General features: G+C 44.9%; 12 protein-coding genes across 20 annotated transcripts in view; 5 read left to right on the top strand and 7 right to left on the bottom strand.

Moving 5' to 3' along the window:
- Positions 1-3,998: 3,998 nt before the first annotated feature.
- LOC133217636 (uncharacterized) lies at positions 3,999-6,837 on the bottom strand. The gene is made up of 6 exons (XM_061363257.1): positions 6,703-6,837; positions 6,160-6,297; positions 5,683-5,856; positions 5,251-5,406; positions 4,913-5,014; positions 3,999-4,514 (listed from the first exon to the last, which is right to left on the bottom strand). Exons 1-6 carry the CDS (start codon positions 6,835-6,837, stop codon positions 4,011-4,013), a joined length of 1,209 nt encoding a protein of 402 aa, XP_061219241.1. The 3' UTR covers positions 3,999-4,010.
- A 1,587-nt stretch (positions 6,838-8,424) lies between these two features.
- Positions 8,425-11,256, bottom strand: LOC133217635 (maestro heat-like repeat-containing protein family member 7). Its single transcript, XM_061363256.1, has 7 exons — positions 11,006-11,256; positions 10,673-10,798; positions 10,308-10,387; positions 9,774-9,894; positions 9,373-9,453; positions 9,027-9,131; positions 8,425-8,628 (listed from the first exon to the last, which is right to left on the bottom strand). Exons 1-7 carry the CDS (start codon positions 11,066-11,068, stop codon positions 8,425-8,427), a joined length of 780 nt encoding a protein of 259 aa, XP_061219240.1. The 5' UTR covers positions 11,069-11,256.
- A 1,339-nt stretch (positions 11,257-12,595) lies between these two features.
- On the top strand, positions 12,596-53,941 carry TAX1BP3 (Tax1 binding protein 3). The gene is made up of 5 exons (XM_061363643.1): positions 12,596-12,599; positions 50,186-50,224; positions 51,290-51,409; positions 52,035-52,112; positions 52,336-53,941. Exons 2-5 carry the CDS (start codon positions 50,186-50,188, stop codon positions 52,471-52,473), a joined length of 375 nt encoding a protein of 124 aa, XP_061219627.1. The 5' UTR covers positions 12,596-12,599; the 3' UTR covers positions 52,474-53,941.
- LOC133217634 (uncharacterized) lies at positions 24,659-27,024 on the bottom strand. The gene is made up of 5 exons (XM_061363255.1): positions 26,055-27,024; positions 25,831-25,932; positions 25,443-25,545; positions 25,050-25,109; positions 24,659-24,783 (listed from the first exon to the last, which is right to left on the bottom strand). Exons 1-5 carry the CDS (start codon positions 26,361-26,363, stop codon positions 24,659-24,661), a joined length of 699 nt encoding a protein of 232 aa, XP_061219239.1. The 5' UTR covers positions 26,364-27,024.
- Positions 29,321-32,657, bottom strand: LOC133217856 (uncharacterized). Its single transcript, XM_061363666.1, has 6 exons — positions 32,407-32,657; positions 32,074-32,199; positions 31,709-31,788; positions 30,776-31,295; positions 29,928-30,032; positions 29,321-29,529 (listed from the first exon to the last, which is right to left on the bottom strand). Exons 1-4 carry the CDS (start codon positions 32,467-32,469, stop codon positions 30,875-30,877), a joined length of 690 nt encoding a protein of 229 aa, XP_061219650.1. The 5' UTR covers positions 32,470-32,657; the 3' UTR covers positions 29,321-29,529; positions 29,928-30,032; positions 30,776-30,874.
- On the top strand, positions 38,485-47,731 carry P2RX5 (purinergic receptor P2X 5). 2 transcript variants are annotated; one of them, XM_061363633.1, is made up of 12 exons: positions 38,485-38,740; positions 41,034-41,184; positions 41,623-41,694; positions 42,689-42,764; positions 43,111-43,207; positions 43,582-43,662; positions 44,465-44,603; positions 45,351-45,487; positions 45,760-45,853; positions 46,360-46,425; positions 46,738-46,820; positions 47,260-47,731. In XM_061363633.1, exons 1-12 carry the CDS (start codon positions 38,553-38,555, stop codon positions 47,333-47,335), a joined length of 1,260 nt encoding a protein of 419 aa, XP_061219617.1. In that variant the 5' UTR covers positions 38,485-38,552; the 3' UTR covers positions 47,336-47,731. The 2 variants fall into 2 exon arrangements, with proteins under 2 accessions (XP_061219617.1, XP_061219616.1); XM_061363632.1 differs by having other exon boundaries at positions 41,623-41,742.
- On the bottom strand, positions 49,085-49,919 carry EMC6 (ER membrane protein complex subunit 6). Its single transcript, XM_061363634.1, has 2 exons — positions 49,822-49,919; positions 49,085-49,644 (listed from the first exon to the last, which is right to left on the bottom strand). Exon 2 carries the CDS (start codon positions 49,612-49,614, stop codon positions 49,282-49,284), a length of 333 nt encoding a protein of 110 aa, XP_061219618.1. The 5' UTR covers positions 49,615-49,644; positions 49,822-49,919; the 3' UTR covers positions 49,085-49,281.
- A 539-nt stretch (positions 53,942-54,480) lies between the features above and the next one.
- Positions 54,481-61,890, bottom strand: CTNS (cystinosin, lysosomal cystine transporter). The gene is made up of 10 exons (XM_061363642.1): positions 61,736-61,890; positions 60,347-60,425; positions 59,519-59,603; positions 59,323-59,426; positions 58,223-58,354; positions 57,374-57,473; positions 57,160-57,279; positions 55,873-56,043; positions 55,543-55,660; positions 54,481-55,170 (listed from the first exon to the last, which is right to left on the bottom strand). The coding sequence occupies exons 1-10, from the start codon at positions 61,797-61,799 to the stop codon at positions 55,040-55,042; spliced, it is 1,104 nt and encodes a 367-aa protein (XP_061219626.1). The 5' UTR covers positions 61,800-61,890; the 3' UTR covers positions 54,481-55,039.
- Positions 61,891-62,134: 244 nt separating this feature from the next.
- SHPK (sedoheptulokinase) lies at positions 62,135-71,112 on the top strand. Of its 2 annotated transcripts, none has more exons than XM_061363641.1 (7): positions 62,135-62,363; positions 64,180-64,321; positions 66,658-66,841; positions 68,072-68,224; positions 69,311-69,486; positions 69,582-69,782; positions 70,695-71,112. In XM_061363641.1, the coding sequence occupies exons 2-7, from the start codon at positions 64,183-64,185 to the stop codon at positions 71,087-71,089; spliced, it is 1,248 nt and encodes a 415-aa protein (XP_061219625.1). In that variant the 5' UTR covers positions 62,135-62,363; positions 64,180-64,182; the 3' UTR covers positions 71,090-71,112. The 2 variants fall into 2 exon arrangements, with proteins under 2 accessions (XP_061219625.1, XP_061219624.1); XM_061363640.1 differs by lacking the exon at positions 62,135-62,363 and adding an exon at positions 62,624-62,972.
- A 1,976-nt stretch (positions 71,113-73,088) lies between these two features.
- Positions 73,089-85,306, top strand: TRPV1 (transient receptor potential cation channel subfamily V member 1). Of its 6 annotated transcripts, XM_061363637.1 has the most exons (17): positions 73,089-74,218; positions 74,718-74,747; positions 76,032-76,347; positions 76,889-77,055; positions 77,359-77,511; positions 77,902-78,042; positions 78,511-78,809; positions 79,432-79,608; positions 79,804-79,968; positions 80,240-80,335; positions 81,000-81,070; positions 81,700-81,865; positions 82,620-82,686; positions 83,106-83,422; positions 83,908-84,035; positions 84,287-84,402; positions 84,965-85,306. In XM_061363637.1, the coding sequence occupies exons 3-17, from the start codon at positions 76,046-76,048 to the stop codon at positions 85,129-85,131; spliced, it is 2,532 nt and encodes an 843-aa protein (XP_061219621.1). In that variant the 5' UTR covers positions 73,089-74,218; positions 74,718-74,747; positions 76,032-76,045; the 3' UTR covers positions 85,132-85,306. The 6 variants fall into 6 exon arrangements, 4 of the variants coding, with proteins under 4 accessions (XP_061219621.1, XP_061219620.1, XP_061219622.1 ...); XM_061363636.1 differs by lacking the exon at positions 73,089-74,218 and having other exon boundaries at positions 74,624-74,747; XM_061363635.1 differs by lacking the exons at positions 73,089-74,218; positions 74,718-74,747 and adding an exon at positions 74,757-75,825.
- A 15,832-nt stretch (positions 85,307-101,138) lies between these two features.
- Positions 101,139-119,687, top strand: TRPV3 (transient receptor potential cation channel subfamily V member 3). The gene is made up of 17 exons (XM_061363630.1): positions 101,139-102,081; positions 105,254-105,358; positions 106,948-107,034; positions 107,752-107,909; positions 108,494-108,670; positions 108,876-109,016; positions 109,454-109,734; positions 110,462-110,638; positions 111,419-111,577; positions 112,052-112,153; positions 112,718-112,791; positions 113,730-113,895; positions 114,405-114,471; positions 114,855-115,126; positions 115,933-116,045; positions 116,690-116,760; positions 117,665-119,687. The coding sequence occupies exons 1-17, from the start codon at positions 101,963-101,965 to the stop codon at positions 117,757-117,759; spliced, it is 2,364 nt and encodes a 787-aa protein (XP_061219614.1). The 5' UTR covers positions 101,139-101,962; the 3' UTR covers positions 117,760-119,687.
- An 84-nt stretch (positions 119,688-119,771) lies between these two features.
- ASPA (aspartoacylase) overlaps positions 119,772-121,896 on the bottom strand; it is a 9,612-nt gene continuing 7,487 nt past the window's right edge. For both annotated transcript variants that reach the window (XM_061363628.1, XM_061363629.1), the window contains exons 6-7: positions 121,894-121,896; positions 119,772-121,367 (exon numbers count right to left, since the gene is read on the bottom strand). The exon at positions 121,894-121,896 is cut by the window's right edge and continues 107 nt beyond it. In XM_061363628.1, the coding sequence (XP_061219612.1) occupies positions 121,155-121,367; positions 121,894-121,896 (216 nt within the window). In that variant the 3' untranslated portion in view covers positions 119,772-121,154. The remainder of the gene's footprint in view (positions 121,368-121,893) is intronic.

Genomic DNA, 121,896 nt, shown 5'->3' with positions numbered 1-121,896 from the left:
CCTAGAAGTAAAGGAGGTCCCGGTGAGTTTTCCTCTTGCCGATTACTCTTACCACTGGGCATTGCTGTATGTAAATAGGATCAGAGTTCCCGTGTTGTGCTGGGAAGAGCCAGTCCTAAGACAGCGGATTTCCTCCAGCAGTCATGCTTCATTAGCGCGCACGTTGCTGAGGCTTGGAGGTGCTGCGTGAGCAGAATACTCTCCTGCTAATTCTAGGAAATACTCTTACTGATGGTGCAGGATCGTGGTACGAGTGGCTTTCTGAGTAACTTCAAGGGTCAGAGCTTCTCTGACAAGCAAGAAGGGGGGGGAGTGAGTGAACAAGCTGTCTGGCTGGGGTTAAACCACAACAGAGGTGCACCAGCCAACCTCCATCTCTGTGTCCAAGCTAACAGGTTAACCAGAGTGTTCTGTGGAAACTCTGATTTTCCTTAGGAAGCACTGCTTCTGTTACAAGCAAAGGCAGAAAACACTTGAGCTGTGCAAGCATCAGTACCCTGTGAAACATCCAGGGTATCGTAATGGCCTTAGCTTTGCACAGACCCAACACACGCAGATCTCTAGAGCTACAGAGCTCCATGTCAAAGGGGAAATCAATTCCAAGAGCTTACTGCTGAGCACGACCATTCCTCGTACACATGAGGTGCCACACTGCTTACAGGAGCTTTGACCCAGTTTCAAGGCCAGACCAAAACCTCGATTCAGGTCACAGCCTTGAAGGGAAGCCCTTCACCAGCAACACTGAACCTCCCAAAGACCCTCTTCAGCAGCCCCTGCAAACCCTGAGTGTCGGAGTGGGAGTCCGGCCCGGAGTAACGACGCAACCTCAATATGAGTATGATCGTTCTCGTTTATTGTTTGCATACACAGTGTTTATATAGGATTCTAAATCAGCCACACTCCTAAAGCAAAGCTATCATTGGTCCCCAACAACTGTTCACGCGCCTGTCTATACATTGCTATTGGCTAAGCTAAGTTTTACACACATATCTCTGCAACAGCAGGGTGCATGCCTTGTGATAAGCGGTGCATTCCTTGTGGCCAGCAAGCTCCTGTTTCAGCGTTCTGCTTACATTTCTTCAACTCCAGGCCTCCCTGGCTCAGCTGAGTCAGAGAGAGTTCAAGGCTGTCTCACTCGGCTCTAATCCTGGGTTGTGCAGGCCCTCGTGAGAATAACCATTGCTCCACACCCGAGGGAGAGGCTCCAGGAACCTGGAGCACCCCAGGAACCCCACTCCACCCCCCGTGCAACCCCTGCAATTCCCCATGGAACACCCCCACCTCCCCCGTGCCTGCCCTAAACATGCCCCTCTCACCATTAATCCCTGCTCTGAGCTCACCCAACCCATGAAATCACAGCAGATCCTCACACAAACCTCCTGTCCCTTTGCCCCAAAACCACCTCACGGGTGTTACCCCACACCCGGCCATTACCCTCCCCGCTGCACTTACTTTCCACACACCCTCAAGCTCATACGCGGCCAGCCCCGGCTCGGCCATCCCCACACGCACACGGCCCCGCTCCCTCCTGGGCAGCTCTTGGCCCCCGCACGGACACCCTCCTCCCTCCGCTCCAGCTGCGCCACAACAGCCGCTACTGCGGCCCTCACCGACGGAGAGCCCCCTTCTCAGCCTGAAGAGCACCACTTCCAGCCATCCCCAACCACCTCTCTCCATCTCCCTCCGGACGGACTTTGAAGAGCAACGGAGAGGCGGGGAACACGCAGGAGCGGACACAGAGAAGGGCAGGGCAGGGCAGGGCAGGGCGAAGCAAGGCAAGTTCCGCCAATGACGAGACAGCGTTGGACAGCCTCGGGCAATGGAGAGACAGCAGGGGGTGGTCCGAGCACTCCTGCTCACCCGTCCGTGGGACAGCCGCGGTCACTGTTGTGTCCATCTTCAACTCGGGGGCTGTGTGGTGCCCCTGCCCTGCCCTGGCAGTGACATGTGGGTCATGGAAGCTCCTGGGCTCCAGCGGTTCAGCCCTGGGCAGCAGCACTTGTTCCTCCTTGCTGACAGCTCATGCGCTGTGACCGAAGGTCCAGGTAAAAGAACTCTCTGAGACTCAATGTGGAGTTCAGCAAGCGGGCACTCTTTATTGCAGCACTGGGTGCACAGGGCCAGCCTGCACCTCTGTTGTGTCTTGTGCGGGACCAGGACATGGCCACTGCTCAGCCCCGAGGAGCAAGGGTGGCTTTGACCTACCCCCCAGCCTTGTTCTCTCTCTGTCAAGGTGTTGCTGCAGGGAGGCTGTGCAGACAACTCTCTCTTCCTCAGCTGGACTGCAGGGTGCCCTTGGCAGACCCATGGCATGGGGATCCTGCTCATGTGTGTCCCCTGGGGGCCATGGGCAAGGAGGCACTCAGAGGAACTATATTCTGTGTGGTTCGTATCATCACCCCGGGCCAGCAGGACACAGCAGGGCTGTAGAAGCTGCAGGCAGCATCCCATGGGGGAGGATAAGGATGCAGGTGAGATAAGGACCCAAGTGGCACAGGGACATGGTTTCACTTCAAGGCGAATGGAACGCGGATACTGGTGGAACAGGAACACGGCTCTACAATGTGGCAGTTGTCGAGGTTCATGCCATGCAGCTCCCACAGTACGCTCTGGGCTGGTGGCTGTTGCTGTGGCGCTCAAGAGCGATGGCACTGCTGGACCCATGGCGCTGACCTGCCTGGAGCAGGGATCGCTGCTGCAAGCGGCGCGGGGCACAGTGGGGGCCTGGTGTGCCACAGCGTGCCACCCACCTGCACGGGTCCTGTTCTTATGTTGCCCACATGGCAAAACAGTTGATAACGGCAGCCTGGCCGCAGGGTCTGTCCTGAGAGAACCTGTCCCACTGCTACTGCCTCGGGTGAGCACCAGGGGAGGACCAGATTGGATACTCCTGCCGCTAAAGGCAGAGCTGACCATTGTGTCCCCGCAGAGCCCCGCCACAGACCTGCCGGTACCCGCTGCCACCAGACCGGCGCCCTGGGATGGTTTTCCTGCCGGTACTCTGGGACAGTCAGATACCCAGGGCCTTGCCATGGGCCTGCCACCCAGCCCCGCTGTGCAGCAAAACAGGAAGCTATTCTCCCCTTCCCACTCTGCCTTGCCCAGTCGACTCAGGGGAAAGGTTTCCTCCATGATGTATCAGTAGGGAAGAGTTTGCTTTGGCTGTGGGGACCACAGAACAACTGGGTTCTGAGAAGTCCTGAGAGGAGAAGGAAGGAGAGCAGAAAACAGTAGTGCCGGACTTGTGCTGAACATTCAGCTTCTGCAGCAAAACTGTGCCTGGGATTCTGCGAGAAGCAGATGTAGGAGCTAAAGGAGGGACGGGACGGGCTGCCTCGTATGTGAGCAGTGCTCTTGGCTGGAGCAGGGCAGCCAATGCACTGCTGCACAGGGGGGCACACCGTGTCCAGCCTCGGGATTCTCCTCACCAAGCACTCCCCAGTTTGCAACCATGGCCAGGTGGGTGCGTGGAGCCAGGACACAACCGCTGCCCACAGCTGCCTCGCAGCCTTCCACGCTGCTTGTGAAGGACAGCATGGCCTTGGAATTGTGGTTGGAGCTTTAATCAAAAAGACACATTTTCTTAAGCAGGGCTTAACTGCTGCCTGGCTCTTCAGAGTCGGCTGAACAACGTCCATGGTGTCCGCCTCTGTCTTCTCTGCGTTTGTATACGCGTCAGGATATATGTTGTCTCTTGTACCAGGGATGAGACCTCGGCTTCCTCTTGTCCCGTCAAAGGACAGAAGGCTGCAACAGAAGTAAAGAGAGCAGAGCTGAAACCCACTGATTGGCAGAGACCCGCAGGCACCTCTTCCAGACCATACCAGCCCCAACCATCCATTTCCCTGGTCAGGAAGAGCAGGCAGACAAATAAATCACCTGGAAGCTGCTGCTCAGGATTACAGCAAATGCCCCCAAAATGTTCCCTGGAGCAGGAACAGGGCATGGCAGCACCCTGCCCAAGCTCTGTCCCCTGCCCCTGCCAGCTCCAATCACACAAAGCACTGCCCCTACTCACCCTCAAGGATCTCCTGCAGCCTGTCCTTGCTGCTGTCCTTCAGGTACTGCGTAGCCAGTCCTGTGCAGAGAGCTCGGTCAGACCTGCTGCTGCCCAGGACACTCCTGGTATCCTGGCCCCGGCTCTGCCAGTTTGGCTGCACCCCTTCCCTCCCCTCAGCAGGGTGACCCCAGGGAAGGACAGGACCCGAGGGGAGGTGACACTGAGCAAGGTGCCACCAAGCCCTGCTGCGAGAGCAGGAGTAGGAGGGGGAAGCACAGAGCCCCTGGCTGCACAGGCCCTGTACGGGGCAGCTGGGGCTCTGGCAGGCACAGGGCTGCTCCTCGCAGCCAGTGCAGCAGATGGGACTGGGGCCAGGCTGCCATAAGAGGGACTCCAGGGACTGTGGCTCACCGATGAACCTCACGGCTGCCGATCGCATGGTAACCTGAGTGTGCTGCAGATAAGGCATGCTGTGACGCACATACTCTTCAGCCCTGCTCCGGTCCTGCTCCAGCTGGAGAGAGCAAAAAGGCACAGGGATGACATAGACCCTCCCCAGTCACCCGGGACAGGCCCTCTTCCCAGCATCCCACACACCCCTCCTTGATCCTCAGGACATTTGCATCTCCCAGCCAGGAGCCCTGTGGGGCTGAGATCCAGAGACAGCTACATGCAAAGCGGGGTCTGGAGGTCCTGAGAGCCCTCTGTGCCACTGCAAGGGCCCAGATTGTTCTCCTGCAACATCCTGAGGGTAGGGAGGGGAGAGAGGCCTGGACCAGAACCCTTGGGAGCTCTGCCTGAGAGCAGGGAAGGAGGATGCAGCACCAGGCTACAGGCTCTGGGCTGGAGCAGGGAACGTGAGGCACCACTGCACAGGGGGCACACTATGTACAGCCTGGGACTTCTCCTCACCAAGCACTCCGCAGTTCTCCAGATCTCGTGTGCCTGCACATTGTGACTGAGCCGTTTCAACTTGAGCACCTTTGCAGCTACACAGAAGGCTTCGTGAGAGGCCTGCGGATGAGGACAACAATTGGGGAGATTGTGGACAGGGCTTGGGGACCAAAGCCCTGGCCCCTGCAGGGGTCACCTTTAAAGCCTCGGGGGACCCTGGTATTCATGGGCTGCTGCTGAACCCTGATGGACCACATAGGGCAGGCCAGCTTCTTCTGCCCTCCCTGATGCCCAGGCCACCCCTGCGGGCTCAGCACACCCTTCTGCACACCACTGCTCAGGTCTGGAATCTCTACCTTGGCCACACTCTCAGTCTCATCACTCATGTGCAACATGAGCGGGACCAGGCTCTCCCGCGCAATCTTCTGCATCTGCCGCTGGTGCTTCCTATCTGCCATCTGTAGTATTTCTTTGAAGAGGCAGATGGAGAGCTCTTGCACCTGGCTGGACACCTGGTAAGGAGGAGGACAGGAGGACTTCAGCAGCAGCAGCTCCCTGAGCAAGGGCATCAGCGTGGCTGAGGGGAGGGGGTTCAGGTCTCCCAGAGCCATCAGCAAGTCAGGGAGAAGCTGGGCTGGGCTGCAGAGCCCAGAAGGCATCCCCATGAGAGCACAGGGGCATGAGGAGGGGCACAGTGCTATGCAAGTGCCGACACCAGGCTCTACTGACGGACACTTGTCCTTGCAAAGGGCCCATCAGTGAGGATCAGGCTTCCATAGCAGCCTTACATCATCAAACAGTTGTAGGAGCTTCTCGGCCAGCTGCAGAGTAGTGGAGCTGTCCTCCTTCTTCAAATGACCCATCACATTTCTGAAAACAAGCAGCATCTTCCTTCTGTTCTTACTGTCGGCTCTCTGCAGCCTGTGTATCAAGTCTGGCAGCAGGACCAGTATTTTCCTTGCCTGTACGAAGCACAGAATTCCTTTTATGTGAAGTGGTGAAAGACCACCCAGGCCAAAATGCTCTGGCCATTAAGCACCAGCCTCCTGCCTGGCTGCCTGACGGTGGCCCAGGAATCCCTGCAGCAGCCTCCTGGCAGGCTGTGCCCATGGTGCACTGAGTGGATCGGGGCCTGTGAGGGGACGTCGAGGGCATTTGGAGCCGTCACCCCAGCTCGTGACTCCCAGCCCTGGTCAAGCCACCGCGTTACCCACTGCCCAGCCCCAGGAGGCCAACACGGCTTCCCTTGGCTATGCCCTGCTCACCGTGTCAGGTGACTGTGACAACGTGATGAGGCCTGTGACCGTCAGTGAGAACAGCGCCTCATTTTGAGACAAGGAGAACCTCCCCGTATTGTACATCCCAGCAAACTCTTCTGGTGTCACATCGCTGGAGGCCAGCAGCTGAAACAAAGACGGCAGTGAGAGACCAGCTGAGGCTGCAGGGCTCCCCGCACTGTGCAGCTCCTGGGTCCCACTGGCAGCTCAGGGCAAGGGCACCGGGGACAGAGAGCCCGTGCTGCGGGACACCCACCGCACACCACACGCTTCCCTGTGCTGGCTCTGCCTGTGCAAGCAGAGCACTGCCTGGGCAGACAGGGACTTTGTGCACCTGCACTCACGCAGCGTGGCGTGGCGTGGCCCTGTGTGGCTGGCACAGGGGAACCTGGTGCTGTGCTGGCCCTAATGGGCTGTGTCCCAGAAGAGGTGACTGTTTGGGGGCAGATGGCAGGGAAGAGGGCTGTGCCTGTGTTTCTGGAGAGGCAGGCACAGCCCTGAGTATGAGCAAGGACTGGTCTGGTTACTCACAGACAAGGGATAGATGCAGAACTTCACTCTGCAGAATCTGGATGTCGAACGTGATCGCAGGTGCTGGAGGTTGCTGCTCAGCTCCCTCAAGACCTTCGGCAAGATGACAGGATGGGACAGCAGCTGTCTCCACATGGCCCGAGCAACTCTGCAGCCACAGAGCACTCTGTCAGCAGGGCTGCCTTGGCCACCGCACGGTGCCCGGGCCAGTCTTGCAGCAGCCAGGCTGTCCTGCAGCCCTGGCCCTTCCCGACCCCTCACTGGGAGTGCCCAGGTCCTAGACGGGGCAGGCAGGAAGGGGATGAAACTGTTCCCTGTGGGACAGGGAGGAACCTCGTGGCAGGCCTCTAGTCTGGCTTGGCCAGCTTTGGCTACTGCAGGGCTGGCTGACCCAGCAGGGCTAGAGAGAGTGATGGGGTACAGGGCTCAGCTCCTCAGGGGTGTCCTGCAGTTTTCTGTGGGCCTCAAGCTCCCTCTCCCCACATGGAACAAACCCACGAGGGCTGTGGGGGTCAGTACCTATCACATTCTGGAGAGACATCTACAAGGCTCAGGATCATCTCCCTGGGGTTCTGCTCTGCCATGCTCAGAAACAGCAAGTTCAGGCTGTGTCGGGCTGGTGCTGTGCTGATGTCCAGCAGGTTCTTATGGATGCAGCGCGTGAGGATCGGCACCTGGAGGGCACATGGGTGAGGGTGGAGCTGCCACCAGACTGCAGGCATTTCCTCAGCTGCTGCTGAAACAGCTGCCCTCCCCATCCTACTCTACTGGCATGAAATGGCTTCAAGGTGCCTGAGGCACCTGGGTGAGGGAAGGTGGGATGTAGGGAGGAACAGTGCCTGGAAGGGCTGGAGGACAGGGCAGCCACAGGCTGCTTACCTCTGTCAGCCAGGAGGCAGGTTCTGTCATGGCCACGTTCACGACGCTGATCAGCTCCTCCTTGTCACATACACACGAGTCTCTCATGGCCTCTATGGCCTTGAGGACAATGACTGCCTTTTCAGCAGGGTGGAGGTATTCCCCAAATGCCTGCAGGAGGGAGGAAGGCAGGGAAGACGTGTTAACACTGAGTGCCTGATAGCGTTGCTCAGCTGGGCAGTGACAGCAGCTCTGGTGAGAGTACCCACAGAAAGCTGGCAGCAGGGGCTGCAGTTGCTGTAAGGAAGAGAAGAGAGGGCCCTAGAGTGAGAGAGGAGGGACCCTGGAGTGCAGCCCTCTGAAGTCTGCTCCAGAACAGCAGCAACCCTCTGACCAGAGACAGTGAGATCATTCCAAGCCTGCTGGTTCTGGATCCCTTTGTTTGTACCAGTCTCTTTCCGATGCCCCAGACAAGAGGCCCAGCAGGTGAGAGCTCATTACCTTTGCCATGCTCCTCGTGCTGCACAGAGAAAGACAGGAGGGTTTCCCTGCTTCCCTTTTCCCTCCACCCTGGGGATGCTCTGGGTCATCCTCTGGTGACGTCATGCCTGAACAGGAGGAATCACGGAAGAGTCATTAGGACACAGCATTGATTACCATCAGTGACAGCTTTGGCTATGGGGCCCATGGAACTGCTGGGTTCTGAGAGGCCCTGAGAAGAGTGGGAAGGAGAGCAGCAAAGAGCACTGCTGGACTTGCGGTGAGCGCTCTGCTTCTGCAGCAAAACGATAGCTGGGATGCTGTGGGAAGCAGCTGTGAAGGGCAAAGGAGGTGAGAGAAGAGGGCAGGCTGTCCTGGACAGCCTCAAGAAAGTACAAAGCCTCTCTTACATTTTTGCTGCTGGATGAACCTGGAGAGGTGATGAAGAGCAACCAAAGCCTCCTGCTGGATCTCCCAGATCCTGCTAGTCCAGCAAACAATGAGACATCCCAGCAGCTGTCCCAGGAAGCGGTCATCGGTACTGGCATGGTGGGAAGAGCTGTCGCCATGTCCACGCAAGCTCCAGACCTGGGCAAGGGAGGCAGGACAGGCAGAAGGGCTGAGGGACAGCAGCTCAACAAAAGCTCTGAACCTGAGACTCTGCCCCAGGGAAGGATCCTGGAGGCTCAGAGCTGTGCAGGGCCCTCCCAAAGCAGCGAGCTGGGCAGCAGGGCAGGGAGAGCTGCCAGGCCTGGCCTCCCACCATGCTCCTTGGGCAGTGCTGTCCTGCACAGGACTGGGAGCCAAGATGGCTCCTGGCAGAAAGGGCACTGCGACGGAGGGAAAACCATGGGAAAAAGAGAAGCCAAGACCCTTGCCCAGGGCAGAGCCATGCTGAATGCCTCAGGCATCTCCAGCTGCAGGCTGCTGCCCACAGTGGGCAGGGAATGGGAGACAGCCTGGCTGGAGGGTGCCTGCCTCCTTACCTGCACTGAGGAAGAGCTGGCCATCAAATCGGCCAGCTTTGCGATCCTTGCCACGGCCCGTTCACACACAGCTGCGTGCTCGATGTCAGTGAAGGGCAGCAGCATCTGGAAGGAGAGAAAGTGCTGCTGTGCCCTGGGAGCTGGTGCCTGTGCCAGCCAGGGGACACGAGGCTCCTGGAAGAGCACGGTGGGCCATGTCTGGGTCCCCTGAGAGAGCTGAGCACCCTCCCTGCAGTGTGCTGTGTGCATGGAGCTGCGACGACACCGTGTGCTCCAGAGCAGACACTCCCATCCCTCCAGGGAGAGGAACAGCCCCTGCCAACCCTGCTCTCTGCCAGTGCCGCACCTGCAAGATTCTCCGCAGATCCCTGGAGCCCGGGGAGCTGAGCACGAAGCTCTCCAGCAGGACGTCCATGGCATCCAGGGTCTGCAAGGAGGATGAAGGTCACGTCAGTCTTTCTGCAGTCCTTCTCTCCCCGGGGAGGGATCTAACCCCCCCACGCCATGGGGAGGACACCCCTGCCACCTCTGGATGGCCAAGGGACACCTTGGAGCAGACAAGCTGCAGCGGGCAGAGGAGCCAGTCCAGAGGCTCTGGGCATGGCAAGGCCCACAAGGAGGAGATGAAGGGACAAGGGTGGGATAGTAAAGCCGAGACCCTATCGTGCCCTGGATCGCTGGTTGAGGTTCAGCACTTGCCAGCCAGGGAGCAGCTCTGAATGCTCCTGGCAGCCCAACAGCACTTACCTGAAAGTAGAGAAAGCTGTCTTCGCCCTTCCTAGAAGTGATGGGGGGAAGCAAGAAGACCTTCCTAAAACAGGATGTTAAAAGGCTTTTCTTCTTGCGCTTCAATAGCATCTGCACTTTGCTAGAAAGAGAGAGAGAGGGACCTGTCAGACATGGGTGCCAGGAGCGCTGCCTCCGTGCCTTGTGCAGCTGGACACAGACCTCTGGAGCAGAGGTCCCCAAGAGGGATGGAGCCCTGGTGTGCGGGGAGCCCTGCCAGGAGGAGCCTCCTCCCTCCTTGATGTGACCCAGGCCAAAGGACGGTCCTGGCAGGCAAAGCCTCCCGCCTCCTGCTTTTGGGAGCAGCCAAGACATGGTGGGGACCTGCAGGATCCCTCTGCTCTCCCCTGTGCCCCTCCGCAAGCCATGAGCACGGAAAAGACCATGGCCTCCGAGGGCACCACTGGACTCTGCCTGGATGGGAGATGCCCATGGCCAGGCCTAGGGCTATGGGCTGTGCAGAGGTGTCTGCCAAACCAGGAGCTGAGCACGCACCTCATCTGGGCGAGGGTCAGCATGGCTTGCTGCCGCACCACTGTGTGCACATGGTCCATGGGCTCCTCTTCCAGCAGCGCCTGCAGAACACAAGCAGGATGGGACCTGGCGGCCACCAGCACCCAGTGCCAACAGACCCAGCACCAGGCAGCATGGCTGGCAGGCACCCTCTGGCCCCAAGCCCAGCACTGGCCCCCAGCGTGGCCCTGCTGCCAGGGCTGCTCAGCGGCACCCGCAGGCAGCTCAGTGTCTGCCTGCGCACGCTGGTCCCTGCCCTCCCCCTGCACGGGCCCTGTGCGTTCTCAACAGTGTGCCAGCGCCTGGCAACTTGCCCCCTTCCCCAGGCCTGCCGTGTGTCCCCTCACCTTGATGTTCTCTGCCACCTGATGTTGCTCACAGAACTCCTTTAGTTCCTCTAGGAAGCCCTGGTCCCTGGCAGCTGTGCAGAGGCTGGAGACGGCCTGCAGGAATTGCACCTTCTGAGCCTCCTCCTGGGCAGCCGGGGGACAGAGACACAAACAGGCAGCGTGAGAAGGGGGGCACGTGGCCAGCGGGACTGGAGCACTGGGGCTGCAGTGCTGTGCAGGAGACCTGGGGAGCAGCTCTGCCCAGCCAGCAGCCCCCAGCAGCCTGGCAGCAGAGCCAGTGGGCCCATCAGGAGACACGGGCACTGCTACCCTGGAAACGGCTGAGGTTACCTTCACTGAGCTCTGCAGGAAGGTCTGGATAAACTGCATGTGTGCAGTGCGTTCCTCCTCCATCCTTGGCGGACAAAAGGATAGGGGTGAGGAACGAGTAAGGTTGCCAGAAATGTCTCAGCACTGCGGGGCTGCTGGGGCAGTGGGGAACAACGTGGGCTGCCTCAGGGGTCTGCGCCAGCCTCTCGCTCCCGCTCTGTCCCGTCGCCGTCCTGCCACACACTGGCATGAGGGGTGTGGCCTGCTGACTTTTAGACTGTGGCCATGGGCATGTCACAAAGGGCACCATGGCGGGTCATGGAAGGGATGTCACAAAGGGCACCATGGCGGGTCATGGAAGGGATGTCACAAAGGGCACCATGGCGGGTCATGGAAGGGATGTCACAAAGGGCACCATGTCTGGCTAACCATCAGCCCCACAAATCTAATCCGTGTTCATGCACAGCAGTAGATTAAACAATGATTTTTTTTTATTCAGACCTTCAGTAGGCAAAACATTTCCCATCTGCTTTGGCTTAACCAGTGTTGCCTGATGGAAAACCAAAGTTGCACGTACCAGGGACTGAGAAGATGAGACTTCCTAGGTGAGAGCTCAGAAAGGGAATCGCCTGAAACAGGGAAGTACCCGTGTCAGGTATTTTGTCTTAACAGCTGGGTACTATTTGGACAGAAATGCTTGTTCCCTGGTCTGGATGGCTTTGCTGTCTCCCCCCTTTGTGTAAATCCTCTTTTTTGCACTGTATTTAACTGCATCTTGTTTGAAAATAAATCTTTGCACTGGAAGCCTGACTGAGTGTAGCACCTGCTCGCTGGAGGTGGTTTGGGGATTTTGCTGTACACTTTCCCAGGCAGCACGGCAACTCTGTGGCGCTGCTCTCCATCACTCAGTCCAGACTTTGGCAGAGCTCTTACAAAGCCATTCTTCTTTGTATGTCCCTCCGTGGAAGGAATTATGTACACAGAAAGCAGAATGGGAGAATCCCTTTGAAGGGAAAGGTGGTGTTGCTTTTTCACTGCTCTTGACACTGAGTGACACTGTGCCACTGCCAGGGCCCAAAGGGATCCTCTTCAACATCTTGAGGTCGCGGAGGCGAGAGGGGCACCCGTGTCCAGCCTGAGACTTGTCCTCATCAAGCACTCCCAGGGCTCAGGACGCCCTGTGGTGTGCACAACACAACCGGATTGGGACCTGGTGACCACCAGCTCCCAGTGCCAGCACACCCAGCACCAGGCGGCTGGGCTCTGCAGAGCTCTTGAAACCATTTCCTCTGGGCGCCAAGCGTGAGGAGCATCTACGGGAGCCGCACGGCACCCGCCTGCCGCCACGAGCGGCTCCAAGCCCATGACCACACAAGCGAACCAGCAGCACGGACATTCCACTTCACGCGTGCGCAGTGCGGGGCGATGTTGGGTCCCGCCCGTGCAGCGGCTGTTGGGGTGGGAGGAGCAGCTGAGCTCCTCGCGACTGTGGAGGGCCGGTACGGGGTCCCGAGCGCAGTCGTTGCCCGGCGGCTCTTAACCGCCCTTTGCTGTTCAGGTCCAGGCAGTGTGGTGAGGACCGTGGTCAGGGAGGATCTTCTTCCCCGGCGGGGCCGCGGCCATGGACGAGCAGAGCGTAGAGGTGAGCGGTCTGGCGGCTGTTGCGCTCGCGCCGCCTCAGGGAGGCGGGAAGGGCTGCTTGGGGGTAGCGTGGTGTCCTCGGGTGCGCATCCCCGGCCCCATGGGGACGGGCCGCTGCGGCGGCGGCACCTTCCCTTCCGTGGGGGCCGGCGAGTGGCGGGGACGGGCCTACTCGGTGTGGTCCGTGCCGTGCGGCCTGAGCTGTTTACGGGCCGGGGAAGGGCTGGCGGATGGTGCCGCGGAGCCCTTGGCTGGACCCTCGCCCTTGTGTGAGGGGAGAGAGGCCGAGCGGTAGGGAGCTGTGGGCGGTCCCGGAGGTGGAACACAGATGGCAGCTCTGCCGCGGGCGGGGATGCGCATCGGGCCGAGTCTTGCTGCTGTGTGCCCGGTGGGCCGGTAGGAAGGAAGCGGGGTGTAATGAGGTGATATTTCTGAGTGACCCGCGGTTGTTTTACATAGGCCAGGTTAGAAAATAAAGGGGTCGGGTGGACACCTGGTGCTGATAGAAGCCGCTCTGGCATGCGTGACAGCACAGCACGCAGTGGTGCTTGTCTGTGACGTGGGCGATTCGTACACGTTGCTGTTGTCCGTATTAATAAGAGCCAAACCGGGGCAGGATTTAACAAGACCTTTGTTGATAATTTTCTGTAAATGCATGTGCTGTTTTTTAATGGTTTGCAGCCGTTAAAGAAGATGCTAATGTGTGGGAGATGATACTGTGGTGTCTGTAAATTGAGGAAATGCTTCTGTGCTCGTTTATAGTTTTGACTCCGGGGAAAAAAAATAGCCCATCAGAAGACTCTCAGAGTTCTGTAGTTGAAGCCGGAAGGGGTCTTACTCCTGTCCAATACAGAACATGAAACTTCTTATCAGTGCAAAATCTCATCAGTATGGAAAGCAAGCACAGCTTGGTATTTCCAAGCACCTTTCTCATTTTGGGGATGGGAAGAGCTGAGGTGGTGTATGCTAGAACAAAATGCTTCGCTCTTCAAATGGGGATAGTAAAAGATAATTTGTCAAGCTACACTTTATCGCTGGAGAATTATTAAATGGGGTGTGAGAGAGCGTAGACATTGTGGAGCTAGTGCTAATGGTAGACCTTAAAAAATGTAAGCCTCATAAAAGTAAAACCAAAAGGCCCATACAGTTCAGCCCATCCCATTAGCGTTCTGTATAACAGCTACATGCACTTACCACGCTTCTGAATTAGTTTAGTGCCAGTACATTGAAACTCCTGTGCTTAGAATCTGCAGGTGCAGCAGTTTATTCTGGTGTCTGTTCAGACCCATGTGAACACAAACACGAATGACATCTTGGCTCTAGAAAGGCCCACGTTAAAAAAGATGAGCCCAAGAAACTGTGCGTTGAAGAACAGTGTTGCAAAACGTGTGCTAAGAGCTGGTGTAGTGTAGGAGGAGGGAGGGGGGGGGGGCGAGAGCCACTGTGTTTGACATGGTGTTTTGACTCTAAGATGAGCTGTTGGTAGCTGTTTGGAGTGGGACTGCGTGTATGAAACCTGGCACTCTGCCTGGGAAATAAATGCAACTCTGATATGCTTGAAGTATATGGCCTAACAGTAGCGATAATCTTACCCTCTGCAGAGCATTGCTGAAGTATTCCGATGTTTATTTGTATGGAGAAATTGCGTGATGCACGCCTCTGTCCTCATTGCTCCAAGTTGTGCTGTTTCAGTTGTATTCGGGTGAGTTTCCTCATTATAGTTTATTCTTGCAAACATATGAACTTAAAACTTAGTGATCTTATGAAGACGTTCTTGATTCTTTCTTGTCCGTTTCCCTGGTGCTCCAAGGATTCCTTTTTCCTGCCCTGTGCTCTTCAGTTTCCCTTTCAGGATCCTTTACAACTCCCCAAGTTAAAAAGAGGCAGGCTGTGCATTGCATTCAGCAGTGCTAATTATAGGGACTATCTGGATAATTGCTTTAAAGAAGCAGACGTATAATGATCCCATCTGTGGCATCTCTTGGGAGTCAGTGGTGCCTGTTTGGAAGACACAAAATCGGGATAGGAATGAAATGCTGACTTGGCATATCAGTATGGAGCACTGGAAGGTCATAACACCACCTCTGGTCACCTTGGAGATGTTGTAGAATACTTACCAAACTAGTATAGTGTCAGCAGATACAGGCTCAATCTTTCTCAGGAGAGCCTGATACAGCAGGTTGAAGCAACATCTGAATCCCAATTCTTTGATGAAATCCTGGTTTCCAGTGTATAACACTTCAGTTCCAAGTCTGGAAGCTGTAGGTGCAGTGGGAGAGGGTTCAGCTGAGGTTTTCAGTCCTCTGGTAATATTTCCAGAAACTGGAACAGGCAATCATTTGCTTTGAAAGCTCTGAGAAGAGCTATAGGTGAAGGCTTCATGTTACACAGTAAGAATGTTAGCACATTGTTGCTGGGTGGTGAGAGATTATTCATGAGAATCTTTAAATGTAGTAGTGAGCTGACAGATACAGGCCCATTAACTGCTGTGCTTTTACACTTGTAAGTTGCAGTGGGCAGGTGAAGTTCCTTCCTCAGCTACTTGTCTTTGGAGCTTTCTGGAAGAGAAGGATTTGAAAGGTCCTTGTGGATTTGATCCTTGATCCACAGGTATCTGTGTATAGGTAGCCCAAAAGGAAGAAATAAGTTACCTTGAAGAGTATAATCTAGACTGAAATTTAGGCTTGTGTCTTTTGCTTTCTTTTGTTGAAACACGCTCTTCAGTCTGTGACTGTGGGAGTCTGCCCCACATGTGTGGTTTCTAATGGAATATTTGGTACCTCAGAATCCTCTACGTTTTTTTTTATACTGGGGTGCCTTTGACATCTAAAGAAAAGTGGTTGCTTTGTGACCAAGTGGTGGAACAGCTAAATTATAAATCTTAAAATCCGCCCAATTAATGATAGAATGTGTTTTCTTGCAGTTCTTTTTTTATACTCTCTTAAAAAATGTTTTTCCTTTTTTCTTCATAGCATTGGCTGACGGAACAAAGAGCTCAGTGCCCTCATTGTAGGTAAGGTATTTTTAGTATCAGAAAGAAATTACCAGGAATTGGGTGTACTGTCCTGTTACGATCAATCTCTTCTTTTTTTTTCAGTGCAGGTTGCACTGATTTGTAAGTTTGATTTGTTTTTATTTTTATCTTTTTTAAGGGACTCTGCTGTTACTATAGAAATTTACTCTGGTATAATGCTTACTGTAAAATATGTCCGAGTTTTGTGACCAGCTAAGCAAGATCTTTATTCTTCTGCTGTCGCACTGCTGTTTTCAGTGCGTGCAGTTGGTGTAATAAGAGTAACTAGATGGTGTTCCCCTCAGAACTCCTTATACTTTCGCAGGAGTCAGAGACCAGAATCTTCAGTTTTCAGACTGAAATGTCTGCTTTTTTTTTTGCCCTTTTTTTTTTTTTTTTAAGCCGCAGTGTTGTGTTTGTTTGGTGTGGGTTTTTTTAATGCAAGCCCTGGCCTCCGTTAGCACTTCTGGGCACTTAGCGATACTAGCTCTTGATGGACCAAAAATTGGAAGGCAACATATTCTTTTCTCCTAAGGAAAGGGAGGTCCTTAAACGCAATTAATCAAGCATTTCTGCAGAACTTCTTAAATATTGAGCTTTTCAAGTATTTGGTCTATAGCTTTCAAGTGCTAAAGTGAAGAAGCACTGAGAAACAAAATTACTCGCCCATCATTATCCAGGAGTCTGTCAAGAAATGTGGAAATAGTTCTTGGGTTCCCTATGTTGACTTCAAACATTGCTTTGCTTTTTGTTGTTTTTTTTTTTCCCTGAAATAAGTAGGGAGCAAAAAAAAAAAAAAAAGCTTCTGCTTTTTTGCCCATGAATTTTTCCCATAGTATTGAGTCAATGAACTGAATTAAGTCAGTGATGCTTCTCTTCTGTCTCTTGGAGCTGAGTTCTTGGTCTAACTCTAGCCATGCTTCTTGCAGAGCCCCGCTGCAGCTGCGAGAGCTTGTGAACTGTCGTTGGGCAGAAGAGGTCACACAGCAGCTTGATACACTTCAACTCTGCAATCTCACAAAGCATGAAGAAAATGAGAAAGACAAGTAAATGGAGCTTTCTTCACATAAAGCATGTTGCTGTTAGCTTATATAAGCAGGCTCTTAATTTCCCGGATTGTAAGGAGCTGAACAAACCGATAACTTTGACTTAAAAGCTGAATTATGCTTATTGTCTGATAAAAAGTTGGAGTTAATTTCTGTCATACTTAATGGAACAAGAAAAACTCTTCAGTGTCTTTGCCTAGAAAACTCCTATTTCTTGTTTGGCTCAGCATAGTTAAAATGAGAGCTAGAGGAAACATGAGGGGTGGTAATACTTCTTCAGGCTGTTAGCCCTTCTTTGTGACCATACACCTGAAATAAAAGCTTCTGCTCAATGGCTTGTTCATTTGGCACTCCCATTAAGACTGTGGGTGCTCATTCTCCATCTGCTCCCCCTTTTTTTCTAACAGCATGGAGGACATACTTTTAAGCCACTGGCAGAAATCTACGAGCAACATGTCACAAAAGTCAATGAAGAAGTAGTAAAGCTTAGGAGAAGACTCATGGAATTGATCAGTTTGGTTCAAGAAGTGGTAAGAAACCAATCAAAGATACTGTTCAGTTTTCCTGTAGTACACCGTTGTCAAGGGGTAACTGTAAAAAGAGGCATGGAAATATTACACCATTGTATAGGCTCGTGGTGTTGTCAGCAGCTGTTCAGAAGCTGTTGCTTCTGCTAGAACACGTTTTCCTTTTTTTAGGAGAATATATCTGAGCTTACAGGATGTCTGTAAAGCGGCTTACCAGTTAACGATTCGGAGTTTGTGTCCCTCCTTTTTCTTCCCCGGAGGGGTAAATGTGTTAGATATCCAAATATTGACATGTCAGCTTTGGCAGTTTTTTAGTGGGAATCACAGGAATGAATTTTTTGTATTCTAGGGAGGATTATTTTTGTGTTCTGCTGAATGCTGGTACATTTATCGGGTATTCTTTGCACAAATAAGTTGGTTTGTTGTTTTTTTTTAAACAAGGCTCAGTAGGGTTTTTGTGACTGTTACATCACCATGTGGGCTCTTTGTAATTATTTGTAGAATCACAGAATGGTTAGGGTTGGAAAGGACCTTAAGATTATCTAGTTCCAACCCCAAATGTTTCTAGAGGATTGTTGCTTCCACCTTCCAGGGTGAAGGGCATAATTTTTATCAAATTATTCTTGTTACCAAGAAGGTAACTTTACTGCTCAAATTACAGAAGGGAAAATGGCAGTTGTATTGATAAATTTTGGTACTAAAGAATGCCTATATGATAAATATGTATGCAATGAGAGAATGTTACTCAACTTAGTGTTAACCTTTGGTCACCCACCAGAGGGCACACTTACGTGTGCCATAAAGTCAACGGGTATTTTCAGGAACGGCCTGTAACACACCTCATCTAAACCCACATTCCTATTTTCTTATTCTAAATAAGTGAGCTTCAGTAAGACCTGGACTATTTTCTTTTTTTTTTTCCCTCATATAGAAATAGTGCTGGAGGGGACTGTAGGAAAGCTTAGGAAAGAATGGAACCAAGATGTAAAAGAGTGAAACGTGGAGAGGTGTGAAGCTTTTGATTTTGCGCATGTTTTTTCCTGAACTCTGGTTTAGGAGAGGAATGTAGATGCAGTGCGTAGTGCGAAGGACGAACGAGTTCGGGAAATCAGGAACGCAGTGGAGATGATGATTGCCCGATTAGACACTCAGCTGAAGAATAAGCTCATAACATTGATGGGTAGGTATTTATGCATGGGAATAACATATCAGTTATGTGTAAATCTATTAAGACACTTTCTTGCCCTGGAAGTGTGACTCCTTACACACACTATGGTGTTTAAGCACGTTAAGCACTGTTTAAGATTTCTGCCTGCAGCAAAGCTTTTAATTAATCCCATAGTTACTGTGATACAGTTCTAAGTTGTTAGATGTAACCTGGTTAGTTTTGTTGGAAACTCCAGTATAATAACTTGGAGAACATTTCTGTCTAATTGGAAGATATTTAGTTCCTTTCACCTAGAATATTAATATACCATCATTTTGGTTAGCCAAGATGTCCATCTTTGTGATTTGACATCTTTGTAATATATATGCTCCTTTTAATGTCATTTTAAAAAATGAATCAATCAATCCATACATACAGGCAGCCTTGTCTGCGAATGAAGAGCGTGGCATGTGGACTCAGAGCTGCTTATTTGGTTCCTGACACTTTTGCTAGCTGGGACTGGTCACTTTAGCTCTATTTTGGTATTGAGGTGAGAAGACGGGTGGTGCACTAGTAAAAATGAAGTGTAGCTTTCAGTGAGAAGGACAGAATATTCTGCAATTGGGTATAAGTGTGCCTGCTTTGCTCAGCTGATTTTGCATCTGTGCCTTGGTTATTCCACCTGTGTTTTCCTTTCCGTAATGCATTGATATGAGCACATAGTAAAGGTGACATCTTTCTTTAGACCCTCTTGAAACGTTACACTTGTGATCTTACTTTTGCAAGGTACACAACGAGTAGGTTAAAGTACACAACAGATCCTTGACCTTGTATCTATGTACTTGTCGTGGGAATAAAAGTAAGGCAGTAAAATAGCTGTGCTGAAAATGTATTTCTGATGCTTGAAATCTTCATACACATTCGAACACGCCTCCCATCTCCCTGCCACCCGCCCAAAGAAAACCTGCAGTGTTCATGCTTGGAAAATGTTCTTAGCTTTGATAATGCTTGTGTTTATTCTTTTAGGTCATTTTTATTAAAGCCAAACCAATGTAACAGATAGGTGCTAGCCGTGTTTCAAGTACATCTTCAAATACATGTCAGTACCTTAAAATGTTTGCTTTAAATTAAATCCAGGAATCATACCTACTTTGTGCCTCTGTTGAATACAGTAATTGGTCACAAGATTTGTGTTAGTGTGTACTGGTTAAAGGTCAGTTTTAAAGCTGTAGTAAATATCATAATTATTTGTATGTACAGGTTAACATTTTGTTCATGTAGCACCTTTTTTCTAACAGCTGCCATACTCTTGAGGTGTGTAATGTGTGACGGAAGTGAAGTCAAACCTGTCTTTTTTTATTTTACGTCCAAAAAAGCACCCCAGAACAACAGACTTGCCATTTCTGGGACACAGAATAATTCATTACTGACTTAACCTCAAGTGAGTTCTTTACTACAGCTCTAATTAAAAATGTAGGCTTAATTTTAAAATGATTTCTCAATCAACCTTGGTATATTTAGAAATTCTTTACCTTAGTAGGTTTTGGATCAGCTTCCAGGTTAAAAAAAAAAAAAAAAAAAGAGAGAGCAAAAAAAGAAAAAGCTCAGTTTCTTAAAATCCAGTGAGTTATGGGGTGTTTATTTCTTTAAACATGTTGTCTTCTCTTTAACCAGGTCAAAAGACATCACTTACTCAAGAAACTGAAAATGCTTCTGGAGATTCCAGAAGTTGGGATTTTTAATGTCATGTTATTCAACTCTGATATATTTACATCTCTCCTCCCCTTTAGTGAATTGGTTCCAGCCTATGACTCAACTACATTTGTCTTGGAAAACTTCAGGTAAGAATGTATTTTAAATTACTGTGAATATTGAGAAGCTTTTTTTGTTTCTTCTGTACATGAGTAGTAGTCCTCAGAACACAGAATTGTCTCTGCAAAAAACTGTCAGATGTTAGCTAAGCTGTAGGGGGGAATTCAGTCAAAAATGTCAGGTACCAGGTGGACAATTAACTCTAGCTACACTGTTAGCTAAAAAGATTTTCCATAGCAAAGGCATTTTTTTCCCTTTTTAAAAAAGATTGGATAATTATATAAGTGACACATGTATTTGTATGGACACTTACCATTCTGCACGGGCCTTGTGCTGCTACATGCTCTGTGCAGCAAGAAGGATGGTTCTAGTGTGTAAAAGCCTAAGTGTGAGTGCAGTTTATTGTTTTATGGAGGTTTTGCTTTGTCCCAATAGCAAATGTTTTTTCTCCTTTCTCAATAGTACATTGCGCCAGCGAGCAGATCCTGTGTACAGTCCACCTCTGCAAGTGTCAGGACTTTGCTGGAGATTAAAAGTTTATCCAGTGAGTTATGCTTTCAACTAGAGTCATTACCCCACCCAAAACACTTCAGCAGCATTCGTGTGCTTCTCTTGTAAAGGAACATCAGTTAGTGTCTTCTCATGTTGTGTATAAAAAGCTGTATCAAAAGAACGTAATAAGGTTGTAGAGTTGATCACTGACTACTGGAGTATTCCTGCTCTGCTTCCAGATATGCAGCATGGACGTTCTCAATGTAGTTAATCTGGTTAATTTAAAAGCAATTAAAAAAGGTCTTACTAATATGCCATAGGAACTGTAATAGATATTTTTACTATATTTTTCTGAGTGGTTTTTGTAGATGTTCCTTGCAGAAGTAGAGAGTAACTTAAAATATTTATGTTTATGATTAGTACTTATTTGGGCAGTTGGGAAGAGGACGAGGTATTAGTCGAAGATAAATCTGTTTTACTGTGCATCCAGTTCTCAGATGTTGAGAATACGTGCTAAAATGTGTGTATTGGACTAACGTCCTTCCACTGAGCTGAATAGTCAGATTTCTGAAGCAGTATCTTTGTCAGTGTTGGAATGTTAACCCACAAGGTGCAATCTTTTTGCAGTCCAATAGCCTGCTCAGTGCTTCAAGGAAGCTCTGGCTGCTACTGCAGCTGTGTTTGGAGAAATATGTTTAGTGGTGGAGTGCAAGTTTTGTTTGTTAGTGGTTGACATGGCATCTTCAGAGAACTGGATTAATCTGTTAAGCCCATGTTTGCACAGAATTTGTATTTCTGGGGTGCAGAGGTGGACCTCTGCGTAAGCTTTCAGAGTATTGTAAATTCAGGATTGAATATAGAAGGTGTGCTGTCAGAAGGCATTAAAATTTATTTTTTAAATGGTAAGTTAAAATGTTTCTTCAACCTAGAGGATTCAAGTTGAGCCATTCTTCATCCCTGATGAAGGTGAGTGTGATGGAGGTTTTGCCATGTTTGTTCTGGTTTTCTGTTGATTCTCATATTGTTTGTCAGTTAACTGACCTAACTTTTTCACACTGCATGTTTTTTGTAAAGAAATGACTCTTATTTCAAATACCAAGTAGCTTTGAAATGCAGCTGTATGGAAAATATTTCAGAACTAATGTTTAACCTGAGCTGGTTTAATGTGGAGAGTTTGAGAAGAACTGGAATAGAATAAACTGCTAAGTATTTTTTATGAGCTTTTTTCTGCTTTTTCTATTTGTTACATAAATTGTCTCTTCAGGCTTCCGCTTACTTGAACCCTTAAAGCGTTAATAGAGTAAAGCTCTGTTTTGAGATTTATACCTGAGATGCAAACACCTTGTTGATTCAAGTTACAGTAAGACTTGCAGGTCACAGAAGGTTAAAATCAAAACTGTATCATACGAAGGAAAGTGCTGTATCATACGAAGGAAAGTGCTGTTGCAAATTCTCTGTTGACTGAAGCTGCTTTCTCAACTTCAAGGGTATGTCAAGGTGTTTTGCTTTTCTGGTTTTTGCTTTCATATTTTAATCGCTTTATCTCTCGATTTAGTTCAGGGATGGAAATGGTGTGGTACGGGGCTACTACCTGTCTGTGTTCTGCTACTTTTATCCCCTGCTGTACTGTTTATATAAGTGTTCAGTAAAATTGCCAGCACACCACGTCTTCAGCTGGGCCTGTGAGCCTCCCAGAAAGCATGGTTCTGTTAAACTTGATGCATCCAGCAGTTCCAGTGTCTTTATTTTGGTATTAATAACTGTGATTTTCCCCGGTGTAGGTATGAGTACCGTGTAGAAATGGTTCACCAGTCCACCAACGATCCCACCAGAAGCATAATTCGAGAGTTTGCCTCTGATTTTGAAGTTGGAGAATGCTGGGGTTACAACAGATTCTTTCGTTTGGACTTGCTAGCCAATGAAGACTATTTAAACAGGCAAAATGACACTGTGATCCTAAGGTAAGGAAGGCAACTTAGCGGGGCTCTTTACTGCTATCATTTCACAAAGTACCACACCTGCAGCTGAAATAGGAAATAATTAAGGAATTGAATTTAAAATAATTGTGACATGTTTTGCCATAAATGGGTTTGAGTGTCATAAGCTTTAAAGAGAATGTGCTGAAGGGAGTTGTGGAAACTATATCTCTTTCTTTTGAGAAGTAGCTATGCTTGGCACTAAGAAGCCTGGGTTAGGGATCTGTAGCGAATTGATTTAAAGGAAAAGGCTGTTTTCTCCCCCTTTTCAGAAACAGTTGCAGTGATCATAGGAGATCTTTGGGAATAAAGGAAGTCTGTAATTTAAGAGAACTAATGCTGTCAATGGCAGTTGCAGTGTTAAGACAAAATACGGAAGCTTTATCCATCTACTTCAGATCCTCTCTGTACAGTCCTACTCTTGCTCCTGCTAAATGCTTTGTAGTGTGTTAATGTTGTTAGTGTTGGTTTGTGAAGATCAATACCTCTTGTATAACTGCCCTTGAAAATACTTCCTGTTGCCATTCAGTGTGCTCAGGGTACTGAGTATGGAAGGACATTGTTAAGTTTATTTTATCACTGGATTTCAGGTTGGGTAATATTTTTATGTAGGGCTTTTAGGATTTTGTGGGGGGCAGAAAAAAAAACAAAATGAAGGGGAAAACCCTTAAAAATCACTTTTCAAATGTTCCGTTGAAGGGTACATACACAGAAAGCAGAATGTGCTGGGCTGGGAGAAGGGAATCCCTTTGAAGAGCTTCAGGCAAGACAGCTTCTCCTCTGCGATAGTGACTGTGGTGGTGGCATTATAAGGAAGATGCTTTTTCGAAGGTTCCTTTTTTATTCACTTGTTTATTTGTAAGCGTGAGGGCACGCTGGCTGTTCTTGGGGGAGGGAAAGGTGGTGTTCCTTTTTCCACTGCTCTACACAGGTCTTGTACTGAGTGATGAGTTCTGTGAAGAGCTGACAGTGGAAAGTCTGCAGCATACTAGCAATTGTGGTTTTGCTGCCTATCGTTCGTCCCCCTGCATCATCCCCTTTTCCCTATTTTCTTCTCTGAGCTAAGTTTCCCTCATTACTTTGATGCCTTTTGTTGTTCCTTATGGCTTTCAGGAGGGTCTGCTCTTGCAGCAGGTAATGCTGTTTTCCCTTTTAGATGTTTTTTCTTAAATGCACTACAGTGGTCTGTGACATGTAATTTCTGATGAGTGCCATTTGACCATGTAATTCTTTGCTATTGCTATAGCAGGTGCCAAACACGTGCAGTAATTGGATGGCACTTCAGAGATTAGTCAAGACTGCCAAGACTCACAGTCCTGCAAACCACAGCTGAGGTGCTGTTTTTCCATGGAAGCCTTGCTGTGCCTGCTTCTAAATTTATTTGCAATCTGCATTTTCAGCAAAATCCCCTGTGCAAAAGCCTTGTCAACACTCGTGGCCTTCCTGCATCGCCCTGACGCTGGCAGCGGTGCTCCCAATGACTGTGGCTGGGCAGGTGCCAGGGACTTGGGCACAACCACTGCCCGGCGGCTCCTGACCGGCCTTTCTGCGCTGCGTGTGAAGGACACCACGGCCTTGGAATGGTGGTTGGAGTTTTGATCAAAAAGATGCATTTCCTTGAGCAGGGCTTCACTGCTGTGCCGCAGAAAAAATATGGACTCAGTCAGAGATCAATAAGATCAGACCAAAGCCGTTTATTGCAAAGCCTTAACTCCTTATATACTATTGCTTACATATCCTTCCAGTGATTTGGCATATTATGATTGGATAAATGTCTTGAAGACCCTTAGCAACTAACATATAATTGGTTAAGCACATGTGTGAGAACTTGACCTTGAAAGCTTGCCAACAGTCCACAGTTCTCATAACTCGGTGAATTCCAGCTTCTTCTTATCTTGCTTTCTTAAACTTCCTCGGGCCTCTCATGGCCTTGCTGTATCTTTCAGGATTATTCCGAGTTCATGTACCAAATATCCATTCTTCTGTGAGAGCACTGTCTCCACACTGCTTTTCAGAGCTATCACCACAGCGCCCACAGGGTCCATCGAATTCTTGGCTGTGTCCATGAAGTTCTCAGCATGTCCATGGTGTGAACTGCCAGGGATGAGACCTGGAATTCCTTGTCTTTGCTTGAATTGTAGAGGGCTGCAACAGAAGGAAAGAGAGCAGAGCTGAAACCCACTGATCTGCAGAGACTCACAGGCATCTCTTCCAGACCATGCCAGCCCCAACCATCCCTTTTCCTGGTGAGGAAGCGCAGGTGGACAAATGGATCACTTGGAAGCTGCTGCTCAGGGTTGCAACAAATGCCCCCAAGATGTTCCCTGGAGCAGGATAGGGCACGGCAGCATCCCCTGCTCTGTCCCCTGCCCCCACCCACCCCCATCACACACAGCACTGCCCCTACTCACCGCTGTAGATCTCCTGCAGCGTGTCCTTGCTGCTGTTCTCCAGGTGCTTCCCGGCCAGTCCTGTGCAGAGAGCTTGGTGAGACCTGCTGCTGCCCAGGACACTCCCGGCAGCATGGCCCCAGCTCTGCCAGTTTGGCTGCACCCCTTCCCTCCCCTCAGCAGGGTGACCCCAGGGAAGGACAGGACCCGAGGGGAGGTAGCACTGAACAAGGTGCCACCAAGCCCTGCTGCGAGGGCAGGAGTAGGAGGGGGAAGCACAGAGCCCCCGGCTGCACAGGCCCTGTACGGGGCAGCTGGGGCTCTGGCAGGCACAGGGCTGCTCCTCGCAGCCAGTGCAGCAGATGGGACTGGGGCCAGGCTGCCATAAGAGGGACTCCAGGGACTGTGGCTCACCGATGAACCTCACGGCTGCCGTTCGCACGGTGACCTGAGCGTGCTGCAGATAAGGCATGCTGTGACGCACATACTCTTCAGCCCTGCTCCGGTCGTGCTCCAGCTGGAGAGAGCAAAAAGGCACAGGGATGACACAGACCCTCCCCAGTTGTCCGGGCGTATCCCTCCTCCTGGCACCCCACACCCCTGCCTTGCTCCTCAGTCCATTTGCATCTCCCAGCCAGGAGCCCTGTGGGGCTGAGATTCAGAGACAGCCGCAGGCAGAGCGGGATCAGGAGGTCCTGAGAGCCCTCTGTGCCACTGCCAGGGCCCAGATGGATCCTCTTAAACGTCCTGAGGGTGGGGAGGCGAGAGGGGCACCCGTGTCCAGCCTGGGACTTGTCCTCACCAAGCACTCCACAGTTCTCTCTCTCTCCAGTACCCGCACGCGGTGACCGAGCCGTTTCCATTTGAGCACCCTTGCAACTTCACAGAGGGCTTCATAAGATGCCTGCAGAGACGAACAAGGATTGGGGAGATTGTGAAGAGGGCTTGGGGCCCAAAGACCTGGCCCCTGCCCCATGGGCTCAGCACACCCTTCCGGGCACCACTGCTGAGGTCTGGAATCTCTACCTTGGCCACACTCTCAGTCTCATCACTCATGTGCAACACGAGTGGGACCAGGCTCTCCCGCGCCGCCTTCTGCATCTGCCGCCGGTGCTTCCAATCTGCCATCTGTAGTATTTCTTTGAAGAGGCAGATGGAGAGCTCTCGCACCTGGCTGGACACCTGGTAAGGAGGAGGACAGGAGGACTTCAGCAGCAGCAGCTCCCTGAGCAAGGGCATCAGCGTGGCTGAGGGGAGGGGGTTCAGTTCTCCCAGAGCCATCAGCAAGTCAGGGAGAAGCTGGGCTGGGCTGCAGAGCCCAGAAGGCATCCCCATGAGAGCACAGGGGCATGAGGAGGGGCACAGTGCTATGCAAGTGCCGCCACCAGGCTCTACTAACGGACACTTGTCCTTGCAAAGGGCCCATCAGTGAGGATCAGGCTTCCATAGCAGCCTTACATCATCAAACAGTTGCAGGAGTTTCTCAGCCAGCTGCAGAGCGGTGGAGCTGGCCTTCTTCTTCAAATGACCCATCACATTTCTCAGAATGAGCAGGGCCTTCATTCTGGTGTCTGCGTTTGTACTCCTCAGGGCCCCGTTCAAGTCTGGCAGCAGGACCAGTATTTTCCTTGCCTGTACGAAGCACAGAATTCCTTTTATGTGAAGTGGTGAAAGACCACCCAGGCCAAAATGCTCTGGCCATTAAGCACCGGCCTCCTGCCTGGCTGCCTGGTGGTGGCCCAGGAATCCCTGCAGCAGCCTCCTGGCAGGCTGTGCCCATGGTGCACTGAGTGGATCGGGGCCTGTGAGGGGACGTCGAGGGCATTTGGAGCCCTCACCCCAGCTCGCGACTCCCAGCCCTGGTCAAGCCACCGCGTTACCCACTGCCCAGCCCCAGGAGGCCAGCACGGCTTCCCTTGGCTATGCCCTGCTCACCGTGTCAGGTGACTGTGACAACGTGATGAGGCCTGTGACCGTTAGTGAGAACAGCGCCTCATTTTGAGACAAGGAGAACCTCCCCGTATTGTACATCCCAGCAAACTCTTCTGGTGTCACATCGCTGGAGGCCAGCAGCTGAAACAAAGACGTCAGTGAGAGACCAGCTGAGGCTGCAGGGCTCCCCGCACTGTGCAGCTCCTGGGTCCCACTGGCAGCTCAGGGCAAGGGCACCGGGGACAGAGAGCCCGTGCTGCGGGACACCCACCGCACACCACACGCTTCCCTGTGCTGGCTCTGCCTGTGCAAGCAGAGCACTGCCTGGGCAGACAGGGACTTTGTGCACCTGCACTCACGCAGCGTGGCGTGGCCCTGTGTGGCTGGCACAGGGGAACCTGGTGCTGTGCTGGCCCTAATGGGCTGTGTCCCAGAGGAGGTGACTGTTTGGGGACAGATGGCAGGGAAGAGGGCTGTGCCTGTGTTTCTGGAGAGGCAGGCACAGCCCTGAGTATGAGCAAGGACTGGTCTGGTTACTCACAGACAAGAGATGGATGCAGGCGTCGCCCTCTGTGTTGGATGTCAATGCCGAACGTGATCGCAGGTGCTGGAGGTTGCTGCTCAGCTTCCTCACGACCTTCGGCAAGATGACGGGATGGGACAGCAGCGTTCCCCACATGACCCAAGGAACTCTGCAGCCACAGAGCACTCTGTCAGCAGGGCTGCCTTGGCCACCGCACGGTGCCCGGGCCAGTCTTGCAGCAGCCAGGCTGTCCTGCAGCCCTGGCCCTTCCCAACCCCTCACTGGGAGTGCCCAGGTCCTAGACGGGGCAGGCAGGAAGGGGATGAAACTGTTCCCTGTGGGGCAGGAGGAACCTCGTGGCAAGCCTCGGGTCTGGCTTGGCCAGCTTTGGCTACTGCAGGGCTGGCCAACCCAGCAGGGCTAGAGAGAGTGATGGGGTACAGGGCTCAGCTCCTCAGGGGTGTCCTGCAGTTTTCTGTGGGCCTCAAGCTCCCTCTCCCCACATGGAACAAACCCACGAGGGCTGTGGGGGTCAGTACCTATCACATTCTGGAGAGACATCTACAAGGCTCAGGATCATCTCCCTGGGGTTCTGCTCTGCCATGCTCAGAAACAGCAAGTTCAGGCTGTGTCGGGCTGGTGCTGTGCTGATGTCCAGCAGGTTCTTATGGATGCAGCGCGTGAGGATCGGCACCTGGAGGGCACATGGATGAGGGTGGAGCTGCCACCAGACTGCAGCCATTTCCTCAGCTGCTGCTGAAACAGCTGCCCTCCCCATCCTACTCTACTGGCATGAAATGGCTTCAAGGTGCCTGAGGCACCTGGGTGAGGGAAGGTGGGATGTAGGGAGGAACAGTGCCTGGAAGGGCTGGAGGACAGGGCAGCCACAGGCTGCTTACCTCTGTCAGCCAGGAGGCAGGTTCTGTCATGGCCACGTTCACGACGCTGATCAGCTCCTCCTTGTCACATACACAGGAGTCTCTCATGGCCTCTATGGCCTTGAGGACAATGACTGTCTTTTCAGCAGGGTGGAGGTATTCCCCAAATGCCTGCAGGAGGAAGGAAGGCAGGGAAGACGTGTTAACACTGAGTGCCTGATAGCGTTGCTCAGCTGGGCAGTGACAGCAGCTCTGGTGAGAGTACCCCCGCAAATCTGGCAGTAGGGGCTGCAGTTGCTGCGGGGTAGAGGATGGGAAGAGCGGGCCCCACAGTGATGGAGGGTGGGCACGGTGTGCTGGCCCTGCAGAGAACCAGGGCTTCCTGCTGGCCACGAAGGCTGGAGCTGCTGCTGGGACGCTGGAGTGCAGCCCTCTGGAGGCCCTGTTCCAGAACAGTAGCAACCCTCTGACCAGGGACAGTGAGATCATGCCAAACCCGCTGGTTCTGGATCCCTCTGCTTGCACCAGTCTCCTGCCAGTGCCGCAGACAAGAGGCCCAGCAAGGGAGGAGCTCATTACCTCTGCAATGCTGCTCGTTCCGGACAGAGAAAAACAGGAGAGTTTCCTTGCTTCCCTTTTCCCTCCACCCTGGGGATGCTCTGGGTCATCCTCTGGTGATGTCATGCCTAAACAGGAGGGGATCACGGAAGAGTCATTAGGACATAGCATTGATTTCCATCAGTGACAGCTTTGGCTATGGGGACCGTGGAACTGCTGGGTTCTGAGAGGCCCTGAGAAGAGTGGGAAGGAGAGCAGCAAAGAGCAGTGCCGGACTTGTGGTGAGCACTGAGCTTCTGCAGCAGAACGATAGCTGGGATGCTGCGGGAAGCAGCTGAGACGGGCAGAGGAGGTGGGGGAATACAACAAGCTGTCCTGGACCATGAGGAGAAGTCTGTGTGGAGGGATGCAGCCCAACATAGCTTCTCTTACGTTTTTGCTGCTGGATGAACCTGAAGAGGTGCTGAAGAGCATCCAAAGCCTCCTGATGGATCTTCCAGGTCATGCTAGTGCAGCAAACAATGAGACATCCCAGCAGCTGTCCCAGGAAGCGGTCATTGGTAATGGCATGGTGGGAAGAGCTGTCGCCATGTCCACGCAAGCTCCAGACCTGGGCAAGGGAGGCAGGACAGGCAGAAGGGCTGAGGGACAGCAGCTCAACAAAAGCTCTGAACCTGAGACTCTGCCCCAGGGAAGGATCCTGGAGGCTCAGAGCTGTGCAGGGCCCTCCCAAAGCAGCGAGCTGGGCAGCAGGGCAGGGAGAGCTGCCAGGCCTGGCCTCCCACCATGCTCCTTGGGCAGTGCTGTCCTGCACAGGACTGGGAGCCAAGATGGCTCCTGGCAGAAAGGGCACTGCGACGGAGGGAAAACCACGGGAAAAAGAGAAGCCAAGACCCTTGCCCAGGGCAGAGCCATGCTGAATGCCTCAGGCATCTCCAGCTGCAGGCTGCTGCCCACAGTGGGCAGGGAATGGGAGACAGCCTGGCTGGAGGGTGCCTGCCTCCTTACCTGCACTGAGGAAGAGCTGGCCATCAAATCGGCCAGCTTTGCGATCCTTGCCACGGCCCGTTCACACACAGCTGCGTGCTCGATGTCAGTGAAGGGCAGCAGCATCTGGAAGGAGAGAAAGTGCTGCTGTGCCCTGGGAGCTGGTGCCTGTGCCAGCAGCAGCAGCAGCACTGCTCAAGGCCCGGCTGGACTTGTGCAGTCCTTGTGGCCCTGAAGGGAGGCAGATGCCACCCCAGGGTAGAGTCTGTTTCCTTCTGTGCCCTCCCCGGGAGCACAGCCCTGCATTCCCTCTCCATGAAGGCTGGGCTTTTGGGCAGCGCCCTGCCGGGGGGCGGTGATACTGTAATGGGAGAATGGGCATACGGCTCCCTGAGAAGTCAGGAGTGCAGAACTTCAGAGCCTGGCGCCCTGTACAGCACAGGCTGGTCCCAGTGGGTTTCTGCCCAGTCAGACCTGGGCAGAAAAGCAGGAGGGACTGCGAGGCATGGGAAGAAGGACAGCACCCACTGCCACTGCTGCGGTGCCTTAGGAGAGGCGTCAGTGCCTCCTGCCGCTTTGGTGCGAGGAAAGCTCTGGGGATGGAGCTGGCCCACAAGTGCCATGGGCCAGGCTTTGCCGTGGGACGGGAGGAGGCTGCAGACGGGGACGTTGACTGCAGCCAGGGGACACGAGGCTCCTGGAAGAGCACGGTGGGCCATGTCTGGGTCCCCTGAGAGAGCTGAGCACCCTCCCTGCAGTGTGCTGTGTGCATGGAGCTGCGATGACACCGTGTGCTCCAGAGCAGACACTCCCATCCCTCCAGGGAGAGGAACAGCCCCTGCCAACCCTGCTCTCTGCCAGTGCCGCACCTGCAAGATTCTCCGCAGATCCCTGGAGCCCGGGGAGCTGAGCACGAAGCTCTCCAGCAGGACGTCCATGGCATCCAGGGTCTGCAAGGAGGATGAAGGTCACGTCAGTCTTTCTGCAGTCCTTCTCTCCCCGGGGAGGGATCTAACCCCCACACCATGGGGAGGACACCCCTGCCACCTCTGGGTGGCCAAGGGACACCTTGGAGCAGACAAGCTGCAGCGGGCAGAGGAGCCAGTCCAGAGGCTCTGGGCATGGCAAGGCCCACAAGGAGGAGATGAAGGGACAAGGGTGGGATAGTAAAGCCGAGACCCTATCGTGCCGTGGATCGCTGGTTGTGGTTCAGCACTTGCCAGCCAGGGAGCAGCTCTGAATGCTCCTGGCAGCCCAACAGCACTTACCTGAAAGTAGAGAAAGCTGTCTTTGCCCTTCCTAGAAGTGATGGGGGGAAGCAAGAAGACCTTCCTAAAACAGGATGTTAAAAGGCTTTTCTTCTTGCGCTTCAATAGCATCTGCACTTTGCTAGAAAGAGAGAGAGAGGGACCTGTCAGACATGGGTGCCAGGAGCGCTGCCTCCGTGCCTTGTGCAGCTGGACACAGACCTCTGGAGCAGAGGTCCCCAAGAGGGATGGAGCCGTGGTGTGCGGGGAGCCCTGCCAGGAGGAGCCTCCTCCCTCCTTGATGTGGCCCAGGCCAAAGGACGGTCCTGGCAGGCAAAGCCTCCCGCCTCCTGCTTTTGGGAGCAACCGAGACGTGGTGGGGACCTGCAGGATCCCTCTGCTCTCCCCTGTGCCCCTCCGCAAGCCATGAGCACGGAAAAGACCATGGCCTCCGAGGGCACCACTGGACTCTGCCTGGATGGGAGATGCCCATGGCTAGGCCTAGGGCTATGGGCTGTGCAGAGGTGTCTGCCAAACCAGGAGCTGAGCACGCACCTCATCTGGGCGAGGGTCAGCATGGCTTGCTGCCGCACCACTGTGTGCACATGGTCCATGGGCTCCTCTTCCACCAGCGCCTGCAGAACACAAGCAGGATGGGACCTGGCGGCCACCAGCACCCAGTGCCAACAGACCCAGCACCAGGCAGCATGGCTGGCAGGCACCCTCTGGCCCCAAGCCCAGCACTGGCCCCCAGCGTGGCCCTGCTGCCAGGGCTGCTCAGCGGCACCCGCAGGCAGCTCAGTGTCTGCCTGCGCACGCTGGTCCCTGCCCTCCCCCTGCACGGGCCCTGTGCGTTCTCAACAGTGTGCCAGCGCCTGGCAACTTGCCCCCTTCCCCAGGCCTGCCGTGTGTCCCCTCACCTTGATGTTCTCTGCCACCTGATGTTGCTCACAGAACTCCTTTAGTTCCTCTAGGAAGCCCTGGTCCCTGGCAGCTGTGCAGAGGCTGGAGACGGCGTGCAGGAATTGCACCTTCTGAGCCTCCTCCTGGGCAGCCGGGGGACAGAGACACAAACAGGCAGCGTGAGAAGGGGGGCACGTGGCCAGCGGGACTGGAGCACTGGGGCTGCAGTGCTGTGCAGGAGACCTGGGGAGCAGCTCTGCCCAGCCAGCAGCCCCCAGCAGCCTGGCAGCAGAGCCAGTGGGCCCATCAGGAGACACGGGCACTGCTACCCTGGAAACGGCTGAGGTTACCTTCACTGAGCTCTGCAGGAAGGTCTGGATAAACTGCATGTGTGCAGTGCGTTCCTCCTCCATCCTTGGCGGACAAAAGGATAGGGGTGAGGAACGAGTAAGGTTGCCAGAAATGTCTCAGCACTGCGGGGCTGCTGGGGCAGTGGGGAACAACGTGGGCTGCCTCAGGGGTCTGCGCCAGCCTCTCGCTCCCGCTCTGTCCCGTCGCCGTCCTGCCACACACTGGCATGAGGGGTGTGGCCTGCTGACTTTTAGACTGTGGCCACGGGCATGTCACAAAGGGCACCATGGCGGGTCATGGAAGGGATGTCACAAAGGGCACCATGGCGGGTCATGGAAGGGATGTCACAAAGGGCACCATGGTGGGTCCAAAAGGGCACATCACTAAGGGCACCACAGTGGGTCATGAAGGGCATGTCACCAAGAGCATGTCACAAAGGGCACCACGGTAACCTGCCATTCAGAGCATGAGAGGCAGGTCATTCCTGTGGGGGAAAGAAGCCTGTTTCCCCCTGGTTATTTGCGTCCCCTTGGGGTGTTCTGAGCTCCATGTTTTGTTCATGTTAGATGGAGTCTTGTTATGGCAAGATACCCAGCACGTGTCATGATGTTCAGAGCCAGACTAGTCAAGAGGACTCAAAATCCATGAGCAGAACCGTATGCACACTGGAGATGGCGTTAGGTGACCGATGTTTTCTTGTCCAAGTCCTGTGTTTAAGAAGTTTAGGAGGTTAGGGATGGCAGGACGCAGGGTGGAACAACACCTGGGCAGGCTCAAGGGCAGGGCAGCCACAGGCCGCTTCAGTGCTGAGCCCTGCGAGGTGCAGGAGGTGGCAGAGAGGCACCGGCGGCTCCTGGCCGAATGGCTGCGCTCCAACTGGCAGCAGAGGCAGGCTTGGGAGCTCCAGCGGCTGCAGGAGCTCACCCAGCGGCAGAAGCAGATCTGCCAGCTGCTGTGCTCCAAGGAGGCAGAGTGGTGCAAGCTGCGGTGGAAATGCAGCACCAGCACAGAGCCTGCAGCAGCAGCTGGTGAAGGAGCTGGCGGGAGGAGCCTGGAGCAGCGGCAAGGCCCGCGGTGAGCTCCTGGATGAACTCAGCAAGCTGTGCTGGGAGAGCAGGGAGGAGCAGCCGCTCACAGCCACCTCTCCCAACGAGCTGCTGCTGCTGCAGAAGAGCTTCTTCCTAACGTGCAACTCCCGCAGCGGGCAGCCCACGGGCACTTCCAAACTGCTGTCGACAGGAAGGAAGCAGAACCATGGAGGTTCTGCCCAGGACTGTGCCACGCTGTGGGAATCCCACTTGTCGTAGTTTAACCCCAGCCAGACAGCTTGTTCACTCACCCCCCCCCCCCCCTTCTTGCCATCCCCCTACTCCTGGAGGGACGGAGAGGAGAATCAGAAAGAATGCAACTCCCATGGGTTGAGATAAGAACAGTTTAGTAACTAAGGTACAACACAAATCACTACTGCTACCACCAGTAATAGTAATGATAAAGGAAATAACAAGGGAACAGAATACAACACCCCATCACCAGGCGACCGATAACTTGCCTCCCCAGCCCAACCAAGCACCGACCGATACCTCCTCCAACCCTGCAGTCCACCTAGCCCTTCCGGGGTAACTCTTCCGTACATCCTGGGCATGACGTGCTGTGGTAGGGAATACTTCTTTGGTCAGTTTGGGTCAGGTGTCCTGTCTCTGCTTCCTCCCGGCTTCCCCTCCTCCCTGGCAGAGCATGAGGCTCACAAAGTCCTTGGCCAAACCAAAACATCATTGTTATCAGCTCTGTTCCCAGCCCGGAAGTCAAAACACAGCACTGCACCAGCTACCAAGAAGGAGAAAAACAGCTGCCACTGCTAAACCCAGGACACCACCACAAGCAAGGGCCCGGCTGGGCCTGGCTGCTTCACACGTGCACAGGGCTCTGGGCTCCAGCAGGGCAGGTGATGTCCAGTACATAGGAGCCACCCGATCTCCAGCCTGGGACTTCTCCTCACCAAGCACTCCACAGTTCTCCATCTGTCCAGTGCCTGCACGTGGTGACTGAGCCATTTCCGTCTGAGCACCTTTGCAGCTACACAGAGGGCCTTGTGAGGGGCCTGCAGAGGGGGACAAGGACTGGGGAGATTGTAGACAGGGCTGGGGGACCAAAGCCCTTGGGGACCAAAGCCCTGGCCCCCAGCACCTGCAGGGACAGCTGGGAAGGCCCTGGGGACTCTGTTCACGCCTTGGTGGCTATGGGCTGCTGCTGAGCCCTGCTGGACCACATAGGGCAGGTGTGGGAAATGTCCCTGCCAACTTCTGCCCTCCCTGCTGCCCAGGCCACCCCTGCGGGCTCAGGACACCCTGTGGTGTGCACAACACAACCGGATTGGGACCTGGTGGCCACCAGCTCCCAGTGCCAGCACACCCAGCACCAGGCAGCTGGGCTCTGCAGAGCTCTTGAAACCATTTCCTCTGGGCTCCAAGTCTGAGGAGCATGTATGCTACTATTTCCTATGCTATTATTATATTCTAATATTATTATATTATTATGCTATTATTTTTCCTATGTATGCTATTTTGTATGACTGGAAAGAGTTACCAGTTGGGAGCTCCAGGGAGGAAGGGGTGGAGGCTTTAGTATAGAATTTCTGGCTGTTTACATGAGGAAGGAAAGGAAGGGGGTGAACGTGTCTCCTCAGCACTTACAATAGTAGCCCATCAAGCCAGGATCAGCTCCATGTCTTTCCAGGTCAGGAACGGTACGTGTGAGTAAAGAAGTACCAAATGGACCTGTTAGGTACATGGAAGAACAGGGTTTCACCTTTAAGTCAGCGGTTAAAGTGAATACAAATTGCATTAAAACCATTCTTCTTTCAGGCTTTCATTTAACATTCTCTTCTTATTCCCCAGTGATGCTTTTCTTGGCTGACTTTAGAAGGTGAAAATATTGCAATACAGCACTGTACAACGCTGCTGTTCCAGCTATCACTGTACTCAGTCTCTTGGCAATGTTTTACATGCATTTTAATTTAGCTTCTGTTACCTGATTCAGTGCCAGCTGTCTCAGAACAGGGCAGGATGGATTAGGTTCATTAAATGTGCAGTATTTTTCTTTCCTCTCTGGTCCTCTCACTCAGGCACTTCCACTTCTTGGGTTGAGGGAGAGGAAAATGAAACTGCTCGTGTTTGAGCAGCCCAGATACTGGAGAAACTCAGCAGTAACCTTGACTTCCAGGCAAGAAAAAAAAGAAAAGGTTGTGAAACTAGAAGGTGAGAACAATATTTGCAAGAGCATGTCAGCAATTGTGTTGTCAGCACAAATCTAGCCCATGCTGAGCTGTATTCAGAATATTCTGAATACACTTGATACAAATTGAAGCTTTTAATTCAAAAGCAGCTCTTGCAACTGCACTTCTGAAACTGCTTTAGATGGCTCTAAAAAACCCAAGGGAAGTATCAGTTTTACACCCTTTATTTTGTAAGTGATCAACCCTGGTTGTCATCTTCACGTCACACCTGTAGCAGCAACACGTCTCGCTCTAAGGAACATGTTTTGTAACCTGCATAAATCCTTTGTAAATCGTTTCTCACATTAATTGACCTGGAAAATGACAAAAACTCATAGCAGACCTGTGTCTGCACCACTAAGCAAAACCAGGCCAGGAGGTAACACACTGTTTAACTGCTAGCAAGTTTCTTGGTCTGATTTTAGCCTGGGGAGTCACCCAGACAGATGAGGAAGATGGGGACAGAGCAGGGGAGTGTCTCTAGGCATCACCCAGGGCTGACTTGTTGCCACTGATACTTCATTTGTCCATTAACTTGGGCATCCTTAGTGTAGCAGGAGCAATGGTGGAGGCTGTCCGGGGATGTGGGATGTATTCACTGCTTAATCCTGTCCCTGGAGCAGTTCCTATGTTCAGAAATGGTGCTTGGCTGTCACCCAGCAGCACGTACTTGCAAAGTTTCTCATCTAGGAGCAGCTTGGGCAGATGGTCAGGTGGTGGCTCCTTTAGGATGCCCCTGTCTCCATCCAGCTCTGGTTCCTGGAGCTGGCTCAGTCCCTCTGTGCCCAGTCCCAGTGCTAACCTCTTGGCTCTGGAGTCCAGGCCATGGTGAGGGAAGATAGGCTAAGCCTACCTTTCTTCCTTGTTTCTGGCTTCACGGATCAACATGGTCTCCTTCCTCCCTGGAGTATGTTTTATTGGAGGGTTTGTCTCTTTAGGTTATTAGATGTTTTAAGCCTTTATTTTTATTTCTGCTTCCAGGTTTCATGCAGAGGATCTTTAAGACTGGAAGTAGTGACAGTCTGGTCTGTAAGGCATCTGGTAAGGAAGAGTGGGTACAGTGGCCAGACACTATCTGAGGAAGAGGGAGACTGTAACAGATGATTGAATGAGAAAGTGGGCTCCAGGAGAGGCTTGGGGAGTAATCAAAATGTTTTGTGAGATAAAGAGGGACTGCCAAAGTGGGATGTGCAAATAGGGAAAGGAGAGTTCATGGGCAGTGGGAGAGGTGAGGCTGAAGTGTGACTGCGAAGTCTGGGAGGTAGGCCTGAGCCAGAGGGCATGGGTTTGGGACAAATGGGGCTTGCACGGGGGGCTCCTCCCTTGGCACCCCAGGAGCCCCTCATGAAAGAGCCATGTGCGGCAGCACCTGCCCACCGTGGTACTGAGCAGGGTTAAAAGGAGGCCACAGGCAGATTTCTGTTCCCGTTTTGCAGATGCTGGAGAAAGGTTTGCCCTTTGCAGAAGGCAAATCTAGGGATGGCTGTGGGATGAGGGATAAAATTAGGTATTTTTTGGATAGAGTTTTCTTCATTATTACACTATGATTCTTCTGTGGTTTGGAGCAGCCTTGTCACATTTCATTAAAAATCTGATTCACTTGTTTAAATGTGATACGGGATTTAAAGAGGACAAAGGATAAAAGCTTTCCTAAAACCCAAGATCTTGAGAACGATTCTCCCTGGGTGGAGGTGCATAGTGCAGAGGTATGTGTGTGCTGGAGCAGGTTACCTTGCTGCACTGCCCACTGTCCCCACAGTGCAACCTGCTCTCCTGACCTGTGTTCCAGCCTGCATGGCACCTGCACACCATGGAATCTCAAGAGCATTCCCAGTCCTTGCAAAGCCCCAGAAGCTAACTGGGTTCTCAGGTAGGAGCTAATTGGGTGCTCAGGTGGGAGCTAATCAGCTGCTAATGCATGAAGGCAGTAAACCCTGCACTTTACACCAGGTACACCCCTTTATGCCCTAATAGAGTCAGCATGTGAGCAGTCACATCCAAGAAGACCCCCCCTGGGAAGGGCACAGTCCAGTTTGTGTTCCTGCTTGCTAATGGATCTCCTCTCAGTGAGGTATGCCAGCTCTTTTCGCCAAGCTGCTGGAGGTCCTGGCTTACTACATTTTCCATCTTGAAGCTTGTTCTGTTCTCTCCTTAGCCAGGAGACAGTGTTTAAGTAAGTCATTTCATGTCGTTGCACAATGCAAGAGTCTCTGTTAGGCTAGGAGTCATCTCTTGCACTGCTGGCTATTAAACTGTAAATTAAATATAGACTCATCTCCGTGAGGGCTAACCTTTTCCCTTTGGCTTTTCATCTGGCAGCATGTTCTGCATCTCTGTTTTCCTAACTCTCATTGTTTTAGTGAGATGTGCTGTGTGAGATGTGTTTTAGTGAGATACGATAGTGACTGATCCTTTAACCACACGCAGAATTTATTTATTAGTTTCTTAAGCTGGGGGTTTGGTGGGAAGATACAGTAGCCAGGCAAGTATCTTGAATCCCTGGTAAGGACCCGAGTTCTTGTTGCTCATGCAAACACTTAAGAAATTAATCACGTAACTAAGTGCTTTGCCATCACATAAAGGTTAAAGAAAGGCTTTAATATCCAGCAGCAAAAGACTTGCATGCTGCAACATGGCTCAATGCTATGACATGTTTTATTATAAATCTGTTATGACTGTGGGGGAGAGAATGAAGCTTGGGAGCAAAACTGAGGCAGGGGCTTCCCTGGAGGCTGAATGAGCTGAAAAGCAGCTGAGGAAGGATCTTGCGTTCGTGCAGCTGCTGGTGTCTGAGCAGAGAGCAGCTGCTGGGAGGGAGGAGACAGCTCTGAAGGGGTTGGTGTGTCAGGTTTCCATGCAGAGCACGTGTGGATAATGCGAGCTGCAACGCTGCTGCCTGTTCCAGCCACTGCGCGAGCCGGGAGCATGGGGCAGGTGGCTTGGAAGGGTTTATTTCTATCCCTTTTTGATTATAAAACAGAGAAATACGTCATTGCGAAGAGCAAGAAGGTGGGGATTCTCTACCGAGTGGTGCAGCTCTCTATCCTGGCTTACCTGGTGGGGTAAGAATCTCTTTGCATTTCACATACTGCCGCAGTTGCCTTTACTTACTGTGTTGTGAGGAAGATGAATGTAGGAAATGCTACACACAGTGACAGCTTGCTGTGCTTTATGGTTTTAGTGCAGATAGTTGTGCTTGGTGATACAGCTGGGATTTGTAATGTGTAATAGATTATATCTGATATTTTAACCTGCTAGGATGGCTAGATTCAGGTATACCTTCCAGATTAATGTCAGGTTAAAAATAGATCAAATGGCTTTATGGCTTTGTACTGCATTATTTATACCTTCTGTATTTGGTGGGAATGGTGCCAAACTTGTAACACCTGCCTCATGAGAAACAATGGCATTTATGCCGCAGTTTATGAGCCCTGGGACAAACCTGGGTTTGTGTACATGACTGCATGATATGCTTGAGTCTAAATGGGAGGGAACTAAGCACAAAGCAGCAGATTTCTTTGCTGGAGTGGGGTGCAGCAGCTGGGATTGTGGAGTCTGAGGCAGTGTGAATGTGGGCTCCCTTGCATGTATCTCAGAGCAAGGTGAGTTGGCATGAAGATAGCTAGAGCACGTCTCAGAAAAGGCCCAGTTCTGTAAGAGGCTGGTCACACTGACATGACAGCAATACTCTTAGCAGCTTGCAGGCTCAGACCTGGAATTATCCAACCCATGTGATGCCTGTGCCATTGCTTCCCGAGTTTCTGAGGATTTTCAAAATGTGATTCCTAAGTCTTTACCTTTACTGAGTCCCTTCACCTTTCTCATGCCTCATGTTTTCACTGATTAAATATAGCAGAGTCATTTCTACATGCTGAGTTTATTTATAGAAAGGTGTATAGTTCTGGAGCCTGCTTTAGTTAGCAGGGCAGAAGGAAGCCTCAGCAGTCTGGCATGTATTAGCTGCTAAAGGAGGAATCCTGTAGATAACATTACTGAGAACACATCCTCTGACCAAGGGGGATATAGCACGACCAGTGAGTGTTCAGAGACTGGCTATTTCCTTCCCTAGGTGTCTGGTGCCTTCTGCAAGCCTTTGGCACTGTTGCCTGCAGTGACTCCGTGGCTGGTGGTTACAGCTTGCTGCAGCAGTGGTGAGGGTTAGTCTGATCTGACTGCTCAGTCAGGTGCCAGGGCCTGGCTCAGGGTTGTGATCACCAAATTCCTCTGGATTGTTTCTGCCATGCAGCTGCCATTTCTTCCCTGATTCACTGCAGAAAATGTAAGGGTCCACTTCTGAGCCCTCCTGGAAGAGAAAAAAAGCAGTGTTATCAGGAGAACAGGAAAGTAGGAAATGTCACAGAGGTGGGGAATGTGGGTAATGTTAATGTTGAGGTTTGTCACAAGTAGCAGGTGAAGGACAGCGTGTGTCAGTGCTGCTTAGCCTGAGATGGCTGCTTTCCCTTCCTGCATGCAGCAGTGTGCTCCAGGTCAGTGCACTGCAAAGGGGACCTGTGCCAGCAAATGCAGCCTGCGTCCTCCTCCCAAACCTCCCCTGGCACCCTTCTTCAAAGGTCGGGGTGATTTTTTTTGTCTTGGCAGGTGACTTTGGCAGTGTTGTAGGGAAGCTGGAAGCATCTCATTTGAGCCAGAGGGGTTTTCACCCAGTGATAGGGAGCTCTTGCTGCTTCCACTGGTGGGAAGAAGTAAGCAAAGCTTTTCCCTGGACTGCTTAGAAGATAGAGCAGCAGCTCTTCCAGTGTGCTAGTGATAAGCCTGAAGCCCAGCACAGAGTCCAGGGTACAGTCAGGTCAATACCATCACACTGTTTTATGAAAGATCCTGTATCCTGCTGAGAATATTCCCTATGGGTTCTTGTTAGCGATGTTCATCTCACCTGCAGGAGATGCCTCTCCCCAGCCATGGTCTGGTGCTGTTCTGGCAGCCTCGTGGCACGCTGCTAAAATGGGAGTCACCTATCTGTGAAACCAGCCACACTCCTCACTTCAACTTGCAGAAGCTGTTGGTATTTTTCATCTTGAGGAAGATGAAGCCCTGCCCTTCCCCTTTCCATTGAGGAAGCACAGGACAGGGAGCTGGGAGGTTTTGTATTTTTACCCCATGACCACTTATTACACCTTTCCCTGCATGTGGGATCTTGGGATTAACTATTCCTCCAATGCTGTAGATGAGCACAGTTTGTGTCAGAGCTTATTCTAAATTTGTAGTAGTAGTTGCAAAGTGTTTGGTGTCATTAGCATGCTTTGATTTGACCTTTGGCATTGGCATCAATCTCCTCTGGCTAACTTGTTCCCTGACCCCACTTTCAAATGCTGCTGCCTGCTCTGTTCTTTGCAGGTGGGTGTTCATTGTCAAGAAGGGCTACCAGGACACAGACACGTCCCTCCAGAGCTCTGTCATCACCAAGCTGAAGGGGGTTGCCTTCACCAACACCTCGGAGCTGGGGGAGAGGCTGTGGGATGTGGCAGACTATGTCATCCCTCCACAGGTTGGCACCACCCCATCACTGTTGTCTCTGCCCTTCAGTAGAAAGATGTCTTCCAGTATGGTGGTTGGTGGAAAGGCCAGCCTGGCCTTGGCTGAGAGCAAACACCACAGCTCCTCACTGCAGTGCAGCCTTTGATCCCCAGTCAGGCACTGTGTCCTTATGGAAAAGGAGGACAAGTTCTCACCAAGGAGCCAACAAGGCAAGGCTCAGCAGGCCTGCTCCCCAGATTAACACAGTCTCCGAAGCAGAACCCCTTGAGCCATAGAGACACACCAACCTCATCCAAACAAATATCCAAAGGCACTGTTGTATCTCAGCCTAAAAAGCATCAGGAGTGAAGGAGGTATTTCTGTTCTGCAGAGAACTGCATCCTCCTTATGACAGGTACTTTAAGAGTTAAACAGGTTTTCTAACTCTTCCTGCCTTACTTTATTTTAGGGTGAAAATGTCTTCTTTGTCATGACGAATCTGATTGTGACCCCAAACCAGAGGCAAGCCACGTGTCCTGAGGTAGGGAGAACTGAGCCCCTTGGCCCCCAGACCCCTACAAAACTGGGGGTAAGAACTGGCAGAGAACACCCGTGGAGCAATGACCACAGGAAGGATGGAAGGCCAATGTTTTTTTCTCTGTAGTATAACATCTCAGTTGGGAAAGTTGGCCTGGCTACTGCAAAACTGGGAGGTTCTTAATTTCCAAAGCCACTAATCATGTAGAGCCATGCTGACTTCAGGTGAAGGTGTTGGACACCTGCCCAGCCAGAAGTGAGACCAGAGCAGTGACTGCTCAGGGCCAGAAAAGGCCATGTGAAAAATAACTTTTGAGGTGACTCTGTGTAGTTATGGATAGAGGAGACTTCCTAAGAGCTCCATTCTGGGAAGGGCTGAACATTCAGGCTCTTGTTATCTTCAGGACATGGGAGACTGCTCAGTACCTTCCAGAATGTGCCTTATGGGCCAGAGGCAGGAGGTCTTTCTGCATCATACTGAAATGTCCTCTGTGAGATGTGGTTCAGAATGGGCTGTGGGAGGAGGACACTGGCCATCCAGGGAATGTTGTAGCAGAGATTAATTTTGCATGTCTCAAGACATGTTACTGTGGCCAAGGCTGAGCACAGTTGGTCTGTTCAGGAGACAGTTGTCCTCCAGTGACTGCATTAACCCAGCATGCAGCCAAGAGAAGGGTTTGGCTCTAGAATCAAAGCTAAAATCAGAAGATGGTGTTATCTCTTGAGGTGAAGTACTGTGACATCCTGCCTGGTTTTTCCCCAGCCTGTCACTCTGCACAGTGAGCAGAGCCCGAAAACAGGATGTCACAGCTGAACCACGGTGTGACGGCAGTGTGATGCTGCTGAGCTGTTTGCACAACTTACGGTTACCGCTTCAGCTGCATGTTTTTTATGTTCACCACTCTATGGAGAATTCACCCACATCAGCAGCACTTTGTTAACCATCTGAGTATCATGTTCTGGCACAGGTCTCACTTTTCTTCCCTTCCTCCTTGCAGAGTGACAGAATTCCCGATGCCCTGTGCTACAAGGACAGGGACTGCATGGCAGGGGAGGCAGTGGTGGCTGGCAATGGTAAGGGAAGGATCCCTCCTGTACTGTCTGGTAGAGTCATGTTCCTTCAGAGGTATCAGCCCAGTTACAACCCCAGAGATCTCTGACTACAGACAGCAGCAAGGATTTTCTCTTCTTTGCTGTCTTTTACTAAGATTGCTGCCTTGCTCACAGCTTGTGATGGCTGGGCCAGAGCACCCCAGGCTGCTCAGAGAAGCAACAAGGGAGTGGTTGCTCCAGCTGAAAGCCCCTTTCACAACAGGGAGGAGGGCTCATAGTGGCAGTGAAAAACATCTGGTTTTCATGTGCCCTGTAGGTAAGGGGAGGAGGTGGCTGCTCTGTGTGACCTTTTCTGTCTGTGCTGCAGGGGTTAAGACTGGCCGTTGTTTGAAAGACAGGGACAGCATCAGAGGAACTTGTGAGATATTGGCCTGGTGCCCAGTGGAGAAAAGATCCAAGCCCAAGTATGTGGCCATCCTCTGCTGTTTCCAAGCTTGAGCTGCTTGGCTTGTGTGTCACGTAGGGTGATATCTGGGTTCCCTCTGCTTGGATGTTTGCTTGAATGTTGGCTGTTCCAGTACAGGAGCGAGCTCTGCATGGCCCCCTGTCAGGACTGGCCCCCTGCTCATCCCTGTTGAGCTCACTGGTGGTCCCAGAGCTGTTTTCAACTCCCAGGAATTCCCCTCAGCCTGCGCACTCCTCACCAACTCCTTGCTGGCAGTGCTGTGGTTGGCCTAGAGCCACAGGGTGAAACCTGGCTGTGGCTAAAACTGCAGTTGAAGTTTAGGATGTGGGCAGCGTACAAACATCAGATGGATAACAGCCCCTTCTCTTCCAGGAAACCGCTTCTCGCCAGTGCAGAAAACTTCACTGTTTACATCAAAAACTCAATACGCTTCCCCAAGTTTAAGTTTTCCAAGTAAGTGCAGGTGCTTGGAGATCCCTCTGTCCTCTCCATCACTGAATGAATAACCTTGGTTTGCTCCATTGTCCTCTGCTGCCTGAGGGCTGGGATAGGGAGGCACTTATCCCCTCCTCTGAGGTGCAGGAGAAGGCTTTTGGCTTCAGGCTGTTTGGGAACAAGGAGATGATGAGGGGTTGGAGCTTCTCAGATTGCAACTGGGATAATGCATCCCTCACCAGATGAGGTCTGTGATGAATCCTACACCATAGGATGTGCCAGAGCCCCTGAAGCAGGGGGACCTGTCCACCAGCAAGGGCATAGCCAAGATCGTGAGCTGCTTCTGTTCCCAGATACCCCTCCTTTTCCACAAAAATGAAAATGCCTGGACAAGGTTGTGAAAATGCAAACTTAAAAAAACTTGTTTGCATTTGCTGCTACAATATGAACAGAATAAAGAAGTGTAGAAAGGAGTGTTCCTGCTGTTCTCCCAGGCTCAGCTAGACATTTCTGGCATCTTCATTTGAGAAAACCAAGTGCCCTAGAGCACTCGGGCAGCCTGCGCCATGGGAGTCCTTTCTTGAGCCCACACTCAGCTGGACTAGTCCCTGTCTGGCCTGGAGGTCATTTCTGTGGGCAGACTGCTTTCCTGGGGTAGCAGTGGAGAGGGTCGAGGGGTGACTAGGCTGGTGACAAGGTGCCATTTCTGCTGTGTATGAGGCTGCTGGAGAAGTCTCTGATCTCTGCAGCTGTGGTGGTGTAGGATGTGCAGGCAAGCAAAGAGGGAGACAAGGTGGATTTCCCTCTTCCCTACATGCAGGATGAATGTGTTGGCAACCAACAATGAGTCCTACCTGAAGAGCTGCCGGTACAGCACGGAGCATCCTTACTGCCCCATCTTCCTCCTGGGGAACATCGTTCAGTGGGCTGGGAGTGACTTCCAGGAAGTGGCCTCAGAGGTAGGATTGCCCCTTGGCTCATGTGTCTTCCTGGCTGGCTGTACTGCTCTCTGCGTGAGGAGAGTCACTGCTGACTGCCCAGGAAACTGCCTCCTGTACAAGGTGCAGTGGATGCTTAAAGCCAAGCTGTTCCCATTTATCCTGTCCCCAGGGAATGGGAGCCAGGGTGATGTGGGTAGGCAGAGGAGGTGGTAAGGTCAGTTATTTGTTAGTTGGGGCTGCCCAAACCACTGCTCTATCAATTTTAACACTACTACACCATCAGTTTAAACCCAGAACTCTGGAAGGCCAGTGGGGCTCCTCTGCTCAGAGAACACTCCGGGAAGCTTCCCCTGAGGGAAAGGGACATGTTTCTGCATGGAGTGGCAGGGCTGCAGCACCAAACAGGCTGCAACCTGATGTGAGAAGAACAGGGGGAAAGATGTAGCCAGTCTGAGGCATCCTGGGAAGCAGAGGGTGGGAAGAGTGCAGGCTTTGTGCTGGCTGCTGCACTTGTGAATTAGTGAAATCAGTGTCCTGGGAGGAGAAACCTCTTCCCAGGATTGCAGCACTAAGGTTATGCATGCAGTAGTGTGAGTAATATCATAAGCATGAACTCAGCCCATCCAGATGTGTGTGTACGCATGTCCATGACCAGAAGTGCAATGGTTCTTGTCCCAGGGGAAATCTTGCCCAAGGAGCTGACAAATTTAAAGACACCTTAATTGAACTAAACTTAAACTCACACTGTCTCTCTCTTTTGTTAAGGGTGGTGTGATAGGAATTCAGATTGAATGGAACTGTGATCTTGATAAAGCCCCTTCTGAATGTAATCCTCACTATTCTTTTAGCCGTCTGGATAACAAGTTTGCAGAAAAGCCCATCTCTTCTGGGTATAACTTCAGGTGAGTAGAGGAGGATACGACGCAGGACCACAGCTGGCCTGAGCTGGTTTGAGGTGCGGGTGTTGGGAGGCTGGCAGTGAGGCAGGACCAGCCTGTGCCAGGCACACTGCTTTGCAGAGGAGGTGAGGGAGGGAGTTAGGCTCATGGCAAACTAAACTGTTTTTGATAGGGGAATAGAGCTGTTTGAAGAGAGAGGTGAATTCAGATGGTGGGGTTTTGTGTGTATGTGTGGGACAGATGATGGAGTTAAACTCAGCATTGTTGTATTCCAGGTTTGCCAAATATTACCGGGATGCTGAAGGAGTAGACTACCGGACGCTCATTAAAGCATATGGAATCCGCTTTGATGTGATGGTGAATGGCAAGGTGAGGTCCCAGGCTGGAGTATTTCAGAGCCTGGCAAGAAAAAGGGTGAGGGACATCTCTCAGTGGGAAGGCAGCTCTGGGATGAGAACGGCTTCTGGCTTGTCATAGGAAAGGGCTCTTGCCATGTATCTATGTGGAGCTAACCCTGCATAAGAAAGGAGAAGGTGGATGAGTCCGCACCAATTCTGCCTAAATTCACGCTCAGTAAAGTCCCACAGAAGAAAATGTGCCCCAGAGACTTGCTCCCCACGTGAATGTACTGCAGGAAAAAGCAGCTTAATCCATGGATGAGGCAAGCTCAGAAATGCAGCCATGGGCAGCTGGATCTGAGACACACACAGAGCTTTAGTGTCCAAGATTGTTCACTGCAGATCTGGGGTTGTGCGTGCTTATTGCTAACAAAACACCCACGGGCACCGGTAGCTTCCCCTGTGTAACACCACCCCCTTCAGTTTGTCTCTTGGGTTGTTCTTTCAGTGACTGTTTCATGACCTTTTCTCTTTTAGGCAGGCAAATTTAACATCATTCCCACTATTATCAATATTGGTTCGGGGCTTGCTCTCATGGGAGCGGTAAGTGAACGTATTTCCTTAAAAGTAACATACTGGGACCCAGATCTCTCATTTAACTGTTAGGAGGATAAAATAGGACAGTTGCTTTAGATCTTCTCTGGTAGTTTTTGCTGCTCTGACTGCTCAGCCAGGTGTGTGTCTGTGTCCTGTCTTAACAGCATCTGTTAATGTACTGTGTGGTCTAAATACCCTGAGGATTGCACAGCCTATGAAGGAAAATAAAGCTCCTATCAGTTATGCCTTAATGCTCATTAGAGCGGAACATTTCCTCTTCCACTCTAAGGAGAAACCACAAATTCTTTCTCTCTGCAGGGAGCTTTCTTTTGTGACCTGGTGCTGCTGTATCTGATTAAAAAGAGTAACTTCTATCGAGGCAAAAAGTACGAGGAAGTAAAGTAAGTGGGCTTGGCTTTGTGTATAAATGTAATGGCTTTATTGTTATGACTACCAGAAATAGGAGATAACTGGAACACAGTAAACATTGATGGCAAACACAGGCTAATTGCAGGAAATTATATTCCTCTAAATGACTTTAGACAAGTGACTCCCTCCCTCTGTAATTCACTGCTGTCATTAGTTGGGGAGCAAAGGCAGCTGCTGTGTCATGGTTGGACTTAATGGCCTTGCACTGTCTCCAATGACCAAGGATGGAATTGGAGCAGCTCCAAGAGCTCTAAACCCTCATGAAACCAAAGAAAGGGGCATTAAGTGTATGGCAGATGATGGCCTGTGTGGTGAGGTATAACAGGCCCGGCTGGGAACCTCTTACCCATGTTGCTTCCTGAACAAAACCAGCCTGCTTGCCTTGGCTGTCTCCTTTGCTTGTTTCCTCAGGTCCACTTCCAGGAAATCCTTATCTAGTCCTACGCTGAATGGGAATCAGAGCCCTGACCAGGTCGGTGGGCTCTAGACACAGCGATGGGTCTGCTGGCTGGGCTCGTGTGCCAGGAAAACCCTACAGGTGTTGAATCACACCAGCACTGGGAGGTGGAGATGCCCCACATCAGGTCTGTCTTATTACTGGGATTCCCAGAGGAAAAAAAGTCCTCTAAAGACTGCCTTTCTTTCCCTGAGATGTTCTCTGGTATCCTGAGCTTGCATGAGTGCGCCGTTTCTATGGATTTATAAAAGGATTTTATAAAAGTAAAAAGAAGGCACCAAGTGAACGTTTTTGTATCTACTGGTAGATATATCTGTACCTACAACAGTCACTGTTATCCCAAGGCTGTGCTTTGCTTCCATGTGCTGGAATGTGAAACACCACTGGCTCTCAGAGGGCTGAAGCTGAGATACAACCCATCCCCTGCCTCCCAACTCCCACTTGTGTTACATAGGAGAAGATGTGAAGCTGTAGGACTCATCCTGTCGGAAGTGCAGCGAAACGCAGAATTCCAGCAGTGCTTGGAGCCCAAGAGCACGTTTTTCTACAAGGGCCATGGCAGGGCAATCACCTTTATTGCAGGGTGTGTGTAACCATTAGGGCTAGAAATGGTGCTTCACCAGGAAAAGCCTTCCAACAGCTGCAGCAAGGAGCTGTGCTGGGCTCAGGAACAGCAGGAGGGTGGGTTCAGCCATGGCAGGGTCCCAGCTGCCACCACTGTCACCTGAGAGCTGGCATTTAGAGCACAGAGCGGGTAACAGCAGGCAGTGATTGATAATGAGAGGAAAGCAGGGAGACTGAGTAGCTCATCAAAGCATGTAAAGCTGACTGTGCTCTACCAACACCAATGTTCCAATGGGACAAAACATCCTCATTAGGTGACCAAAGCTGTTTCCTGAATTTAAGTCTTCAGCCCCCCCCATATATTCCCTAGAATATTTCCTTTCTTTCTACCATTTTTTTAAAACAATTCCCACAATCACTGCTATTAATAAAACATAACCAGATTCCTTCTCAGGAGTTTGTTTCTTTGATTCCCTGCCCCACCCCCCCACCCCCCTCCCGTATTTAATGCACAGCAGTAAAATGTACCACTTTGGGCAATGCTCTGCAAGACTCTTCTGTACAGTGTGGTTTGTAGGTGGGACACACCACCTTCTCTTTGTGATACATACTTGTGTAACCAAGGCAATTAAACATTAAGTTTGCACAAGAAGGTCTACAGTAAAGGTATTACCTGTGTAGTCAGTCACATGCTTTTCCTTTCTGTTTCTGCTAGATGTAAGGCACCAGAACAAAGCACAGCTCAATGCCAGCATGTGTTCAGTAAGGACTGAGGCGGCAGGTAGCAAGATGCTGCACTTACTTGGTTGTTTCACTGAATACAACAGCAATAAAAAGGAGCAAAGGCTCATGAGAGTGTTATTTAGTGACTTTTGTGTGCAGTGAAGAGCATCGAAACCAGTGTCATTTATTAACAGTTTGTACATGTAACAATTGTGGAAGATAACATTAACACTGGCAGCTCAAATACACTCCTGGACCAAACTTTTACATACACTTAATTACAAGTTACTGTGCAATATCTGTCGGTGGATTACTTTTAAAAGTGCTATTACATGTGGCTTTTTTTTATGTGTAGAGGCAGGCAGCAAATCTAGAGGGGAGTGTTACTGGTGTGCCTTACCCAAACCAGAGAACTACATTAACCAAAACCCAGGACTGTGCCTGCAATTAGGGACAGAACCACCAAACAAACATTCATGGGAGGCATCCAAGTAGTGGTTCACATTCAGTTTAATTAGAACAGTGCTACCGCTTCATTTGTACTTGGACATAATTTACTGACAGTATTAACAATGCAAGCAATGGACAACAGTTTCAAAGGTAAGCTGGCCTAGTTGTGTAGGTGAGTTCTGGCAACAGTCCTCCTGCTCAAGTAAAAACCACTGCAACTAACGTGGCTCCTGGTCTGTTTAGTAGACATGAACCATGCCGTACAGGAAAGTCCAGAACAAGACGTATGTGAAGAGCCCTCCTATAAGCCCCCCCGTGAAAAGTGGCCTTCGGGATTTAAAGTACTTGTTCCATCTCCGTCCGGCTTTTAACACCAAGAGCACGGAGAGGAGGACGGAAGCCAGGAAGTAGAAGATGAAGCCGTGAAGGCCGGTCAGGCCGAGGATCCCCGCCGTGGCGCCCGACAGTGCCGAGACAGACGTCCTGCAATAGTCCAGGATGGCGGCGTTCCCCCGCACCGCCGCCTCACTGATGAACTGCGGCCCCTCGCGCTTGGCCACCACCGCGGCCATGGCTCCCGGAGCTCCTCTCGCCCAGCGGAGCTGGGGGGAAGGAGACACGCGCTGTACGGGCCGGGCGGGGGCAGCCCTGCCTGTGCACCGCCCCGCTGAACCCGCTCGGCTCCACAGTGCGCTGCAGGCCCAACAGCCGCCGCCGCCGCGGAAGACCTCTCCCCGGCCCCCTGCACCGGGGCCCGCCCGCCTCCCCCCAGCCAGTACCTCTCATCCACGGCGGCGCAATACTCCGCGGGACCCTCGGCCGGGCCCTGCCGTCACGCCTCGTACCCTGCGGAAGAACACCGCACACCGCCCGTCACCGCGGGGACCGAGGCCGCCTCCCGCCGCCGCGCCCTCCTCCCCGCACCGGGCCCAACCCACCGCCACACCGGAGCCTCACACCACCCAGCCGGAAGCTCCTGTCAGGCATCTTGGGCGCAGGGGACGGCGGGAAAGCAGCCTCACTTCCGACTTCCCCGCATGCGCTGAGCGCGGGGCGGCACCCGATTGGCTGACGGCGGCGGGGGACGGGGCTGGGCGAGGCGCTTTTGTTCGGGCGGCGGCGGCGGCGGGGTTGGGGTGTGTCATGTCGTACGTGCCGGGACAGCCGGTCACCGCCGTGGTGGTGAGATGGGGCTGGGGCGCCGCGCTGGGGGCTGCTGGGACGGGACGGTGGTGCTGGTGCTGGTGCGGCTGTCAGCGTGGGGGAGGACGCGGGCTGCAGCGCTGCCGGTCATGGTTGCGTTCCCTGCCGTGGAGGCTGATAGTGCCTATAGAGGGGTCGTCACGCCACGAGTTGCAGCGGCCCGGGCACTCGAGCCACACGCAGGCCCCTCCGCTCTTGCGTAGGGAACCGGGAAGGAGCCCCGCCGGCCTGCGGGGATGGGCTGCAGCCGCCGCTTGTCCCGGGGGTGCTTGGCGGAAGGGGGAGGAAGTAGCCGGAGGCGCGTTCCCCGGGGTGCGGAGGACCGTTGCCCGGCAGCGGCGGTATAAGCACCCGCTTTGTCTTGGCGGGGTCAGAAGTGGAGCGCTAATTAAGGGGCTCCGCATCTGTGTGAGCGGCACCGCTCCCCGCTGGGCTGAGGGCGGGGAGACCGCCCCGGAGTGGCGGAGGGCCTGAGCGCAGCACCCTGGGGAGCTCGGTGCCTGACAGAGCTGCTTGAGAACAATCCCAGGGTGGTTTGGGGAGGAAGGGACCTCTGAAGGTCACCTGGGCCACCTCCTGCAGCGGGCAGGGATACCTGCTTGTGTGGTACTTGGATCATGCGTGAAGTTTGTCAGATGCCTGCAAACACCAGACACAGCAAGGAACACGTGTCTCTGGGTTACAAGTGTGTCGATAAGTTATCTTGAAAAAGAACCATCCTAATAATAGGTTGTTGTTTCACTGATAGGGCAGGAACGTGGGGACGTGGGCAAAGAGCAAGATGAGTCTTGCTGTGAGTGACTGCGGGTTGGCAAGGCATGACTCATGGTTCAAGAGACCTACTCTGTTTCTAGTGTTTTCCCTTGTATCTAGAGCTCGGAGTAGTTAAGGAGCTTGGCTGTATGGTGGCAGGAGCACCACTGGGCTGAGTTTGCAAGTGGTTTCCTGTCCTGCTGTTCTGTGGCAGGGCTGAGAACAGCTGGTAGCCAACTGCTGTCAGCAAGATTTCTTCATCGCAACATTCAGCTGTTTTTCTCTTTACAGCAAAGAATTGAAATACATAAGCTTCGTCAAGGTGACAATTTGATTTTGGGGTTCAGCATTGGAGGTGGCATTGATCAGGATCCTACTCAGAATCCTTTCTCTGAAGACAAGACTGACAAGGTCAGATGCATTTCGTTTTACATAGCCACTATCTCTGCAAAAGGCTGAGTATGTCCAACTCAGCCAGCTAATTCAACTGGTGTCTGTATTCTGCCCTCTCACATAGCTGGCTATTAAAAGTTACTCTGTTGCTATGTTATCATTTGCAGACTAGATTTGGTTTGTTAGCTCTCCACCTCTTCTGTTATCCAGCATTGAACAAACCTGCTTTTAACTAGAGCCTGTAATATAAAACAAAGTGTTTTTGTAGAATCGTAGAATCCCAGACTGGTTTGGGTTGGAAGGGACCTTAAAGCCCATCCAGTTCCAACCCCTGCCATAGGCAGGGACACCTTCCACTAGAGCAGCTTGCTCCAAGCCCTGTCCAACCTGGCCTTGAACACTGCCAGGGATGGGGCAGCCACAGCTTCTCTGGGCACCCTGTGCCAGCGCCTCAGCACCCTCACAGGGAAGAGCTTCTGCCTAAGAGCTCATCTCAGTCTCCCCTCTGGCAGGTTAAAGCCGTTCCCCCTTGTCCTGTCCCTACAGGCCCTTGTCCAAAGCCCCTCTCCAGGTTTTGGATAGCTCTTAAGTATTTAATAGCCCTTACTTAGTAAGTGAACATTTCATTATTTTTTTTTCCTAGGGTATCTATGTAACAAGGGTAACAGAAGGAGGCCCAGCAGAAGTTGCAGGACTCCAGATTGGAGATAAGATCATGCAGGTAAACACCATTATGAGACAAGTACTAACACAGCATTAGGTGTGTGCTGCAGGAAAGTGTCTGCTGGGGGAAATGCTGTCTTCTGGGTACTTTCCAGGACAATTTGTGGGGCTTATAAATAAGGTGATGAATGGCACAAGTATCTCTACTACATAGTTCTACTGAACAGTTATAGGACACCTGTGAGTCCACACACCTGCCTCATTTTAGATGTTTTTCCCAGGTGAATGGCTGGGATATGACAATGGTGACCCATGACCAAGCAAGGAAGAGGCTGACGAAAAGGAATGAAGAAGTAGTACGGCTGCTGGTGACCAGGCAATCTCTGCAGAAGGCTGTGCAACAATCCTTAATGTCCTAATCAGTCACTGAGTTGGGGAAGGGTTGGGGAGGGAGATATATAGACTGATGGTCAAGCAAGGAAGCAAATCCTAAGCTGGAACGGGTTGGCTGGAAGGGGAGGATGTTCCCAACTGTGGTAAACATGATTATTATTTTTAGTTTTCCTTCTTCTGATGTAACTGGCAGTAGTAGAATTCTGGTCCCCTCAGCAGAGTGCTTCTCTAAAAGTCTTCCCTGCAGGTACATGGTTAAGACTTTACTGTAGTTGTGGCTTTCAGGAGGACAGGGACAAACCATATTTATCTAAGGAAGCAACTGGAAAAGCCTTAACTCCAAAAGGATTCTTTTGTAGCACAAAAGGTTCCTATTTTAAGAAGAAATGTGGCTTCTGCTACAGAAGAGGGTTTGCTATGCTTAAGCTTTTGGAAGTGAGCTGTCCTGTCCCCTCTGCGCTATCAAACTAAAATGCCAGAATTAAGAGTTGCTCACTGCTGTGGGGAGGAGCACTGTACTAATCCCACTCCGTGTGCTAGCTAGGCAAAGCATGCCAAAGGGTTTGGGGCATTATAGTTTACTGTAGATTCCCTGCACAAAGCAGCCTCTTCAGATAAGAAACAGCTAAGTTACACAGGAATGTTAGATTAATGCCTGTGAAGGACACTACAAGTTCATAGACACTACAGTTTAACTTCACTGTCAGCATAAAAACTTAATTCTCCTTGTTCCCAAGTAATTTGTAACATGAAATGAATCAAGTTTAAATGAAAGGAATATGGAGCAGGAAAGAAGAAACCGTTGCTGAACTTAGAGAAAGAGCTGCTTGTTGTGTTGAGAGTCCTCAGTTCTTCATTCCGCTTTTATCGGACTTGAAATGGGAGGGGTGGATTTTGGTCTGTCTTCTAGAAGATTTTTCTTAAATCACTGATTTATTGAATGGAAGAGATTAATATACCAATAACATGCAAAAGTGCCTCCTGACCAAATTTAAGCTTCTGGTAAGATACTCAGTTTAAATCAACATGCCACAGGATTTAAGGCTCTTGCTGCAACACTGAGATAATTTTCTAGCATCCTGGTGGTTTGTTAACCAGCTAGGTTTACAGTTATCAAAAAACTGGAGTTCTTAATCCCCTTCAGTTGATTTATACATACCTATACTTTTCTTAAGCAGTCTTCAGGTAAGCTGTTGTAAATAGAACATGAGGTGGCAGACTAACTTATTACTGCTGTGCCACATGCATATGTTGTGATTAATGCATCTCAGACTATTCTGTACACACCAGCAGATGCCTATTTACCATTTTTATATCTCTGGAATAACTCCAATACTGCTTTTGAATTTTGTAAGTTAAGAATTCAATGGTAAATTTTAAGGCTTTCAAGTTGGAAGTTATTTTTTTTTCTTTTTTTACTATAAAGATACACTGCTATTTGTACTGCTATTTCACTTGATTTTACACACAATAAAACAAAACTGGATTTCCTGAGCTGTTTGTCCTTACATTTGAGAATGCCACATCTCTTCAATGTCCCAGCTGAGACCTTTTTTTCTGGCTCAGAGTGGACTGGGGACTACAGCAGCACAATGCAGCCTGAAGTTAGTAATGTCTGATTTCACTGGTGGATGCTTGCAGTGTTAGTAATCTGTCATACCTCACTGGGACTCCAGCAGGGGAGAGAAGTGTCCTAGTCTTCCTTAGTTTGACACCTCGTAAGACACATTAACATTTGAGCTGTTAAATACTGTTCAAAGTACAAGTGCATGGATTCCCTTCTTGTTCTTTAAAGGGTGTAATGCGTAAATGTATCTTAAGACCTTGATCACAGCACATGTAGTTGGAAAGTTGCCCAGGAAACAAAAAACATATATTTAATTATGGGGCTGTTAACATGATCCACTTATTAAAGACTTAGGAAACTCTTTAACCATTTAGGATTCAAGGCATAGCAGTAGAACTCAGGAAAATGAAGTAAGTACACTAGTTGTTTAGCACCTTTGAGAGCTTTTGGTGAAATAAGAATACAGTTTCCGCTTCTCAGTATTTTTAATAAAAGAGTAAATACACAAATACTAGAACCTGAATTACCAACCTCATTCTTTTATGTACCACTACAGCTGTTAACAGCCAACCTGAGTGGTGGTGATCTGTCCATGAGGAGGAGGCAGCAGCAGCACTTACGTCCACAGTCTTCAGTCATTAACATTAAGATACTAAGTGGTTGCTTAAACATTATCTCAGATGTTTGGGAGCTAGACTGTGGCTCTTTGTGCATTACTTCTAATCAGACATCATTCTGGTCTTTCTTTTCCTTGTTGCTAATGGGAAAAGAGCCATGTGTTGCTTGGACAGCTCACACTAAGCTGCCTTTGCAGCTTCAACAGGCATGAGTCTTCCATTTGCAAGCAGTGTCAAGATAGCTTGCTGTCCTTTAAGGCATCTGGCATTTTTGCAAGGCAACAGTTTGTATTCCACACCAAAGAGGATCAAAGTATAAACACATAAGAACTGTCAGTAGGCATCTTGAAAGCCCTCAGCCAGGGTAGAGGCAAGTTCAACTTAGAGTTTTTGTCTTCAGAAGTGATGTTATTCACAAGGTTCATACCCTTGTCTCCTATAAAGGCAGTAGTGTTGGGCCATAAAAACAATATCAAAGATGATGGAGAAGACACCCAGGCCAAACTTGGTTGGATCTCCAAATACTAACTTCCACTGATCTGTCAAACACCAAATTAGAAAGTTAAAACTCCTCAAGTGTAGAGTTGTCTCAAAACCACAAGGTTATGTCATGCATATTAGAGAAGTTCATGTTTATTACCTGCACTGCTTAGACACACCTTAAAACTAACTGTAGTGCACATCTTAATGCAAAGCTAATTAATAAAGTTCTTACGCTTTCTATGAAATAGCTATTTCACTTTCTGTTATGAAGGAACAGGAAGAGATTCTTTATTCTTATATAAGAACATCTACCCATACTATAGCACAAACATCATTCTCCCAAAATTACTTACTTGTTTATACCTGCTTTGTAGAAGGCTTCTCCCAACCTGTTAAGAAAGGCCCCACCACTTCAGTTCTAACCTTACCGTTGTTGTATGACTGCAAAAACATCTGGAGAAGGCTGAAGCTTCCACCAGCAAAGTCAAGCAATACATTTCCGATACTCCATCCCTCTGTACTTTTCCGACAGTAATTCATGTATGCCTGAGAGCGCAACACAAAGCTGGTCAGCACGTCACATATAAGATTTCTGAGGCTAACATTTAAGAAGCCTTCTGTATAACTACTCTGGCTTTGTCGCTAAAAGACTTAATAAATAATCATTGCTGGTTTAGTGTAGTCAGACTTTCAAGAGCACACATCACAAGCTTAGGGTGAGAGAAATGTAGTATAAAAGCAGAAAAGTTCAGATTTACCTGTGGAAAATATTTTATCAGTGTGACTGCTAACTTAATGTAAGAGAAGCAGAATAAGAACTGTAGCCATGTCATTTCCTCCGCTGCAGCAAGAAACAGTGTTGTAAATGTGAAGATCCATGCGAGTGCCAGTAGCCCAACAACAACTTTGGATACTTTCTGAGCTGCTCTCTGAAACAGAAATGCAGACACACTTAGGCCAACCTAACCATACATCCCCAGACACACTGTAAGATACAGAATATACACATGACTATGCAAAGTTACAGTCCAAAGCTATTCTTGTATGAGTTGGGATCATACCACAAGGGAATTTTAGGTGAGTGCTACAACAACAAGCTGTAGGTTTGCAAGAGCTGACGAGCAATATTCAACATCAATCATTTGGAATACTGCTGCCCATGAAGTGGACATGAAGTGAAAAACAATATGTGGTGGTATTCTTGAGTATTTATGATGCCTATTATCAGTGCCACATCTTTAACAGTCTCCTGCATTCAGTGTGATACTATCAACAGTTCCTACATATGAAAAAGGCTGCTAATGCCATTATGCTAAAAGATTCATGATTGCCTTCTACTTCTTGACTAGAAAACACTATTGCACCTAGCAGTGGTGACACACGGGCTGTTAGAGTTTTAGGTTTAGCATTACCAAAGGAAGTACCAAGAGAGAAACTTACCATCTAGAGAAAATTAGCTGTTCACATCAAAGGCTTTTACAACAGGAATTAAATAAAAAAACCACCCAAGTATAACAATCAATGGGAATTAAAGAACCACCTGACTACAATAAGCAGTCTCACCTGAAAACGGTGGGAATTATAAATGGGTCTTTTCGACTGTTTTAGGAGAAAGGAAGTTGGGAAAAAAAAAAAAGAAAAAAAAAGCTGGATGAATTGCAGGGAATCCCTAAGGACCGACCTTGAAGAATGGTCCATGCAGGGAGGAAACTGAAAAGCACATACCAGCATTTGTTCTGTGTAGAACTGTAATCTATGTGCTTGCTAGAAATCTGTTAGGGAACTTCATGAACTTGGCTGTTTGCCTCAGTTATTTTGAGTACCTAAGGAGCTGGAGCTCACAACATCCCGAGACTGAAGTAGCTAAGCTTCCTGAAATTGCTCCTACCTCAGGAAAGGTAAAGGCAGATGGATTGTGAAGCCTGACTTCTTGAAAGGCCAGAGAAAGTGCAACGAATAGGACTTTGGAGCCGAAAAGGAGCAGACGGTGAGTGGCGAGGTGCCCGGCAGAGGGAGCTCTGGCAGAGCCCAGTGTTGACACTTACCTCGTAGATGCAGCACTGCATAACGGTGAGGAGAGTTAGGACTACTGCGTGGAGACTGAAGAAAACATCATTGATAGCCACAGGGTTCACCCCACTGGGATAACTGACTAAGAATTCCTCCTAAATATAAGGGAAACCAAAAGCAACTAAATGCCTTAATTTCCTTCTACAAATACCCACCCCCTGGCAAGTGTTAAGAGATAATTATGCTTACCTTAATTAAGGGTATCCAGAAGAGTCCAACATTAAATACACTGTATGCTATAAAGCCAGTAAGGTTTAATGCTAGAAAGTCGAAGCTTAGTCCAACAACGCTAGAAAAGGGAGGAAATAGTATGAGAAATATGCATGATCATTATAGGCAGTTCCAGCAACAACTTGACCCTACAAGGTACTGATTTATAGGCAATTTTTTATATAAGTGAAAGGTATTGTACCATGATGCTGTGAGTCTATCAGGAAGCAAGGTGAAATATTTCTCACATTCCAGGCACTTGTACTCGTGACAGCTTTGTCACAACTGTGTCCCTGCTGTTTAACTTCATGCTGCCGTGAGCTCAGATAGTCTGATAAATTCATTCCAGCCTGAATCCATGGAAGTAGTAGTGCATCTTTGCCAGAAGAAATGCTTTAGTTTTCATATATAATAATGTTTCTACTTAGAGTCACTTCATTTAAAGGGAACTGGCCTAATGAGTACAGTACAAACTGCTCATAAGGTAAGCAATTTTTGAAAGTGGTCATCACAGCTGGCTCAGCCAGATGATTTACAGAGTGACACCAAAGTGAATGGGCAAGCCTCCTCTATCACAAATCAGTATTGGATGCCAAACCTGAGGATTAGGTGTCTGCAGGATGCATGTACTTTCCTCTGACCTGCATGCTCCAAAGTTCACTAGGGCTGCATTTATTTAGGCCCTGTATTTGCCTTACTTCCCTCCCTCCCCCCCCAGTCTTCATGCATAATTCACAATAACCAAGATGGATGTAACTGAAGCTAGGAACATGATTTGAAGAAGTTAAGTGCTTAAGTGACTTGCAAACACATCTGAAGTCTCTTTACCTTTTTCGGCGCCAGTTCTCAAAGAGTTGAGGATAAAAGGAGATAGACCAAGCGAGGAAATAGATCCAGCCAATCACCTCATCAGCATATCTCACTATGATGCTATGAATCACTTGAAATTGAATCCTAGGTCTGATAGGTAATGCAAAGAGAATGAGTTAATTTGCACTTCTTCAGGAGATTTTGCAGTGTTCTGCTTTGAGAAAACAGAGAGCAGGTGTTGAGACAAGGCAAAAGATTCGGAGTTAATTTCCGTTGAGATGCTCCCCTTTTCCTTAGTGCACTTGTGTTTGGGACATCTCTCACTCCTACCCTCAACCTACCCTTTCCTTCTTGCCTCTTTCTTTTCTACTCCATTACCACAGAAATCTTAAAAAAAAGTCATGTTGTGCTTATGGCTTCCACTTTCATAGCACAACATCTGTTACGCAAGAGCAGAGTTTCACTTTTCACAGCCTGCCAGCAACGCTTCACGATCATGCCTGTCCTGTTGAGCACTTCACATGCTTACCTCTGCATTTGCTTTGAGCCTTAAAAGCAGAAGCAAAACAAGGAAGTAAAACAGAAGGATTCTATTACTCAGTAGCATTTGGGCAACAAATACAATCCAACTTTCTCCATCTTTCTAGGTTGTTTTTCTATTAGGGAGGACAGGCATCTGTGAAAAGAGAAACTAATTAGAAAGCAAGATGCCTGTATCTCATGGTAGTGACACAGGCACACAGCTGCATCAGGCTGTTAGCACTCCAGAACAAGTTCTGCACACTAAAAATAGTATCCCACTGGACGTTTACAATCAAATGCTTCCCAGATCAGACAAGTTGACAAGTAGTTTTGATACTTTTCGGAGGGGTTATTAAAACCAGACTGAGGAACCACAAGAACTCAAGAGTCATTTAGTAATGAAATCTAAAATACCAAGACTATCACTCTGCTTCCATGCCCTGTATTTAGCTGAATAGCTTTGGGATTGCTGGAGGGTCACATCTCAGCTACATACCACCCATGTCCATCAGCTATTTAACTATAAGGAGGAAGTGGTTACCCCAGAGTGTAGGAAGCTGTAAGATAGCAAGTGGAACTAAAAACCAGTTTCTCACCCAGTTAAGTTGAAATTAACTGTATAAAGATAAACTGTTACTTGTCCAACATCATCTGCTTTCACTTGGAATTCTGCTTTAGTGTGACCTGCAGGCAATTTTACCTGCAAGACAAAGCAGAGGGAAGAAAAAGGAGAGTTACACCAAACTAGTGGAAGCCTTTTGCGTAAGGTCAGAAATCTGTTCTGTCACTTACTTCATCAGGCAGTTCAATAATGGTGCTCTGCTTTGATGAGTGTGTAATGTTAAAAGTTATCTCAAGTGTCTCATTTAATGGAGCCCTGTGAAGACAGAAAAAACAAGTTAGACTGGTGCTTGAGTTCACAAAGATTGCTTTAAGGCTCTGGGAGAGGATCTGCTAAATCCTTACACCTCTTGCAAACAACAAACGTCATACGCCCCAGAACCTCTATCACAGCTCTTAGATTTTCATGTGACTGTTCTCTTTACACAAACGTTGAGATCCAAAGGTGAGGGGGTGCATATTTTTAATGGTCCTTTCCTGGGAAGAGGCTGACACAGCAAAAACATGGGTAAACAATGCATTTTTTACTAAACAATGGGTGCATCAGCCCCCACTCTGGACTAGCTGTATTTCTTTGCTAGAAACTGAGTTCTGTTTGCTTGCTAAAACTTTCTTCGTGATCCTTCTAGGAAATATAAGTTTCTCTTAAGCATCAATTTTTAGAAATGAAGGAACTCTAAGTTCACTTACAGAAGACAGTTCAGTAAGCTAATATAGGGCAGACAGTATAAAACATATTTTCCAGCTCAACTTCCCATACAAATGGCATGGGGTGTTATCAGAGGCCAGTCAAAGATGTTTATGAGAATGCTGCACTATCCTGATCCATACTGTACTAAGCAATGTAATAGTCTAGAAATGGGCAGTCACACAGGTAAGATTTACTCTGTATGAACAATTAACTGAGTCTGCAGGGAAGTCTTAAGTATATAGCCAAGTCCTACCTGCTTGATCATCACCCATTCCAAAAAGAAAGTAAAGATGCAATCATTATTTTACCTCAGAAAGATCGTGACATTTGTTGAACTTCCCCTTTCTAATGAAACCATTTCAGGGACAGACAATACAATGACTCCATCTGAGACAGAAAAAAAAAAAAGTCAAAACAAAACAACCCTACACATCTCAATTACTGTGAATAATTAATAGCTCCTTCAGAAGAACCACCTACTTTCTTTTGTGATATAGACATTTTGTCCATTGGTACCTGTGGTGTCAGATTAATACAGTGAGTACATATGACAAACAGCAAAGGCAGTGAAGCTTCTTTCAAGGAGACTAAAAAATTTAAAAAGAGAAGTAACTGTCACTTGAACACATTACAAGGAAGCAATTTAAATATTTGAAGTGCAACAAAAGTTCATGCCAAGAGGCGGCTATAGATACTTCAAACCCACACTAATTGTTTCTTGATGTGATCCTAGTAACTTAGGAGTTATAAATGTCCCAAATCTATTTTAAAATAGCTTCTTGGGTCACAGTTCAGTTCAGGTGCCCAGATGTTCCAGCAAACGTATATTTATCTTCACAATTCAGGAATCACAAGCACCTTACTATAGTGCTCTGAAATATTACCATTAAGTGGCACACTTGCAGCAATTCAGCTGTGTTATACCACATAATACTTCAAGAGGCTGAGATTCCAAGTGCCAATAAAACCGGTAACAAAACCATAAGGTGGTCACATGTCAATGATTTTGACATTTGGAATCTAAGCCTATTTTATTCACTGTATATTTAAAGGACACAAGAGACAAGAGGAAGAACAAAGAGGTACATAAGATTAGAAATTGAGAAAAAAAACAGATAATTTTTTTCTTATTGCCATATATAAATATATATAACAGGGGAAGTTCAAGTTAGATATAAGGAAGAAGTTCTTTACTGTGAGGGTGGTGATGCACTAGAATGGGTTGCCCAGGGAAGTTGTGAATGCTCCATCCCTGGCGGTGTTCAAGGCCAGGCTGGATAGAGCCTTAGGTGGCATGGTTTAGTGTGAAGTGTCCCTGTCCATGGCAGGGTGGGGGTGGAACTAGATGATCTTAAAGTCATTTCCAACCCTAACTATTCTATGATTCTATATTACACAGTGTTCTTAAGACATTATTTAAAGGCAGGAGAATTCCCCAGTTCATCACTGACTGCACCACAGACAGTATTTAATCTGTTTCTGCAGAGGCGAGTGCTCCACCACAATAGTGCCTTAGCATAGCACTGCCTGTGCAGGAGCACACCAAGTCAACGGTATAACAGAAGAAAAGGGCACAGGTCTCCCCAGAGAGGTGTAAGGGACACTGCAGAGCAACCCTCTTCCACCACTTACAGATGTGGAACTGGCCCCTGCCTGAGGGAGCCCCATGGCCTAACCTGGGATGCCCAGACACTCACCGCTAGGCCCCAGCACCACAAGGGAGAGGTGCAGCAGAGTGGGGAGCAGGTATTGCATCCTCATCGCGGAAAACCTACAGAAAAAGCAGGGAGAAAGCTTTGCTTAGGACTCACACCTTTTGAGGGGACCCCTGCCCATTCCCTCAGCTGGCAGCACCCTTCAAACGGTGCCCATCACAGCCCGGCTGAGGAACTCTCAACACGCACGGGACAGAACCAATTCAGTCCCTCTGCCTGACCACACTCCCCCGACGCCACCCGTACCTCATAGCTGGGCCCGCTCCCGCCCCCTGAAAGACCCTCCCCTTCCCCTTGGGACTACAAATCTCAGCAGCCACTGCATCTCTACCCCCAGCACCGCCACCCCCGGCAACGCGGTGCTCCCTGGGACTTGTAGTCCCCGCCGCCCTCCCCTCAGGAGACATACTGCAGAGGGGACATCCCACGCTTGCCCTAGAGCGTCCTAACACTAACACTGCGGAGGAGGCAGCACGGAGGAGCAGGTGCCTACCTCCTTCCACTGCCGCAGCTCCGTCCCGGCTCTTCCCTTTTCAGCTTCTCACGTGAGGCGGCCGCTCATCGCTTCCCCGCCCAGCGCCGGTGCGGCCGCCCTCGGGCGCCATATTGGGTGCGGCGGAGCGCGTTGGGTTGGTGGTGGTGGGGCTGGGAGGAGGGAAAGCTGCGAGTGGAGGGCGGGCGGGTTTGTCGCTCTGCGTGTTTGTTAAAGTTCAGCTTAAAGCTGCGCAGGTCACCGGGGAGGTTGGGGGAAGAGACAGTTTGTTACGTTCAAGATGGAGGGGTAGCAGCCAGGCGCAGCTGAGGGGAGACATCTTCAGTCAGAGGGCAAAGTCCATCTTCAGTCAGAGGGCAGAGTTCAGCCCAGTCCTGCGCGCAGTGAGTTGGGAGCCCACACAGCTTGCGCCCTCGCTGCTCTTGGGGCAAGTTCCCCCTCAGAGGTAGCAAGGAGCAGTGTGGGACTCAGCCTGGTGGGTGCTGGTCTAGCCACTGTACAGAGACCTGTGCTTGGTGGGGGAGGTGAAAGCAATCTCTTGCCATGGCCATGGCGGCTGGCGAGGCAGCAGGCAGCCCTGTGCCTGCTTGCGTGCTGGGCATCGACTTGGGCACGACATCGGTTAAAGCAGCCCTGTTGATAGGGGCAGAGCGAGAGCAAGTGGTGGCAGAGAGCTGCTCCAGGGAGACGCAGGCATACACCAGTAGCCTGGAAGCTGGACCGCAGGTAAGGGGCGGACAGATTTCAGGATACTGGCCTTGCCTTGCAGTGGCTGGGTTGTTTTGCTACGTTGCGTACACTTCAATGGTTTTCCTGGCTTGTTCTCATGCCTAGATTGGCAGCTGGTTGCTGCATGTTTCTGGGTGTCTGAAAATAAAATGCTCTCACTCTCCTGTTGAAGAAAGTCAAGTAGTGCTGCTTGATAAAAGACTCAGGTTTTGAAAAATTGCATAAAAAAATCTAAAACTATTCTCCTGTGAGCCATCACCTTGTCTTTCACACTGCTTGTCAAAAAACAGCAACCGCCTGCCAACTAGAAGGCTGGCTTGCGCTTTAATGTGAGATAGAATCATAACTAGAAATTCCCTGTGGAAAGAGCCACGAGCATGTACTCCTATTAAAAGACCTTTACATCTATTGTGTTGGTCAATCTAAGAAAGGGTGAGTCAGAATCGTAAAAAATACATACCAACATGCCTCTGGCCTAGTAATGAAGTGAGCCCAACTTCTGAGCAAAAATACCAAACAGGCATAGTCATGTTTATGCAGCTAAAATTACGTGCATGCAGAATAGCTCACATCTGTATGTAGACTGGATTTGAACACTTTTGCTTGTAACCTTCACACTGGTCTGCCACAAAGTAACTGGAATCCTTGAAATTCAGTGAGAAAACTGGAATGCAGCTTCTTTTGTGGTGTGGTTTGGTCAGTTTGCCGAGTAGATCAATCTGATGGGGAGTTCTAGGACTACAATATCCAGAAATGAAGTATCAGTGTCATCAAAATCAACAGGGCGTAGATACAGAGGAGCTTACAAGGGAAACTGCATGCAAGGCAGAACACAACAGTAATCCTCTCTGTGGGGAAAAAGAAGAGCAATATATAAGATGAACTAGTGAAAGCATGTAGTCAATGTTAATGGATTTTTTTAAAATGTATAGATGAGTATGGTAACTTAGGAGATTATCTGGCCTTCAGTTTAAGAGGCTGTTATCTCATTCTCAGCTTGCTGGTATTGGGTTTTAGTTTCTGTGGTTTTGTGGGTTTTTTGCTTTTTTTTATTTTTTCAATTTAGTAGTGAATGTCATTCTAATACATGTTATTAAGCTAAATGAATTCTGTTGCTCACTTCTGACTTGAGTAGTCTTGTTTAATAAATACATTGAGTGAATCCTAATGGTTTTATGCTCCGAATAATGTTTTATGATTGCAGGGAATGGAGCAGGATGTCCGGAGAATAATAAGAGCACTCAATGAATGCCTTGCTGCTCTACCTCAGCAGCAGCTTCAAAGAGTCAGTCACATTGGTATTACAGGACAAATGCATGGGATTGTGTTTTGGAAAAGAGATAAAGGTAACATTAATTCTTTGCCATTCCTGTTTGGAGTATTATGATACAGAAAATATGATTTTAATTCTGAAACTATCTGTAGGAAACTGCTGTGTGTTCACTTTGGTCTTCTGTAAAACAGAATTAACAGAAGATCTGTGGAAATGTTTTTAAATTATTGAAATTTCAGTTAAGGATATTGTTTACACAGATTTGTTAAAGCATTTATCCTAAGGAGATCACTGCAGAGTCAGCACAATTATTAATATGAAAGAGGAATAACATGTTTGTGGCTTGTCCAATATGTCCATTATATGCTATATGCTGCCAGTTGAAAGACCTTGTGCATCATATGAGTGAACTGAGGTGGCTCTTACCTCATAAAACACTTAACTAGCTGTTGTCTAGTACCTGAATACCTTCTAATGATTCTGCAGGAGTCATAGTGGCAGTTTTGTATATGCTTTGAAAAATAAGACCTGTTTGGTTTTTATGTTACAATGTGCACAGCAGTAGCAAACCAGCTATTTTGAAATGCTGTTTGAAGGTAAAGTGGAGAAAGCTGCATTTCAGTAAATGGTGTTTTCAGGCCTTTTTTGTTTGCTTTTTTCAGAACTGAAGTCTGAGGCTTTCAGAATGTGGTTCCATGTCTTCTTTCTCGTTACCTTGTGGTGTACACATGTGAGCAATTATGCAAGCCTCATAATTATAGAAGTTAGGCAAAAATGTATTGTAAACCATAGAATAGGCTTCCCAAAAGTGCTAGTCACTGCCTGTCAAAAGTTGTCAGGGTCTTAATTGCTTTTAAGACACACTGTGCTATTCATTACTGGCTGTAAGGGAAGAAAGAAAGAAATACAAAGACTGATGGACCAAAGGAGTTGTTGCTGGCTTTCCAGCTGTCTCAAGGGCTGCATACCAAAACCTCATGGGTTCATGGCAGACATAGATTCTTATGTCATATTGGTTAATATTTTATTTCCTAAAGCCACAGTCCACTTTTGTTTCATTTCTGTCAAGTGAAAGAGGGTGTTAGCTCTCATTTGTTTTGAGTAGACTAAGTGGATTCATGCACTTTGGGACACAAATTACATTTTTAATAGCATCCTTTAGGGTTAGATTTATGGTTAATAATTTTTCTTAGCATCCATTTAAAACTAGAAAAGCAAACAAATTGGAAATTCAGTTCAAACAGATTTAATAGAACAGGGAATTAAGGGAACAAGAAAAGAATGTGTTTGCTTTGCATCTTTCACCTAGTAGTTTCCAGCTTTCATGGCTGCTTTTTACTGTGTGAGTGTAGCTGTATCCAGCCCAAGACAGACTCTTTTAGCCATATTTGTGCTAGTCAAAACCAGCAGGCTGCTTCACTTACGGAGACAGCTCATGGCCTGTCCTATCCCCCATCCCCACACTGTGACCAGGCATAACCTGAGAGAGCAGTAATTGTCAGAGGCCAAAGCTGTGCTGTGGAGTGTGTGAGCAAACATCACATGCCAGTGCTTGAGCTGAGCCTCTGCTTACACTTCTGGTCTGGCAGGTGAGTGTGCTGCCTTTGCAGGACTTTTTGTGGTGAGCATGTTGGGGCAGGAGGTAGCACGCTGGACTGGAGCAGTAGCAGACATTGCTGAGAAAGCTCTGAGAAGTCACCGTAATTTAACTGAGGCCTTCATGTGGAAGAATGTGAAAGTTTCATCAAAGGTGTGGTGATCTCTGTTCAAAGGACATTCTGGACTGGTAAAACCAAAAACCAAATTAAACCCTATTCTACCTTTGGTGAAGTTTTGTTGCATAGCAGAAGGAAGGGATTCTCTTTAGTACTTCACAGTCCATTGCTTAACACATATAGATCCAGGCTTTTTTCTTCCTTTGTCTCAAAAGGTGATTAAACTACATGCTATCCATCATAGGCAGTTGGTTACTAATAAATCATTCTTTAGGTCATGATGTGGCAGCTCCCAGTTAAGGTTTGTATATGAGAGCTGTCATATCAGCTCATTACGTCCCATACCAGAACTGAGGGGTTGGTTGGTTGGTTGTTTTGTGGATAACCTGATGTTTAAGTTGCATCATTAATATCTAAGGGTGCAAACTACTTGTTCCTGGAGGCACTAGGAGTGCTTGTAGATAATGAAGGCCTTTGGGTACTAATCTCTGTTTTAGCAGAGGATGACTGCCATTATGATGTTATCTAGGGCTGAAAACCATGACTAATTAATTTGATTACAGTCACTACAGGCTCTGATTCTGCTCTTTTTCCAGTGTATTTGACAAATCATCAAAAGTGGCCAGAAATGAGGAGTGCCAGGTGGACTACGCTGCAGGGGGTTGCTGGGCTTCTCAGATACTGTGTGTTTCAGGTTGCAAGTGGGCAGAGAGTGGCCCAGGCCCTACCTTTGAGCCAGAGGAAGTCAGTCATCTCGTTACTTGGCAAGATACTCGCTGCAGTCCTACCTTCCTCTCTTCTCTTCCTTTGCCACAGTCGCATATCAGCTTGGCTACAGGATTTGGATGTGCCACAGTCTACTGGTATTTAAAGAAGAGGTACATTGTTTGTCGAAAGCATTCCCTTATTAGGTGGTTGACTGGCAGTTTCTCATCTTGAATTTATGTGACAATTAGTATTCCTGTAGCATGTTAGTGCCACTATAAGCTGAGTGGCTGTGTTTCCCTTTAATTGTAGTATTAAATAAGTAGCCAAAGAATATTTAAAATGGCAGTGTTCAACATAAACTGTATGCCACTAAGCACAAGATTCTCTGACCTCATAAAAATACTGCAGATCTCTGTAATAAAAATAAAAGCTTTTGACCATATAGTAACAAAAGCCTTAAAGAACTGTAGAATCATTCTAGTCTGTCCCACCGCTCAGAGGAGCTCTGCTAATGTAGTTTGAACATTATAATTTTGCTTTGTGCAGACTGTGAAAAATACAAGCATGCCTAAAACAGTAATTGAGTTGCTTTGTCTGCTTGCTGCCAGATGCTAAAACAAATATTCTTTAAATTAATTTCAGTTCCTTCCTTCCTTAGGCACCGAAATCCGTATGAGGTGTTAAAAATGGTCTGCTTTGCTGTGGTGTGTTTGCAGAGGATATAATTTTTCACTTATGACTTGGCATCAGCAAGAGTTGTTCTTCAGTTATGTCTGCAGTATGCTGTTTTTCAAAGAGCCAAAGTCTTCCTCTGCAATGAGTTCAGGTTCAATAAATGGGCAAAAACTTACTAGATCTTGGTTTCTTACAGTGTGTGTCCAGCAAATACATGGAGCATGGCATGATCTTGCTTTAGAGCTGTTTGAGTTCAGCTGCTTTGCTTTGTTCCTGTTTTATTTAACCATTGATACGTTTCCATTCATACAATTTGTGGATCCTCGAACAACTGCAGGAATTTACATACTTTTCTCAAATGCTCCAGGATTAACAAACAGATCAACAAATGACCTCCAGGATCATTTTTTTTGTGCAAACAATTACTGCCTTCCTGGTAACTGTTGCAGTGGTGTGCTTTTGAACCTGGACAGCTCGTTCCTTAAAGCCTTTGTCTCTCCATCTTCCAGCAGTAGGTAATTATTGCTGCTGCTGTAACAGCTTGGAAAGCAAATTCCACTTACAAAACCAACCAAAACAACAAAGTCCAGGCTTATCACTGAGATGGCTGTTTCATTTTTTAGATGGGCCCACACATGTCTGAAGCTCCTAATAGCAATGGAAGTAATCTTGCTCCCTCTGCCTTAAAGTGCCCCTCATTGGTTTTAATGTGTTTCGTTTAAAAGTCCAGGTTTTCTGAAGTCTTATGATGCAGCTGGCACTATCCATGACTACGTGGTTGCCATGTTGTGTGACCTGAGGAAGCCACTCATGTCTGTCCAGAATGCTGCCAGCTGGGGATATTTTAATTCCAGAAATAAAAGCTGGAATACTGATATGTAAGTGCTAAGGACATCAAATGGGTTTTGTATATTGCTTGTGATGGGCAATGTGAACATCTCTGGTCCCTAAGTATGAGAGTGCTACAGATAAAAAGGGATTGAAAGTTACTTCTATATATGTGTGGCCTGTACTGAAGAACTGTTGAGAGTTTGTTCTGCAAGGTACATATGTCTAAAGCGTATAAAATCTGGCATGATATTTTAGAAATACTTAAGAGAGCAGAGTTGAGAGACTCATCAGTGAGGCCTCATATGCCAAACTGCTCTCTTCCTTTCTGTGATGGGATGGGGTGGGCAAGTGCATGCTGCAGCCAAGATGTTGTGATGGTAAAAGACAGTTCCGTAGTTCATTCAGCTGAGTTCCTTCACAACTACTAAGACTTACTTGTGATAATACCTAAGAGTTACAGATCTTCAGAAAGTTTTATAGGGAATCAGTTCGTTTATTTACTTATTTATTTTAACGATTTGCTCTTTCAAGAATTTACTTACTTATTTTAATGATTTGCTCTTTCAGGGCTGAGTGCTAAGGCCTTATATAATTCAGAGCTTAGGTTAGGCCAGGACTCCAAGGTGAAAAGATCTGCTCATGAAGGTATGAAAGAGTGACAGAAACTTGCATTTGGCCTACTGAGCTGTTATTAATTTGGTGTTATTGCTGTAGCAATGTAGAGTATCTTATGTAAGGAGTTTGTTGGACTTAACTCTTTGTGGTTTGGTTTTGAACCACTAACTGCATGACAGCTTCAAGTTCTGTGAAGTTGCTTTTTCTTTTCTGGTTTTGTGGTTGTCCTTTTGCCCTGGAATTGCTTGTCCGTATGACACCACTAGGATAAATCTCAGGTAATCAAGATGCATATAAAGGAAAGCTATTTCTTCTTCTAGATGATTCTGGTTTTCCCAGCTCATTGAACTGGAATGCTGCCCCTGTCCAAGACAAAGCGTTCCAAATAGGTGAAAGCATCCATAAATCCAGCAGACACAAATGCATGTCTGGGTTCGTCTGTGACCTCAGAGAGGCTTTTGTAGTCACACTACACATTCCCACACTACTTTCCTGCAATAATATTGTTCTGATTGCAGATTAAAAGAATCTGGCTTTCCCATTCACTTGCTTCCAGAGGTGGGAGACCCTGGCAGTATTGCAGGCAGAACAGTCAATGTATGGCATGGAATACCCAAAGGAGCAAAAGTAGGAGTTGCTCTGGGGGATTTCCAGTGCTCTGTGTATTCCTGTCTGACTGAGAGGACTGATGCAGGTATGATCATTTTGATATCTTGCTTGGTTTTCTCATTGGTCTCCTTCAGGGTAGCCTAGTAAAACACTGATTTATTTTTTGCTTTTATGTTCTAGTTCTTAATATCGGCACCTCTGCTCAGCTGAGTATCCTAATGCCTCCTGGTTTCCAGCCTCCAGACATGCCAGATCCTTCCTCAGCTCTTACTTATTTTCCCTACTTCAATGATGACTACTTGGCTGTGGCAGCATCACTTAATGGGGGCAATGTCCTAGCAACATTTGTGGACATGGTGGCACAGTGGACAGAAGAGCTAGGTAAGCTATTTCAAGGATAGCGTAAAATATAGGATAGCTGTATTTTCAAGGTTATATTTCAAGGATAGCTTAAAAATTTGATTCATCAGCAGGGTAAAAAGAAGCTAAGGTAAAGGAACAGGCCTTGAGCTGTTTTTTCATGCCACATAGGGAGTGAGGATGTAACTCTTGGGTCATGCTTCCCAGATCTCTGGAATTTCCTGCTGAAGCTTATGAACATGCTGGGACAGTCATGCTTGGACTCCACATTCACATTGCCGCTAGGTTTTGGATTTTGTTTTAAGAACACAAGAGGATTATTTTTTGCAAGTTGATTTTCAAAAGTAAAAGCCAGTGAAGTTGAGGACACCCTTCTAATTATGTATGAATGCAGTCCAGAAGAGTCCCTTGATTAGATCAGTTGCCTTTTGCTTCATATTTTGCAGGACTCTAATGGATTTTAAGACTTAAACTCATGTAATATCTTCCAAGTGCTTTAAACGTGGTCTTCACAGGGTTTTTTAACAATTTCTTGGGTTTTGCAATACAGAAATAAGCTCTGAAATTATTCTTGCAGTGAGTACTTGAAGTGAACTTTGCATTCATATGCAATTCGGCCACTGAAGCCGAGATCTGCTGTTAATGTGTTTAAAGGTGGTGTTTTGTGTAACTTAAGACAGTATAGGCAAAGATGAATAGCTGTGTTGTCAGGAAAGGCAGTTTCTGTAACCTGAAAAGGATTTTAAGTAATGCAGGTTCTAGATAAAATTGGATGGGAGAACTGTGGTTCATAAACCTGGAAAAACAATGACTTCTGGGGCACAGAAGAAGATGGACATATCTTGCTGAAGGGTGGATTGTCCAATTTAACTTTCCACATGTAAGATACACTAGATCTCTTCAGATGAGTAACGTGATATTTCCCATCTGCAGGACTTCAGGTCCAGGAGTCTGCCATCTATACAAAGATAATCAAAGCAGCCTTGGCCCAAACCAACAGCAAACTCTCAATCCACCCAACCATATTTGGAGAGAGACACGTTCCTGAGCAGTTGGCATCAGTGAGCAATATTGCTGTCTCTGACCTCTCTCTGGGTCATGTAACCAGAGCCCTGTGCCGTGGCATCGTTGAAAACCTCTGTTCCATGCTACCTGTGCAGTGCCTGATGGAGACTGGAGTGAGGAGGGTTCTGGGGAGCGGCAGTGCCCTTGCCAGGAACGAGGTGCTGAGGCAAGAAGTGGAAAGGGTTTTTCCGTTCCCTGTGGTTTACGGGAAGGATGTTGATGCTGCCATGGGGGCTGCCATGGTGATGTTCCATAGAAAATAAAGCCGTTGTTTGGGATGGCCTGAGATGCAGCTTCTTTGTTTTTTTTTCCAGCTTTGCAGTGTTTCCTTTCACTTCTTTCAATTCTTTTAACATGCAGTGTCATTACAGTGGAAAAAAACCCCTAACCTGCATTTAATGTCTGCTTCTGGGTGTACACATTTTATTGCTCTGTCATTCCCAGTTGTGAAATAAGAAGTAATTACCACATTGAATTTGACTGAGTGACTAGGAAAGATTTATTAGCTTTCTGCATAAAATGATACTTAATGTGAGGCTCATTTTCCTGGTAGGAAGTAGGTTTATAAAGACTAGGAGAGATGAGTAGCTACAGACTAAGTCTGTAACTAAGATGTGGAGTCTGTAACTTAGATGTGTAAGTCTGTGACTTAGTCTCATGTTTTCATTAGAGATTTCTTGTTCTTAAGCTGTCTCACAATATACATAGATATAGGCAGCACAGTAGATGTCAGCCTTGTTTGAGGAGTTCGGTAGCTGTTGCATGAACAAATAGTTTCTCATGTTGTCTCTGTAAAAGATGGAATACAACGATCAGAGTAATGAGCTTTAATACAGCAGCTTCCAGGCTGGACTCTAATCTCTTTTTAATGTCAAGTATTGCTCATCTGAATTCCCTTTAAAAGTCCAAGTTTTTATCTTGTGTTGCTCATAAAATTTTTTTCTCCCCCTATACTTTATTTTAAAATGAAAACAGGTATACTTTTTCTGTCTAAACCAAGATGGGTATACACCTTGTTGCTCAAATGAGATTGGGAAGCAAGTAAGATAGTTTTGTGTTATCTAGATACACTTTCATTACATAGAAGCATGTATTTTGACTGAAATATGGATGTGTATTCCTGTCTTAGACATTAGCAACATCAGGAGTGGCTCACTTTTTTAGTGAGAATGCTGTTCTGAAATCTAAATTGCAGAGATGGATTAATTTCCATCTCCCTCCACCCTCTCTCCATGCATCTATTTCATGCTGTGTTTAGGGAACTATCAGCATACATAGGAATTACAGAGGAAGCGTAGGCTAGATTAATGTTTTTGTAGAAAGTCTGAATTACTTATATGTTGTTTTCCTTTTTATGTTGTTACAAAGTATGTTTGTATCAGCGGATGTGCTTTCAGTTTTCTTGAATAACTGGAAAGAGCTGATAGTACTACTTAAGCATGCTGTTAACTTTTGTTTCCAGAAGCTGGTAAAATTGTGGTCTGGTTTTAGGTTCTATCATTGAAGGCAAGACCGTCTCTGCAGCCCTGCAGGCTGGATTCAGATAGTTCTTTAAGAACTTCAGCACATATGCTGATGTTTTTCCTTTTACAGTGATAGAGAGGGCTCTTAGTTGGTGAAATCACTCCCAAGCACAGAAATTGCACAAAGCCTGTGCAGCAGGTTGGATGCAGGCCCAAGAAAGAAAGTAAGTTCCTTCTTGTTTCTAACTGGCCTATTTTGATAAGCATCCACATCTCCTTATCAGTTTATATCTTTAAACCAGGTCCCTGCTGGGATGGAATATGGTATGTCCCAACAACTGTTGCAAAAAGCAATGGAGTGGTGTTGCTAAGAAGCAAATACAGGTCAAGGAGGCTGATGAAGAAGGCATCAAAACATAGCAGAAAGTTCCTGAAGTGTGTGCATCAGAGTATGGGAAGACTGAGAGAAGCTGGTGCCTGGTATGGGAAGAGAGAGAAGAAGCATTTAGCAAAAGCAACCAGGAGGAAGCTAGAGACTGAATTAGGGACATCCTCCACTGATCCTTGTAACTTTCTGAATCTCTGCTTTGGAATGGTGAAGGAGTTAATGTTGGATGAGATGGCTCTGCTCAGCAAAGTTCCAGGAGCATCAGCTAACAACCTGCCTTATTGGTAATCTGTATTTATGCATTAATAAATAGGCATTTTATTTCTTCAGAGTACAATGCCTTAGGGTGTTTTAAGTAGTATAATTAGTTTGCTATTAAATAGGCAAATATGTTATTCCTTTATATATATATATATATAAAGATGACAAGACTAGAAAGATAGTTACCTTTTGCAAAACATAAACTACATAATTTCATTGAATAATTTCATATTCGAACCTGAAATGTCAGGAGCTGGAAGTTGGGAGGTTGCTTTGAGTCTAACAGCTATAGCCTCAGCTCAGCCTGCTGGAAAAGCTGTTTCTCTAGACTAGACTTTGGCAGAAGAATCTTATACAAATCATATATTTAACAATGTATTACACAGCTTTTCATTTTTCAGGGAATTAGATCCATCCTGGATTAGATATGGATTCTTCTTCTCCTAATGACATTCATGTTTAGAAGCTGTTACATACATATATATATTAAAATGTATTAGGAATATGGAATGATAGAATGGCTTTAGGACTTTCTGTCTTCTTCAGCTCTGTCCAAAATCAGCTTATCTTTAAAATACTTTGTGGGGCTTTACACCCAAGAAAGGTGTCCAGAAAGATGACTGATCTCAGATAAGAGCTGTGGCGTGTGTTACATGGTTTGGTAAATTGAATTGAAACTGTGACCCGCAGAGAGAATTGCAGTCTGGTGGTTTGGGATTTTTTTGCAAGCTTGAGTGTATTTATGAAGAGGAAATCTGGAGAAGAATATCCATTACTAAATGCAATTAAAGGGGAGGGAAAAACAACAGCAACTTACTGCAATTCTTGTAAAGAGCTTTGCTAAACTCCTGGGAATAAAAGCCGCTGATGCTTCTGGTTCCAGAATTGTTCTTAATGATCTTGTTACTCTATTCTCTGTTCTAGTGAACTTCCCTTGATTCTAAAAATCATCAGACACATAGAACACTTTTGCAGACAAATGGAGAAGCAAACTCTGAGGGCTTTTCAGTCCAGACACCTTGGAAGAGGAATATCTGGCACCAAATTTCTGTAGATCAGAGGGTGCTTATGCAGACTACCAACTGGACTATTTTTCAGAAGACAGGATTTTGTGCTGTACTTGTAAGCTGTGCGTGTGTATTTGAATAGCACAGCTTTAGCTGTTTGTAAAGTGTCTATTATTTATTGTAAGTTATGTGGTTAGACGCTCTGTCATAAATATTTCCTTGTCTCATTTATTGTATCGAACTTCAGTGCACCCAGGAATCAAAGAGTTCAGGTAGGTTATGAATTTTGTAGGCTATATAATTATTATTATTTTTTTTTAAGATTCCTTCCACAGAATTGTGAAGTTTCCCTTGCAAATTGATATTCCTGAGGAAATGCAGCTTTGTCTTTATTATCAAAGATATTAACAGGGTTGAGAAACGAAAGCACACATCATGACTAACCTAGGTTTGAGCAAATTGCCAGGGGGACAGGATTGAGTCTCTTCTGTGGATTTTAATACTGCACCTATTCAGTGGAAAACAAGGGATTCCATTTTCCACAGCCATCTCACTGATGGTTTTGGCTTAATCCATATTAATTTAAATAAGACAAATAATTAAAACTGTACGTGGCTGTATTCCCAGTGTATTTTTTATAAAACTATAGCTTTTTCACTGCAGTAATTGTTCTTCTCTATTCTTAGTATCATATTCCAAATGGGAATATTTTTCTATGTATGATTTCTTATTTATAGAACAATTAAGCTAATAAGATATGTTTATTCTTTCAGTGATTCTAAGGACACAAAGAACTCGAAAGGTGAGCACAGAGGACATTAGTATTTCATCTGTACTACACTGTGGTGCTTCCAGTAACCCTAAATGTGCAAGTTTGCAAATTCATGTTTTCTTTATGTGTGTATTGTACAAAATTACAGGAAACGCAAATGCCTGACAAAAGTTTCTTTCCTATCCTGCTTGCACAGAAAAATGTAAATGACTCTTAATGTAAGTATTAATTAGTCTTACAGAAGTGAAAATTCAGCTTTAATGTATAGTGTAGGTTTGCAGACAAGCCCTCAGTATATTTTTGTGATGAGAAACAACCTTGATGCATGTTTATGATCTTGTTTTCACACCGAATAGACAGATAAGGTTAGTGACTACTATAATTTGGTTTATAATTGAAGGCTTCTTAAAGATTTTGTAACATTCCTGTGCTCAAAACTGTAAGATTTCCAAGTAACCTGGGAGTTCAGAGTATGTTTTTAAGGCTGATCAGAGCTCTCTAAAAGCAGTCCAGATGTGATGCATTCCTGTCTCCACTATTGGAGTTCCAGAATATTTTGCATTCAGTGGCATAAAGACCAACATCTGTCTGATTGAAACAGTTTGGTAAGAAAGCAGGAAAAACCTTCTTTACTTTCAGTATAGTATATTTGTTAACTTGTGTCTAATTCTTTGTGGTTGTAAATCAGACAAGATCAGACATGTGGTTTTGCAGTAATCTTATCTGTGGTAACCTTTTCCTTTCTATCTCATGTTTGAAGTGACACTCATCTCAAGAATCACACGCTCCAATTTTCATTGGGCACTGCTGTAATTCTGGTGAAGCCATTAAGTGATAATTTTCCAATATGCAGGAAGCGCTCAGTGCCCAGCATCCCTGAGCTGCTGTTATGGCACACCTGGTGTTTTTCACATGCCTGATAAAATCCTGAGAACATATTGTGGCACAAAACAGAAAGTAGAGAAATAAAACAAAGATTGTTCAGGCTTTAACAGTGATTGGAGGGGGTGGGATGAGGGACTAATTTTAAACAGAGGTAGTCAGGTCTGCAGTGGGGTTGCTGGCAAGATGTGGGGCACCCTGACTTGCTTTCTCCATTCTGAAACAGGTAAGGGCAGTGGGGACAGTAACAAATATCATGAAGATAATGACCTACTAAACTGTTTCACCTCTCTAGTGAATGTGTCCATCTGTCTCACTTCTAAGATGAGAGTAACCAATCCATTCCCTACTGTTTCTGGAGAGTACTAGGCAAAACGGGAACTCATAGCCCTGTGAAGTGCTGACTTGAGGTGTTTGTGTCATTCCCCACAGGCTGCTTGCTCATCATGTCTTCTATTCTTGGGAAAATGAGGAAAGTTGGCAGTTCTGACATGGAGGAATCTGAAGCGACAGATGAACACACAGATGGGGAGGACTCCACGCTGGAAACGCCTGACAGCCTCCAGAGTACACTCAGCACCAAGGTCCAGCCACCCAAAAGCAACATCTTTGCAAGACGTGGGAGGTTTGTGATGGGGGATAGTGATAAGGACATGGCTCCCATGGACTCCTTGTACCAGATGGATCACCTGTTGGCACCTTCTGTCATCAAATTTCATGCCAATTTGGAAAGGGGGAAACTTCACAAGTAAGTTTGCTTTGCAAGATTTGGTTGTAATCAGTGATTTGACAGCTGCAGACTGTTTCTTAGAGCAGCATTTGTTCCCTCCATGAGTGTGCCCATTTTTTCAGTTTCACTGTTTTCTGTGCCAAAATGAGGAGTGTTGCATATGAAAGTGACAATAGCTGTTGTCTCTTTACATCTCTGAAAATATATTCCATGGATATTTTGCCCAAATTTAGCGGCAGACCTTAATTCTGTTTAGTGAATGGACATTGTTCAGAATGATAACGTGGGCTTGCCTGGCTCCCAGCCTGCAGTTAGGCTGTTGTACTTCAATACCTCCGTTAAGCCTTGTTCTCAACTTTCAGCAACAGATACATAAATCTATCAGGACAGTTGCTTGCAGATTTTGTTGACCTCGCAGACTTTGTTGACCTCACAGACTTTGCAGATCCATCTCTAGTGCTTATTATTTCACACAAGCAAATGAAAAATAGTATTGTGGTAATTTATAAAAAGTATGCTAAATATCTGACTTCAAGTAACTGAAATTCTCCCTTGTTAGGCTCCTATCTACAGATTCCATCACAGGCTGCTCAGAAAAGGCTTTTAAGTTTTATGACCGCAGAAGGATCTTTGATGCTGTAGCCCAAGGCAACACAAGGGACCTGGATGATCTGCTACTCTACCTTAACAGAACCCTGAAGCATCTGACAGATGATGAGTTCAAAGGTACCCTTTAATTTGACATACCTTATGTTACCCTCTTTTTCTTCTAGCAGTGCTCCTGAGATTGAAATAAAAAAACATAATTGTGTTCAGTGTCTGCAGGAGGTCCTCTAATAGCCAGTGCTTCCTTATTGATTGTGCAAAAATACATTGATTGTAAGGTTACAGGAGAATTCAGAAAAGTTGCAATTTTCTGTCAAACCCTCTATGAGCTTTTGAAAAGAAATTCATTAATTCCTGCATGCCCAGGAGTAGATAGGAGGCTTGCAATCACTTCTATATAGCTTCAATTTTTTTCTGCTATAGAGCCAGAAACTGGGAAAACTTGCTTACTGAAAGCCATGCTGAATCTACATGATGGGAAAAATGACACTATTCCCTTGCTGCTGGATATTGCAAAGAAAACTGGAACTCTGAAAGAGTTTGTTAACGCAGAGTATACGGACAATTACTACAAGGGTAAGAGAAATGACTGCTGCAGTTAATACTCTTGGCGCTAAGCCTGAAGATAGGGTTAGGCAGGACTTTCAAACAGCCTTCTGCATGAGGCCTTATGCCTGAGGATGCAGCACCCAAAGCTCCAGTGTGATTAACAATCAGCGCATTCATTCTAGGGCCGTGTTCTGTGAGGTGCAATATTCTGCCAGTTTTTATGCAGTGATTTAATAGCAAGCTCAGGGGACTTGCATTTGCTCTCTGTGCCATCATTTTTTTGTTCAGTTACAGAGCTTTTTATTCTGCAAAGCTCTCAGTTTCACCATCTTACATGGAACTGAACAAATTGTCGTGCCTGAAAGCTCTCTGTCTGTATTAAATGTTGAAGATTTCATCTAATGAATGTCTCTGTAGGCCAGACTGCACTTCACATCGCCATTGAGAGAAGGAACATGTACCTGGTGAAGCTCTTGGTCCAGAATGGAGCAGATGTTCATGCAAGAGCCTGTGGGGAGTTCTTCAGGAAAATCAAAGGGAAACCTGGCTTTTATTTTGGTAGGGGTGAGCACAGTATGGGTTTAATGCTAGGATAACTCAATCAATAATCCCAAATGCAAGCTGTTAAATAATCCTGTTTATGTGGGACTGGAGACTCTGTATCCTTTGTATCCTGAGCACAGAATGGGCTTAATGCTAGGATAACTCAATCAATAATCCGAAATGCAGGCTGTTAAATAATCCTGTTTATGTGGGAGTGGAGAATCTGTATCCTGGGCATTGTATCCTTTGAAAGCTTGTAACCTTCTGTCAGCTGTCCTTCCAGTGCTTTTTTTAAGGAGCCATGTTTCTGTGTTGCAGTTAAACCAGAGCAGATGTGATTGTAACAACTGTCACAAAAATTCGTGATAGTTGTTATACAGGGAAATGGACCTTACAGTGAGAGATGAAAACAACGTGATCTTTCTGTTTATGTAAGTGTAATAATGGGCTTTCTGGTAACTCATTCCCATTGCTTGCCCATAGGGGAGCTGCCTCTCTCCCTGGCTGCCTGCACCAACCAGCTTTGCATTGTGAAATTCCTCCTTGAGAACCCCTATCAGGCTGCCAACATCGCTGCTGAGGACTCCATGGGCAACATGGTCCTTCACACACTGGTGGAGATTGCAGATAATACTAAGGATAATACCAAGTTTGTTACCAAGATGTACAATAACATATTGATCCTTGGTGCCAAAATTAATCCAATCCTGAAGCTAGAAGAACTCACCAACAAGAAAGGGCTGACTCCTTTAACTCTGGCAGCCAAAACAGGGAAGATAGGGGTAGGTGAGCAAATGTCTGTCTCATTAACTGTCTCATTACTGACCAAGTTACACAGAGTACATGCAAAATAGTTATGTAGAACAGATTTTATCACTGCTTATTGTTAGGGCCTTTTAGTTCAGAGGAACCAGGGCTGCAGTTTAACATGCAAAACTATAGTTTTCAACCACCAAACTTAAAGGCTACAAAGTGTTGTGTGTCTGTGCCCAGCTTGCATTACTCATACACCACGGGTATGCAGGCAGCCCAAGTGGAAACAGAAAGTTTCTGCTGTCATCTGAACCACTAAAGGCCCTGTACTTTGGCTGATATAACTCATCTTTTGGCAGTCCCCATTCCAAATGGCTGCATGCTCAGAGATGTGTAACATACATCTCTGCTTTTCTCTTGCAGTTTTGAAACCAGTCATGGCAAGTTGTAAGTGGTATTTGTATTGCTTGTCTCCCAGCATCCAGTCAGAAAATTAATAGTGTTTACTTCAGACTTTGATCTCTGCAGTGTTCCAGTCATTTGACTTCAGTTAACCTAGGGAGAAATTAGCCATCCTGTCTTGTGAAGATACCAAGGAACTAGAAGTCCATTAGCACTGAAATGTTGCTTGTGTTGTTCTTTTGCAATTAGATTTTCGCTTACATCCTCAGACGAGAGATCAAAGATCCTGAGTGCAGGCATTTGTCTAGGAAGTTCACTGAATGGGCTTATGGACCTGTCCACTCATCCCTTTATGATCTGTCCTGTATAGACACATGTGAAAAAAATTCAGTGCTTGAGATTATTGCCTACAGCAGTGAAACCCCAGTGAGTATGCACCTCCTTGGCATTTTATTCACTGTTGGGGAAGAGCTCCAGCTCTTTTGCCTTAGTTCTGCAAAACAGCTATCTCCCCTCTTGAGTTTAAGAGGGAACATTTGCTGAAGATGAATATCATTGCTGTTTCCAGAGCATACTATATACTGGTCCTGTCAAGATTCTTCTCTTTTTTCTTCCACTCAGAACCGTCATGAGATGCTGCTGGTGGAACCCCTTAACAGGCTGCTACAAGACAAGTGGGACCGGTTTGTCAAACACTTATTTTACTTCAACTTCTTTGTCTATACCCTCCACATTATCATCCTCACTGCAGCAGCCTACTACAGACCTGTAGAGAAGAAAGAGAAGGTATGTTACTCTTGGCATGAACCACCCAGTGCATGATACCCCAGATCTGCCCCCCATTTGAATGTATGCTCCTAACATCAGGATTTTCCTCTTTCCTGAGGACAGGGGGGAGGTTTTGACCCTGCTGGCTCCCAGTCTTGCCTCCTTGCTGCAAGCCTTTCATAAAATTAATGTATTCTCTCAGAAATACAGTTGCTTTCAGCTGCTGGCAAAGCCAGGTCTTTCCTGTCTCCAGTTCTGCTGAACATATCTATCTTTCTGTCTTATACAGCCTCCCTTCACATTTGGTCACAGCACTGGGGAATATTTTCGAGTGACCGGAGAGATCCTGAGTGTATTGGGAGGTCTCTATTTTTTTCTCAGAGGGGTAAGATATTTGAAACTTTTCATTCTGCTGTTTGGGTTGGTGTAGGAGCGAATCAAACATGCCTTTCCTGTTCATTAGCATTGGCTGCTACAATGCTCACTGCTGTAGTTGAGAGCTTGTCATGGTTTAAACCCAGCCAGACAGCTTGCGCACTCACTCACTCACACAAATCTTTTTTTCTTGACCTGATTAGGAGTTCTCCAGTTACTAATGAGCTAAGGTACAGTTTCATCTATTGTATAAAAAAGTACTATCTTTAGAAGCCAGTGAGCAATCTCGATAATTAGCCTAGTCAAGGCTTAAAAATGGGATATTGCAAATAGCCAGGCCTCTATTAAAGATCACCTGTCTTAGCTTTAAGTCCCCCTGCTTTCTCTTGGCAGCCAATGGGGAGTGTGCAGTAAAACACAGTCCTCAAACCAGTGACTGAATAGGTTGTTGTCTTCAAAAGAGGTGCCAGATGAAAGAGAAACCAAGTGTCACTTGAGAGTCCTCCCTAGATCTTGTGCTGGTGTTGGTTTTCAGCTATTTTGGGAGATGCTGAATAGGTACCAGCTTCCTGGTATATGTGTCAGTGCTTAGTTGATGCATTCACATGGGATGCTTAATCCCTCCATGGATGCAAACCTCGTCTTCATTCCCCCCCCTTTTTTTTCCTTTCCAGATACAGTATTTCGTGCAGAGGCGCCCATCATTCAGGACACTGATAGTTGACAGCTACAGTGAGGTTCTTTTGTAAGCTCCAATATCTTTGATTGCATTTCAGTGTGTGAGATCTGTAGCTTTGGCTGAAGCCATTTGTAATTGGTAGATACTTTGCTGTAATTTCCTGGGTCCTTACAAAATAATTGCCAGTGGATAGCATAGCACTTGGAACAAGCCGGTCTGGATCAGTACCTGACTGGGAGGTAAAACAAATGAAATGTCTGAAGTTCGGTAACTGTCATACAGCAGAGTTAGGAGTAGATCTCCAAGTTGGGCTTGCAATCAAGTGTATGCATTGGATGTGCAGAAATCCTCCTATTCCTGAAGGGAGCTTTGCCTCTCAATAATTTGGCCTGTTTCTCCTCCTAGCTGGAGGGCAATTAAACAGGGCAATTTCATGGGTCTGTGGAAAGAGTGGGAGTGCTGAAGCAACTGGTGTTTTCAAGGGCTTTTCCTCCCTCCAGTAACAAGGAAGAGCAGGGATGAGACCACAGGAATTTGTATGTGGGCAAACTGGGTAAATTGCAAGAGGAATTACAGAGTTTAAGAAGGGAAAGAATGAAGGGAGAGGAAATGTCTTCCAAGGTTCCTTTGTGTTTTTGGAAAATCCGTCATTCTGATGTATTACCTCATGCATTCAGACCATGCTTTTCTTTCAGCTTTGTTCACTCCTTGCTCCTCCTGAGCTCTGTGGTGCTGTACTTCTGTGGCCAGGAACTGTATGTGGCTTCCATGGTCTTCTCCTTGGCGCTGGGCTGGGCAAACATGCTGTACTACACCCGTGGCTTCCAGCAGATGGGTATTTACTCTGTCATGATTGCCAAGGTTAGTTCAGTGTGAGTGGGTGATGAGACCAGCAGGGTGCTCAGATTAGAACACTGCTGCCAACAGCCCTGTTTCCAGGAGAGAAGTTGACATATCTTGGCATCCATGGCACATCCATGGTGTCAGTGGGAAACCTTATACCACCCTACTGCACTTGGTCATTATTTTCTGAATTAAATGATCCACTTTTAAGCTATGTAGAAAAATGTGCTGTTCCTCATCCATGTATTTTATAGTAGCTGTGGTATTATTATTAACCCCTGTGCTTCAAAATAGCTACAGTTGAATAGGAATGGATTAAAGTAGACTGAGAACAGTGCAGACTGGTGTGGAGGGAAATGGCACAGCCTTCTATCAGCTGGAAATTTCTTTAGGTATAGTTTAAATGTTACCAAACAGAGCAATTATTTAAGAGGCAGTAGCTGGCTAATATATCTCTATGTATGATGTAGATAGCTAGCCCAAGAGGGGAAGAAAGATGAAATTGTCTTAATGTGGTTTATCCTCACAAAGATGAAATTACTTGGCAAGCATATGTCTTGTGTATGTAAGCCGTTGCATAAGTAATGGAGAAAAATGTTTTCTGTATTAAAGTTCTATTATCTCAGCAGGGTCAACAGCTGTTCAGTGCATGAACAGCCACACACAGCGAATGCCTTGTTGAGCTGAAGCGGTATATTCTACTAGGTTTTGGTTTTTTATAGTTTATATTCAAGTTCTAACAGTATAAAAATACTCATTTTCCATCTTACAGATGATCCTTAGGGATTTATGTCGCTTCATGTTTGTCTATCTAGTATTTCTCTTGGGATTTTCTACAGGTAAGGTCATATTTGGAGTTACTTTTTCTTACCGTAAAGAATCTCAGAAGATTTTATTTTTCAAGTGGCTTTGACTTTGCTTCCAACTAGAACTAACATATTAACCTTATTACAAAAGAAATATCTCTTCAGAATAACAATTATCTGTAGTAGTTTCAGGCAGCTTTTCATTGCTGGGTCTCAAAATGCTTTGCAAAGCTGATGGAAAAACAGTCATCCTGTTCTGTATAGTTCAGACTGAGACAACACCTTCTGAGAGGGTGTCAGTTCTGGCAAATATTTTATAGAGCAGTTTCTCTGGGGACAGTAACCATGAAGATAAAATGTCTTATGTTTATCCTCACTTTCATTGCTTGCAATGGAATTATGATACCAAATTGTATTTTCATCTTGCGTATGTGATTCCTCTTTTGCAACAGCTGTGGTGACTTTAATTGAAGATGACAATGAGGGGCAGGATACAAATAGCTCTGAATATTCCCGATGTTGCCATGTGAAACGAGGGCGGACATCCTACAACAGTCTGTATTATACCTGCTTGGAGCTCTTCAAGTTCACTATTGGGATGGGGGACCTGGAGTTCACAGAGAACTATAGGTTCAAGTCAGTGTTTGTCATCCTTTTGGTTCTTTATGTCATCCTTACATACATCCTCCTGCTCAACATGCTTATTGCACTGATGGGGGAAACTGTGAGCAAAATTGCACAGGAGAGCAAGAGCATCTGGAAACTCCAGGTACATTGGTTATGTGAGGCTGTTATCCAAGAAAGAGGGTATGGGGAATCACAAATTTTAGAAAGAATCTTTAGGACCTGACATGTATTTAAGTGTCAAGTTCCTGCTGCTTTCTGATCCCCTGAACAGTTCCTAAAAAAAGTATATTGGTTCCTTTTCCATGCGTATTTGATGCTTTGCCTAAGCAGATATTCCCAGTGTTCCGGAGATGTTCAGAATTTAAGAAAATAAGTACTTTTGTTATTAGACAAAATTATTCGGGCTTTTGATGGTGGAAAATCCTTATCAGACTATGGAGACAGGGATTACACAAGGAGAAAAACAGTCTTTACCAGAACCTCAAAAGGCGTATCAGTTTTTGTTTGAGGTAAGAAAGAGAACTTAATAGTTCTAATGAGAGGGCAGTAATTCAGCATTTTTAATGACATATTAACAGCGGGACCTTGAAACTGCATCTTCAGTGTTCTGTTTTCTTTTACCTATAGAGAGCTATCACAATCTTGGATATTGAGAACAGCTACTTGAACTGTGTGAGGCGTTCATTCCGATCTGGGAAGCAAGTCTTGGTCGGGGTCACACCTGATGGCCAAGATGATTACAGATGGTGCTTTAGGTAACTTGTTTGTATGTCAAATGAACAATCTTTTGTAGGCAAATAGCAATAAGGTGTTTGGTGATGGGAAGCAGAACTTTTCCTGTGGAGCACTCTGAGAAGTAGTGTACTGACACTGTCTACAGTAATCAGTTTAGTCTGTTTTCTGGGTCAGATCTGAGGCTTGAGAGGTGGCAGTTTGTGATCTAAACTCATTCTGGAGTGGTCTGGTGACCCTTAGAATAGATACTGGTTTTGTGTTCTCTCCCTAGGGTTGATGAAGTGAACTGGTCCACGTGGAATACTAATTTGGGCATAATCAATGAAGACCCTGGGTGCTCTGGGGACCTCAAACGAAATCCCAGTTACTCTATTAAGCCTGGCAGAGGTGAGGGTTTCAGGAACCTAAATACTAGTATGGGTTTGACACTGGTAATAGAATCAGCATCAATTAATTGTTAGAGGGCAGCCAGTTTTATGCACTTAACAATAATGGCAGTAGCCAAGTTAATGGCATTTTTAGTCAGCACAAAATGTAAAGGATTAAGTGGGCTCATTATTCACATAGCAGTTTTACTCACTGGAATAGAAGCCCCATGGATTCATCATTCCCATTGTAGATTTTTATGAGGTAGATAATGTGTGTAAATCCAGAGGAGATAGAACAGTGTAGAATAGAAGCCAGGTAGCCAGGAACGTATTTCAGAGTCCCCGAACCCTGTAGTTTGGGAGCTCAGCATCCAGCAGACAATAATTTAACTGTACAGTGAGTCTCTGCTGGTGTTTACCAGGTGAAATATGGAAAGCTCATGGAACAGTATGGGGAAGAAAACTACAAAACCATTTCTTCCTGCTTCTTTCTTCTTTCATCAGCTTCCTATTTAAACCACTTGCATAATATCTTCTGTTTCTGTGGAGGGTGAAAAATTAACCATTCGTTTGCTTTTTAGTTTCAGGGAAAAACTGGAAAACATTGGTTCCACTTTTAAGAGATGGAAGCAGGAGAGAAGAGACACAAAAACTACCAGAAGAAGTCAAATTAAAACCTATCTTGGAACCTTATTACGAGCCAGAATATTCTGAGATGTTGAAGGAATCACTTCCAAAGTCAGTCTAATCTTACTTTATTTTTAAGAAGGTTAATTGTAGTTGCCTTTTTTGGTTCTCACAAGTAGGACAACTAAAGCACTTCATTCATAAGAACAGGTATTCCTGGAAAAAGATAGAGGATTGGGGAAATTACAGTGTGCAAGGATTCATGAAGTATGCTAAATAAACTACCTGTTGTTTAAGCTCATGCCTTCATGGTTATTTTTAATATAAATTAGCAAGAAACTGTCTGTACTGCTTGGTTTGTATTTACTTGGCTAGGTATTTGCATGTGGGCTCTCTGTGAAGTATTGGAAACAGTTTCCATAGTTGTTTGGGGGGGTTTGTTTTGTTTTAGAAATAAATAAATTGAGATTTCCCCACACTTCAGAGCTGTCTGTAAGTGCACTTTTTTAGTGCAGGTTTTTGCCAGTCTTCATCCATTTCTTTTACTCTTTGCAAGTGCCCTCATGCATTTCTGAGATCTGAGCTGACATTTGCGTTGATTGTTAGCTAACAGGAGCTTTACTATATAAGGATGCTGGGGAGGCACTCTTCATTAGGAACTGTAGTGACAGGACAAGGGGTAATGGGTTAAAACTTAAACAGGGGAAGTTTAGGTTGGATATAAGGAGGAAATTCTTTCCTGTTACGGTAGTGAGGCACTGGAATAAGTTGTCCAGGGAGGTTGTGAATGCTCCATCCCTGGCAGTGTTCAAGGCTAGGTTGGACGAGGCCTTGGGTAATATGGTTTAGAGCAAGGTGTCACTGCCCATGGCAGGGGGGTTGGAACTTGATGATCTTAAGGTCCTTTCCAACCCTACCTATTCTATGATTCTATGATTCTACTAAGTTTTGCAGGATGGTGCAAGTGGTCAGGGGCTGTGGATATTCTGTTGATAACCTGAAAATAACAAAATCACCTAGAGAAAAATGGTTCACTTGATACGGAACAGAGTGGCTTTCATACTTTCTGTCTGCTTTTTGAGTCTCTTTCTTCTTTTAAAAAGTATTTGTGTGAGCAGTTATAGCCTCGATCTGGTGGCTTTGCAGCCTCAAAAACCAAACTGTTACAAAATCGGAGAAGGAGGCATAAAAGAGCAGTAAAAATCACCAAGAGTCCGGCGACATATTCCTATGAGGAATGTTTCCTGGAAAGCAGATAAATAAATGGGGACACAAAGAAAGAAAACAAAACAATGTATAATCTAGAGATGTTGTTATTCTTATACACAAGAACAAATATACTCTGTGAAATTTTAAAGGTTGACTAGTCAAAATCAATGAAATAAATGTTTCTTACACTGAGTAAACTCCAGAATTCACAGTTACTGTTACTGAGGCTGAAGGCTTAACAAGATCCCAAACTTGACATTTATTTAGATAACAGATGAACTTTGCACAAAGTAAGAGATAGTGGTTATAGCGAATATATGTTTCAAAGGTCAGATGTATAATAATGTATAACAATAATAATCTTAAAATCAGAAAGTTTTTGTTCTTGACTTTGACAGCAACCACACGGGGAAAGAAATCTGGTGCTGCAAATTCGTGTGGCTGGATTACAAAGAGAATCAGGAACAATATCAGAGAGGAAATAGGCAGATGTTCAAAAAGTACTAATAGGAGCCCTGGAAAGAGAGGAAAGAATAGCAGGAACTTTGGCATTCTCTAGGAAAGTGGCTGGCCAGAAAAGAACTAAGGATCAGAAAATCTGCCCTATAGGCAGCTGGCCCAGTATTTCAGTACTGGACCTGTGCAGGTGCGTTGAGCAAGAAAAGGTAAATTGTTTTACTTTCTTTCCTTGTTATGTAATAACTAAAGCACTTAACAGGCTTTAATGCCCAAGTAAAGTGTGCATATACAAATATCCTTAAGCCAACAAGATTTTTAACCATGTTCCAGGTCAAGTATGTGTATTGTTTCAGTGTTTGTATTTGAAGTACAATTGTGCTAAAGTGCTGCTGTGAAATTGGGCCAGATAATGCATCTTTCGCCAGGGAAAGCTGTCGTGCTTGGCCTGTGCCACATGCAAAGACTGTGGTCAGGGAATATTCACGAGTCACTGAAGTTGAAGAGTTGTATGTATGCTGGAGGGGTCAGTTGCAAATTATTGGGAAAACTGAAAATCAAAGACATAGAAAGCTGAGTCAGCCATTGAAAGTTAATTTTTATCAATACATCCTGTAATGTTTTTGCATATAGTAAGATACTGAAACACATTCTCAAAGGGAAGCAATTAATATTTACTATGTTTACATCCAGACTGCCCTTCACTACTAACACTTGTCAGATGAAGCTTAAGGTTATTTGACATCAGTTCTTTTAGTGGGGCCAGGATTTTTCAGTGCTCTTTTCTCATAGGGTACCACAGCAGTATATTACAATGAAACCTTCAAGCATCCAGCTGCTTTATTTGAAATAGTAGCACCACCTAGAGGACTTGTTTCTTTTGTTAACATCATTTAGAACAAATGTTAAGTATATTTTCGTAGAGTTTGAAGAATACAAGAGAAAATTCCTAAAGGATTTGAAACAATTGCTTGAGGAAAAAAAAATAAATCAGCATTTAAACCCAACAGCTTTTGTTTCTTGGACAAGAAAACCACAAAATATGTTTAAAGTAGGTGTGTTCAATGGCATACCATTGCAAAGGTATATCTCTAAACACCTGGTACGAGTCTCTTTAGTTTCCACTCAGGGCTTCATTATGCTCCATGCTGAATGTGGCAAGAGACAGCCCACATGTAAAACAGTACAGCTGAGTAGACAAGACAGGCTGAGACAGTGAAATAACTTACGATTAAAGCTATTAAGAATACATGTAGAAAGGGGCTGACCAGAAAAACATAGTTGATTGTCTTCATGCCTTTGTGAACCAGGGCGAATCTATACTTGAAAGCACACCAGGATCATGATATAGCTGGAAAGCATTCATAAAATTTCTATATTCCCTGGGAGGGATCCATTTCCCGTAATTACTAGCTTGGGTAGATACTTAATCCATTGCTTAAATTCCACCTTGATTTACATCAAGTGCCTATCCAGAAGGAGAGATCAGCTGCCCTGAGTAACCTGAACAGAACATCAACCTCTGCCTTCATGTCTTTTTCTGCTCCAGGAAGTTTATAAAGACTGGAAGGAACTTGTTAATACAAACCAGAGATGCTGGAATTCAGAGTGAAAGCATACATCAGTACAGTGCTGTGGTTAAAAATGTAAATGCCCTGTAGCTGTGGGATAGGGCAGTGCTGGTGGGGCTTTTGGTTGCATTTTTTAAGTCCCTTAAAGTCTTTTTCTGGGAAGCAAACAAAATTATCCCACTTTCCTATAGTGGGTTATTACTAACCTCTGAATTTCCAGCTATATCATTACTTAATTATTGCGATGGGCAGAAATTTATTTCCTACAGATGGGGAGGTGAAGCTTGCCAGTGGCTCCAAACTGTCGTTGAATACATTTATTCAGACTCAGCAGATCAGGGCTGTGTTAGCCACAGTTCATCCTTCATCTCCCTTCCACCTGGGAGCATAGAATTGCCTTTGGAAACGGAGATGTGTCTCTGTTTAGGCAGGCTGGGTGCGATGCCTGCAGGGGATATACTTATTCTGAAGGGAGGGAGAGTGCAAAGACTTACTTTCACCGTGGATGGCTGCAATTAACCCCCAGGAAACAGAGGTGGTGTGTCAGGAAGCGTTTGTGCTTTAAAAATAGCTTTTCTAGGACCAGCACCTTCCTATTCCTACTGCTAACCACCTCACTGGCTGAAGAGGAGCATGGCTTTGCAATAGATTATCTTCACTTGGGTTGTTTTGTTGAGGTTCTGCTCACCTTGGCAAACAGATTTTGCATGATCTTGCAGATTCCATGTCTTGAGTGCTTGGGGATGTTTAGTTTGAAGTTTGCATAGTTATTTCACACTGAACATGGTTAGAAACAGCAGTGGTTTCCATGAGAATCATAGAATAGTTAGTGTTGGAAAGGACCTTAAGATTATCTAGTTCCAACCCCCCTGCCATGGGCAGGGACACCTCACACTAAATCATGCCACCCAAGGCTTTGTCCAACCTGGCCTTGAACACTGCCAGGGATGGAGCATTCACAACCTCCCTGGGCAACCCATTCCAGTGCCTCACCACCCTAACAGGAAAGACTTTCTGCCTTATATCCAATCTAAACTTCCCCTGTTTAAGTTTTAACCCATTACCCCTTGTCCTGTCACTACAGTCCCTCATGAGGAGTCCCTCCCCAGCATCCCTATAGGCCCCCCTTCAGATACTGGAGGCTTGTAGGTGGTAAGAATTTGTCCTCTCACAGTTATTAGATACATTAATTTGTGTCTACACTAAGTGCTTAATGTGAAATGATCAGGTTTGACAGTGTATATATCCACCAGCTCCCAGTAACCACAGTGGGACAAAAGCACAAGAAATGAAGGCTGTTGATGTGCTCATCTCCTGTCTGGGGGTGATGACTGTAATTAGCAATGATTGGAAACATGTGTGGGATGGGAGACAGGAAGAAGACGTGAGCTGGACAAAGGTGAGCTGGGCTACACTTCACTGTGAGTTGAAAATAGACTGATGAACACACGGAAAAGCAAAATATGATCTCAGTATTTTACAGTGTTGCCATACCTGAGGTGCAGCTTATCTAGTCAGCCATGTAGACTGACCTGTTGTGTCTTTCAAGCTCCAGTAATTTCTGAATTAGTTGAGAAAAATACACATTCTACACAATAAAACTTGGAGCCCCACAGCCTGTTGTTTGTGCCCTCTGCCACTGCAGGCACTGGAGGCTGGATAGCCCTTGTTCTAACTAAACATAAACATTAATACCCTCTCAGGCAGCACACTGGTAGTTTTTAATGGGGTTCATGAAGACACAGGGCCCACAAGAGGGCCCCCATGCCATGTGTAGGGATGTTGCATACTCCCTGTGAGGTACCCCATAACTGACTTGGCCCAGGAAAGCCCCTCTCCCTATGATCCACTGTCTTGCTTTGCTGCCTCTAATCAAATTCATTATGCAGAATCATATTTATCTTTGTCAAATACCAGCTAATCCTGTCACCCTTCTGTGGCATCCATATCATGCTAGCATATTACTCAGTCATGCATCTTTGCTGGAGTCCTGAATATTCAAAAATCCACACAGTGTGTGCCCAGCAAGTGCTGCTGTGCTACAAAACACAGGGGATCCTCCCAACCCCATAGCCTGAAGGGATAAAGCCAGTGGATTCAGTTTACGATGCTTGAAGTTTTCAGACTCCCATCAATAGGAAATTTATATAGTAGTGAAGAATACTTCTTATAAATCTTTCTTGCTCCATTAGGCAGCAAACATGGATTTACTGGGGCCTAGGAGGAAGAGGTCTTAATTGATGCTGCCAAATGCAGCATAGACATACTGGATCGTCTTGATGTAGTTCTAGGGCTCTGAAGCGCTTTCCGTCACCCACACCATGCAGACTGAGATTCCTTCTGACTCTGGCATAGTTTGCACAGGGAAAACCTGGACCAAATTTCCTCTACATCAGCTGTTAAACTGTAGGAAACAATTCAAAAGACATGGTGGAGAGTACCCTATTTTTTTGGGAAGGAAGAGCAACCGAATGATCTCACTGGACTTCCTCTCTTTCTGGTGTGTTGTGATACTGTGGCAGAGTTACATCACTATTAGTAACACTTCCTGTTTCAATAGGCAGGCCACGAGTGGACATGAGTTGATGTGAACATCTACAGAATCACTGAGGTTCAGACTTCATCATCATCCAGGACAGTACTCTTTGGTCACTGTCATAATGAGCCTTTAAAATCAACATTTTAGTCACCAGAATGTTGGTATGAAAACTGCTGTCACCTGGAATTGCCATGTCAGCTGGCTACTCCACAGCCAGGAGGAGCAACTCCCAATTACAGGAACTGAAAGGAAGGCTCCTACTCACTCAGCCAGTAAGAGCAGTTTTAAGCTATGTCACTAAGAGTAATTTGTTTCCAAGCTGGTTTAGCCCAGACAGTTTCTCTTATTCCAAAGGAGAATGTGGATAATGAACCACCTAAAGAAAAGGGATTGTGTCCTCAGTTCCTGTTAGTCAGAGGGGAGAAGCCAAGAGTGTTTAATTGGCACAGAGGAAGACACAAGAAAGACAATGTCCCTCATTACCAGAAAGATACAGGAGAGTGGAGTTTGGTGCTGGAAATAGGTAGAGGTTTCTCAAGAGACTTATTTTTGAGAAAAAATTAGAAGTAGTTAGCTGTATCTTAGCTAAGCACTGAACAACAGAAAATTGGAGCATTGACAAAGAGAGGTGATGATTTGCACAATAAAAAGGGTTTTAATTAGAATAATGGGTTGAAACTGAGACAGGAAAAATGTATCCTGAAAAGATGATCTTTCTATGGGGCACATACGATGTGTATCTGCCCAAAGAACTCCTTTCGGAAACACTGGAAATTGCAAACTTCAGCCCACATAAGAAAATACTTCTAGTGCCATCCTGACTGCAGCAGATTTTAGGTCTCTTATTTTGGGGAACTAAAGTATCTGAGGGCTCATTTCAACTGGTAGATGTTACCTGCAATTTTGCTTCACTTATTTCCCAGGAAGACCTTGATGGAAAATGGAAGGGGCTTGCAGGGACTTTATTTTGTTTTAGTTAGTGAGTGTCTCATATAGATGCAGTTTAGCTCTCAGTGTAAGACCTGATAGTGGGTGAATTTTTGTTCCCCTCATATTTTCTACAGGTCTAACCAGATCTTTGGAGGGGGAAGGTGAAAGAATTATTCCCTGGATTTAGATGGATGAGAAGGATAAAAATCTATTTATTTTAAACAGGAAGGTTTGATGTTCTTAAAATCAAATGACTGAACTGTTAGTTCCACCTGAAATGATTACAGTGTTAAGATTCCTCTCCAGTTTTGGTGATCACCCTCCAAAGAGTACTTGAGTCAACAGTACAGACTTGAGCAAAAAAATGTAGCATATAGGTGGGGCATGCTTTCTTCACAGTGTATTCCTCGAGGCATTTTCATATTGCTTAATTCCCTTGTGCTGCTAAGCATTACCAGAAACTATGCACCACAACTGAAGGTTTACTGAGGATACAAACTCACGCTGAAATCGTTGGAGAACAGCCCTGACCTAGTTGGCACTATGAGGCTCAGAACAGCCGAGCAAAGTTTGCGCTTTGGAAGACTTCTATGAAGTGTTACATGTTGTTTCACCCAGGAGACATGGCACCCTCCAATAGAATTAAAAAGTGCCTATCTCATGGTCTTAGAACTGGTTTTATTTTTTCCTCAAATAGAAGCCTCAAAAGGTTGCAGACCCATGCGAGCCTCCAGCACTGAGAATGCATAGCCTGTGACCTGCAGTAGCAGCAGACAGCACATGCACGCAGGAGAGGGACAAGAAGCACCCAACACTCCACATTTACAACCGATGACTGGCAAAGGTCTTTGTAGCTTTGCAGTTACTTTTTGCCTTAGGAGTGGGAGGGGATACAGGTAGTAGCACAGATGCAGAAGACACAGGAAGTGACAGAGTCATTCTTGCATTGCTTATTATCTTGTGCTTATTTAGTCCCCTGTAACTGCCAACAGAAGGGATAACTATGACCTTCAGTCAAATATTGATGCCACTTACATAGATTTTTACTGCATTTATTTCAGCTTACCCATGACTGAGCCCACCCCTGCATAGGGAAGTGGCCACAGGCACAAGAGTTGGAGAGTTTCAGGTGGAGGTGAGCACACTATCAAGTGTAGAAAGAGTATAATAAGGGAGGAAGGCAGCTTTGTTTCTTTGGGAAGGGGGCTGTGAGTAGGAGCTGAAGCATAGGATCAGCTTGTCTGTTCTTTTGTTCTCTTAGTGTATGTATTGGAGTAGTCTCAGTGAGCTCTGACTGTGATTCAGCAGGGTGCTGCTATGCTGGGTGTTTCTCAAATGCAGAATGCAGTGTTCATGTTCCCAAGCTTAGCTATAGAAAGGAAGACAGCAGAGATGAACTAGGGAGTGTCATGAGCAGTGTTACTCACTGTGATAGGCAGGAATCTCAGGGATCAGCACTGCAGCTGGAGAAAGCTGCTTGAATCGGGTCCAGAAAACATAAGTTTGGAGGAGCAGGAAATAATTAGGGTGTCTGGCTGTTGGGGAATTTTGGCTGTCCCAACAAAAATGCTGTTCCTTTGGTGTTTTTTTGCTTGAGCAGGGAATATGTTTGTGATGGAGGCTCCAATAACTCTTTATCCTTTTGTGAATGGGACAGTTCTTTTGTGCCAGGAAACTCTGGGGAATAAAATCTTCAGTCATGTGTGTTATGCAAATGTGCATAACAATATTGCTAAAGAGGCTTACTTGTCCCTGCAGTCTGCACTGTACCAACTGGTAAGTGATATCCCGGTGTTTTCCTGGAATGAATTTCCACAGAGCTGTCTCTTGTTAAGTGATAGTCAAACACTTACAGGCTAATTCATTTCTCTGTTGCTCAGCTGCACAAAACAACCTCTTATCTCGCAGTTCATGAGCATAATACTGAAATATTTGCAAGTGCTATTCAGTTGTCCGGAGCAGCGTGAAAAGCTCTTCATATGTATGTGCAGTAGCACACAGATATGATCCTAGAACAAGTTTGAGTGGAGGAATGAGGAGACCATTGTATCAGAGATAATGCTGCAGGGTGGCCAGGTGTATGCTGATTGAATACTACAAGCTGCAGTCTTTGAATCTGAAAAGGTTTCCTAATCACTTGGGGTATAGCACAGTGTGTGTCCAAAAGTGTGAGCACGGTAAAAACAAACTCATACAGATTCTTGCTGATCTTCAAAGTCCCTTATTTCTCACCCCTCAGAGTAAAAATAGCTAAATAAATAGTGAGAAATAGAAAATGTTATCTTAACCTAATCTATAAAACAAGGAACCATTTGGTGAAAAGTCAAGTATAATTACTAAAAACAGCTTAATTCATCTACAGAGCTGGCTGGATATATCTCTAAGGTGGGGACATGCTGACATGCACATTAAAGGAAGATTTTTTTCAGCTGGGGTGAGACTTGTACTGAAATACTGTGAAAACAGAAAAGCAGCCTTTAAAAAGCCATGTGCATCTCTGAATTCAGATAGAATTCTATGTGCTTACAGGCTTTTTTAGGGAAGAATGAGAGGCAGTAACACTGATCCATTAAGCAATAGTTGTTGCATTAGTTTTTCCTTATAAAGTTTCTGTGAAATGCCCTGTGAAGGCAAGTGCTAAGCATCAAGGTCCTTCTGTTGATTTAAGATGGAATGACATGACTTTTTTTCTGATACAGTATTTTCTGGGAACATAAGAGAATGGTTGCAAGGGAGACAACTGATTGCTTGTCATAACTGAAGAGAAATCAGTAACATGAAACCTCTCAGTGCTGGGGACTGCAAATTCAGAGTTCAGCATTAGCAAGCAAGCCAGTAAGATCAGGAGAGTTTTGCCTTGCTACCTGTGGAATGGCTGCAGCATTTACGCTCTTAAAACACAAGACTGGCAACAAAGCACCATTTCTGAGCCCCCACTGGAGTAGCACTGTGACCATACTGTTGTGACTTGCCTATTCTCTTGTACTTACTTCCTTCTCTCTGTCTGGCTAAAAGCTAGCTGGAAAAACTGGGGGAAAATTCTAGTATCTTATCCATTTTATCATACCTTACAGAAGTATGTCATCGTGTGATTTTTCAACATAAACTATACTAGCAGCAAATGCAGGTATGTTCTTTTAAACTCTTAAGTGTCTATGGGGTATCTTGTTGATTCTTCCCACAACAGATCAACAATTCTGAATCCTTTTCCATAGAAACAAAGAGAATTTAAATGCACTTTATCCTCAGTGAAAAATCATGAAAGACTTGTGCATCAATTAAACACTATGCTCAGGGGAACTGGGCTGCTACTGGTAGTTGGCATGCAGAGTGTTTTAATACTTAAGCTATGGATTGTTTTTAAGGAGCTTAGGGAGCAGAATGCTGACAATAAGTAATTTACAATTATCCTGGCTGTTGCCTGTTAAAAAATGCTCTTTAAACAATGGCCTTTCCCCTTAGTGAAAAATCACAGAATTAAATATAAAACCTGACTAACTTCTAATGCAAGTTTGACTGGGATCGTGTCACGTACGAGTGGAACAGAAATGCAGCTCTGTCTCGCTGATGTCAGATGGCAGATCTCCAAATGCTCAATCCCTCCCATCTGGGGTTTCCTTCATCTTGTTCATTTTAGTTTCTAGTGAGTCTAGCACTTGCTAGAAAACCAAAATAATGAATGTCAGACAGGGCTTTTGCTGCTTATTTGTACTTTGCATAATATCCAAAGCTAAGGTAATTTTTCACAGGAGATGCATGCCTTGTTACTAATGTTTGTGACCTTTATGGCATCTCTGTTGGTAACTGTCGTAAAACTCTATAAAATAGTTTGCACGGCCGTGATGGAGCCTATTGCAAAACCTTCCATGGCTTCTGAAAAATGCTAGGCTTGTCAGATACCTCAGTGTGGGCAGGTCTGGGAACATAAAGGTTAAGCAGGTTAATGATTAAAACTGTAAGAAAATGCTTGCACAGATGTGACTTACTGTAGTTCTGCCTCTCACTTCCTGACTCTTAAGTATGCCCTTAAAAAATAGCTCAGTTCAAGCCCACAACACCTATGTGTAGCACCTGAAGTTCTTACCTGTTCTCAGGAAGATTAGCTAGAAACAGTCTGGGCTCAAGTTTCCCATATCAGACAATTGCACAGACAAGACCACGCTTGGGTTTAGTCAAGTGTGTTGGGTTTGAGTCAAGGCTGCCCTCATAATGGAACAAGAAGTTGTTAACTGGAACAGGCAGGATGAAGTTTAATTCTCGTGCATGTGAACTGCTACTGCTTATACAATTTTCCTACACCTTTTCATAGGCAGGTTTGAAACAGGGCTTTGACTCTCTTGCTGTAGCTTGTCCCAGTTTTTCTTTTTGGATAACTGCCATTACATTATAAATAGACGACACTGCTAGGTCCTATGTTCTGCTAAACCACACAGATCTGGGTGCTTTCAGATATAGCTGCTTTCTGAGTTCAAAGTGCTGCTTGCTGCCAAACTCATTTTCTCTCTTTAGCAAAAGAATTTAAGTGGTCCCTTACTGTAGTTGATACAAGAGTTAGAGTCCTCAAATGCGCCTTCACCCAGATTTAATCTAACTTTGCCTATTTTCACATTTCCATCCTCAGAGCAACTTCAAATAAACAGTCTGTCGCACTTTGTGTTGAGAGCTAAGCTGATGTTCTCCCAGGCAAGATTAAATGGCAGTGTTCAGTCCTTATTCCATCAAAGCAGCTAACTCTAGCTTATAGCACATTAGCATAGGCACAGGCATTTGACAAGATGTGAATAACCTTCCTGGCAGAGGGTTTGGCATATAACATCAGAAATTTGCGTCAGGCAGAGCTGGATGCATGCTCAGAGCAATCCAACCAAAGGTATCCCCATCCCCAATGCCAAATCAAACTGGCATACACATGGCCTGTTTCACCACACTGCTTGTGGGAGGCTGATTCATTACAGAAACAGTGTCTGCTCCTGGTATTTCACACAGCAGATTTGAGACCAGTGTAATACCCAGCAGTCCTGTTCTCAAAGAGATCTACTTGATGAACTGGAGGAGTTTACCTGCAGTTTGTAGATACATTTAAAAGCCATATTCTTCAGATTAAAATATCTGGTTCTAAGTCTTAGTATCTTAGGTTATTTTATGTTTTTATTTCCATATTTTTTATATACCTCCTACCAAATAAAACCCCAAATTTGACTCTTTCTTCCCTTATCTACAGATGGAGGAAGCTTCCTACATTTGCTGGCCTATGTAGTTCCCCTTGAGTTCCTTTCTGTTAATCAAGTAAAGGCCAGCAGTTGTAAGTACACCTTTTAGGCCTCACTGCAAAGGCATACAAGTGTTAAAACGTCCTATTTCTGGTGATAATGGAAACACCATAAAAAGAACAGAAGTACTGATGGTCACTTTTCTGGCATCTCCCAAAAGAGAAGTCTGCATTAACCATTGCTCAACAGCTTAAAACTAGCAAAGCTGAAAAAAAAGCCATTCCTGTAGCTGGCACAGCAAGAAGTAACACCAGTACTTACGTTTATGGGAACAGGCATGTTTGTATTCTCACCAGCCCTGAGGGTATGCATTCATCAGCAACTATTATATATAGGGAAAGATCTAAACACGCCCACCACATTTCCACTGACATTATCACTGTGCAAGTGTAAGGTTTTCTAAGGCCTCTTCTACTTTTTCAGAGTAATAGCAAACAGTTTTGCTTTCTGGAGCACTTAGCATGATCATTTTCTCATTTTTCCTTTGCTTTCTGAATAGTTCCGTAGTATATAATAAACTAAGCATGACATAAAGGGGTGTAATTTACAACCCAAATGCATGTGCATAACCATGTTCTTTTGAAAACAGTATGTAAACTGCAGAGCAGTGATTGTTTCAGATATTCTACCTCTGCTATTAAGTCACCCATGAGTGACTCAGCTTTAGTAACATTTCAGTGTATAATTATTGCGTGTGTGTGTGTCATCCCACTTTGGCAGCTATGAAGTAGAGTTTGTTGTCTAGCAAGTTTCTCTCTGCTCCCTAATTTCAGGCGTAGCAAACCCTGTAAGGCGGCAGTCCACCGGCACTGAACTTACCTGTGCTTTCCAACACCTGAGCCACCCGGATGACTGAAGAAGGGTGGTTTTGCGTTTTTAGGATAGTTTTGAGCTGGAATATAGTTCTACCCATTTGGCAAATGCGCTGGTTTGGATGTTGTCGCTGTGTCAGCAGGTCCCTGCTTTGAACTTCTCTACAACTCTGAGGCACTTTGTCTACACTGAAATGCCAGTTTCGTAAGCAGGGTAAGTTCTCTGGGAGCTTCTGTGGGTGTCTGGTGTAGGTGTGATGCTTTTGTAGAGAGTGAAATCTTCAAGAGACAAAGACTAAACCCATCTTTTAAATGGAGGATGCTTTTCTGTTTTTCTAGTTTATAAATCTTTTACCCAAGCCATGCCATGCTGACTCCTTGGGCATTCAGAAGTAAAGAAAGACAGGCCTATTTTCGTTCATATTTGTTGCCCTGTTGCACTGTTACACTTACTAATTTCTGTGCCAAGAGGATTCAAAATATACTATCATACTAGCTAAACCTAAATGATACATTCCTCTTCCACTGAAAGTTTGTTACTGTGGTGGCTTTTGAAAGTAAAATACCTAGTTTAGTACAATAGTTTTTACTTCAACTCAGTAAAACTGATTCTTTTGATTTAATCCTGAGATAAGCAGATAAATCATCTTTAAGGTATTTTCCTCAGGGAAAAACTTTGGTTTTCAGAGTCTTCTAAAATTTCTGTTAGGAAATTTTCATAGGAAAGAACAAATTTCTCACCAAGAAGAAAATGACTTTTTGATAGCATCTGATGTCTAGTAATGCCCCCCAAACATTCAAAAATCTTACAGACTTAAGGCATTAAACTCTTTCTATCAAGTGTAAATTTCTGCTGATAGGATTCATATACTATAAATAGTGTGCAAAAGTAAAAATGAAGTTTTATCAACTTTCCCCTAGGGGGAGGGGGTTTCTTTTTTATGAGCTCGTAACAATTAGGTCATAGGTGCTGGAAAGCATCATGGTCTGTGCTATGGATGTTTGAAGGACCCTGTGAATGAAACAGCTCTTGGTAGTCACTTCCATTCCTCTCCCCCTTCGGAAAAGACCTTAGTCCCAGGATATCCCAGCTGAGTCTTTCTTTTGACTTGTAGGATTCTGTCATTACACTGTTATTGAGCTATAAAGCTATAGATATGTGTGATTTTTTTTTGTTCTCAGATAAGCACGAGCTGAGTCTGTGATAGTGTGTAAAGTGCCACTCCTGTAGGAGTTGCTGAGTCAGTTCACCTTTGCAGTTAAACGCTCTTTTCCCAGCACACTGGAGTTGAGATACTAAGTCCTCAATGTCTTCAGAATCCCCTTCTAAGTAATTCTTAGTACTGTAAGTCGAGGTAGTACTTTTGTATCACTGCCCACTTCAAATAAGCCACCTCTCTGGTGACTTGTAAATAACAACTAATAATGGTAGCAGAAAATAGAAGACACTCCGTATCAGGTTACACAAGCTACACTACTTATGATTTTACATTCTTCAGACTGTTGCACTATTTTGCTCTGTATGTCATAGATTACAGAAAATGATAGTGCACTGGAAGATCGTGATGAAAGCCCTTGCTAAGTTTTCATTTAAGCATACAATTAATCGTGATTAAAAGTGAGAAACAGACGCTACCTCAGCACTGTAGCAAGGAACTTCAACTGTTGTGCCTGCAGTTATTTACTTGTGCAGCCTCCAAGATCTCGTTTAAAATAGTCTTTGTAGCTGAGATCAGTCAACTCTATGTGCATTTGAAAGCTTCAGTCCCTATAAACAGAAGTGAACCTTCCCTCTTTTTCCTTCCCAAATTGTTTCCTTCTATCAATAGTAATTTAGTAGTCCATCATCCAATACAACTTCAATACTCTGACTATTTTCACCTCTCCTAAATGATGTAGCCTGCTCTGAAGCCACTGCTAAAATCTCTGTGGTGACAACTGGCTGCAGATGGCCCACACAGAAATGTGCTGCTATATCTGAGCAGCCTCAGCATTTCTCACAAACGAGAGGCTTTTCACATTGTGTGCTTCAGAGATTTTAACTTTGGTCTTAATTTTGCCAGCTCTTCCTACCACTCTTTGACCAATCCAACTTCATACACTTACCTGCTGTGCTCTTCTCAACTTGGCAACTGCTTTTGCTAACACATTTTTTGACCTATTAATCTGTTTTCGACTATTCTCTTCCTTTAAAGTAACTTATTTTGTGAAGCTACTTAATGCCCAGCTCCATCTTATTCTAGTCCACTTATATTTGATGTATATCAAGTAGATGTCAAGAGACATTTGTCTCTTCCTCTGGATGGGAAATGTCTTTGCTCATAAACTGCTGTGTATTCTTAAAGTACTTGGTTAAGAAGTGAACAGCAGAATTATTTATAAACTAAGCAAGACAATAGTCATTTGTTTAAGATGTGTTAAGATTAAATGTTTATCAGTGTATTCACTGATACAACGTGCATCTGAAGACTACATGAATTGCATTTTCAAAGGCATAGATAAACCACTTTTTCCTGCCTCAAATATATAACATCCAAGGCTAGTTCTTTTGTGTATTTACTGCAGGGAAAGCTACGGTGTGTTTTGGATGCAAGTGTACCAAGTAAATCATATTTGCCTTTTATAAATTATTCCTGATAAAGTTGTGGTATGAATTCATAGGAAATGCATCCAAATCAGGCAAATTTTGAGTTGTACTAATGTGAACATAGCTACCAATGGTAGAAAATACAATAAAAATTACTTTTTCATGTCTTTTAAGCCAACCTTTTCAAGGTAAGGAGTACTTCCCAGTATTTCAGATTTTGATTCCATTTAGTGACAAGAAATGAGAGCTGCACCAATGTGTTCGGGCCATGCGAATTCTGTTTTCTGTACCTGGGATCAGAAACTTTCCATACTTAAACATTTGCTGTGGATGCATTAATAGATTTTCACTGAAGTATCGGTGTATTTGATATGCCTCTCTCCTCTCACACCAGGTACCATGTCTTTCAGAAATGCTTCACAATCTGCTTTCTCTATCTTGATATTCCCATAATGAAGAAATTCTAGTGCCAAGGCACATTGAGACTCACAGGAGTGAAAAGTTTGTGTGTACATTTGTCACATTAGGGAAAGTTAAAGTAGGAGAAGGAAAACATGTAGTTCATTTTGTTCACACATGCAGGCAAGTGATTTTTATCATTTATCCTTGGGTATGGAGAGCACTCTCCTGATTTCCTTGGGCATGGGTCTGTGACCTTGTAAAACTTACTATTCTTATATTCAATCTCGAAGTATCCTGGTTTCACCATCTCACTTTCAAATGATCCTTGGTGATTTAAAATTATGCCCTTGAGTATTATATTGAGAAACGGGAAGACAGATATTCACTATTACTTAAAGAATTCATGTTGTAGGTATTTATAAGCAGATATCATGCATTAAGATCCTTTTGTGTCGTGTGGTGGTGAGCGTTCCCATCCAGTAGTCATGATTTTGTTTTTTCTTTTTCCCTGAAGAAATGCAGAGAAATGTCAGCAGGACACAAGTCCTTGATGTTACCCATGTGATTGAGTAGCTCAGCCTAGGCATCGTATTCAGAGACTGTCTGTTGCTTCTACTGTTCTAGTGCAGTGAACAGCTTCAGGGCTTTTTCTATGTTCACTACCCTTCACATCTGGAACCTTCCTCCATGCATTGTACCTGTTGTATTGACCTTCCTAGAGTTTACCACTTCCCTGAAGTTTTCTTGGATAAGAGCAGACTACTTAGATTAACTGTAAATATACACCACCTTTAGGTCTGCTTATGAAAGTCATTGTGCTCTTTTTGTTTCTCCAAATAACATATACTGTCATTGTGATTGACAGACTCCCTTCAGTTTAATTTAGGCATGTGGTTGAGTGTATGGTATTCCTGGATTTATGGTATCACTTTTAGTGGCACTTCTCTTGTAGTTTAGTGAAGTGATGAATATAACCCTCCAGCCTTGATACAAAATGGTGTGTATGTGCTTAATAACTGAAAAATGAAAAACTTGGGGGGGTTGGGAGGGGTGTGGAAATCAAGATTTGTGTGCTTACATGTGAAGAAACTGTAAATAGGTAATCTGGTCTTTCCTTTGGTGTTTTCTTTAAATGAACAGGACTTGAGTAACTGTGAATCTGTCTACTGCAGAAACATGATTAAAGATAACAACGAAACTATTCCACTAATGGGCAAGAAAACAAATCCATCTGGTATTCCCCCTTCAAACCAGCAAGAGAAAAAGCCAACTGAAAGCACTCCCACAAAGAAAAGGTAAGACTAACTCAGTCTAAACCATTAAAACTCTCTGGTTTATCTCCTTTAGTAGATATTGCACTGAAATACCACTAACATCTTTATTCATGCTGTATGTATGAATTAGACACCTGATGAACCCAAGGTGCCTAGAAAAATGTGTATGCTTGTGCCGTTCAGAAGTGGAAAAGTGTCCTGGTGAGGCAGACATAGGATGTTTTTTACCCTAATGGGACAAATATTTCACCCCTGTCCTAGAGACATCAGGCTCATGGATCAGTCTTTCAAGTTAATGTCTCATTTCAGCTGAGCTTTTGGCATCCACTCTATATATCTGTATAAGCTTACGAGAGTCTGGACTAATTATGGTGTTTCAATAGGAGACAGTAGAGTGATCAAATGGCAGGTTTAATATAACAGATGCTGGCCTGAAAAAAGGGAGCATTTCCAACCTAGCCTCACATGGAAATGTGGCAGGTTATGGAGTGGTAGAGCTGAATTAAGAAAATGAGAGTTGGGAGAGCAGGAGGCTTGAAAAATCCTGTCACAGACAAAAACCTGAATTCACTCCATTTTTCATAACTCTGATTAACAAGATATCTTCATTTTATTTTATAAAATACTCACTTTTATTCATAATTTATGCTAGAGAATTAATAAAAGGATTAAGAGTTTGTATTTAATATGAATGGGGAAATATAAGCAATAATTCATCCCTGATACTGTGGAATTGAAGTTAACTAGGTTACTGTAGAGTGAGGATGAATTTTCATTCATAAGCTTTTCACTCTGTAGCTAATTACTAGCTATTGTGGCACTTTTTGAAACTCTGAAGGCCTAGGCAATTGTGGCTGTTCTGACATTTATGATTCTTAATAACCAGGGGAATCACTTTCCGCAGAAATGGTGTCATTAATTATATGAGACCCCCTGTCTGGGTGGCCTAATTTGTCTTTCTGTCATTAAATTCAAATAGAGAAGCTCTTTGGTTGTATTAAAGGGAGGTGAGGTGTCTGAGCAGCTCACAATACAGGGGCATTCCATGGGAGATTGTGGACTTCTAATAAATACTGGCAAACACTACCCCTCAATTAGTGAAGCTCGTATCTCGATTCAGTTTTGTGGCATCAGCAACAGTAACCTTGGGGGCCTTTCCCATCTCTCAACTACGAGCTCAGGGTGCGGCCCACAACATTCCTATCATATAAGGAATGACGATCACGTGAATTTTAATGCAGAGGTTTAACGTGTTCTACTAATTATATGTTTCTCTGCTGCTGTAATTCTGTTGCCTCAAAGCACTTCCTTCTACTGTGCCACTAAGCAGCTACTGCACTTCCATGGGTGGCATTTATCACCTGAAAAAATGTATTGCCAATATGCACTTTCTCAGAAGACAATAACTTCCCCTTCTTGAAAGTATTTGGATGGACTAACAGTATAAAATTAAGTACAGGAAAACCAACAGGCAGTGTGGGAGGAGTGCTACCAATGTTGTCAGAGCCTGACCGTGGGCAGTGTTCCCAAGAGTGTGCACCACGGCCACGTAAGCACTTTGGTATTTGTTAGCAATTGTCTACCTGCCTTGCACGGTGGCTTTGTTGTTTTTTTCCCCCCATGGTATCCCCAGATAACCCACATGCCAGGATAGGGTAGGAATGACAGCCTCCAAAACTGGGCCCACATCACAGCTGCTGTACATCTTTTGAATGCCAAAATCTTCAGCAAAACACACTGTTGGGAGAGCAGGAGCTGCTCTCAGACAGCAGCTCGTGGCACACCATCCTCTCCTCATGCTGAGCCAAGGGCAGGTGAGAGGTCCGGCAAAGCCTAGAGCTTGGCACTTTTGGCTTTATGGAGGTTCACTGCAGCTTCCAACAGATATTTGCCTATTAGGACAGCTCTTGCACTTCATGGTGAGGGAATGCAAAAAAGCAGGATGAAACCATTTTTATTTTCACTCCTCCTTAAGTGTCTCTGCCAAATCCAGACCCCAGTGAAACAACAGTGGTTTGGCACAAAGAACGGCAATGGTCCCGCTTCTGTCTAGGTTTTTCCTGTGCTCTGAAGAGCACCCCTTCCTTAGGTAATTTCAGGGACACAGTCTTGCTAACCAGAAGTGGCATTTTACTTGCTTCCTGCTAAGAATACATTCATAGGCACATCTCAAATGTTAAAAAGTCGTTAATTTTAAACAACTACACACAGCGAATTAACACTTGGATCACCAAACCATTGGAAAATGCAATGAACTAGGGCCACTATATCTACTTGAAATAGTATGACCTCAACAGGTTGTTCAGTAGTGTCCTAATAATATATTACATTTTAGCATCAGTATGTGTACTTGAATTCAATGGGATTCTTTGGGAAAGATGCAGGTAAAAACAAAAAGAAATCCCCTATGGACTGAACCATAAATAGTAGGTGAACTGGAAACATTTTCCAGGGCACTATTGGAACATTTTAGTAAGACATTTCTGAACAATAGGCCATGTGGGAGTTGCTGCATTCACCGCTGAAACTCCTGGTTTTGGTGAATTTAGCCATGTTTTAATGAGATCTGGTAATACCAAGCCATTGATTTTGCCTCTCAACTCTTTAGGCTTTTAAAGGGTGAAATCTATTCTTCTTGTATTCTCTTTTCTCTGTTGTTTAAAATTTACTTTATTTTTCCTGTAAATAGTTAAATGTCATGCACTAAGTGTCAGGATTACACATTCAGTCCTGGATGGTGGAAATGCCTGATGTCATTTAACATGTGACCTTTCAAACTTTCTGACTTCATGATTATCACTGCTGATGGGTTTGAAATGCTCCATCCTGATGGCTCCCAGCTGGAGAAACAGGAACTAGAATGCAGCAGATTAAAAAGCATCTGTGTGTGTGTCTGTATGGCTGTTCAAGAAATATCTGGTTTTCACAGAAGTTGGGTGCAAGGCTGTTCTAAGGCTGCTGGGGTAACTGCTTAGGCATGTCAGGACCTGATGCCATGTGTTCTAAAAATATCTTGGGATCTTCTGCCCATCTGCCAGCATGAAAGTGCTGGGCATAGCGTGGGAGGTTGGGATTCCTCCGACGGAAAATAGGTAAGCCTCTGTTCCAGTGTCTTGTTAGGTATAATGCCAGAAAATACAAACTGAGCTTGCTTTCTTTACTAATATTTTCTTAAATGCACTCTGCTCTACAGTTCACACTTTTTTCTGGAGATTGACGGTTTTGAAAGCAATGCGACTCCAAATAATACATCTCCCCCTGTGTTTTCAAAACCAATGGATTCAAATATTCGTCCATGGTAAGTTATAGATGCATATGCAGTAGTCATACTGCAGTTATATCTGCTTTCTTTTCAGCAGCTATTCTTTATTTCTCCTTAGACTTCAGAGCTAAAATTTCACATGGCTCTTTTTAGCTTTTGGTCACTTCAAAGATAGAACTCCATTTGAGGTCCGTTGTTACTAAGTGATTTAACTTTATCTGCTGCTGTAGTTTACACTGAATAAATCAGGCCTCAGATTGAATAAAGTGAAAATTGTTGGTCTTTTTTCTTTTTTTATATCTTAACCTTATTTATGATATGTAAGGTTGAACTCCATGCAGCCAGTCATGTATTTTCTACTGCATGAAGACCACAGCTTATTTTAGCAAACCCTATTCCCAGCTGTGTGCTGACATCCTCTCCCTATTGCTCATTGACAATCAAACAACATGAAAATGCTGAGTTTGAGATATTTAAAGGCAGACATTCGTGCTGAATGGAGAAAAATGATGTCTGGGAAGAATGCACTTAATTTTTTAAAATATGTGTGGGGTACTAACAACCAATAATTATGAATAAGGGGAATATGCATCAAATATAGCGTAAGCCCAGAATGGCCAAATGTTTGTGTGTCTGATGGATGTCTGGTCAGCTTTTTGGAATTAGCTGACAGTCTTATTTTGATTTCAGAAGAGAGGTACCCAGACTTCTTCCTCTCATTCAGACACACAGACCTGCACAAGGCACACATACACTTTGTCACCAGATTCTTCACGGTTTTCTGCAGAGAAGTGATAAACTGAATAAGAATGGACTCTGAGCTACCACTTTATTTCAAAGGGAAGGGAGTATCTGCAGAGCAATGTTTAGTCCTTGTGTTAATATACATACATCTCTCTTGTCAATAGCTAGTAGTTCAGGCTCCCTGAGTTATTAACCTGAGGTAGTTCATCAAATCTAAACCTTCTAGAATACAAAAATACAAGTAAGGAAAATTATAATAAATTAATTTTTAAGTCAGATCTGCTTTTAGGGATGTCTGGAAATTATGTACAACAATTACAAAATACAAATACCACTGAAATCTGTTACATTTATTAACTGAATATGTATTTAGGGCCCAGTCCTTGATTTCGTTTAGCTGAAGCTTCCATTCATGTCAGATGCAAAATACTCTTGGGTTGCCTACAGTGTACTGCATAGTAAATCTTTAGGTAAAACACTTTCATTGTGTGCTCTCTACTCATGCACTGTTACTGATTTAGCACTTGGTTTGTGGCAGGTGACAAATTAAGCATGTGAAAAGGAAAGAAAACTTCAAGCATTTAGGATGATGCATAAAAAGCAATGATCATTAAAAAAAAAAACAAACACCCACCCCCCCCCAAAAAAAACAACAGGCTGCTTTCATAAAATATAATAAAATCCTGTGGGCCTCTTCATTTTTACCACTCACTTTAAAATTCACAGGGGAGATGAAATTATGAAACACAAGTTAGACTGATTTCAGGTTTACTGTAGATTCTGCTTTCTAGTATTGACTGATTCTTCATGCAATTTGCCAAAAAAAAAACAGGTCTTCCAGTACCTTCCTATCTTGGCACTTGTTTTTGTGTTTTCTATAGTGCATCTGGAAACGGGGAAGATATGGATTCTCCACAGTCCCTTCAGGATGATGCGACTGAATATAGCCCTAATGTAGACAGCTGTTGGTGAGTAGAGACATGAAGTATTTCTTAGTACATTTTCAGAGGATTAAGCCTATGATAAAGCAGATATTACCTATTTGCATGTGTGCATGCATTTCTGATTCTTGAATAATTAGATTTTGAAATGATGAACTCTAACTTCAGCTTTTCTCAAATCTCCTATATAGTATGAGGATTTTTCATACATAATGTCTGCTTTCTAGATGACAACAAAGGACCTAAACACCAAATAGAGTTAAGCATGAGCTGAGAGTATTTCTGACTGGGGGAAAAATACTAAATCGCTCTTATTCCAGAATAATGTATGATGAGAGAAGTTGTTTAAGAAGATGTGAAGTTAAAAACTATCTTCTGCTGTGAGTGGGATGGGTGCAGCTGGAGTGCAGTATCAGCCAGTGAGTCAGTGGAGTGGATGGATCAGAGAAGCAGAGTATTTCTTAGCCTTTTTGTTAGAAGAATGGATAAGCTGGGAAAAGATGCAAAACAAAGTACTTGACAAATGTATATCTTTATTATAAACCTCCTCTTAACAGCCACTTATCTGCAAATAAGCAATCTGCAGAAACATCCTGAGAGATCCATGCCATGATATATATGGAAGCAGGGCAAGTATATGTAGTCTGGGGCAAGTAATTGTGTTTCTTTTTCTTCTTATGTAGAAATGAGAATATAGCACAGTAAATTGAATCATCAATTCCATTATTATTTCTTATGATTCAGTGCTAACATAGCACAGGGACCTGAGCAGACCAGTGCCCGGAAGAAGTTGAAAAAATACATATTTCGGGCTGTATCTGAGGGGAATATCGAAGAACTGCAGTGTCTGCTCACCGAGCTGAAGGAACGATCAAACAACTGTATGAACATGACTGTGCCAGGTGAGCTGTGGAGTTATCTGGAGAAGGTTGTTAGCTTTTCTGGAATGTGTGGAGTCTGAAACATACGTCACATTTCCTATTTCAAAATGAAAGTTTAAGATATTCGATCAGCCACCCATTTGCTGCCTGTGAGGCAACACTGGAGAGTATTTATCTCCTCCTTATGTCAGATGGACAATCTATCTGCACTATGTGCCCACAGCCATACCACAGCTAGTCTTTTGCAGCATGAGACTCAAAGCTGGTGTCTCTATCCAAACTGCAGTATAGACAGGGCTTGCAATGTGTCAGCATGGCTGAATGGGCAAAGAACATAAGAGTTCTGGGTCTGCCTGGAGTTAGCATAGCAGTGGGATATCTGAAAGAAAATCCAAGTGCATTGGCTACCTTATTAATTAGTATCACATCTTATACTGCATCATCTCACCAAGTATACATAGCTTGAATACAAAATGAGTAGGATGGAGTAATTGTTTGGCAAATAATTTATGTTCATACATATCTCTCAGGTCTCACCCCTAATAAACATAAGACTAGAATTATTTTTCATCCACTTTAAATAATCTCAAAATTCACTCTTGTAGATTATCTGATGAAAAAATTCACAGCTTCAGATACTGGCAAAACTTGTCTGATGAAAGCTCTGCTGAACATCAACCAAAACACAAATGAGATAGTGAATATGCTACTATCCTTTGCAGAAGAAAATGGTATTTTGGAGAGATTTATCAATGCAGCATACACAGAAGAGGCATATAAAGGTATTGCCATCTGGTACCAGTTTCAGGTATATGGTTAAATATACCATCCATAAAGTAAAGTTTTCTTCAAGCATTCTAATGATGGTTTAAATTCCTAAAACAACTTTTATCCATTATCACTGGTGATACCCATTGTGAAACATCATTAATGTTTGATAATGCGCTTAAGAGATTCAATGCTAAATACCTGTGTTTGTTGTTTCAGGCCAGACAGCCTTAAATATTGCCATTGAAAGAAGACAATATGAAATAACTCAGAGCCTAATAGAAAAAGGTGCTGATGTCAATGCTCACGCCCAGGGTATTTTCTTTAATCCCAAACATAAACATGAAGGCTTTTATTTTGGTAAGTGGAAAAGAGATACCTCTGGAAAAGTTAAGAAAGACTACCCAAACAATTAAGACAGTGTGGAACACAGGCAAGTGTGCATCATTACTGTAGCTAAATCTAGAACTTGCATCCCAAGGTATAAAAATGACATAGCACCTTTTCTAAACTTGCCAGAGTGTGGTGTATTATAAACACTTAGAAATATTTGTAAAACACAAAAAAATTGCAACTGCTGAATGGCAAATAAAATGTAACACCTTTGATTCTGGAGATTATATCCAGGTAACGTTCCATGCAATTTAAGCTTTTCTAAAACAAGAGCTAAATTCAATACAATCTATATGTAAATGTACTTGCATATATTAAGATGCTTAACACTGTCAGTCTTTTATAATATGATTTGAATGCCTGAAATAAAATATGAACACATCTTGCATTTTATAATTTTGTAGGTGAAACTGCATTGGCATTAGCTGCATGTACCAATCAACCCGACATAATTCAACTGCTAATGGACAATACGAGGACTAATATTACTTCTCAGGATTCCAGAGGAAACAATATCCTCCATGCATTAGTTACTGTGGCAGAGGACTTTAAAACCCAGAATGACTTTGTAATCAGAATGTATGATATGATTTTGTTGAAAAGTAAAGCCAGAAATTTGGAAACTACAAGGAATAAGGAGGGTTTGACACCACTACAACTAGCTGCAAAAACTGGGAAATTGGAGGTATTATTTCAGTCGCATCTAAGAGAAATACAGTATAGGAGTCGAGGCCAACTATACTCACACACTAGTGCTCTTACATGTAATTTTCCATGCTGCTTATGCTGTATGATTTATCTGTAGTATTTGTTCAGAATACAAGCAAATCCTTCTATTGCAATGTTGTTTCTACCCTTCAGGGTTTCCCTCTAACAACCCGTCTCTGTACAAAATGCATGTGCTATATAAAAAGTCTTTAAAATCCTCCTGTTGTCCAGAAACTCAAATTCTGGACTTATTTTACAGCACTACACTTATATAGTCTTTGAATAATTGTGAGTAATTTCAGAAAACTCACTAGAACTGCTGTTAGGCTGCTGTAGAATTAGGCTCTTGTTAGGTCAACTGTATTGTGGTAATGAATTGACAATGGGATAATTTAGAAAGTTATTAAGTTAAAGGAAGCTATAAATGTGAACACATGGAAAACTGTGCTTTCACCCTTTAGGAAAATGTGAAAATAATTTTTCTGACAGAAAATCTGGAGGCATTAAAAATACTGTATTAATTTCCTAGAGGTCTGTTATCTGTAACACCACTTGCTGAATAACAGAATTAGAAATACATTGAATTGCACTGCTCTAGAAAATGTGCTTGTTGAAAGGTGGGGGTTTGGGCAAGTATGTGTGTGTGCTTTCTCCTTTCCTGTGAAGAACGCATCTGCTTACAAATGATTCTGTTAATGTTTTAGATTCTGAAATACATCCTGAGCAGAGAGATAAGAGATAAGCCTAACAGGAGCCTGTCAAGAAAATTCACAGACTGGGCTTATGGTCCTGTTCAATCTTCTCTTTATGATCTGACAGAACTAGATACCACTGCAGACAATTCAGTATTGGAAATTATAGTCTATAATACAAATATTGGTGTAAGTTACCTGTTTCTAAACTGTCTTTCTATTTTCTAACATTTCAGATGTCTTAGCCTGTACTGAATTACTGAATTAATTAAACAGTAATTACTTAATTAGTAATGAATTACTAAATTACTTAAACAGTAATTATTGTTTCTCAGTTTTTATATTGGGAGAAAGATGAATTTTACACCGCTGTAGATTGTCAACTGTAAGCAAATATACTTTCGGCTCCTGAAACACATGGGCTAGGTGTTTGGGGATTTTCTACATTTGAAGTATTAATTTGCCTTGCATAGGAACATAAATATGGTCCAGCTGATCAGATCAAAGGTAGTGTCTTCTTATCATGGTGTGGCTGCTAGCAGCTGCCTAAGATACTGCATGAGAACAGGGCAAGCAAATACTTTATGAGAATACTCTGTCTAAAGTTATAAACTTTACCCAGCAGGTATGTATTTTAGGCATATAGGAATGTTAGGTTTTCAAAGCCAGAATTTTACAATTGCTAAGTTCAAATACTGCCCTAAAACTTCCATAGGAAGCAAGACTAGAAGTTCAGATTACAGTTTTAGGTCAATCATTTTCCAGGTTATCCCAGCATGAGTTGAAGTTGTCCCACTGTATCTTGTCAGGATAGACTCTGACATGTACCTTTGCACATAGATGTGCTTCTAGATCTGCAAGGACAGATACGGATTGAAATACACAAAATACATGACTGAAATGATCTCAGTTTCCTTACAGACAGCAAGTTTAAATCTTAACTGGTTGGTTGTTTCTTTTCCCTTACAGAACCGTCATGAAATGCTGACTTTGGAGCCTCTGAATTCACTCCTGCGAATGAAATGGAAGAAGTTTGCACGGCACATGTTCTTTATGTCATGCTGGTTTTATTTCCTATACAATGTAACTTTAACGTTGGTTTCCTACCACAGGCCTAATGAAAACGAGGTGAGTAGCTAGCCTTGACAGCTACTTAATCTCACCAAATTTTACTGATTTTAAAATACAGTGGTATTTCCTGAATTATATTTGAAATGTTAAATAAACCAAAGGCAGATAACCAAATATCTGGCTGTAGTGAGATCAGGTTCTATCATATCAGGGGGGAAGAAGATCAGAACAGAGGAGATAATCGCATTTTCATGTTGTGAAAGTGACCCAAAATACAAATACATAATAGAAAGACAGGTAGCTAAGTTTTAAAAGGGTGGAAAGGGTATTTTGTTTTTTCTTTTAAGAAAGAAACTTCTGCTATTTCAGGTAACACATTAGGGGACTGATTCTGTAAATCCACTATGGAGAAAATTCTCACTGAAAGGGAAGATAATTGTGTATCCAGAGAGCTACATATGTGAGGCTTCCTGTTACTTTGCCTTTTACCTTTCAGGTTCAGAACTCATTCATTTTGGATTTCTCTTGCAGGCTCCACCTTACCCACTAGCTTTAACACGTGGTGTGGGATGGCTGCAGTTATCGGGACAGGTGATGGTTATGTTAGGAGCAATATTTTTAGCCATAAAAGAGGTAAGACTCATAGCAAAATAGGTAAAGGACTTCCCTAAGTTTATGAATATGCTACGCTGCTGATGATATTGGTGATACGCTTGGAATATCCTTGTATGTAATTTAAGTCTCTGGCACAATACATTGCTTACACAGAATGACCCTGGTTATATATTTGAATAACTGTGTTGCCCTGTGAAACAAATATGAGGGTCTTTTCCTTTCAAACTCTCAAAACAGAGATCTGATATTTGTATAGCATTGATGTTGTCAAATTACTGGCTTTAAGGACACTGGTGAATTAGAACTTGTAATGGGGGAAAAAAAAAAATACCAGAATACAATTTTTGACATATACTGTCAGTAATTAAATCCAGTAACTGCCAGCTAAATTATGCCAGAGATGACAGAAATGGAAACTTTGAAGATACAGACCCATAAAAGATTTTTAATTTGGGAAGATTTAATGTCTTTATCAGTAGACTCGTTTTTTTAGAACACTAATTTAAATTATTTTGAAAACTCAATTTTGAGGCCTGCTTTCTCTTACTGCTGCTTCTGTATTTTATATATCTGTCTATATAGAGTGTAGCCATCTTTCTGCTTAGGCCTTCAGACCTACAGTCAATTCTCTCTGATGCGTGGTTCCACTTTGCGTTGTAAGTCTGTCATGCACATATTTTATACTATCTATAAAATGCTTATCTATCTCTTGGTTGCAGAGGAAGTAGCAGATGCTTACTTTTTCCCTAGATTATCTGTTTTTAGGGAGATATATGCAATCTTACCAGCAGCTTTTCTGAAGTACACACTAATGGTTGCATGTCTCAGTAACAGTACTGGGGGGCTGATGTGTACAGACTGGATTTTTTCCCCAAAGAATAGTACTTTTAGCTTCTCCTGTATCTCTTTACAGCGGTATATACAGAAATGTGTCCAAGAAACCTGGTTAATAAACCAGATATCATTTCACACTCCTTTTGACTCCTTCTGTAAGGGAAAATAGCGTAAATCTGGTTCATCTGACTGATGGGAGTATCCCATCACCTAGGCCTAGATAAAGCACAAATGATTCCGTCTCATTTCTAGCATGTAATTGTAGGATCAATAAAAAGATGTGTCTTAACTCTACTTTTCTTCCTCTTCCTCCAACTACACTAATACCAATCTTGTGCTGCTGAAAGTCTGGGCTACATCCTGTCACAGCACATCACACCCACAAGTGTCTTCCTTGTTCACAGAAAATCTGTAATGATTCTAACAATTTGTTAATCTAAAGCTTGAATTAAATGGCTTCAAAAATACTATTAAGAATTCTTAATGTCCTTGTAGCAAAATCTGCACTGACCAGCTATTTCTGGGAGAATAGTTCACTGAAAAGTAATCTTTAATAAATGTAATCCTGTTAATATACTACCTGTACTCACCTTACTGTGTTCTTAAAATATAATGGTAATGTTGATGGGGAGAATAGAATGCAGGATGAAATTACAAATTAAGCATAAGGAGAGAAGTCTTGTTTTCATATTTTTCCATTATGTTGTTGGTTTTGTGCTAGTAATTTCCCTTTTAAATACATGTGTTTGTTTTTTAACAGTTTTATACAAGCTTTGCTTGTGATCTTCTCTGTCTTTTTGTACTTGTTTTCCTACAAAGAACACCTCGTGTGTCTTGTTTTGGCAATGGCCCTGGGATGGGCTAATATGCTTTATTTCACCAGAGGTTTCCAGTCCATGGGTATTTACAGTGTTATGATTCAAAAGGCAAGTTTGTTTTCTTCTACCTATCTTGTTACAATCCTTACTTGGTATGATACAATCCCAATGCAGCCTATTTGGCAATTTAGATGTATTTTTTAGCTCATATTGAAAAGTCTTATTTTCAGTTTATACACATTATTTCAGCAGAATATCCTCTAAAATTTCAATGGCAGAAACTAGTTTATATCTTAAAATTAATATTTTATTGCATTAAATACATATGTAACTTGTGGGTTTTTTCAGCTAATGCAGTTCTATTTAACCATCATATGCTGTAATGCCAACATTGTACAGAGTTAGTCACCCATGGACAACACACCTGGCTCAGTCATGAGATGAAAGGAATCAGACCTAAATCTTTTCTGGGTTTCTCACTAAGGCTACAACTTCTTTGCTTAGTTGAAAGCAATCTGATGCCTTATTGTGTAGGACACCTGTATCCCTGCAGAATTAATAAGCATAAAACTAGTACTCAGTTTTCATTTCTAATCAATATTTAATTTAATTTTTAGGTCATCCTGCATGATGTGATAAAATTTTTAGTTGTCTATATCGTGTTTTTGCTGGGATTTGGCGTAGGTAAATATTACTGGAGAAAAGCACTGATGCTCTGTGTGAGTAAAAATTTTAGCATTATTATGAATAAGAACCCTATTGTCATGATGAGAGTTCATGTTGGGGTTTCTTCTGGATATTAAAAAGCCAACTTTAGAGATTTAAACTATCTAGAAACTATCTGAACAGATAAGTAATTTGGCTCTTTCTCAATTGCCTGCAATTTCATTTGGATGTGGGCTCTTTCTGCTTCCTGGTAATCTGTCTTCTAGCTGCTGCTGCTGTGTGTGTTGCTGGGCAGCTCTATCTCTTTATTATGCAGTGGATTTTGAATTCTTTAGGGTAGAATGCCATGTATACATAAAATACATTATTGTGATTAAAATCTTTTCCTGCTTTCTTCTCAGCTCTTGCTGCATTGATTGAAACTTGCCAAGATGGCAATGAATGCCATTCCAACAGCAGTCTGGGACCTGTTCTGATGGATCTTTTTAAGCTCACCCTAGGACTGGGTGATCTGGAGATCCAGCAAAATTCAAAGTATCCTGTACTATTTCTTCTGCTCCTTATAACTTATGTTGTGTTGACTTTTGTTCTTCTCTTGAATATGCTGATTGCCTTAATGGGAGAAACAGTGGAAGATATTTCTAAAGAGAGTGAGCACATCTGGAAACTTCAGGTTTGTGAATTAGTTTGCTTAGGAAAGTATGGATTAATGGGCTAAAATCTTTTGAGCTATACCTATCATAACTCTCAGAATGGGTGACGTATTAACACTGATAATCCCATCTGCATATGTGTACAAATAATGGAAATAATCAGGGTATCATAATAACTTCAGAATTAACAACTAAAAGATAATCTTATGGCTCAGATTTTCAACCTCATGCACTCACATATCTTTATGACTTTAATTCCCCTTGATACGTCACTAGGAATGTGTGTTCCATTATCTGCCCAGAGATCTGTAACTCAGCATGCTCTGCTCTTGCGGCCCTTGAGTCTGAGCAATGCATGAGTTCATTCCAGTTCCTCATACCTTATCCCAGCCTGGTCTCTTATCAAAGTTAGACATCTCTGAGTCCCAGGCTGTCATCAATAACAGTCATAATGAGGACTGGCGTTGCTTTGTGGTGGGTGGCATCCACTACAGCTTCTATATATTCCTGTGGCAGGGTGTTGCATGAAGGTGTGTTGGCATTAAACCCTAAACACCAAGTTTAGAGTGAGATTTCTTGATTCTCTGAGTATGAGTGAGATTTCTTGATTCTCTGAGTATGCCTTCTGCAGTGGACCTAACTATGGACTGCCTGTTTGCACACTGCAAACAGTAAGTGGCATTCCATACCATTTGGTGTTGGAGTCGGTGTTGGATGGTAGAATGAAATGGTATAATGAAACATGGAGTCTGAAAACCATCTATGCTATGAAATCAGTCAATTCTGAATATGGTTAACCATACTTATTAATATTTATTGTTAATAGAGAGCCAGAACTATTTTGGAATTTGAAAAATTCTTACCAAAACGTTTGAGGAAAAAATTCCAACTTGGAGAACGATGTAAAGTGGCTGAAAATGACACCAGGGTGTGTTTAAGGTAAAGCAAAGCTAGAATACTGTGCTATCAGTTCTGCTTTTTATGTTTCTTCAAGGTTATTTCTTCTCAAAAGCCTCTTTAAAATACTTCTACATCTCTACCTATTACCCCAGGTGTACAAAAAGCCAATTTGTTGTTCCTTTTTTCATTTGTGACTGATTGTTTTAACAAAGGAAAAGTGTTCTAGGTTGTGGGGATTTTTTATGTAGACAATTTTTGGTTAAGAAAACAGATTTTCAACCTCCTATCTTTTTAATGTACTTTAATCAAGTCTGCTTGCAGTAAATGTCGCTGTCATCTCCTTTGAATGTTCACTTCAAAGTGACTATATTTAAATTGATTGCTAACTGATGATTACCATATTAAAGAATGTATTACTATGCTGGTTTACAAAAAATACTTAAATATTTAAGGTGAGTTTCCAGACTGTGCTTATAATGTGTGAAATTACAAAGTAGTTGTAGTATTCTCATCTTTATATAGTACATAGCACTGCAAAAGTCATTCAGCCTTTTAGTACTAGCAAAGCCAGTGCTGATGGTCAAGAACAATCCCAAGAAGGAATAAAGAAATAAAGGGGAAGTGCATCTCTGTAGCTGGATGATAATGCATACTAATAACACAACTTATATACAATATAACAGGATAAATGAAGTGAAATGGACCGAGTGGAAAACCCATGTTTCATTTATTAATGAAGATCCAGGGCCAACAGGTATTGCAGAATTTTATAACACCATATTTGTGAAATTGTGTTTGGTTTTTGGTCAGTTTTTTGTTTCTTGGTTTTCGTTTTCTTTTCCTTAGAAGTGCTTTGGTACAGTTTTATACCTTTAAAAATAGAAGCTCTCAGAATCCAGATATTCAAACACACTTTATTGCTAGGAAAACTCAGAGCTAACATAGTATGAGTGTTAAATTACTGGTAAATATTTGAAGAAAGGGTTATTTACAAACTCCTTATTTACATGTTGGTGCCAAAACATGATGGTTTCACCCTTTCTTTCTTTTTCTCCAAACAGGTGTGCTTGATCTAAATTTTACATTCTGTTATGGCATTTGAATGGGATAAGCTCAGAGAACTTTTTAAGAGAGAGGAAATATTTTGAAAAGGTTGCCATAAAGTATATTTAGTCCTTTAAATAGTTACACATAGCACTGCAAAATTTGCCAGGATTTCTACTTAACTATCCTATAGTCTGCTGGTTTAACCCTAGAACATTCATGTTTATGTTTTGTGATACGTATTGAATGACAAATAGTGAGTGTTGACCAGGAAATTCAAGATACCCATCTGCTGACAGTGTTGGAAGTGTAATAGAGAAATGACCTAACTTCGAGGTGTCAGATGTCCTTCTGGCAGCAGGCATCAGGATCTGGGAGACTAGTTCTGAAGGCTCTTGAGTCAATTAGCATTTATACTGCTTAGTAGCATGATCTCAGTAGTAATGAAAAGGGCTGACAGAAAGCCTTCTGTAGAAGATATGGTAGTAAACTGATGACTTGCTGTTTAAATAAATGCATGTTTTTTAACAAAAAAAAATAGATGTGCAAAACTTTGATCTTGCAGATACAGTTTCTACCATATCCTGGTTTGTTTACAATGCATTTTTTTTCAGATCCAAGCAAAAGTCAAGATAATTCAAGAACTAATAGCAAAACCACCCTGAATACATTTGAAGAAATGGATGATTTGCCTGAAACGTCTGTTTAGCTGTGCTGTGTTTGATATGTGGTCATTTGGAAGATTAAAAGCATCAGCAGTGGATGCTGAAAGCTTTGTTGATATTTTGGACAGCTGTAACCAGCTGGAACACAGACTTTTAGAGACATGGTCTGATGACCCTAATGAATTTAATCAGGACAGCTAAGATAAACTCAAATATAGTATTTCACTGGTTCATTTTTGAGCCTCTTGGAAACACTGCTGTCCAAGTTTGCGTGACACTACTCAAACTTGGCTCAAGATGTTTACTTGGATAAAAAAGGTCAAATGTGAGATATTTCTTCCTTTTGTGGAAAATTAAGATCATCATGATCCCAATCCGCTATATTTTGGAATCTCTAGCTCATGAGAAACATCTTGTATACTAGAAGAAAAATATCTGAGTTCTTGTTGTGGAGCAAAGAAAGGCATTTCAATTCTGAACTCTACTAAATGAAGTATGTTATTCTGGAATAACAATGTTCTGGAGACATTTGAAGCTTTTGTATTGACTGTCAGTGTTATTGGAGGCTTGATTTCACAAGCTGGAGAAAGGCCTCTTCAGGTCTCATTAGCTTTGCCTGATCTGTTTTCCTGTGTATAGTTCCTAGGGTATAACGTGGTGTTCACCGCTTTTTATGACCATGTATATATGCCTTCCCATAAAATAATGGGGCAGAAATGGAATTCATGATGGTGAATATTTCTGAGTTTGTTCAGTCACAAGCTCTTTACTTTTCCTACTTGGCTTTTCCATGGTGTTGCATCTTGCTGCATAAAGTAAGGTATCATACTGGAAGTTCTTCTTGCTTAAAAGCAAATTAATTTCTTATTTTCCTGAAGTGGCTCAATACAGAAGTCAGTATTTCTTCCCAAAATGAGCAAAATAAGTCAAATGCAATTGCAGAGTTATGAAGTTTTGCGGTTTGGTTATTTTTTTATTCAGAGGACTCTAATGCATTTCTGTAAGAGTTTTTATTTCATTACCTGTCATGACCTAGTTTAGTTTTTACTTTTCTAATTTATGTACGTATGTATAAAAAATTTGTTCAATGTACTTTTAAATTTCAATTAATGTATTGTGTTTTCAGTGTCATGGGCTTTCATCATATCTACTCTTTTGGTGCCTGTTTTAAAGGTGCTGTTTAGTTAAGACTCAGGTGAATTCTGTTGACGTTTGGATGATAATAAGAATTGCATTGGATTCTTACAGCTAAGCCTGTGTGCAAAATGACCCAAAAGACTTTCTTAGCACAGAAGAGAGCATGAGGGAACTCTCCAGTGGAAAGGATAGTGCAAAGCCGTTTGCAGGGATGGTGAACGTGGTTCTTGCTACACAACTGGTCATCTAAAGATGCCACATCCTGTGTTTCCTACCACGTATGGCCTGGATGGATGAGACCAGATTGAAATCTTCAATTCAATTACATTTTTACAGGGCATAGGAAATTGAGAGGAAGGACATCAGTAGACCAATATAATATGTGAGCATTGTCTGGCCTTCTCAGTAGGGTATGTGAGTATGAGAAGAAAAATTCCTCCGGTCTTAGAATCTTTCATTTTTGCTGGTTAATGTTGCATTGGAACTGCCAACAAAGAGTATCAATTCCCTTATGACTGTGCAGTTCCATTTGGATTCTTTTGAGTGCCAATTTTTGTACCAAAAAAAATACCTCTTCACATATACTCAGGAACCAGAATAAATTAGCTTCTGCTGTGCTCCCCGTTGCTACGGATAGACTTGTCACTAGAAACAAGTTGATGTATCTCTGCACTGTGCTGAAGTCACACCAAAGGTGTAGCCATAAACCAGGGAAGACACAAAGGAAGTCACTGTGCTGTGCCAATGACCAGGTACAAAACGTTGTTATAAAACTGAGGAAGAAGGTGGGGGGTTGTTTCTAAAAGTTCTTTGCTGAGGAAAACCCCTTTTTGTGGCCACAGAGCCCTGTCATGTCACACACACTGTCTATCTCCAGGCTGTTATCAAGAACCCTGTGAATAATGACTAAAGCAGATAATTCTGTACTTTTTATACAATGTTTATTTAAATTAAACTTGTAATTAAAAAACCATTGTCCCGTGTTTCTGTTTTATTGTCATAGAACTTACATAAAGCAAAGAAAAAATGCTTTAAATTTAGTAGTAAGGAAGATACAATTTGGGGGTCATCTAGACAATGAATCTTTCAGTAAATAGTCAATTACTGTATCATTATGCAAAGTTCCTGATGTTTTCTCTAGCCTCAGTTATGTTAAAAACAACTTTAGGAAAGTAATTAAATCTCCCATTTTCTTCTCTTTTTCAGCTACTATGACAGGCTTTCTCTCTACAGCTCTAGATCAAATCAGTCTCAAAACTCTGAGAAGTCTCCCCATATGGAATTCTTCCCAATTTCCATTCTGAAATACTCAGGTATGATGTGTGCATTGCTCTTTATTAAAACCTGAGTAATCACCTAACCTTGCCACCTTCACTGAAAACTTTGGGGTCACAACAGTTGATTAAAATCTGATTTGGCAAATGTTGTCAGCAGTAGGTGGATTCAGCTGTAAAGTTACAAATCTGTGAAACATCTTTTCTCCATTGCAGTAGAAATTTTCTTTGAAAGTTTCATAGGATAAGCACATCTTTTTCCTGAATTTAAATATTGTTCCAGTATGTTTGTAGCTGGTAGATACCTCCTAAATTAAAACCTTTTTATCTTTAATGTTAAATCAGAAACAGCTTGAATTAATCTTATAATACTTAAAAATTAAAAAGCTTTAAATGTCATCTAAATGTATGCTTTTCAGAAATCGTATGTTTTTAGCTTATTTTTATCTTTGTAAGTATAAAAATAAAAAACAAACCCTAAGGCTTCAACTTCAGTACAGCAGGGGTTAGTCCCACATGCACATAATAGAAAAGAATTTTGATATACATCCCCTCACTCTGTTTTTCTCTCCCTGGCTTTTCCTTTGTCTCATATTTTGTATGTTTACCTAAGGAATTCATTTCAAGGATCACCTCATTTAAAAAACTTGGGTTATTGGAGGCTTCAGGTGATAATGCAGAAATGCTGTAGATTTTTTTTTATATAACACAGTTCTGTGGATCAGCATCTTTCTAGAGGATGATGGATGTAAGTTTTATAGTCACTAACCAGTATGTGGTAGTGTGTGAACTAATAAACGTCATAAAAATATTTATTCTTTGCATCTATAGTGATCTATTAGAACAAGTGACCAGTAGTCATAATTACCATTATGACAGTATGTTTCCTCTTTAAAGTGCTCAGCAATGTTAATTAAATTATGATTAAAAATTAGATTCTGCATTTGTTATTCCACCAGTGACTACTAATTGTCACTGGATTTCAGAGAGGAAATCCACTTTTTGCACGGAAAATCCATGATGAGCTTTTAGGAAGTGCTGTGGTCTAAGGCTGAGGATCTGATGTGTTTTGCAGTGAGTTTAATTTTTACTGTTTTTACAAAAGCTTGTTTCTTTTCGTAATAAGCAGCTTCATTAATAAATGTTGGATAGACTGTACAGTTCTCTTTATATGCAATTACTTCTCCATCAAGAGTCAAAAATAGAGGATCACCGTTGTTCAGTGGCTGCCAGTCTTGATCCTTAGAGAAAGAAAATAAATAGGATATATTTATCTTCAAATTTTCAAGTATTTCATGTGATTTCTGAGTTTAGGCTTATTAATTATATTCTCTGCAGTTTATGGCAAAAGCATTTAAAAGAATTCCTCTTAACCTTCAATATGTAATTTCAGGTGTCTGTCCCTTTTTCAGGTTTGTATAGAATTCAGTGGTAAAGGTGAATTAAGAGGAAACTGCATATGCTCACAGTTGATATCAAACAGACTCTCATTTTAGAATTAAAAATTAGATTTATATTTCAGAATTTAAGCTATCCTACTGCCTTTTTCTTTTCAGTTTTAGATTCAAAAGTGACATTAGTCTCGGTGATTCCCAGGGTATGACCTTACTGATAGAACTTACTATAGGGAAAGTCTAAAGTTTTTCAATAAACCCGCTGTCAATATTGTCACTTTAAATATTTACTATTAAAATATACTACAGTGTAGCAGAAGCAACACAGGAATATTTATAAAACATCACAAACAGAAACTATTTTAGAATTTACCTG

Source organism: Neopsephotus bourkii, unplaced genomic scaffold (assembly GCF_033783945.1).
Source record: "Neopsephotus bourkii isolate Nb327-2 ecotype Australia unplaced genomic scaffold, CSIRO-AGI_Nbou_v1 NB_1154, whole genome shotgun sequence".
Lineage (NCBI taxonomy): Eukaryota > Metazoa > Chordata > Aves > Psittaciformes > Psittacidae > Neopsephotus > Neopsephotus bourkii.
This window is presented reverse-complemented; position numbering and strand designations above follow the sequence as displayed.

Excerpts from the sequence above, each read along its gene's own strand:
- LOC133217636 (XM_061363257.1), bottom strand. The coding sequence starts at position 6,837 with ATGTGGAGACAGCTGCTGTCCCATCCTGTCATCTTGCCGAAGGTCTTG. Across the intron at positions 6,298-6,702 it reads TCTGCATCTATCCCTTGTCT|CTGCTGGCCTCCAGCGATGT; the intron begins GTGAGTAACCAG and ends TCTTTGTTTCAG. Across the intron at positions 5,015-5,250 it reads AGACTGAGAGTGTGGCCAAG|GCCTCTCACGAAGCCTTCTG; the intron begins GTAGAGATTCCA and ends CCTCATCCGCAG.
- LOC133217635 (XM_061363256.1), bottom strand. The coding sequence starts at position 11,068 with ATGGAGGAGGAACGCACTGCACACATGCAGTTTATCCAGACCTTCCTG. Across the intron at positions 10,388-10,672 it reads AGGTGGCAGAGAACATCAAG|GCGCTGCTGGAAGAGGAGCC; the intron begins GTGAGGGGACAC and ends TGTGTTCTGCAG. Across the intron at positions 8,629-9,026 it reads CCAGCTCTTCCTCAGTGCAG|GTCTGGAGCTTGCGTGGACA; the intron begins GTAAGGAGGCAG and ends TCCCTTGCCCAG.
- LOC133217634 (XM_061363255.1), bottom strand. The coding sequence starts at position 26,363 with ATGGGGATGCCTTCTGGGCTCTGCAGCCCAGCCCAGCTTCTCCCTGAC. Across the intron at positions 25,933-26,054 it reads AGACTGAGAGTGTGGCCAAG|GCATCTTATGAAGCCCTCTG; the intron begins GTAGAGATTCCA and ends TCGTCTCTGCAG. Across the intron at positions 25,546-25,830 it reads AGAGAACTGTGGAGTGCTTG|CTGGAGCACGACCGGAGCAG; the intron begins GTGAGGACAAGT and ends TGCTCTCTCCAG.
- LOC133217856 (XM_061363666.1), bottom strand. The coding sequence starts at position 32,469 with ATGGAGGAGGAACGCACTGCACACATGCAGTTTATCCAGACCTTCCTG. Across the intron at positions 32,200-32,406 it reads TCCTGCAGAGCTCAGTGAAG|GAGGAGGCTCAGAAGGTGCA; the intron begins GTAACCTCAGCC and ends CCGGCTGCCCAG. Across the intron at positions 31,789-32,073 it reads AGGTGGCAGAGAACATCAAG|GCGCTGGTGGAAGAGGAGCC; the intron begins GTGAGGGGACAC and ends TGTGTTCTGCAG.
- P2RX5 (XM_061363632.1), top strand. The coding sequence starts at position 38,553 with ATGCGAGCTGCAACGCTGCTGCCTGTTCCAGCCACTGCGCGAGCCGGG. Across the intron at positions 44,604-45,350 it reads TCCAGGAAGTGGCCTCAGAG|GGTGGTGTGATAGGAATTCA; the intron begins GTAGGATTGCCC and ends TCTTTTGTTAAG. Across the intron at positions 45,854-46,359 it reads ATGTGATGGTGAATGGCAAG|GCAGGCAAATTTAACATCAT; the intron begins GTGAGGTCCCAG and ends TTTCTCTTTTAG.
- EMC6 (XM_061363634.1), bottom strand. The coding sequence starts at position 49,614 with ATGGCCGCGGTGGTGGCCAAGCGCGAGGGGCCGCAGTTCATCAGTGAG.
- TAX1BP3 (XM_061363643.1), top strand. The coding sequence starts at position 50,186 with ATGTCGTACGTGCCGGGACAGCCGGTCACCGCCGTGGTG. Across the intron at positions 51,410-52,034 it reads CTGAAGACAAGACTGACAAG|GGTATCTATGTAACAAGGGT; the intron begins GTCAGATGCATT and ends TTTTTTTCCTAG. Across the intron at positions 52,113-52,335 it reads TTGGAGATAAGATCATGCAG|GTGAATGGCTGGGATATGAC; the intron begins GTAAACACCATT and ends TGTTTTTCCCAG.
- CTNS (XM_061363642.1), bottom strand. The coding sequence starts at position 61,799 with ATGAGGATGCAATACCTGCTCCCCACTCTGCTGCACCTCTCCCTTGTG. Across the intron at positions 59,604-60,346 it reads AATGTCACGATCTTTCTGAG|GGCTCCATTAAATGAGACAC; the intron begins GTAAAATAATGA and ends CTGTCTTCACAG. Across the intron at positions 59,427-59,518 it reads TTATTGAACTGCCTGATGAA|GTAAAATTGCCTGCAGGTCA; the intron begins GTAAGTGACAGA and ends TTTGTCTTGCAG.
- SHPK (XM_061363640.1), top strand. The coding sequence starts at position 62,790 with ATGGCCATGGCGGCTGGCGAGGCAGCAGGCAGCCCTGTGCCTGCTTGC. Across the intron at positions 68,225-69,310 it reads AAAAGCTGGAATACTGATAT|ATTAAAAGAATCTGGCTTTC; the intron begins GTAAGTGCTAAG and ends TTCTGATTGCAG. Across the intron at positions 69,783-70,694 it reads ACAGTGGACAGAAGAGCTAG|GACTTCAGGTCCAGGAGTCT; the intron begins GTAAGCTATTTC and ends TCCCATCTGCAG.
- TRPV1 (XM_061363635.1), top strand. The coding sequence starts at position 75,786 with ATGTGGGGCACCCTGACTTGCTTTCTCCATTCTGAAACAG. Across the intron at positions 77,056-77,358 it reads GACAGATGATGAGTTCAAAG|AGCCAGAAACTGGGAAAACT; the intron begins GTACCCTTTAAT and ends TTTCTGCTATAG. Across the intron at positions 80,336-80,999 it reads TCTATTTTTTTCTCAGAGGG|ATACAGTATTTCGTGCAGAG; the intron begins GTAAGATATTTG and ends TTTCCTTTCCAG.
- TRPV3 (XM_061363630.1), top strand. The coding sequence starts at position 101,963 with ATGATTAAAGATAACAACGAAACTATTCCACTAATGGGCAAGAAAACA. Across the intron at positions 102,082-105,253 it reads AGCACTCCCACAAAGAAAAG|TTCACACTTTTTTCTGGAGA; the intron begins GTAAGACTAACT and ends TCTGCTCTACAG. Across the intron at positions 110,639-111,418 it reads TCTATAATACAAATATTGGT|AACCGTCATGAAATGCTGAC; the intron begins GTAAGTTACCTG and ends TTTCCCTTACAG.